The sequence below is a fragment of the Tachypleus tridentatus genome, chromosome 5, assembly GCF_004210375.1.
Source record: "Tachypleus tridentatus isolate NWPU-2018 chromosome 5, ASM421037v1, whole genome shotgun sequence".
Classification (NCBI taxonomy): Eukaryota; Metazoa; Arthropoda; class Merostomata; order Xiphosura; family Limulidae; genus Tachypleus; species Tachypleus tridentatus.
Genome location: NC_134829.1, coordinates 47,254,391 through 47,398,569, shown reverse-complemented (window position 1 = coordinate 47,398,569; position 144,179 = coordinate 47,254,391). Strand labels below are relative to the sequence as shown.

At 32.9% G+C, this 144,179-nt stretch overlaps 3 protein-coding genes across 4 annotated transcripts in view; all 3 read right to left on the bottom strand.

Moving 5' to 3' along the window:
• LOC143251089 (uncharacterized) overlaps positions 1 to 14,007 on the bottom strand; it is a 181,802-nt gene extending 167,795 nt beyond the window's left edge. The window contains exon 1 of one of the 2 annotated variants that reach the window (XM_076502452.1): positions 13,919 to 14,007. The gene's annotated coding sequence lies outside the window, so the exon portion shown is untranslated. Of the gene's footprint in view, positions 1 to 3,127; positions 3,301 to 13,918 lie in introns of those variants that run through there. The other variant, XM_076502451.1, reaches the window with a different exon arrangement.
• A 37,539-nt stretch (positions 14,008 to 51,546) lies between these two features.
• LOC143251088 (synaptophysin-like) lies at positions 51,547 to 107,053 on the bottom strand. The gene is made up of 6 exons (XM_076502450.1): positions 106,793 to 107,053; positions 80,597 to 80,741; positions 64,242 to 64,363; positions 62,478 to 62,679; positions 55,153 to 55,341; positions 51,547 to 54,705 (listed from the first exon to the last, which is right to left on the bottom strand). Exons 2-6 carry the CDS (start codon positions 80,654 to 80,656, stop codon positions 54,535 to 54,537), a joined length of 744 nt encoding a protein of 247 aa, XP_076358565.1. The 5' UTR covers positions 80,657 to 80,741; positions 106,793 to 107,053; the 3' UTR covers positions 51,547 to 54,534.
• Positions 107,054 to 124,487: 17,434 nt separating this feature from the next.
• LOC143250351 (uncharacterized) lies at positions 124,488 to 127,404 on the bottom strand. The gene has a single exon (XM_076500797.1). It carries the CDS (start codon positions 127,402 to 127,404, stop codon positions 126,082 to 126,084), a length of 1,323 nt encoding a protein of 440 aa, XP_076356912.1. The 3' UTR covers positions 124,488 to 126,081.
• Between the last annotated feature and the right edge of the window lie 16,775 nt (positions 127,405 to 144,179).

The window sequence follows — 144,179 nt, the reverse complement described above, 5'->3', positions numbered from 1 at the left end:
ATATATAGACGAATAATCATTTCTATACACGAATTTACGAGGTCGTAAAAAGAAATTTTCTAATAAATAACAAGAAGAAAGGTCCACTGAGACTGAAACGATATACATATTCGACCTTTCTTTCTCAAACTGTTACGAAATTCTATTAGAACACACTGTATTACACCCAAATGGGCGTAGCTACCCAACATGAATATGTGTCAAAGCATATTGTTTTCGAATATCAGTGTTAACTGCTGTGCCCGATTATATCTAGCTACCATGCTTAAGTAACTATTTGTGATCAAACGTGAAACGCAGGGCATGCATATAAACGATCTTTAAGCAGTCCATAAATCGTGAAACAGTTAGGTATACTTTCTCACTAGCCTACTTAAATATCTTCGCTCGTAAATTTAACCTAAACAAGAGGATGGAGGACCATTGACTAAACATTTCTCTTTTATGACTTTCACGTCTGTGTCTCTTACAAAAAAAAAGTTTGGAAAAAGACCACTTTGTTTAAGAGGCACTCTCAGTGGTACTGTAATCATGTGATTGTGTGGATATGAGTCACACGTAGAAAGATCGAATTGTAATCTGAACAATGCAAGCTCAGACTTGAACTGTAAAGAATTCCAGATGGCCCCTTGACGTCGTTAAATTTATCTTTTAAAAAAATGTATTTTTTGTGTTTAAGATAAAAATGTCGTATAACTATTTCGCGATCACGGTTGTCGCGGTAAAACGGCTCAAACTGAGGGGAGGAATTGTGGGGAAAAGAAAAGAAATTTCAGCGAATTATTTTGAACATTATTTACCTGGTAAGAATGTTCTGTTTCTCTTCTGGCAGGCCTTGGCATGGCCTAGCGCGTAAGGCGTGCGACTCGTAATCCGAGGATCGCGGGTTCGCGCCCGCGTCGCGCTAAACATGCTCGCCCTCCCAGCCGTGGGGGTGTATAATGTTACGGTCAATCCCACTATTCGTTGGTAAAAGAGTAGCCCAAGAGTTGGCGGTGGGTGGTGATGATTAGCTGCCTTCCTTCTAGTCTTACACTGCTAAATTAGGGACGGCTAGCACAGATAGCCCTCGAGTAGCTTTGTGCGAAATTCCAAAACAAAAATTCTCTTCTGGCTTCAGGCTGTGGTTGCCTGTGAGAAAAACATCTCCCTTCCCCTGGAGTGCTTCAGCCACCTACTTTCTTTATATAGCACTGTCTTAAAAATATATATCAATACAGTCAAAGGTAAAAAGACTCATTGTGTTAATCTAAGTGTGACTTTTTTTTCTCTCCCCATTATAAACATCCCGATCCTAGCGCTCTCTAGTAGCAACAATTTCCTAACGCAATAAGCTCTGGTGAATTTTTCTCAAAACAAAGTGATTTTTCTGCTCGTTACTTTTTAACAACTCGTTGACTGAGGAAAAAAATTTCGTATTTTATGTAATTTCCTCAACGTAGTTTTAAAATATTACAGAATTACACAAAAAGTTTCCATTTACACCATTACTGCAAATCTTTTATAGAGGTATTTGTTATTTTTCACTTACGGTAATTAATTAATTAATTACGATAATTTAATTCTTGATTACATCACAAATTATATCTTTTTTCTAAAGAGAGGGTGCGGTTAATTTTACATTTGAAATCAACTAATTAAGGTGTTATATACATTTCACAAGAATTTAACTCGTTAAAATCAATGTCTATCATACTTGAATTATTTATCAACGTTACTATACTTAAGTCTAAAATGTGTCACCAGAGGGCGAGTATACAAAGATACGCTGTGAATGTTATTATTGAAAAACGTTACGTGTTTTTTTTTTTTATGTACAAACTCAAACAAGGCTATATCAATACTTGCATATATCAAAGCTTAATGATCGTGGATATGTAATCACACTTAGGGCTATTTGTTTTACTTTTTTAAAATATAATAAAGTGCCTGGTCATTCGATAAAAATCAGAGTATAGAACAATTCATAAACATTTCTGTAGTGTATAAGGTCTGGCAAAGATGGAACCTTAGACTTAAAACGAACATACCTTATTCTTATACGACAACTTCAGTTATTTTTATGCTTAAAAAGCGTTTAGCATAACTAATTTGACGAAAACCTAACCTTATTTTTATTATCAATGAACTTTTTTTTTTAATGAAACAACTTGAGTTAAATTCATGATTACGTCTCTACTGTATGAGTTAGAAACATGTAATTTTGATGTTCACTCTGTTACGTTAAGGAGACACAGCTAATATTAATAAGGGTAAAAAGATAAGAGTACACACTCGGATCAGATCAGTTCGTTTGAAGAGATAGAAAGTTTTTATCAACTTTAGAGGCTTAGAGTATTGCTGAATATTCCACTGCAGGTAGTGGCACAGTGCGAAAACACTAGTGTCAAAGCAATTACGTATCCTGTGGGTGTGAAAATAACTTAACATTTATTTTGTGAAGCTTATAAATCGATAACGTAAATATGTTATTTAGAGACAAACACAAAATGTTATGGCTATCTCAGCAGCTAGCCCGATGTAGCTTTGCTATAAGAAAACACACATATTTATATCTAATCAACTGTAATAAATAGCTATGTAATGTGGTCAACATCTTTAAACAAATTATACAAAGTTTAAGAATAGTTTCTTCAACTCAACATTAACCTATATAAGATAGACATATTCGCCATCTGGTCTACCCACTTTATTTTTTCTCATCTAACTATCCTGTTTATCATTAAACCACTTAGTTTAGCTTGGAAACAAGTTGTTTGGGTGTCAAACCTGGAACTTCACTATTTCAGTTATTTCGTTTAATCTTTCGTTTAATTTAAAACATTCTTTTATCGTTTCAAGTTTGAGAGATTAGCGAAGATCTACAATAGAGATGTTTATTCTAATGCTGATGAAAACCAACTTTGGAACAAGTTGTTAAGCACGTCTCATACAATAACTTTTCTCAAACTTTTGATGACTGAGGAACCATATCTAAGAAAACGTTTAAAATGGTTGAAATATAAAAATCAACACGAGCTTGTTTATAGTAGCAAAAGAGGTTAAATAATGAATTATATACCTATCATAGGATAGTAATAAGCAAACGAGAAAGGGCGTGTTTCTCGACAGTCGGTTTGTAACTTACCGTAAAGGACACTTGGTTTACAACTCTTGCGTGGGGTAAGTATCAGTCATTACAACTCTACTCTTGTGGTCGGTGAGATTTCGAAAGAAGTATTTCTCGTGCCTTACACGCGTGCAACTTCAAGTTGTGGCAGGAGAGATCACGTGAGTTAGCGCACGCGATTTGACGCGTTAGTTCTACTGCACTACGTCTTGCTCAAGGTTGCTACTGGCGACGATTGTGAGACCAGAAGTTACACAAAGGGCGTTAACTCATCAAATGAAGAGAGGAACAGAATATGAAAAATGTAAGGGCTAACGAAGAAAAGGAAGAAGGAACAGATATTAAAAACAAGAAAGAATAGAACAAGTAATAAAACTACAGCCATTCAATGGTATCAGCTATAGAACCTTTTTTATTTTTCTCTCTCTAAGGAACAAAAAACGTTTTGTTACCCTAATGTTTCGGCTTGACACTTTCATCACGAGGATGCCTCAAGTTGGATGAACAGAATGAACGAGTCGGGAGGTCAGCTTTAGGTATGATCCAGAGAAGGATAGGTCATTAATCTGGAAGAAACGGTTGGAAAAAAAAAGGCAGAGAAGAGGACAACGTGTGAGGAACATTAAGAAGTTAGACAATATATCAAAGCTCAATTACTAAAGAAAAGACTGAGGAAGTATTGGAAACAAAAAATAAAATAACAACAAAAGGATTTGTTTTATTGTTTTGGAAGAAATATGTAAAGCTACTGCACTAAACTTGCAATACTGTGTACTTTCATGGTACAAAACTCCTGAAATACTGTACATTTTTACTGCACAACCTTCTAAGTACTGTGTATTTTTACCGCACAACCTTCTGAATAGTGTGTATTTTTACTGCACAAACCTCTGAATACTGTGTATTTTTTACTGCACAAAACCTCTGAATACTGTGTATTTTTACCGCACAACCTTCTGAATAGTGTGTATTTTTATCGCACAACCTTCTGAATAGTGTGCATTTTTACCGCACAACCTTCTGAATAGTGTGTACTTTTACCGCACAACCTTCTGAATACTGTGTACTTTTACTGCACAAACCTCTGAATACTGTGTATTTTTTACTGCACAAACCTCTGAATACTGTGTATTTTACTGCACAAACCTTTGAATGCTGTGTATTTTTAGTGCACAATCCTCGTAACACGGTGTATGTTTGCTATACAAACCTGAGAATTTGTTGTTGTTTTGAATTAAGTGCAATGTTACACAATGAGCTATCTGTGTTCTGCTCACCACGGGTATTGAAACACGGTTTTCAGCGTTGTAGGTCTGCAGACGTAACGCTGTGTTACTGGGGGGAACAGAGATATTTTTATTTCACAGTATGAAACCTCTGCATAATGTGTATTTTTGTTGCGTAAACCTCAAGGAAATGCGTATCTTTACTGTGTAAACTTTTACCTTTCATTAAGTAATATGTTTTATTATTAGTTTTTTTTTTTTTTTCCATTTCGTGATGTTGTTTGAAAACCGAATTGTGTGAACACGAAGTGGCACAGTTAAACTCACACATCCACTTTGTTATTATATAACCTGTTTACGAAGCCCGTGTTAGGTTAGGCTATCTTCCATTTTCAGGTCTCTTCTTGCATCATTTGAAATATCTGAAGAAGTCCCAGAGAAAGCGAACATCTCTGGTATGTTAACACGCTCTGAGCAACGTTATCCACCCAACCTACGACTGCCAAAACTGGGTAGCGAAATTCAAGGCCAATAACTCCCACAGGGCAAAAAAAAAGAAAAAAGAAGCTAGTTTGGTGGAATGCCACCTATCTAAAAAACATTCCCCATTTACTTACCTTGTCAAACATCTGCCCCTTCCTTATCCACTGACTTTGTCCTCGACATATTTAAATATTTACAGTAACAAACCCCCACCTTTAAAGTTTCGGTGTCTATTTTACGTCACCTTGCAAAATACCAAGATGTATAATTCATTGGAATCTATATTACCGTAACTTCAAAGTCCGTCAACAACGACGAGAAATATACAACGTGAGTAATATGGTCCACTTCCTAAAGCTTAGATTTCTTGCAAATTATAATGTTAAAGCAGTTATTAAAACACTGTATGGAATTAGCCTATTTTTACTGCCCGGAAAATAATCGTATAGCAACAACATTCTAAACGCCATACTTACGGATTTTAAAATCGCAGCCTGATAATTTACTTGTTATCACAAGAGAATCATTGAATTTTGAAAGAGTGCACTGATAAGATTGGAGAATTCCAACTTGATGATACGGCATTAAAATGTTTAAATCGTTAAACTTCCTGACTGGGCTCTGCATGGCCTGGTGGTCATGGCGCTTGACTTGTAATCTGAGGGTCGCGGGTTCGAATCCCCGTCGCACCAAACATGTTCGCCCTTTCAGCCGTGGAGGCGTTATAAATGTGACGGTCAATCCCACTATTCGTTGGTAAAAGAGTAGCCCAAGAGTTAGCAGCGAGTGGTAATGACTAGCTGCCTTTCCTCTAATCTTACACTGCTAAATTAGGGACGACTAGCGCAGATAGCCCTCGTGTAGCTTTGCGCAAAATTAAAAAACAAACAAACCTTTGCACGGGTTCAAATTTATGACGTATTTTTTTATGTTGCTTTGACAATTTTCATTTTCTTTGTAACGTTTCGACAATATAATTTCCATACATGCCGAAAACATTAAAACCAAATAATTAATTCATGGAACCTTTTCCGGCAGTAAAATGTCTCATCAGTCATGTATCTGGAGTAGATTCTAAACACAAATTATGTTTGTTAACTCTAGGTTCACTTTTATCCCCAAAAATCAATCCGACTTCGATTAAAGTCACCCATATTTATCATTCTACGTTTGAACTTTTCATCCGTCAAAAAACCTATCGAATTATCACATGATAAATTGATTAATAAAAAGGCCTAGAGAGAAACTGGCTCTAACTGTTAATATGGAACTCCCTCCTTTCTGCCGCACCTTTATCGTAAAGGACACAAATAATAAACTACTTTCGTTTAAATAAAATTAATTATTAAATACTCGGCTTGTTCATGACAGTATCTATAATTCAAAACGCAATAGTGAATAATAAAATAGAGATACATACAAAAATAAAAATAATAATTCCATTGTACTTTTTAATGTTCTTTCGTCAGATAGTAAGTAGTAATAACAATAATACATTCCAGTTGTTTCGGGTGCTTTTGTTTGCTTAATAAGTTCGTAACTATTACCCTCGCGTTTGGATATTTCAAAGGATTAGGCAAAGATATCATTTTAATTCGAAATAGTATAATTTTTCTCCGCGAAGTTTCATTTCCATTTATATATATATATATATCGACTTCAAAACTATAGATTTGTTTTCTAGTAGGTGCTTTTATTTGTAATTATTTGACCGTAGTTATACTCACAAAGCTTGGAAGGATAATTATATATATCAAAGATCCTTCCTGAGACACCCTCGCAGGCGCTTCGGCTGTTTTAACTCAACTTTTCTGTCAAACTCTGAAATGTATTTTAAAGCTTCCAATTACCCCGAAAGTGTGTTGTCTGTCAGTCAGGCAGTAGATAATAAAAAGACGTCACATAAGAGACGTTTAACTTTGCAGTTTGTACTCTCTCGACGTCAATGTGTGCATACCATGAATCACGAGAAGAATTATGCACTCTTTAGGCTACAACACAGCATGACATTTGAACATCAAAAGTAAGGAATGAAAATATTTGTTACCCTTAATTTCGGTTTTATTTACTCCTGAAACAGAACACTTTTGGTGACTCTACACAAGTACATCCGGTTTTAAAATACTTAAAAATTAAAAAGTCAGTGTTTTTTTTGTGTGTGTTTTTTCCTTTTAGCAAAGCCACAACGGGCTATCTGCTGAGCCCACCGAGGGTAATCGAACCCCTGATTTTAGCGTTGTAAATCCGTAGACTTACCGCTGTACTAGCGGGGGGTAGTGTTTCTTATCTAAATCTCCTACGATAAGGAATCAATGTATATTTACTAATCTCTTCTTATTAAGACCGGGTGTGGTGTAGCGATTAACATGTTGGTATAGTGTATAGACAAACACCACACCAACATTATTTATAAAATACAATGTGATAACTGCCACGACTTCTATATTGGAGAAACAAGTAGAAAAATGGAAACCAGATTCAAAGAACATAAAAAGTCACCTTCACACGTTTTCGAACACTGCAAGTCAAATAAACACAACATAACCATAGAAAACACTCAAATACTAAATAAAAAACAAACATAAACAAACGTAAAATTAAAGAAGCCTTACTTATACAACAACTTAAACCCAAAATAAACCAATATAAAGGAACGCCTTTATACCTATATTAATATAATAAATAAAATTATATATTCAAACATCTAATACCGCCCTCTACATTTCGACACACAGTTACACAACCCCTTTCAAACATGTGGTCAGCTTCCGTTCAGTTACCTCTTTCTTTGTGAACCTGACGATGACCGAAGAAGGTCGAAACGTTGTTCGCTCTTCTATGTAAAGTGTTTTCTCAGCCCAAACGAGCCGTTTTTTGCATATAGTGTATAGTAAGGTCCAAGGTTCGATATTCCACTGAATATACTATACATTTTCAGCTGTGGACGTGTTATGAGATGACAGTCAATAGATGACAGTCAACCTTATTGAGGACCTTCATGATTTTATTTAAACTTTTCTCGTTAAAAGTAATCATGTAGACGACAGGTGCTGAGAACTTTTTTTTTTTTCCCTCCTGTGTTTAGTAGTTTAAAATTAGGGATAATTATGCTCAATCCATGTCGGTCTGTGACCTACAAGCTTAACCCGTATGTCACATATGATGTTCATTTTGTAAATATTGAAAATATTTTTTTGCAAATATAATTTATTATCCTTAGATCGACAGTTCTCTATAGTGATTACGTTTGGGTAACTTCTATATATCCGTCTATCTAGTGGTTGTGTTTGGGTGAATTTTATATATACAGAGTAGAACAACAATCTCTATGTTATACCGATAAAAGGGATGGAACCTATAATTACCATATCCAATCTGTAAAACATTGAATTTATATCATATTTCTTTCTTTTGTTCCGCGGAGGAACAGCAGTAAATCAACAGAGCTACAACGCTAAGATATGAAGTTTGATTCTTCGCAGTAGAGACAATGGATAGTCCAATAAGGCTCGCCTTTCAGCCATGGGGGCGTTATAATGTAACGGTCAATCCCACTATTCGTTGATAAAAGAGTTGGCGGTGGGTGGTGATGACTAGCTGCCTTTCCTCTAGTCTTACACTGCTAAATTAGGGACGGCTAGCGCAGAACGCTCTCATGTAGCTTTGCACGAAATTAAAAAAAAACAAACAAACCAATAAGGCTTCACTGTAAAACAAAATATTTTTATTTTTGAATGATTATTGACATTTGATATAAATCGTTTCTCAGCCGTTTATACTAAAGAGTTACCAAATACGAAATTATTTAAGTAAAATTAAAATAATTAAACTCAGCGAAAGTTGAAGAACTTATATAAGATATAAGCCATCACTTCACATCATGCGGTCGAACATGAAATCTACATCAGAACGAATTAAGTTGTTTGAATCTAGTAACATTTTATTATCGATTTTCATTGAGAAAACATGTTTCCGAATCACCATTGACTGCGTTGCAAGCAAATGTCATTGTCCTATGACATAATTTTCTCAATAAATTAATCCATCACTGAACCCTGTCCATCTTTTGCCCCTCATCTCTCGGTTGTAAATAACAGTTTTCACTCATGCGCTGCCTACTAAACGCAAATTGCAAAAGGAGTTTATTTCACTAGTTTAAAATCTTTATTTTAAAAGATAATGAACATGACAACACAAACCCAACAACGTAGAACACATCCATCTTGGTTACATATCCATCTTGGTTACATATTTTCCAACAACGAAGAGAGCGTAATTTGACTTTGATACAAAAACCTGTATATAACATGTTAAATATATCACATAATTCTCACAGTTAATGGACAGTATCAGTCGACTCTCTCACATACAGCACTTCAGAAAGTTAGAAAAGAACGCATCTTATTACAAGCAAACCCATACCAAAGCATAAAAAATTGGGTAGTTGTGGAAAGCGGAAACTTTCGGTCAAAGCGAGGACGTATCTAGCCTAAGGAATCTTTGACGGATACATCTGTCCTTGTTGTCGGCAAGACTTATAATGTATGCCTTTATGAATAGTTTTTATATTCGTACTGCCAAAACAAGTAGCTTACATAGACTCAAATATTCTGACTTATAGCTTATAGTGAGTGAGCTTTATCTCTTTACTTTTCGTAGGGATATTTTAATGTAACTTTTTTTAACCATACATTTTTGCATATTCTTATAATTTTTTAAAGTATTATTCCAATCATTTCTGCATTTTATATAAATTCACTCTCTCTCTTTTAGGTTTTTTTTTCTGTTCTAAATAGAGACTCACACAAGTTACAGAATCTTATGATCACAAGGCGTCAAAACTTAGAAGAATATGCAGTCGTATGATCTGGGTTCGAACTAAAACTCAAGATAGAGAAATTAATCTATATCCCTGCATGGTCAGGTAGTTAAGGCGTCCGACACGTAATCTGATGGTAGTGGGTTCGAATCCCCGTCACACTAAACATGGTCGCCCTTTTAGCCGTGGAGGCGTTATAATGTTACGGTTAATCCCACTATTCGTTGGTAGAATAGTAGCCCACGAGTTGACGGTGGTTGGTGATGACTAGCTGCCTTCTCTATAGTCTTACACTGCTAAATTAGTAACAGCTAGCGCAGACAGCCCTCGTGTAGTTTTGCGCGAAATTCAAAACGGACCAAAATAAAACAACTTATTTAGCATAGTTTCATGCCACATTTTAAAAACCATACAAACTTCAACTCACAAGGGTCATTAGTTTTAAAAGTGTGTGTGTGTGTGGATGGAGGGTCCAGGGAAATGTTTAACACAAAAGTTTGTTTTTAATTTTATGAAATTCTACACGAGGATTATCTGCGCTAGCCGTTCCTAATTTAGCAGTGTAAGACTAGAGAGAAGACAGCTAGTCATCATCACCACTCGCTAACTCTTGGGCTACTCTTTTATTAATGAATAGTGGGATTGACCATCACTTTACAACTCCTCCACGGCTGAAAGGGCGATAATGTTTGGTGTGACGGAGATTAAAACCTGCGACTCTCAGATTAGGAGTCGAGTGCCCTAACCACCTCCAGTAGACCATGCCGGGCCGTGGCCAGAAAAGAATTTAAAAATAGCTATATTTTCCCGATTTTCCTTTATTATCCTTTTTACTGTATCTGGATTTACTTCATTAAACAAATTCAACTATATACAGTAACAATATGTTAGTCACATTACACATATGTATAAGTTTTTAACTTTCGGTAGGCTTCTATCAAATAATTCAGTATCTTTACTTTGAAATGTTTGATTTACATTTATGTTGTTGTTCATTTCATATAATCTACATATACATATGAAATACCTGTAATATTTATGGTTTATGTCTGTGTTGATGTTTTTCGAAGTAGTTGTATTTTAACATGCTATAGAACAGATAAGTTTCTGTATCACCCAATAGAGGGAGGTATGTCGCTGAGAATGTTTTGGAACATCTGTTCATAACATATTCGTTCTTCAACTTATGTCACTAAAACATATGAAAAGTAATCGTTTTTATTATATTTTCTCTCTCTCTCTCTCACACGTCTATACTCATTATGAAAAAAAGTAGCAATAAGAGTGAAAATTGGATAGCGCGCGCGCACACAGGTCAATGCTTGAAATAACCTGAAACTGGGTCAAGTTGATGTGGATGTCATTCGCTTAATATGGAGCTTGCTAGCTCTGCGTTCTTAGCTGATCACACGTTGAGTTTTTCATCGCTGAACTTATATAATGTCTTCGTAAAGTACTGAGCCCAGTATGGCCAAGTGTGTTAAGACGTTCGACTCGTAATCCGAGGGTCGTGGGTTTCGAATCCCGGTCGCACCAAACATGCTCGACCTTTCAGCCGTGGGGGCGTTATAATGTGACGATCAATCCCATTATTCGTTGATAAAAGAGTAGCCCAAGAGTTGGCGGTGGGTGCTGATGACTAGCTGCCTTCCCACTAGTCTTACACTGCTAAATTAGAAACGGCTAGCGCAGATAGCCCTCGAGTAGGTTTGCGCGAAATTCAAAACAGAAAAACAAACAAACAATCGTAAAATACTTGTGTCTAGTCTGACTTTGCAGAAGTTAAATGGTTTGTAACGTCCTAAATTTATAAACTTTTCTAATGAAATATTCAATGTTTCCGATTAACCAGCATTCATCACATTTATAGCTTCTGATATTTATAGCGCCCTAACTATAGCAAACCAATAAAATATACTGTCTTTTGTCACTTCACGTTGGTTATATTTATGGGCGTTAGGAGAGTTTCTAAAAAGTTTAGCCTGCACAACAATACAGACGATACACCAGTGTTTACATGCACACATATACATTCGAGAATATTCCACAAAATTTAGGCGGGAGTTTCACAATACACATCTAACAGCATAAGTTACGTGCCTTCGAAATGCAGCTACGGACACTGTACCAAAACAACAACATACAACCACAAACAATGCATGGAAACCAACCAAACAACTATTAACAATGATAAAACAACGAAGACAATTAAGAAGACTATTCATGGCAACAAGAGAACAAGAAATAAAAACACAAATTAACAATGTTAGAAATAAAATTAGAGCAGAAATTAAACAGCTAAAACAAGAGAAATGGGACAACTTGTGTTCCCAACTAAACGAACAAACCGACCCTAGTAAGTTCTGGCTACACTTGAAAAGATTCACAAATGAACTCACGACAAGAAACTTCCCAACATTGGAACATAACAACACCTTAGCCCAAACCAACAAAGAAAAAGCAGAAGACTTCAAACATCAGTTACAAAACACATTACAAAACACACAATGACTCGGACATGAACAACTATTACTACAATATAATAAACAGCCACGTAACAAATAACATAGAATTATATAAACCACACTTCCCAATCAACATTATAAACAGCAACACTAACAATACATATGACTACAATACCCAACTACTCACCAAAAAAATCAAACTAAATGAACTTGAACAAGCAATCAAAAATACAAAAAACAAAACACCGGGAAATGATGGAATACCAACAATTCTTCTCAGAAAAGGCACTCCAAAATTATTTGACCACCTATTAGCCATATTTAATTTATCTCTATACTCTAGATACATCTCAGTTTCTTGGAAACAAGCTAATATATTAATGTTCCACAAAGACGGAAAACCAGCCAATAAATCAAACAGTTATCAACTGATCAGCCTGACCAGCTGTGTTGGTAAAATTATTGAAAGAATAATAAGCAATAGACTCTCCACATTTTTGGAGATTAATTCAGAATTACCAGAGAAACAAAACGGATTTAGAAAATATAGACAAACAACAGATCATTTAATTAGGTTAACTGAAACAATAATAAACAGTTTTAATAAAAAAGAATGCACTGTCGCTTGTTTCTTTGGTATCGAGAAATCATTCGACACTATATGGCACAATCGTCTTTGGTTCCGTATGTATGAAATGGGACTACCGCGAGGAATTATTCACTGGTTATATAACTTTTTGGGAAATAGAAAATGTAGAATAAACGTAGAGGGAACTTTCTCGGAGTTCTTCACTCCAGAAGCTGGTGTTCCTCAAGGAGGGGTGGTTAGTCCTATTCTCTTCATCATGTATGTGAATAATATACCACTTGAAGATCTAAATCATGGATACACGTCACAGTTTGCTGATGATGTAGCAATTTGGAAAAGTGCCCCTACACAAGAAATAGCAGCCACTAACTTACAACCACAACTAAACAAATTAAGTGAATATTGTGAGAAATATAGAATTAAAATAAACACAGCGAAGACACAATTAGTGATATTTTTAAAATCAACGAAACATCAAAAAGTACAACCTCAGATCTACATGAACGGAGAGCTTCTCCAAACTGCTACATCTGCAAAATATTTAGGGTTAACATATGATTCTAAACTTACCTGGATAAAACATGTAAGTAACATAAAAACAAAAATTTGGCGAAGAATAAACTATGCTAGGAGTCTAACTGGTAAAAATTATGGAACAACACCTGAAAACATCATTAAAATATATAAGACATACATTAGACCAGTAATAGACTATGCAGTTCCTGCATGGATTAACGTAAGTGAAAAACAATTGCAAACCAAACTCCAAACATTACAGAATACATTAATTACAACAGCATATAGAGTACCTAAAACCACTTCTTCAAAGTTCATGCACAAATACTCAAATACACATACAATACCAGATGGACTTTTACATAATACAATAAAATATTTTGATAAAAATTGGCGAAAAAAATGAGTTGTTATGTGACCTAGACAGATATTGCATATATAATGAAGAGAGACCTAAACACCTCTCCCCGTTAAATTTGTACGTCAGATTTTTAAGATAAAATCAAGTTAAAAATAAAAATAATAAGTTTAAAAAATAAAAAAATAAATAAATAAATATATATATATATAATAATAATAAACTAGTGCTAAAATAAAGCAGGTCACCTTCTTTCCAGACTAAAAAAACAAACAAAAAACAATATACATGGACATTGCCCTGAAAGGGCCAGAGTGATAAGCATAACTCTAACTCTGGTCCTCTGTATTTACCTTAAATATATTGATAAGTCCACTCAAACACTGTAAAGGAAGGAGGAAGAGGTCTGGTTTACCTAACCCTCCTGGGTATACAAATTTATATACCCAAACACCTGGAGAGAGAGAGTTACGTACATTTCTAAATATAAATTTACCTTCAATAAACATCGATATTATATGTTTATTTTAGTTATTTCGCAGAAACTGCAAAACTGAAAATTTTTATATACCCTCACATGGACCTAATGAACCTCCAAAACAATTTTAGTAAAAATCCATCCACACCCTGCGAAAAGGTTACGTGGACATACAACAAACAGACACTACCATAATACAGGGTGTTCGGAAAGTCACTGAGCAGTTTTGTAATCATATTTTATTCAGTCTATTTCAAACCAGCAACTGATAGCGGTGTTTAGAAACAAAATAAAAAGGATCCAGGCCTGTATTAATGCCAACGGAGGTCACTTTCAACATTGTTTATAATTGTAATTCATATTTACCTCCTGTATTCTATATTGAAACATATCTGTTAATAAATATATGTGCACAGTGACTTTCCGAACACCTTGTATAATGAGTACAGAGGTTTAAATCAACTAATAGATAAATAGTACAAGGGATAAATATTAAAAGAGTTATTATAAAACATTAATATGAAGAAAAATTTAATTTAGATTGTGTTAAAATTATTATTTATATATACGTTTTGTGATAAATATAACATCGTCGTGTCATTTTCAAAAAATTTAAATCGTTCGAATACGTGCTGCCATCTATCAAATAAACTCTGTTAATCATTTTACTGAAAAGTGTTAGTTTTACGAATGAAAAATTGTACTCTTACATTTAAAACTCAGATGCTTATTTTAATTTCTGGAAAGTTTTCTAAATGATTATCTGATTATTCATGAATTAATTATCTTACTATATCATCCAAATACCATTTTATGCAGGTTTTAAAAGTGCAACCATCTACAAGAGATATCTTCCCCGTTACCGTGAGAAATTTGTTTTCGAAAGCTGCAAAAGAACAAGCTTTATATCATTAGATTATTATTACTATACATATGTCTATACTATGATCGAATATTAGGGTCAGGCGTAACTTCAACTAAATATTCTTTTGTAATAATAGGCACATCAAATGTGAGCATGAACAAGCAGTTCTACTTTAATTTCAAATTGTTTTGGCATTATTTCATATTTTGCCAACGTTAATGTAGACTACTTACTATATGCCAGCGTGACGGGGATTCGAATCCGCGATCCTCGAATACTATAACCACCCGACTATGCCGGGCTGCACCTGATGTAAATATAATTCTGAGACTTAAGTTTTTAAAACTTTGTGCATTTACAGTTTCAAAAAGCTTATGTCTGTTTAATTCATTTAAACTACAACAGAGATGAATCCAACCAAAATTTAAGTGATGACTGGCCATGAACAGCTTTAAAAGTATCTGTTTTATTAAGTCTGTGTCCAGGTGGGTTAAGGCGTTCGTCTTGTAATCTGAGGGTCGCAGGTGCGAATCTCCGTCACACCAAACATGCTCATCATTTCAGCCGTGTTTATAGTACAGTGTAATATCACAAATGTTTGCAGTGTAAAACTGTATTATATAATGAGGATAATAATCCCTCGCTCTTCTGCGGGTTCCATAGATAGCGAACTTTACTATTAGGAGGGACATATTGGGCCCGACAAATAAAGCGTTCGACTCGTAATCCGATCGGTCGCACTAAAAACAATTGTAGAGATGATAAAATAAGTAATTCATCCAGTGTAATATCACCAGTGAAATAAAAAAAAATTGTATGGCTTCCTTAGCCTACTTTTATATCTTAGTAAATACTATTTAAGGTGACACTCGATCAATAACGTGTGTTTCTTTTTAAGGCTAAATTAGTAAATGTAAGTTCAGAATATAAACATATATTTAGTAATTAGATTTTAATTCGTAAGACTGTGCCACAATGACAGTGTTCTAACAGCATTATTGTTTTGATAATGGTTATGACTTTAGGTGGAAGAACCAGCACTTAGGTAGAACGTGGACGATAACTTAACAAATATTGCATAATTGTAGACCCATTTTGTAACTGATGTAAGTGTAATACTAACAGTGCTAATGGTATTGAATCTAATATTCTCAAGTTTTGGAGCTAATTCTTACTCATTTTAAGTTTTGAACTTCAGATTTTTTTTTCCTTTGGTATTTTGTGATTTTCTAATTTGCATTTAGTACAGAAAAGTACTTAATGTTTCCTAAACATTTATATATAACGTCACAGTAGTACGTAATGGTATAACTGCAAGTCTTAAATTAATTATTGATAACTTAGTCACAGTTTTAACATAGATTTGGTCCATGGCCATGATATTACTATAAACAAATAAAGTACTAGGAACAAATTTTTGTTTTCTCCTAGATCAAACTTAGAAGGTCAAATTTAAAGACATGCAAGCCTCTTTCATTTTTTTTTGTAGGGCAGTAAACAGTGGACATATGCTTGAGGTTTGTAATGCTGCTAACATTACTCATAATTTTAAGGGGTATGACAAGAATTTCCCTGAAACTTTGAAATTATAAACCAGTTAAGACAATTGGTTTTAGTTAAAATTCTCAAGAAACTTAATCTTACAAAACCATTTAGTTAAATATGAAAACAGAACCAACATTAATTCGTTAAAGGAAAATAATGTGTTACTAATATTTTCTTTTTTTTTATGATGTCTTATGAGTGATTGAAAAAGTTGGGATCTTGGTTTACTTGTATTTTCAAAAAGCCACACAGAAGATTAGTTAAGAAATTCATATCAGTGGTAGTTAGGGAAAGACAAAGTTCACAAACTCTCTTTGTTAACCTGAGGTCAAAACATTGTTCTGTATTTTATTTTAATAAAAGTTTTACCACCTATGCCAGCCATCCTGAGATACATACAAACTCTTAGTTTAATAAAATGAATTTGACATGAAAATAACTTAATAACTGATAAGTTTGACAAATAGTTAACAAAGTAACTTAAATTGTAATAAGTGCACTATAATTCTTTTTTATTATCGTAATTGATATTAGACACTTAATGTAGATAGGAATCCATGCAGAACAGAATCAAATAAAATTATCTTAACATCAATGCATCATTTTGTTACTGATATTAATTAAAGGTAAAATAATTTTTAGAATCTGTTTTATAGACGTATTGATTACAAGTGGAAATGGTAAATACATTTTTTATACAATTCATTAGTTAGGCCTCACTTGAATTATTGTGAACAGTTTTGGTCTTCATATCTAAGAAAGAATATCCACCTAGTGAAAAGGGTTATAGGAGGGCCATCAGGAGAATTATCTAATTGAGTTAGATTGAAATCTTTTGATGTATTTTCTCTTGAATGACAAAAAAAAGAAATAAATGTTCTTCGAAAAAATAAAATATTTTCCCTATAATCTTAATTTTTCTAACATTCTGTCTGGTTTACAACAGCATCATAAAATAATCAACCAATCTATGGTTTATTTTATTGCTTTCATCTTTTTCTATCCCAATTTAAGCCTTTTTCACAATTCAGTGGCCTTCTGAAGTTTTCATAATTTCAGACTTGTACTGATACCTTTTGGACACTTGTTAAAAAAATATTTACCATTGCAAGAGAAGGGTAAGAGGTCAATTAACCAAAGTTTAAAAGCTTACACACGTGTGTGTGTTAAGAAGGGGAGTTTGATGAATGTACCCATGACTTATGGACAACCAGGGAGCTGTTGGTCGATCAAAGTCATTCTAACTACTAAACTCTAAAGTAAAACATTAAAAGCCAGCCATTATCATTCATATATTTATCAACTTTACCATTAAATTCCCTTAAGTTAACTCTATTTGAAGGCAATCCATTTCAAAGCTATCCATTCATCTTATTTGAGAAGTAAGCTGTCTTAGTTGAAGGTAACTATTACCTTGCTAAAGTTTATGTTTTTGTCCCCCTAGTGTTATCATTTTGAAAACAGGATGATGTATAGATGCTATCAAGTTCCCATACAATCTTAAACCCATCATTCAGTTTCCCTCTAACTCTTCTTGTTTTTCAAGAGGAAACAATCACACAGCCAATGTATTATCATTATTGATTTCCTCTACACATTCTAACAAGTTAATATATTTTTCTAAGCCAAGGAACCTAAGACTGAACACAATGTTTCAAATGTGGCATGAGAAATGACCAATACAATGACATTTTAACCTCTTTAGACTTGTATTCAGTATTTCTTTAGATACAACCCAGAATCTTATTTGCCCTACTATTAGCAACAGCACACTACCTGCATGGCTGAAGGGTCTGATAAATAAGAACTCCAAAATCCTTTTTATCCATAATTACCATTATATTTATAATTCAAGTTGTAATATCCCACATTTATCGTTTTCCATTTATTATAATTAAAAGCCATCTGACACTTGCTCAAATCACCAGAATGTTTCATAAAGCTGCAGCATTCTCCTCACAGTCAGCAACACCCATAATATTATAATATAATCAGCAAATTTGAATAATTTATTGACCATTTTTTCATTATTGGAATGTAAATAAAAATGAAAAGATACCAGCTAATACTGTGCCCTTAGGTTGTCTACTGTTTTAATCTATCTTGATAGAAGTATGTTTATAACAACCCTGTACTTTCTACCATCTAGCTGCTGCTTCATTTAAAAAGGCATCCTATTCCTTTCGTCTATAGAGATAACTTTATGACCAACCGTTTTATGTGGCATCTTATCAAATGATTCCTAAAAATCAAGATACATCAAAGAATCAATCCCATACATAAGCAGTAACCTCTTCAAAGAATGTCAAAAGGTTATTAAGGGATGATTTTTCCCCTAGTTTAACCAGACTGTCCAACAGTATTTTAAAATTTGTTGATGACTTTGTAAAGCATTTTTTAACAGCCTTTCAAAAAATTTTTTCAAGCACTAATGTGAAACTAACAGATCTATAATTATTAGGACAATTTTTATCATCACCTCAGAAAATTGTAGTAACACGAGCTAATTTCCAATTCTCTGGCACTTTCTCACTAATCTAGGACTTAGAAAAACCAACAGCAATTGGCTCACATAACCAATCCATAATCTTCTTCAGAACCTTTGGTTAAATATTATTTGGCCCAGGAATTTCATCATTCTTTAAACTTTGCAACCTTTTCTAAACAAGTTCAGAATTAATGAGAAAATCTTGTTCTATTTTGTTTCCATTTAATAGTTGCTCAGCATGAGGAATATTGCTTAAGTTTTCGTTATTAAAAATGTGAAGGAAAATGTAAAATTTAATAACCCAGGCATTCCATCAAATATTAGCCTTCATGTATCATCCTTTAAAAGCCCTACCCTCATCCTACCATATTGCTTATTCTTAATACATTTAAGAAAGTCCTTACTATTAATTTTTACATTTTTAGGCAATTTTTTCTCATATAGTTTTTGTATTTCCTAATTTCCCATTTGACCAATCCTTTTGATCCTATCCTCCAAGTCTATCATTACGATTAGTTTAAATTTCTTGTATTTGTAATGCCTTTCATATTTTTATCATTTATACCCTTTGCAAGCAAATGTGCTTTATGTTACTTGCAGCCATCATTTCTTCATGTAAGAAACATGTATATCTTGAGTGTTTAAGGATTTATTTTAGAAATTTTACCATACTTGATCAGTATCTTAATTTAGCTGTCCAATGCTCAGCAGGTAATTCTTGTCTGATACCTTCAAAATTGTTTTCTTTGAAATTTGAAACCAAACTCTCATTTCTTCTTTATTTTCTTATGCAGCAAAACATCAAATCTAATTGAGTAATTATATTAGTAATTATCACTTCCATCCAGATGTTTCCGAATCTTCCCCTTGTCATCCATTCCTGTATTAGAAGTTAACATATGTCTTAAAATAGCATTGTTTGTAATTGATGAAAACCATTGTGAACAGTTTCTAAAACCTGTTTCCTTCATGGGTTTTTTTCTTAATATTCTCCAGTCAAAATCCCTGAAATTAAAACCTCCCATAATTATAACCTTACTAACAGCTCAATTCTTCATCTCATTCTATAGTTTTTCATTCATTTCACAAACTTAATCTGGTGATTTATGAGAAATTCTGTCTAAAAGCCTTTTTCCCATATATCCACTAACAGAAACACAAACACATTTAACACTCCTACGAAAAGACGTTTCTAGTCCTGATTTCTCCAAGCCCGTTCCTCTGGCTGTGGTTTCGCTAGATAGTAGATAGGGACAGTGGGAATCTTGTTAATCCATTCATTAATGGATTTAAATGGCAATTTCATTTAAATACAAAATTATTAGCCTAATATTAATAACCTTTCAAGTTGCTCTGGGGCCTATTAGGCCCTACTTTCGTAGGAGTGTTAACTTCAGTGCTGTTGTCTTTTTCTTTAACTTGAACAGTGTGTAATTCACATTTAACACATGAAGTGTCTCTCTGATCCTTCTCTTTAGTGTTCTGTTGCTTATCAAATAACCTGTAACTTTGTATTTCCAAGAAGTTCCTATCATGAAAATTGTCTACATTGAATTGGTTTCAGTTATTTCCATTATGTAAAAACTGTCTGCAACCACTATTATAAGGTAATTTGTTTTATTTCTTATAGTTCTAGTATTACAATAGCAACAGTTTTTTCTACTGGGAAACCAAATTTGTATGAGTTGTGGAAAATTTTGGAAAGTCTTAGAATGTTGCTGATGAAATTTTTTGGACTTGAAAAGTTATGAAAAATTTGGATTTTATCAAATAGTTTTGGAGAATTATTTCAAATTCTACTATAATGAGATATAAGCATGTTATTATCATGTTTAATTTGGTGCTTGGAACCATTATTTCTGTGGCTCCCTTTCAGACTTTTAAAGAAACAAACAGTGGTGTGTGGGCACATATACAAGTGTTGACCACAAAACCAGGCCATTGTGAACAGAAAAGGAAGGTTTGAAGGTGAGAATTATGCCAGACAAGTGCTAGGTCAATGAATTCTAGCTTTAGAAGGTGGAGTACTTTGGCTGGCTCTCAAAGAATCTTCAGAATGATTGGTGCAGAACCCACTGTATTGTGTATTCTAAAACATTTGCCATTGAGAATCTGTATGAGGCAGCCATACTATGTGAGCTGCATGGCAGAAAACACACTCTATTAGTGTTGAGGAAGTCATTGAAAACATCAACTGACTTTGGTTTGTTGACTACTAATATGTTTGTCTGTTACTATTTGCATACAATTGCAATTTCTTCCTCTTTGGGCTATCATTTTCTTCCACTTGTGGCCATTCTTCAGACTTCAGTAAAACTTTGATGGGGTTAATTATCTTTTATTTATTTTCAGGGGCCTTATTTCTCTTATTATTATTACTCATTATTTGGATTCCACTCCATGAAGAGTGATGCTTGACCAGGTATTCTTTAACTTTTCAGATCTACATTCTCAAGCTATCTTAATTTGCATAGTATAATTCTATGGCCACTCAACACACCCTGCTGAGAGGAGATGTTTCACAAGATTACCTATATGTTTGTCCTTGCAATAGAATTGTTTCCTAAATTTTCCTGTTCAGAACCATTACTACCTATGGACTACATGGGTAAAGCAGTAGAAGACAGTTGCCATCCCTTGTATTGAATAAACTGATATGTGTTCATTTAAAAAATAGGGATTTACGGTCATTCATTGCACTGTCTCGGGTGTTGTTGTTCCTCCCTACTTTCCGTTGTGTTCTGCCCACCTCTTTTATTTTAGTGGAGTTTGAGAGTCTTTACCACTTTCTAATTCCAAGCCATTGGGGTGGAGTCACCCTTCTGAATTGGTTAATGAAATACAAACAAAAGGGGTGGTGGACTGTGGAGTCACCCTCCTGAAGTGGTTAATGAAATACAAGTAAATATATATTAATAATTGTAAAACCATTCAGTTGAGAGTAGGATGGTGATGTTCAACTGATGTAGATGTTGTGATATCTTCCAATATAAAAAATACAAACAAATGGGAGTAAGATGTGTACATTGTAGTTCACCCCTTTGCAATGAATATCATAAGAAGTAAAAAATAACAATTCTTTCATTATTCATTCACTATATTTTTATAAATATTTTATTGACTTCACAATTCAACAATGTGATGACTAGCTGCTTCCTTCTAGTCTTACACTGTTATATTAAGGATGGCTATCAGAGATAGCCCTCGTGTAGCTTTGCGTGAAATTAGAAAACAAACAAACAATGTGATTGATAAACAAATTTCCATAATTCATAAATTCTTCACAATAAATTTGTGAGCTGATGTTCCAAACATGTCTTTATGTTTTTGAAGTTTATAGTATTATGGTTGATGACCATGTCTTTTGATAGTTGCTGTGATAAGTTCCTAACACACCAGTTTTTGGTGTTGTATCTGGTAAGGAAACAAGTAATGAGGCAACACTAATACTTGCATCATTGAAATTGCTCTATTCTGTTCATTATATTCAAGTCTATTAATGCTATGATAATTTTGTAGGCTGTGTTTTACTAAGCTCCTTCAGTTGCCATAAAACCTAACTTTGATCTTGTTTTATACCAAAAAATACCAATTCAAAACATTTTCAGGTTCTCTATAAATCCTGAAAATGTATTTAATTGGTATTTTCAATGTTTGAAAAACCTCAGATATGTCACAAGTCCATCACAAACCCAAAGTAGAATGCTCACATTGTCAGTAGACATGCTTGTTGAACAGTAACAGAATGTATGATTTTAGTAGATGAGAAACATGGCTTTGTTGGACACAGTAGTATCCATTTTAAATGCATTAAAAGTTGAATAAACAGCTTGTGAAGGATATCTGATTAATTTGTCATCATTAGTTTTTTTTGTTATTATTTTATCACTTTGCTTTAAAAATAGGCCTAACTTCTACAAGGATTGGTCTTAAAAAGTCGAAATTTTGGTCACTTGATAGCTGCATGAACAACATTGTTTGTCTGTAGACTCATACCTGTAGGCAGAAAAGTATTTTTGGTGATGTAATATATATATATAGTTAATAGACTGTTTTTACATTGATGTTTATGTGTTATTCTATTTTTCAGGGCCTTTTACTAGGATTTAAATTCTATTTTTAATCACCCAACAGTGGTAACTTAAAATATTTTATTAATTTCTCTTTAGGAGTGTTATTTTTCTTAACATAATCATATGTAGAGTTAATTTCTTTTGTATGCAGTATTTGTGATTTATTTCATGTTAAGGTCATATTACTACACAGTTATGATTAGGTAATCCTCTGTTACCCAGTGGGATGGTGGTACGTATATACAGACTTGTAGCTCTAAAACATGGGGTTTGATTCTCTACTGGGGGCACAACAGATAGCCCATTGTGGTTTTGCTTTAAAGTAAACAAATGTATTACCTATGGGATTTTGAGTCTGTTTTACTTCACCATGTGGTAACATATCGTAAGGTGTTTGAATAACGTTATGATATTTTATTGAATTCATTTTACAGGACCAACTTTAACTAACACATACAAACAAATGTATTGCTCATATGATTCAAATTCTCATTTGTTGCTGTCCTGCAAGTGTTGAAGACTATAAAAGATTATCTTGATTGTTTATAAATGTGTATCTGAAAAGACAAGGGGCAGGAAGAATGAAACAGGATACCAGTAGTGGTATGGGAAGAGCTGAATGAAACAGGATACCAGTAGTGGTATGGGAAGAGCTGAATGAAACAGTATACCAGTAGTGGTATGGGAAGAGCTGAATGAAACAGTATACCAGTAGTGGTATGGGAAGAGCTGAATGAAACAGTATACCAGTAGTGGTATGGGAAGAGCTGAATGAAACAGGATACCAGTAGTGGCATGGGAAGAGCTGAATGAAACAGGATACCAGTAGTGGCATGGGAAGAGCAGAATGAAACAGTATACCAGTAGTGGTATGGGAAGAGCTGAATGAAACAGTATATCAGTAGTGGTATGGGAAGAGCTGAACGAAACAGCATATACCAGTAGTGATATGGGGAAGAGCTGAATGAAACAGCATACCAGTAGTGGTATGGGAAGAGCTGAATGAAACAGTATACCAGTAAGTGGTATGGGAAGAGCTGAACGAAACAGTATACCAGTAATGGTATGGGAAGAGCTGAACGAAACAGTATACCAGTAATGGTATGGGAAGAGCTGAATGAAACAGCATACCAGTAGTGATATGGGAAGAGCTGAATGAAACAGCATACCAGTAAGTGGTATGGGAAGAGCTGAATGAAACAGTATACCAGTAATGGTATGGGAAGAGCTGAATGAAACAGCATACCAGTAATGGTATGGGAAGAGCTGAACGAAACAGTATACCAGTAATGGTATGGGAAGAGCTGAATGAAACAGGATACCAGTAGTGGTATGGGAAGAGCTGAATGAAACAGCATACCAGTAGTGGTATGGGAAGAGCTGAACGAAACAGCATACCAGTAGTGGTATGGGAAGAGCTGAACGAAACAGCATACCAGTAGTGGTATGGGAAGAGCTGAACGAAACAGTATATCAGTTGTGGTATGGGAAGAGCTGAACGAAACAGTATACCAGTAGTGATATGGGAAGAGCTGAACGAAACAGCATACCAGTAATGGTATGGGAAGAGCTGAAATGAAACAGCATACCAGTAGTGATATGGGAAGAGCTGAACGAAACAGCATACCAGTAGTGGTATGGGAAGAGCTGAACGAAACAGTATACCAGCAATGGTATGGGAAGAGCTGAATGAAACAGTATACCAGTAATGGTATGGGAAGAGCTGAACGAAACAGCATATACCAGTAATGGTATGGGAAGAGCTGAACGAAACAGCATACCAGTAATGGTATGGGAAGACTCGAACGAAACAGTATACCAGTAAGTGGTATGGGAAGAGCTGAACGAAACAGTATACCAGCAGTGGTATGGGAAGAGCTGAATGAAACAGTATATCAGTAGTGGTATGGGAAGAGCTGAATGAAACAGTATACCAGTAGTGGTATGGGAAGAGCTGAATGAAACAGTATATCAGTAGTGGTATGGGAAGAGCTGAATGAAACAGTATACCAGTAGTGGTATGGGAAGAGCTGAATGAAACAGTATACCAGTTGTGGTATGGGAAGAGCTGAATGAAACAGTATACCAGTAATGGTATGGGAAGAGCTGAATGAAACAGTATACCAGTAATGGTATGGGAAGAGCTGAATGAAACAGTATACCAGTAATGGTATGGGAAGAGCTGAATGAAACAGTATACCAGTAGTGGTATGGGAAGAGCTGAATGAAACAGTATACCAGTAGTGATATGGGAAGAGCTGAATGAAACAGTATACCAGTAATGGTATGGGAAGAGCTGAATGAAACAGTATACCAGTAATGGTATGGGAAGAGCTGAATGAAACAGTATACCAGTAATGGTATGGGAAGAGCTGAATGAAACAGGATACCAGTAGTGGTATGGGAAGAGCTGAATGAAACAGTATACCAGTAGTGGTATAGGAAGAGTTTAATCTCCATTATAATCCTAAGTTTCAGTTTTTGTAATTCTATCAATTCAAACATAACACTTATGAGAATCAAAATTACTTCTTGCATATCACAATCCTTTGCATTCAGACAGAAAGATTTACCTTCCAAGAAATGTTTTTTTTTTTTTTTTTGTTTAGATCTGTGGATGTAGTTAACAAATGTCCAATACTACTGAATGATTTTAATCAATTTGTTTTTGCAACCTTGTCGTTATATATTCGAAGAAAGATGTTCACACACAATATTAAACTGTCTCACCAAAGACAACACTGTTTATGGTGTCACCTGCTGGTAACAATTTGGAACTTTTGTTTCACTGTTTTTCAGTATATGACATACATGGTTTTGCGTGGCCACATGTGTCATATTTTCTTGGAGATGCTTTGAAGTCATAACTGAAATGTTATATATAAAACTCACTAGGTGGCAGCATGAGCTATACATATACAGAAACACTCCACTCTTCACTGGTGATCTAAGGCACGTCCATTTTTCTAACAAAGTTAAGAACTGAGTTTGTCTTCTTTCAACATTTAAACTTCGTAAACCAGTTTTGGTATGAGAAATACTTTTGTAACACCACATAGTTACAGAAACATTTAAATGGGAATGTTTAACTATTTACAGATTTAATAATTTTGGAACTGTACATGGGTGATAATGAATCAGTTACACTCTGTGATTTAGTTAGTCAGCAAAAATCCCATAATATAACAAAATAAGAATATATTGATTGTTTTCCTTCATGAAGTCTAGTGTCAAGTAGACCATTCTTATACTGACATAATGTGATAATTATTTGAGATTTTCCACTTTCAGGAGTACATGTACTTACCATACATATTGGTTTTATTTTGCACATCTGTCCAGTTCAGTATTTTGAGTAGCTGTTGATTACTAGAATGGAATTCTTTCATGGATTTCAAGTCAAGTTTTAGATTTTTTATTACATTCAAGCTTTAAGAAATAAACTACCAAATGGATTGTGGGTATAGGTTGAACTAATATTTTGTCATATTAAGTTTCTTTTGTCCCATCAGATAGTTTTATTTTGCAAGACTAAGTTTAAATGCAACTAATAATAACAGACTAAAGTATGACTTTTATATTGTAATACCTGGCTTTCATTTAACTGACATGTAGCTTCAAGACTTTTTATATTTTAATGCAGGTATTTAAGTTGACTGACAAAATGCCTCAGATATAGCCATTATGATACTTGCCTTCCAGTTGTTACTTTTATTAGTTGTTTCTATAACATTTATAGATCCATGTATTAATTAACTAATAGTTACGTATGAGATAAAGACGTCACATGAACAGTCAGTTTGGATTGAGAAAGCAGGCACAAAGTTATTATCTTAGCTACAAAATAGCACAATTTATCAGTGATTAAAGCAATTTAAGAGTACATGGACATCTCATGAACAACTAGTGTGGTTTAGTTTCTCCCATATGGCTGAACATTTGTTCATATTTATTTCTAACTTGTTGTATGTCTAGAAATTCTTTTTAACATAAATCATTTTACTAGGGGACACAAATAAATTTTGGTAGAAGCCATCTTCAGCTGAGACAGTTTTATTTTCCTAGCACAGTTCATGATTTCACTTTGGAACAGGTTTCCTGTGAATGTTGTAGAGGAAGTAAATTTAAATTATATCAGTATTTCAGTAAAGCTTTATGTCCCTTATGTTATTTTCTATAATAGAACACTTGTTTATCCTATTTTTCAATAATTATAAGTTTAATTTGCTGCAGACTTACTTCACAGAGTTCATTATCATCTGTACAGTGTAGGCTCGAACACAATAAAGCAAAAAACATTGGTAGTTTTTCATGAAATGTAACATCTTTAGACACAAGTTACAATTTGTCAACATGGCTAATGTTGAAATCTCAATAAAGGTTTTGTAAGTCTGTTCCAGTTTTTTGTAAAACAGTAATAAACAAAAGAAAACTTCAATGGCAAGCCAATTGCTGAAAGCTAAACAGGTTTTTAAACACTGAACCATTTAGAAACTAATGGTAACGATGACTATAAAGGTCGTACGTCCAATTCATCTGACCGAAATACTGAGGAAAATATCCTGCACGATAAAAATGTTGACAAAGATGTAAAAGGTCGTGTTGAATTTCCAATTCTTGTTAATGGCCTTTCAGAAAGGGAACATGAAAGTGACAAGTTTAGAAGAGATTCATGTCCCACAAGAAATATTTTTTTATTTGATGAGTGGCTCCCCGCTAGTACAGCAGTATGTCTCCCGATTTACAATGCTAAACTCAGGGGTTTGATTCCTCTCGGTGGGCTCAGCAGATAGCCCGATGTGTCTTTGCTATGAGAAAACACGTACTTTGATGAGTGGTAAGGTCTAGATGGTAAGCGGCCCGGCATGGCCAAGCGTGTTAAGGCGTGAGACTCGTAATCTGAGGGTCGCGGGTTCGCATCCCGGTCGCGCCAAACATGCTCGCCCTTTCAGCCGTGGGGGCGTTATAATGTGACGGTCAATCCCACTATTCGTTAGTAAAAGAGTAGCCCAAGAGTTGGCATTGGGTGGTGGTGACCAGCTGCCTTCCCTCTAGTCTTACACTGCTAAATTAGGGACAGCTAGCGCAGATAGCCCTCGTGTAGGTTTGCGCGAAATTCAAAACAAATAGATGGTAAGAGTAATGAGACTAACACAGAAGATTTAGATGTGGAAAAAAGAAAGCAATGTTTATCATCATTTAGCAGATTGGACTCTTCCATATAATATTACATATTCTCTCCTGATAATTTTGTTCTTGTAAACGCAAAAATGGATCTTTAGAATCAAGCAGATCACATATACATAGATGTTCTGCGAAATAAACTTTTACATAACTCTAACCATTCATCCATTCAATGCTTCCATGTTCTTCTGAAACTGTGTTTTTTATGCAAACTTTTACAGTTAATCTACCAGTATTTCATTCCAACACAATGTACTATTATGGATAAAATAAAACATGTTTACTTAGTGATGTGTATGTTTTTATTGAAAAAATAGAAAGGAACTAACAGTATCTTTTAAAATTAAAACAAGTTTCAATTAAAACCTGAAAAGATTAATACGTGATATCACAATGAGTTGGGACGAAAGATTAATACGTGATATCACAATGAGTTGTGACGAAAGATTAATACGTGACATCACAATGAGTTGTGACGAAAGATTAATACGTGACATCACAATGAGTTGTGACGAAACATTAATACGTGACATCACAATGAGTTATTTAGATAAAAGTGCCAACTTGTGTGATTATTTAGAGCATTTTGCATTATTCTAGAAGTAGATTTGATGTTTAGCCTCATGGATTCAGTTATTTCACCAATTAGTTTTGTAAAATTGTTAATATCCATATCAGCTGTCTTGAGATACAAAGTTATTGATTGTTTTACAGACCTATATGCACATGTAAGACTGAATAATAATAAACACGTTACACATAAAGTTAGATTCTTTGTGACTTTGCTGTGTATAGTTTCTGATATATGAGCACTTCTGCTTGTGCTTGTTTCGCACTAATGAACATAAACAGTTGTGATGAAGATCTGTCAGAATCATTTATTAGAATTTAATTGGTATTAGATCCAGTTAGAATTCTTGAAATCTACAAAATCTGATATATCTTCAGGTATTGATAAACATGATGTTTTAGTTTGTTATCAAGTTGTGAATATTTATTGAATCGTTATTTAGCAGATAAATCATTATAAAAAAAATTATAAGCTTTGGATGTTGTTTTTCAGCTTGTAGATTCACAACATTTTTAAATTTCTGAAAAAGTAACTGAAATTCAAACAAATTTCCACTGAAACAAAACACCCGGTTCATGAATCACTTATCGCAAGTTGTTATCCGGTTCATGAATCACTTATCGCAAGTTGTTACCCGGTTCATGAATCACTTATCGCAAGTTGTTACCTGGTTCATGAATCACTTATTGCAAGTTGCTACCCGGTTCATGAATTACTTATCGCAAGTTGTTACCCGGTTCATGAATCACTTATCGCAACTTGTTACCTGGTTCATGAATCATTTATTACAAGTTGCTACCCGGTTCATGAATTACTTATCGCAAGTTGTTACCCGGTTCATGAGTCACTTATCGCAAGTTGCTATCAGTTTTTATCACACCAGGTGATTGCTGATACATAAATGACACACAAGATTATGAGGGTTGCAGGTTCAAATCTCCATCACACCAAACATGCTTAACCTTTCAGCTGTGGTGGTGTTATAATGTGATGGTCAATCCCACTATTCGTTGGTAAAAGAGTAGCCCATGAGTTGGCGATGGGTGGTGATGACTGGCTGCCTTCCTTCTAGTCTTACACTGCTAAATTAGGACAGCTAGTGCAGATAGCTTTCGTGCAGCTTTGCACAAAAATTCAAAACAAACAAACACATAAGATTATTTAATCAAGTGTATGCAAGCACAGTCCAATGGATTGATTTTGTGTTGGAGAAGGAATCTGTACTGTTAATTCTGAATTTACTATGCGTATTGACATGAAATGTGGCAAGCTCTGAGTAATATTTACAAGTCTATTGTACACAAAAAAATCAGATGTGTTACAAGAGTATTTAAACTCGAGATATGTGCATGCATTGACAACTTTAGTGTGATCCAGCCTTTGACATGTTGGAGTGCAAGGTGGTGTTCATGTGTAAGCTGACACATACTGTTCTTTATTGTACAGTTTGCATATTGCATTTGCTAAACCTTTAGAGTATTTGCGATGTATATCTACAGTGTTTAAAGTAGCTTTGTACATTTTTATCTTATATTTACTCTCCTATGCCATGAACTGTTGCTAAATCAGCAGTGTAGGATAAAATGAATAGCTGATAACTCTAACATTATGTACATAATACCATGTTGAATGGTTCTCTGTATAAGGTCATAGCATGCATACTTTGAATTCGACTCATATGTATAGGGTTAATAAACATTCTTATTTACATATTAGCCTGTCGCACTTAAATGGATTTTCAAAATGGCAAATTAATTAATACCAAAATGAATATGTAACAATTCAAGATAAGTTCAAGCTTATTTTTTTATGTGACCTGAAATAATCTGGTCATTGAGGCATTTGATTTGTGGGTTTGAATCCATTGACAAACATGTATGCCCTTTTATCTGTGGAGTGTTATAATGTTACGATTAATTACGTTATTTATTGGTAACGAGCTGCCTAAGAGCTGATAGTGGGTTGGTTTTGATTAACTGCCTTCCCTCTAGTCTGTCAGTTCTAAATTAGAGATGGCTGCCATAGACAGCCCTAGAATTGTTTGAAATTCAACAAACAATTATACATTTTGTGATACCAGTCAACATCGACAGATCTGTGTATATAACCCCCAGAAGAGTATATACTTCATTAACTTTGTTTATTATTAAGTACATTTATTAAAGTTATTTGTTGACAATTTTATTATTGCATACCCTTGATTTCAAGGTTGCAAATCCGAAACCTTGCCGTTGTCCCAGCCGGAGACGAAACATACGTTTGTTTGTTTTGAATTTCGCACAAAGCTATTCGAGGGCTATTTGTGCTAGCCGTCCCTAATTTAGCAGTGTAAGACTAGAAGGAAGGCAGCTAGTCATCACCACCCACCGCCAACTCTTGGGCTACTCTTTTATCAACGAATAGTGGGATTGACCGTCACATTATAACGCCCCACGGCTGAAAGGGCGAGCATGTTTGGCGCGATGGGGATGCGAACCCGCGACCCTCAGATTACGAATCGCACGCCTTAACACGCTTGACCATGCTGGGCCAGAAACATCGTATTGAGAAATTTTGAATGTTTTAGAAAATCAAATTATTGAAAAAGTTCTGAAGTCTAATTTTTTATGTTAGGAGTCATTTCTGTGCGCTTGATTAATTGGGTGTCACTTCTTTTTCACTGTGTAGATTACGATAAATCACGGTTAGCCAAAGTTGAAAAACAAACAAACATATACTATTTGGGAGGGGTAGCTTGTTACATAACGAAGGAACTTTTTTTTTTTTTCCCATGGGATAACGTCGTGTCTTTCAACAGTGTGTCAGTCAGTTATAGTTTAGGGATAGCCTCCACTCCTTTTCTTGGCTCAGTATGGCCAGGTGGTTGGAGCACTTGACTTATAATCCGAAGATCGCTGGTTGGAATCCCCATCACACCAAACATGCTTGCCCTTTAAGCTATATGGGCGTTATCACGTGACGATCAATCCCGCTATTCGTTGGTAAAAGAGGAGCCCAAGAGTTGGCGGTGGGTGGTGATGACTTGTTGCCTTCCCTCTAGTCATACACTGCTAAATTAGGGATGGCTAACGCAGACAACCCTCGTGTAGCTTTGCGCGAAATTCAAAACAAACCACATCCACTTTTTGGTAGCATACTCACTCATAAGTTATGTAAAACTTTTTGTATGCTCGTTACAAATTTTTTTAAGGCAACAACGTTCATGTTATGCTTTTTTAGCTAAAGTGGAAGTAGGGTGTAAGTTGTTTTTCTGTGTTTTGTAATGTGTTTTTAAATGTACCCCACAGATGGCGATGAATACATCTAAAAGATTAAGGTGTCGCAAGGAGCGAACAAAACCATTTATTTCATAACATGAAGCAATTTTATTTGTAACTATTACGACCACAATTGAATAATGTCTGACCGTTGCATGTCTAACACCTGACGTTATCAGTATGATTGATAAATCGCTTTTATGTTGGAAGGGAAACTACAAATGAAAGAGTTGAGCAGACTGTTTGTGATGTATTTTTTTCCGAATTGGATGTATGAACTTGTACAATCGTTAACTTTAGCATTTTATTTCGTATCTTATTGCTAAAATTCTGCCTATTATTTTAATCTCCAAACTTTCGGCTATTTACGGGATGAAAACCCGGCGTCGAACATGTTTGCCTTTTCAGCTACAAGGCCGTTGATAAGTGACCGTTAATTCCATTAATTATTGGTAAAGAATAATCAAGAGATGGCAGTGGTGTTGCCATTTGGTTTCCTTTCTTGTGGTTGGCAGTTGAAATTTAGGGACGGCGCCAGATAGCCGTAGTTTTACGATAGCCAAACAAAGAACAATGGGCCTCAGAATATATTCTCCTGGTAGTCTTTATTTGAATTTTAAAGAATAAAACAGTTTGAATGATTATTTTATATAATGAATGCCTAAAATTACAAGCGCATTGTGCAACAATTGTACATTAATGTTTCAAGTTCATTTACAACTCAAACATTTATCTTTTCCAAAGAAAAGAAAGTTATCACGTCTTATCAGAATGAATATGTTATAACGTTTTTTGTTTTTGTGGGTTATGAAATGAACGTTATCATTACGTAGGCTACCATTATAGAATATAAAAATGGACTGTACACGTTTGATTTTTAATCTGTCTTTACCAAGTGTACACTCACAGCATGTAAACCAAATAAAACATGGCGAACTTAATTTGTCCTGTTTTTCTTAGATACAAACGGGGTGTGTGTGAAAATAAGTCTTAAATAAAAAATGATATACATTAAAACATGCTTTTTACAGTGTGAATAATATTATTTCTGTCATTTCTTATTGAAATAAGAAGAAACCGTAGAAAATACTTTTGTTTGTTTTTTCTACTTTATCAGTATGCTACACAAGCCAAAGAATAGTTTTTGTTTCACTCAGTGCAAAAGTAGGGCTAAGGAACGAACAATAGAGAACTATTGTGGGGTATAATACCTATTTTTGAAAGTCGGGGTCTCTAACAAATCATCTCAAGATAAATAATGTTTTGTTACTGTTGTTCAACTGGCTTAAAATCATGTGTTACGGTAATTATAATACAAAATAAAAGCAGTAGTAATTGTATAAACTGATTTGACATTCTGTTTTATTTTGTGATAAATGCATTCGATTTCATTGCAAGTTTGCAAAGACAAAATTTGTAAGTAAAGAACCAAGCACGTTTCAATTCAAACATATATGATGTACCTTAAGTGATTTAAAAATGCAAAACCTTTTGGACGCCAAAACACTATACTGAAGCAGTAACACAACCTGAATGCATGAATATTCTCGATGCAGTCAATTCTGCAAGTATGGATAAATATTAATTGATACATTTTCAAATACGAGACGAGGTGGACATTAGATAAAACAGTGATGTATTTTTCTCTCTTAACATTGTGTTTTAATATGTAGGTAATTTTGTGATTGCATTTGATTTCACAGCAATTAAAAGTAAAACAAAGATATTCACATACAGTTATTATAAAAATGGCGGTTTTTAAATAGTTAAAATTGGAAACAAAACAAGTTTGCTTTTAAAGAAATATTTTGGTCACACACACACACACACGTATATATATTACATTTTGTGTTATTTTGGTCACACACACACACGTATATATATTACATTTTGTGTTATTTTGATCACACACACACACGTATATATATTACATTTTGTGTTATTTTGGTCACACACACGTATACATATTACATTTTGTGTTATTTTGGTCACACACACACATATATATATATTACATTTTGTGTTATTTTGATCAGACACACACATGTATATATATTACATTTTGTGTTATTTTGGTCACACACACACATGTATATATATTACATTTTGTGTTATTTTGATCACACACACACGTATATATATTACATTTTGTGTTATTTTGGTCACACACACACACGTATATATATTACATTTTGTGTTATTTTGGTCACACACACACACGTATATATATTACATTTTGTGTTATTTTGGTCACACACACACACGTATATATATTACATTTTGTGTTATTTTGATCACACACACACACGTATATATATTACATTTTGTGTTATTTTGGTCACACACACACGTATACATATTACATTTTGTGTTATTTTGGTCACACACACACATATATATATATATTACATTTTGTGTTATTTTGATCACACACACACACATGTATATATATTACATTTTGTGTTATTTTGGTCACACACACACATGTATATATATTACATTTTGTGTTATTTTGATCACACACACAAACACACGTATATATATTACATTTTGTGTTATTTTGGTCACACACACACACGTATATATATTACATTTTGTGTTATTTTGATCACACACATAACACGTATATATATTACATTTTGTGTTATTTTTGGTCACACACACACGTATATATATTACATTTTGTGTTATTTTGGTCACACACACACATATATATATATATTACATTTTGTGTTATTTGGATCACACACACACATGTATATATATTACATTTTGTGTTATTTTGGTCACACACACACGTATATATATTACATTTTGTGTTATTTTGGTCACACACACACATATATATATATTACATTTTGTGTTATTTTGATCACACACACACACATGTATATATATTACATTTTGTGTTATTTTGATCAGACACACACACATGTATATATATTACATTTTGTGTTATTTTGGTCACACACACACATGTATATATATTACATTTTGTGTTATTTTGGTCATACACACACACATGTATATATATTACATTTTGTGTTATTTTGGTCACACACACACGTATATATATTACATTTTGTGTTATTTTGATCACACACACGTATATATATTACATTTTGTGTTATTTTGATCACACACACGTATATATATTACATTTTGTGTTATTTTGGTCACACACACACATGTATATATATTACATTTTGTGTTAATTTGATCACACACACACACGTATATATATTACATTTTGTGTTATTTTGGTCACACATACACGCGTATATATATTACATTTTGTGTTATTTTGATCACACACACACACACATGTATATATATTACATTTTGTGTTATTTTGATCACACACACACACGTATATATATTACATTTTGTGTTATTTTGATCACACACACACACGTATATATATTACATTTTGTGTTATTTTGATCACACACACGCGTATATATATTACATTTTGTGTTATTTTGGTCACACACACACGTATATATATATTACATTTTGTGTTATTTTGATCACACACACACACGTATATATATTACATTTTGTGTTATTTTGGTCACACACACACACGTATATATATTACATTTTGTGTTATTTTGATCGCACACACACACATGTATATATATTACATTTTGTGTTATTTTAATCGCACACACACACATGTATATATATTACATTTTGTGTTATTTTGATCAGACACACACACATGTATATATATTACATTTTGTGTTATTTTGGTCACACACACACATGTATATATATTACATTTTGTGTTATTTTGGTCACACACACATGTATATATATTACATTTTGTGGTATTTTGATCACACACACACACATGTATATATATTACATTTTGTGTTATTTTGATCACACACACACACATGTATATATATTACATTTTGTGTTATTTTGATCACACACACACACGTATATATATTACATTTTGTGTTATTTTGGTCACACACACACATATATATATATATTACATTTTGTGTTATTTTGATCACACACACACACATGTATATATATTACATTTTGTGTTATTTTGGTCACACACACACGTATATATATTACATTTTGTGTTATTTTGATCAGACACACACACATGTATATATATTACATTTTGTGTTATTTTGTCACACACACACACGTATATATATTACATTTTGTGTTATTTTGATCGCACACACACATACGTATATATATTACATTTTGTGTTATTTTAATCGCATCACACACATATATATATATTACATTTTGTGTTATTTTGATCAGACACACACATACGTATATATATTACATTTTGTGTTATTTTGGTCACACACACATGTATATATATTACATTTTGTGTTATTTTGGTCACACACATGTATATATATTACATTTTGTGGTATTTTGATCACACACACACACACACGTATATATATTACATTTTGTGTTATTTTGATCACACAATAATAATATGTATATATATTACATTTTGTGTTATTTTGATCACACACACACACGTATATATATTACATTTTGTGTTATTTTGGTCACACACACACATATATATATATATTACATTTTGTGTTATTTTGATCACACACACACACATGTATATATATTACATTTTGTGTTATTTTGGTCACACACACACGTATATATATTACATTTTGTGTTATTTTGATCAGACACACACACATGTATATATATTACATTTTGTGTTATTTTGATCACACACACACACATGTATATATATTACATTTTGTGTTATTTTGGTCATACACACACATGTATATATATTACATTTTGTGTTATTTTGGTCACACACACACATGTATATATATTACATTTTGTGTTATTTTGATCCACATAATGTATATATATTACATTTTGTGTTATTTTGATCACACACTAATGTGTATATATATTACATTTTGTGTTATTTTGGTCACACACACACATGTATATATATATTACATTTTGTGTTAATTTGATCACACACACACACGTATATATATTACATTTTGTGTTATTTTGGTCACACATACACGCGTATATATATTACATTTTGTGTTATTTTGATCACACACACACACACATGTATATATATTACATTTTGTGTTATTTTGATCACACACACACACGTATATATATTACATTTTGTGTTATTTTGATCACACACACACACGTATATATATTACATTTTGTGTTATTTTGATCAACACACACACATGTATATATATTACATTTTGTGTTATTTTGATCAGACACACACACATGTATATATATTACATTTTGTGTTATTTTGGTCACACACACACACACGTATATATATATTACATTTTGTGTTATTTTGATCACACACACACGTATATATATTACATTTTGTGTTATTTTGGTCACACACACACGTATATATATTACATTTTGTGTTATTTTGATCGCATACATACATACATGTATATATATTACATTTTGTGTTATTTTGATCAGACACAACACACATGTATATATATTACATTTTGTGTTATTTTGGTCACACACACACATATGTATATATATTACATTTTGTGTTATTTTGGTCACACCACAATAATACGTATATATATTACATTTTGTGTTATTTTGGTCACACACACACATGTATATATATTACATTTTGTGTTATTTTTGGTCACAATAATAATAATACGTATATATATTACATTTTGTGTTATTTTGGTCACACATACACGCGTATATATATTACATTTTGTGTTATTTTGATCAATAATACATACGTGTATATATATTACATTTTGTGTTATTTTGATCACACACACACATATATATATGTTACATTTTGTGTTATTTTGATCACACACACACACGTATATATATTACATTTTGTGTTATTTTGGTCACACACACGTATATATATTACATTTTGTGTTATTTTGATCGCACACACACACATGTATATATATTACATTTTGTGTTATTTTGATCAGACACACACATGTATATATATTACATTTTGTGTTATTTTGGTCACACACACACATGTATATATATTACATTTTGTGTTATTTTGGTCACACACACACACATGTATATATATTACATTTTGTGTTATTTTGGTCACACACACACGTATATATATTACATTTTGTGTTATTTTGATCACACACACACACATGTATATATATTACATTTTGTGTTATTTTGGTCACACATACACGCGTATATATATTACATTTTGTGTTATTTTGATCACACACACACATGTATATATATTACATTTTGTGTTATTTTGGTCACACACACACGTATATATATTACATTTTGTGTTATTTTGGTCACACACACACACATGTATATATATTACTTTTTTTTCATTTTTTGTTAAGCACAAAGCTACAAAGTGCTCTATTTGCTTTCACGCTAAAAAACTAGGTTTCTATACCCATGGTAGGCGCAGCACAGCACAGATAGTCCTTTGTGCTGTTTTGCGCTTAACAACAAACAAACACAAAACTCCACTACATGTATCAAAATCTGACTTTAGCTTTATAAGCTCTTAGAAGGATTTCCGAACTGCCAGAGGGGGCTATTATATATTAAACTATGGGAACAAAACAAGTTAAAACAACATTACGAGTGGAATTCTCAGTTGAGATTAAATAGAATTTGAGAGGTAGCATACAAATGTTGGTGAGGTTTGACATTTGAATGTGAAAAAGTAATATATTAATTATGTCCTGAAGTGGAATGAAATTTCTGGTTTACATTAGAAAAAAATTGTAAAGGACCTTAAATTTGTTTTAATATATGTGTTTGAAGACATTGTGATGAACTGGTGCAATTGTTTAGTAGGCCTAAAACTAGGTCTTTTGAAATAAATTTCAAAATTTCTAAATTTGAAAATTAAGAATTACACGAAACTGTTTATGTTCTTTGGTTTGTCCGAGGCCACCGATGAAGGTCGCAATTTTCAGAAACAGGTCTAACTCAGAGATGTGATTCAGATCCATAAACAAACTCACAGTTACAATGTTGATTTATTAAAAAAACACTGACATGAAATACAAACAAAACAAAAATCAGTCCCGTAAGCTTAGTAAATTAGATTGAGAAAAAACGACAACAACAATAAACAAAAACACGTCCTAGTAACGTATGCTTCAGCAAAGATGATAATAATTCCGAAATATACAAATATTTATTTGCGTCATAGGGCAAAGATGGTGTATTACTGTGCTTGGGCTTTGGAACGTATTAAAGACATTTTTCAGAGGCATAAGTGTAATAAGACCGAAAGTTCCGTGCGCATTTATATTTTATTCTATTTTATTAGTGTTAGATCTTTAAGTTTGTTTCATATTTTGGTTGGCGTTAGGCATTTCTCGTGTAAAACCATAACAAATCTTTCGTTGAAATATACATTTTATTTGTAACTCAGATATTTATCAAATTGTCTGTTTGTTTGTTTTCAATTTTCGCACAAAGCTACTCGAGGGCTATCTGTGCTAGCCGTCCCTAATTTTGCAGTGTAAGACTAGAAGGAAGGCAGCTAGTCATCACCACCCACCGCCAACTCTTGGGCTAATCTTTTACCAACGAAAAGTGGGATTGACCGTCACATAATAACGCCCCCACGGCTGGGAGGGCGAGCATGTTTAGCGCGACTCGGATGTGAACCCGCGACCCTCAGATTACGAGCGCATGCCTTAACGCGCTCGGCCATGCCAGGCCGTCAAATTGTCAACAATTCCAAAGATCTAAGTTCAACATTTGGTATTCGGCAAGTGCTCAAGAACAGCGATGTTAGATAGGGCGTGGGATGGAAAAAGAATCTATTATATGTAGTCGAATATTGTGTGTAGTAACTACTTCTAATTTTTAATTTTTCTAAATCGTTTTCCTACGAATCTCAAGAACCATTTTACTTGAGGCAGAGGGTGTAGCTACCCAACCCCTTAGGGTTACGCTAATAAACTTTGGATAATTAATTTTGAGAGAATGTTTCTGTATAGGCCTACATAAGACGTAAATGTTATTATGACGTAATATAGCCATGGTAGGCTTAACATGTGTATTCGGAATTTAATCATTGTAGTTTGTAAGCGTATTTTGTTTTCATTTGGCACATATTTTTTTATTTCTGTGTGTATATGGGTAAAGTAAACAATTTTTTATTTAGTTTTTGTTTAACTGTGTTTCCAAAGCTATACTTAAAAAAACTTAAAATGTAGACACAAAATATACTATTCTATAAATTAGTCCGATAATGATCATAAGGAAAATAGCAGTAAGTAAAATATAATAGACTAGACCTTATAAAAATTACCACCAAATTACTTTCTTGAAAACAACAAGTTTGTTCTCTGCGATAGATGGGAACTTCTTTAACGGCAGAATGTTGAACAACATTTCTGATTAACTCTACAAACCATTCCTAACTGTGATTTGTTGACTGTCAGACTCATGTCTGTAGAACAGATATTCCTGTCACGAAAGCACTATAATAGAATAAGGAAGATTTATGGATTACTTTTTATCATCTAAGATGTTAAATCCAATGTCGACTGCGCATTTCTTTATGTAACTATATTATTAAAATCACTTTATGTGTGGAAACAAAAGCGTATACCAATAAACACAAACTTCATAACGCGTGGATCTTAACGCGTTTTTTTTTGTTAGAGTGATGAACGGGATTCAGTTGTTTGGCATTTAATGGCGCAAAACAGCGGGGCTACTTGCGTCGCACAGAATTAATTCATTTACAAAATAGACTGGTAGACCGATAATATTCAAGGTTTTCTTTACCGACCTAACATTTTAAAACTTTTTTTTACAAATCTTTGTTACTTGCTCAACTAGGTTCTCTCATTAATTATATTTAGGAGTACGTTATTATTCACCTTAGAATAAAAGTTTTTTTTTTAATGGATTGATATAAGGATATGTTTCATTATAAGTTTACTTACTGATTATGTATAATTTATTACAAAGTATAGCTTTTACAGTAAGACTTCTTTCTGGAAGAGGTACATTCACAACTACACCAAGTATTTGGTTTTGATCGTGCAACTGATCAGAATGTCGTGCTTGTTCTAAAGCCAAATATTAATGACTGTAAAACTGTAACTTCTAATAAAATAAATTAGATTTAAAAATCGAAACTGCCTTATAAGAAGTGTAACTCATGATTTTCGCAGTAATTAAAAGTTATATATATGATTATTAATATTAAAATAACGTTTTAGTAGAATTGTTAATCTGCATAAGCTTTTCGTAAAAGTTGGGAAAGTTAAAAATGTTTTACTTTTGTAATTCCAATTGCAAACACAAACTTTAGCAATGAATATTTTAATATGTTTCAGTAAATATATCGGTATTTTTCTCTGTAAAGGGTTTTGTCATGCTACATGGTTATTGCTACAATCTGCTTTACTTCAAATACCTTCTTTTTCCCTATTTTATCCAACGGAATAATCTTCGTTAGTGGTTTCTCTTGACAGCGTAAACATTCTTCTTGTTTTGCTCCAAGAGATATTTTATGGGGCTCAAACAGTATGGGGTGTAACTCCAGCTCTCGTTATCTTCGGAAAGAAAGCCAGACAAAGGAAAGAATGGTAAAGTGTAGGAAGCCTCTTAAGAATGTTGTATCGGGTTGAAATGTAATAAAAATTCCCTCTGCTGTGTCATGAATATAGAATCAGAAATGTTGTCGAAGGAACCGCGTTTGCTAGTTCAAACTAACACATTTTTTTTTTTTTTTTGAAAATCCAGAACAACAACTAAGAAATAATTATTTGTAAAAGTACTGACATTTATATGCTGTATGCTGTATGGCTTCTCGTGTCTGGTAAGTTATTAAAGGTCGTTGTGAGGTACCACAGGTTGAACAATTTTCGAACTGATCCACTGATATGATATTCATACAAGAACATACAAAATAAATATAATATTTTTTTGTCACGTGTATTATCGGCACCTTTGTTAGATCTTAAACAGAGAAAAACATATCTATTTGTATAAGCGTTTTCGGAGAACGTGTAAGGATCCATAGCGAATGTTTGTTGAAAATCTATAGGCATCGATCGGACTGGTTATACGTCTAACCAATGAACCACGAACGTGGTTTAGCAAGAGGATAAAATGGCTCATTGCATTCTCCACTGTGTATAAAGGTTGTGGTTTTAAGCAGATAACCCTGGCAGAAAATATCCAGGAAAATAGTGTTTTGTTTTGAAGTAGATGGAACAAGGGTTCACGTATTTTGGATGAGCCAACGTATCTTTTTATTTATAATGTTTGTCAGCTTAAGGTTAAAAAAAAACTAGTGTATATGTTTGTGTGTTTTCTTATAACAAAGCCACATCGGGCTATCTGCTGAGTACACCGAGAGGAATCGAAATTCCTGATGAAAACAAACAAACAAACAACAAAATATATCTGACAATGGAACAGATCAATTATACCAATTATTTGTACCAGAGAAACGGAAACAAATTTAGTTGAGTCCCAATTGTTTTTGTTCGATTGAAGTTAAGCACAAAGCAACACAATGCTCTGCCCATCACGGGTATCGAAATTAAGTTACTTACGTTGTAAGTCCGAAGATGTACCGCTGTGCTACTGGGGGAAAGAGGTGTTTTTAGGCCCTAAAATATTAATTAAATATATTAGAGATTCTTGTCTAAAAATTATATATTTTATCTTCTTGGATTTTTCTCTCTCTCTTTGATTTAAGAAACTATTACTTAACATTCCCCCCCTGGCACAGCGGGAAGTCTACAGATTTACAACGCTAAAATCAGGGGTTCGATTTTCCTCGGTGGACTCAGCATATGGCCCGATGCGGCTTTTCTATAAGAAAACACAGACACACATACACTTTCACTTAACAACAACAAATTTAAATCACCATGCGTGATAAAATAATATAATTAAAGACCACGAAGAGTGGATATAAATTATTTTCTAAGAGCTTAAAAAATTCTCCACTAGGTGATTTTTATTTTATTTTTATTTCCTGTTTAACAAAAATTAATTTTCGCAGTTTGATGTTTCATATAAAAAAAACGTAAATGTTTAATCGTCTTTGTTGGTGAAATTGATTTCTAAGATGTTTCAGCACCTGAATGGTTTGATTATTGTACAAACAATAAATCTCTATGCATACCTATACATACATTCAAACAATCATACTCACATACATTTAAAAGATAGGACGAATAAAATTCCGCTGCTGCAGTATGGAATGGAAGTTTACGTTAGTTAAGAAATTACTACAAAAATTGATTTCATATAGTGTTAAAGATACGCCGTCTGTCGCATGTAACATGTACTCGCAGCTCTCACATATACAGAATTTTAAAAAAATGAAATAAGCAGGTTTAGACGCCTATATTCACTATGTTCCAAAACTGCTGCGTAAATTTTACACATATATTTCAATGATTGTGTGGGCCAGATGGTTAAGGCGCTCAAGTCGTAATCTGATGGTCGCGGGTTGGAATCCCCGTTACACCACACATGTTTGCCCTTTCAGCCGTGAGGGCGTTATAATGTTACGGTCAATCCCACTATTCATTGGTAAAAGAGTAGCCCAATAGTTGGTGGTGGATGGTGATGACTAGTCTTACACTGTTAAAGTAGGGACGGGCCAAAAACAAACAATGATTGTGATTAGATTTACTTTTTTCATTAATATTCTTTCGTTATTTTTACTGTAACGGTTCTATTATGGGCTGTTTAAGTCTATAATGAATGTACATTAGTGGGGTTAATTCTTTTGTTGCTTCAGTTATAGATAAATCTTCAAGTGCTTGATTTATTTTCATACAACAAAACAAAAAGAAACATACGTTTTAATATTTTATGAATTATTTGAAACTTGAAACTGACGAGCTTTAGAAATTTTGATGGGATTTTAGCTTTATTCATAGGTCCTTCAGCAAGACAGCGGTAGTTTAAGGAATTTCAAAGTCAAACTAAGGGGCTCTGTTTCCTGCGATGAACGAAGCATAAGACCTCCTTGGTTTTACAAATGTCCAAACTCATATGACAGAAGAAAAGAGTAGAGAGAGAGGGCAGTGAAAAGGTTAATGGTTTTTGTCTTGTGTAAACTATATTTGTAGTTTAGCCATTTGGTTTTGATGTCTGAAAGGTTGTTTATTCATACATATTTGTGTGTGTATATATATATTATCTGACGAGCAGTCACCTTCCCATAACTGTCTACAAGCAGTGAAGGGTGATACAGATGTGGGATGTTATGCACTTCAGCACCCATATCTCGCTCTCCTAATTTCTATTCCTTTACTTCCTTTTGTTTATGTGAGACTAGCGAACGGAGGTTAAAACTCATAGACGGTGTATCCCCACTGCAATGTGGGTCCTACTTGCACAGTCACCTATAAAACCTAAGGTACATTTTATATTCCACATTACAGCCTGTACCATAGGAATCCTTTCAGTTGGTGCAGCGTGTTTTTGTTTATAATAAACTAACATTAGCTGGAGGTTTGGATTTACTGTTTTTAACGCAGTTCTTTCTTTTGATTTTGCTTTATTTCACTTAGCTCTTCGGAATTAACATTCTCTATACATATATATCTGATTAGTAGATTCTGATTCTTTATATACAAACCTTTGGTAAACATCGATTGAAAATTATTGATCTAATACTTTCTTGTCTTCGCCTGAACAATGTAAATGTGTCAATGCACTGTTCCCTCTGTTTGAACGCATATGTGTGTGTTTGGAGCGCACAGTGTTGGCTCAAGTTACAAAGCCATTTTTCAAGGATTTCTTTTTACCCTTTCTTAGTGCGCAAAAATTAAAGCCCAACATTGATACTACGTGTGTTTTTCTTGGAAGAACTGAGACGTTAAGAGTATTAAATTATCGTCACTATCTGTAATTCTCAAAGTTAGGGAAATCCCAGTATATCTATATATAAAATCATAACTACTAAACAATGCAAAGAAACGCGAAGCGTGATAATTTGATTTAATATTCATTTTTTATTAACGGTAAAAACTAACTCTGTAATCCTCGAATGCGGTTTTAATTGGTTGTTGTTAAGTTACAAGTCTCCCCAATGGTATCTGCACTCCGCCCGCCACGTGTATCAAACCCGAGTTTTTGAGTCTTAAGCCAATAGGCTTGTTGCTGATCCGCTGGGGACAAATACAACAGTTTATGTATTGTCTAGTTTAATTCTGTCACAATACTCTTCCACCGCAATTTGATTCGTGATTGTTAAAGATGTTACAACCAATAGAATGAACAGAAAGGAGGTAAGAACAATACATAATTTGATGATGACTTGAAGGAAAGAAATTCATGAACATTCCAAACAGAACTATGTGTACGTTTCACAGATAGCAGATTAAGGTAGTTAGAACTGTTTTTCGACTATACATGGACGAAATGGTCAGATCAGAGGCACTAAGATTTTAACACAGCTATACCTAAGTTTTGAAATGTTGACCAAAGAAGTTGGTCATCCAACAATACCCGCCGTCCAGATGGCTACTAATTACATAATACTTCGATTGATTGCCGCTTTTATAACGCGCCCATAACTTTGTCGTACTCAGTGGTTTATTGTGCGCTCGAATCTTGGACGTTTCTATACGTAGTCCGTAACACTAACCGCTATAACGTGTCCGCATTGTCTTCTAATACCTTTTAACCTGAAGAAACCGATATACAACAGTAAGCTATGAAAACAAGCTATTGTAGATTTTACAAAAGTAACGTGTTAAAAAGTTGGGGTTTCACAAAGTTTCAAACTAAGCCTGAAGTTTTCTGGTACTTTTTAAACAATAATCATGGAATGTAGAACCTATAGAATAAGTCCAATGGTTGTGGTATGCAGTACTGTGGGTAATGGTTGTAAATCAAAAGCTTTTCTTATTGTTAACTTTTAAGCCTTTCGTGGGTGGGTGATGAGAAACCTTTCACTCACCCGAAGGAACTCTCATTACACTACGTAACAAAATTTTTACTTTTTCTTGTTCCTAGACAGAAAGTGTTATTTCCCAATTGCTTATGCCTAAAGTAAATGGAAAAGACCTGTTTTTCTCTTCAAACTTTGCTTTTGTGACCTGGGAGCGAATAACGAAAACATGATGGGAGACTGTACTTGGAGGCTGATACGTGAAAGTGGTTTACATTAGAGCCTCAAATCTCGAAAAACTACTCACTTCTAAATATTTTTGTTCGTTTTTGTATAACTTTAGTATAAATACACGTAAATCTTGATTCATATGTTGTTTTATTCAGACTTTATGTAAATGAAAATGTGCAAATTTGCCCGTTTTTACATAGAAGATAGGTTACAGGGAATAATGGCCATTTTCTATACTTTTACAACATAAGCAATTAAGAAATAACACATACTATCCAGGAACAAAATTTGTGTTACATAGAAGAAATAACACACACTATTCAGGAACAAAATTTATGTTACATAGAAGAAATAACACATACTATCCAAGAACAAAATTTGTGTTACATAGAAGAAATAACATATACCATCCAGGAACAAAATTTGTGTTACATGGAAGAAATAACACATACTATCCAAGAACAAAATTCGTGTTACATGGAAGAAATAACACATACTATCCAAGAACAAAATTTGTGTTATATAGAAGAAATAACATATACCATTCAGGAACAAAATTCCTGTTACGTGGAAGAAATAACACATACTATCCAGGAACAAAATTTGTGTTACATAGTGTTATAAATGATCAATGAAGGTCGACTAAAGAGAAGAGTAGAACACATAAATAAGTTGATTGGTTATCAGTTTTCTTCATGTTGATGGAAAAATGAGCAAAAATTACTTTTTGTTTATATTTAAATCATGAGCCAGTGTTTCCTGGGTTTAGTGAAAACCCGTGACATAAACGAATTCCTTGATGTAACCGTCTTCAAAATACTCGCAAAATTCTGTCTGAAACTGTAACAGTAAGTAAAATCTAATAGTTCTTAGCTGTTTCAGTATCTGAATGTTCTAGAATCTCTGGGAAAAGAAAGTAATTTTGAGAAAGCAGCACTCAACTGGTATTTTAGTTTTCACTTTTCAGAAGAGAAGACAGAGGCTTAAACAGCATTATCTGAACTGTTGAAAGTGAACTAATCAATAACTTACGTGATTTCTCCTGTTATAGAAGTTCTCTGTTTTGAGATGGATCAGTTTTAGCCGGCTCAGGAAATCTGTAGTTTTCTCAAAATCCCCAGATCGCTTTCGAGTATTATGATTTAGAGTAGCTGTTATATACCATCTATATTATACAGATTAATGATTTTAGATAACTACAGAGCCTCTATCTAGGGTTATGTGTATTGGAAAAGGGATTTTATGTTTCTCGTAGCTAAAACCGTTTAATATAATTAAATATGGGTGTGTTAATAACAACACCCATAAAATATTCAATTGAAGCAGACGTTTCTTACCAGGTAATACATTTTCCGAAGTTTAATTCTTATATAGAACAGTTAGACACGTGTGTATATAAAAAATACAGACTTTTCATGGCCTCGTAATACAAAACTCTGTGTGTCTCTTTAGAGAACGAAAACCTTATAGCAATACATACGATACGCAAGTCTAAAAATATTACAATTAGCACAATACAATTTGTTACTCATTAGCACTTCCCAAGGAAAACTAAAAATTAATTTGATTAGTCACGTAAACAAACGTTGGTATCTGACAAGAGCGCCCTCTCCTAAAAGAAAATGTCATTAAACCACACAAACTCAAAATGGGATGAAAGTTAAACTAACTAATGTGTACCTGACAGCATTTGTCAGTGGTGTATGTAGAAATGTTCTACAACCATGGTGTGAAATGGTATAAAAGTTGAAATAACTAACTGTGTTATAAATAACTAACTGTGTGAAGTTTTAGCTATTTCTGCTGTCTTTTTTTTTTTCAGCTGATTTTGTATAATATGTGAATTTTCAAACAATTATAATATTCAAAGTGATTTGTTTTAAAACAGAATCAGTTCGTTTGGAAATGAAAAATTTGTTATTTTAAATTCAAGTTCGTATTTTGTTCCGTATTTCAACTACTAATGTTATAATATTGATTTATTCTTTGAAGTTTTGCGATAAAATGAAACGTCACGTAATATAAGGTTTCCATCTATACAACCATGGTTTGTATGCAACAAACGTATCTATAAATATTTTTTATTGAAGTGAATATACTCGTTTTATTGAATCTTCGACAATCAGGCATTTGTTGAATATTGGGTGAGTGCCTGTAAATTAGTTTACTTTCAAATGGTTCACGTATACAGAGAAGGTGCAGGGAGTGTTTACTTTCAAATGGTTCACGTATACAGAGTAGGTGCAGAGAGTGTTTACTTTCAAATGGTTCACGTATACAGAGTAGGTGCAGAGAGTGTTTACTTTCCAATGGTTCACGTATACAGAGTAGGTGCAGAGAGTGTTTACTTTCAAATGGTTCACGTATACAGAGTAGGTGCAGAGAGTGTTTACTTTCAAATGGTTCACGTATACAGAGTAGGTGCAGAGAGTTTCTTGTAACGTGTAGTTATTTCATTTCCAACTAAAGCCATTATTGATTGCCAGTTGCCAGTATATGTACTCGAAACTCACTCGCCCGAGGAAGGCCCTGACTAGTGATCGACGCCCGGAACTTTATTTCAGTACCCGAACTATTAATTTATATGCTACAGGCAAGTATATAGTTTATCTAAACTGGAAGGAAAGGTATTTGAAAATCATACAAATGTGGTCTAAATCGAAATATTGGAATGTCCGCAGTCATGACGTCAGCGTGAGAAAAAAAAAAGAAAAACAACACATAAGTCATAGCTGATCGAAAGCGTTTAGAACAATAATATTTTCGATTCCGTAAAAAAATAATATAACGAAAGTTAAATTTAATTGTATTTTCTCTTTGCTGGTTAATCAAATTGTTTTGAATTTCGCACAAAACTACTCAGGGCTATCTGTGCTAGCCGCCCCTAATTTAGCAGTGTAAGACTAGAGTGAAAGCTAGTCATCACCACCCACCGCCAGCTCTTGGGCTACTCTTTTACCAACGAATAGGGGATTGACCGTCATATTATAACGCCCCTAAAAGGGCGAGCATGTTTGGTTGCGCGGGATGCGAACCCGCGACCCTCCGATTATGAATCGAGCGCCTTAACCACCTCGCTATGCTGGACTTTATAAAGATGTCGCTTAAGTTTTATTCCAAATTTGAAGAGTTTTTTTTTTTTTAGTATACCCGTTCCATGTAATCGCACAGAGATTACTATGACAATAAACATGGAGAAATATTATGTTTATATTATATCTTTTGCAGATATAATACAGAATAAACTAAGCTCATAGGAGACAAGTTGCTTCGTTGGATTGCAACGACAACCTTTCACTTCAACCGTAAGATACTCATAAGATATGAGTTTCACTGTTTAAATTTCATACATATAGTTTCTCAGTATGGTTTCGACAACTTTCACAGACCTAAATCGTGCAAAGGCAACTTGATTTTTTAAAGCCTCCTTTTGTAGTTTGTGTACTTGAAGATTTTTGCGCAAATGTTTTATAGGTGGCGTTGTAATTCCATTTAAGTTATGCTACTTTGTATAGGTTTCGTTTTCACACCTGCTATTGAATTTTTATTATTTTTTTCCATGTTTCATCTGTATTTGAATTATTAGTATTATAATCTAGTGCGTATATATGGGTATTGGCAATAATTTTTGACTTTTGGATAATCAAAGATTTGGTGTATTTGACTATACTGTTGCAATATCAAGATATGTAATTTAAAGGTAACAAAAGCTTAGATGTACAAATAAGCTGGTACGTAACACAGAAAATTTAATATTCTACATTAAAACAAGTTTGTATTTGTAAGTCAGCACGTCACGTGATTAATACAGCCGATATAAAGTTGCGGTGGAACGGGACGTATCAGAACTACATTTTGATATTGCTTGGTGTTACGTAGGTAGTGTGATGCCACCAAAAATGGCTCTCCTTTTGGTATGGTATAAGAGAGCCCTATCCAATGTAAAATATTCGTACACATCTTTATAAAGATGTATTCGGATGGAGGGTGTACTATTTCGAAGAAAAATATCTCTTGTATATAATAATATTGGAAAACTGAAGAATTTGGATCAGCTTGGGGCACCAGAACCGCTAAGAACAAGATACCTCAAACAAAACAAATCGTATTAGAGCTGTGGTAAGTAAAGTGCGGCGTCTTGAAACAGGCGAGAATTTGTAAATGCAAAGGTCAGTGGCAAAAGTTGCCCTCGTGTCTCAGAGAAAAGAACGCGACAAAATCATGAATCATCTAATACTGCAAAAGTGACGCGAAACATGTGTACACAAGTTACTCCCACTACATTTCCGTTCAAGCATCGCATACCTAGAGGAGCTGGGGCTGAAGTGGGTATTAGTATTAGTATATATTAATAACGTATACGAACGCAGCACTTATAAATGCATGTTGAGACGAACAGTGGAAAACATTGTGCTCGTACACCAGATGGATTATGAAAAGTAACAAGGAGTAGTGGTGTACTTTTGACATGATATCCTCACGATGTAGTCTTTGGAATGAAACGTTTTCTGCAGGGATGTTGTTAAGATGCTTTTTTGTGTTTTTTGTACAAACCTACACAATGGACAGTCTGCATTCTGATCATCGCGGGGAATCGAACTCCAGATTTTAGCGTTGTAGGTTTGTAAACTTATCACTAATTCACCTGCTGACTGTCACCATGCATGGCAAACAGAGAGAGAGCCTAACCAGATGTGTTGACATAGACTGTAAAGACGTGGTGAAGCTCAAAATCGTTTAGACATAACGTATTCAACCTCTGTTAAATAATAATCTAAACAAACATTTTCTCATGTCACATAATTTGCATTGTACAATTTATTGTTGTAAATTATTACAATATTAAACTCTGTGACTACGAAAATTTATTTTCCAAATTTAGTTTATAGGGATGGACATGTAGTTTCAAAGCATTTATGTGACACTGTGTTGTTGATCAACTGTCTATACTTCGTACGAAACAAATATTCTAAGATATTTAAGCTTAAAGTAAATATATTATAAGATGTTTAGGTAAATTGAATTGGAAGAGAAGCATAGAACTTTGAGTGCTTATGTGTGTGAGGATATCGTAATTGTTAAATGAAAGAATAAATCAGTGTTGGAACATTACAGAAGTTGGAGTTTTATCTAAAATGTGACGTTTCTTGGCGTGTAACGCTAGGATAAACATGCCTCAAATACCTACAACAACTACAGATTTAACAAATACATGCAAGTGTTGAAAGCAAAAAAAGTATGTTTAAACTTACTAAAGTAATTTTAACAGAGCTCATGTTATATGTTCATTAGTTTATAATTTCTTAATTTCTAGAACACAAAATGTGGTAATTCAATGGTTAGTTTGTTTCAGGTTCACAAAATACACCATTAAATAATCTTTGCTATAAAATACGTTTATTCAGTATTTGTTCCTACTTCCATCAAAGCTGAATGTATTAATTGAGTAAACAAAATAACGTCTATAAACAGTATATGAACATATTTTCCCAAAACAAAACTTTGGCTTTGAACACAATTTATATCTTTTCCATATGCAAATGCTAAACTCAAATTAACCAAATAATTTAATGCTCTTTACATTTCAAAAATGTATATTCTTGTTCGTTAGTTAGACCTAACTTCCTAATAACACATTATACTGCAATTGCGTGTGTAAAGTAGGCCTAACGTGACTTAAGCCTATTTTTTCAGTTGATGGTAAAAATTTACATGCATAAATTTCATTTTTTGAAATGTCTTACAATAATAACATATTACTTTAGAATATCAGACACAGATTCTGAATGATCTTTGTATTAAGTTGCTTTAAAAAATAAAATTAATTACTGAACATTTTAGGTGTTATTTTTACATTTCTTTTTCTTAGAGGATATTTTGACTAGTATGAACAATGTTTACTACGTGCACACATATCTAACTATATTGCTTACTAGTTCTGAAACATGTTTCTACTACATTACATAGCACGTAGCTATCGAGAAGTCCTACACTAATAATAACTTCGTTAAAGCTATCCAAACTTTTACAAAGCACTATAGAATTAATATAATTAGACACTGAAAGTGTGGTGTTAGTAGTTTAAGCCCTTATTTCAGTTATGACATATCAATACACGAATATCTGCATATATATTCTTCAGAGAGAGAGAGAGAGAACAGTTTTTGCACATGTATACCTCGATATAAAATACCGTGTTTCTCCGAAATTAGGCAGGGCTTATATTAATTTTCACTCCAAAATATGACACTAGGGCTTATTTTTGGGGGATGTCTTATTTTGATATATTAAAAAAATGAAGTTACAAAGTAAAACTATTAAACTAACCATTTAAAATAAACTATTATTAAACTATTAAACTAACTGATTAATACTTAAACAAACTAATTAACTAACTATGAAACTAATTAATAAATTAATTTTTTTTATTTCTTTCCTCTTCCTGCCACTCTTAACTAGGGCTTATTTTAAGGGTAGGGCTTATATTAAAACTATCCCCAAAAATCACACTAGGTCTTATTTTATGGGTAGGTCTTATTATCGGAGAAACACGGTAGGTATACACGCTCTGAGATAACAAGACTAATCGATAGGTGTCGCTTGGCCGAAACTCTGACCTAGTTGAATAAAATGACGTAATCGAGAAAGTTATTATCTCATAGCCTGCTATTAACAGAAACAAATGATAGAAAGATGAATGAAATGGTTCACAGCGATGTCAGTACAGTAGTTTGTCTTGGATTCAAAGTTAATACTGTTTCTCAAGTCTAAACAAAACACAGTTAAGGAAGAAAAGGTTACCCCTCACCCTCCAAAAGAAACCAAACAAAACAAAGTTCGTAAATATCGACAAGAGTTGGGTTTGTTTCTTCTTAGCGAAAAGCGATACAATGAACTATCTGCGCTTTGTCTACTGTGGGAAATCGTATCCCAGGTTGTAGCGTGTAAGTCCCTACGTTTAGCAACAGATAGAGGGTGGATTGATAGGATAGTACAAACTTGTTAGTATTTCTGAAAGTTAAAACCTTGTGGTGAACTAATTAAATACATAAACTCTTAAGTGTTTCCGCGAGATAAAATATTACAGTCAGATAAATAATTACGTTTTTCTTTAGGCTATTATCTCATCCTACAAACTAGCAGGAATCTTTCTGTGTTATAATACACTAATTATTTGCGCCTGTAAAGGAGTTCCATTTGTGTTGACGCTTCTGGGTGTTAGTAAATAATTTAATTCGAAATAACATGCTCCCGGTTTTTTAACACGTGCACAGATTGTATGTTTTGAAGTTAATTCCAGTGGTCTGATCGTGAATGCCTTCATGATACTTTTCACTTATTTATTTTTTTCTGTCTGGTGCAATGGATATGGTCTGATTTTTAGTTTTTGCCCTGAGCCCCAACCTGCTACAGACTAATGTAGAATAAAATGAAGTTAGAAAAAATAGTTTGTAAACTTTGAAAAAAATTAAACCAAAAAAAAGTGGGAGGTGTGTGTGTGTGTGTGTACTTTTTCTTACAGCAAAGCCACATCAGGCTTTCTGCTGAACTCACTGAGGAGAATCGAACCCCTGATTTTAGCGTTGTAAATCCGAAGACTTACTGCTGTACTAGCGAGGGGCAAGGGGGAGGGTGGTTACCCAGCTAAAATCAAAATAAATGAATAAGAAACCTTTAAAATCAACAAGGCAGTTCCGTAAAGTTAGCGCATAATTTTACTTCTTGCTAGCTACGTAGCTTTTTTATTTTGTACAAGCTGTCTTCGCCTGTATAGGTGAGACTAACGATCGAATGTAGTTTCTGTGTAGCTCACATTTGTATCTCAATGAGAGAGGAAAAAAAAAAATCGATAGAAGTACAGCTGGGAAACGACATTTACAGGGGTGGACGTTGTGATTTAAAGCGTTAGAATATCCGCATAAGTGTTCTTCGTACTTGGATTTTTTGTTACAAATAGTTATAAATAATTCATTAAACACTCACTGGAGAAAAAAAATGTTGTTCTTACTGTGTCGCATTTTCAATCACAAGAAAGGGAAGAAGTTTCTAAATTATTATTTTACTTTAAAAAAAAATAGGGTCCATTGTCATCAGTCGTAAAAAGTTTAATAACTGTCTGTGTTCTGTAAAGAATGTATGCACATATTAAGCCTATTTATTTATAAACAATGGATAGCACTATTGCATTACTTTTACAAGCTAAGTTCCAGTTTCTTGCAAGCTTAATGGACAAAGGGAGGGATAAGGATTTGCCGTTATAGTTTGGCCAAATGGGTGGGGTAAACGGCCCATCTTTTTGCATTACTGTGCTAAGGAAAAAAAATTTAAGTATAGCAGCAAGTACTCATGGTTCACTCGGATCTCGTCTTTAATACTGGAACTGCGAGTCCATGGCTGGAGACTGAGCTTCAGGATAACTTTGGGGATACTGAGGGGGCATCTGCTTTAAGTGTTCCTGACGCTGGTAGTGAAAAATTGTCTCCTTGTAGACGAACCACAAACTAGAGGCCCACAGCAGGCAGTTTGCAAAGCCAGAAATCTGAAAGAAACACACAAAACAAATGAGGAAGTTATTTAGGTTGAATGAGTATTTTTTACACAAAATATTAAAATTATAAGATTTTGTTAGAAAGAAACAATAAGGAGTTGTATGGTTTGGCTTCGCAAGCAGTTTTATGTAACAACGACAACAAACTAACTAAATATCATGGAAAATAAATATTGCAGCATATATGATTTAGTTGTAAAACTTTTAGGAAAAGTACATGGGATGAATAGGAGTTTCAGTGTTAATCACAAACTTATGAATCGAACCAAAGATAAGAGGCTGTCGACAAGTGTTTTCAGTGAAAATAAAATATATTTTGACAAATAGAGTTTTGAGAGTCATAGAAACCTCGAGGTTCTGAAGTACCTGTGGCGTATATTATTTGTATTTGTTGAAGTGTTTTTAATTGCTAAAGTATATTAGTAAGAGAAGAATTACCAATGACACGTTTAAGGTTGCAAATTTTCCATATGAAGTAGCTTCACATATCGCCAATGTGTTACAAACTTCAAAGTTTTGGATCAAGTTGTTAGGATCTGTATAATATTTCATGTCGCTAACTCCTTGGGCATAGGCACTTGAGCCCGCTAGCCAGAAGATAGTTAGAACACCGCTAATTCCAAGATCCTGAAATAGACAAAACATAGATTACTGATCATTTATCTTTGATCTACAAGAACATATTGTATTCTAGTGTTTAATTGAAAGAAAACAAACTTGGTGGACTTTTTCTTTTTTAGCTTACTGTCTGCTTATTGAATTTCGCTCAAAGCTACTATAGGGGTACTAGTAGCGCTTAGATTTGAAGTTATAGGTTAAAGGGAATGCGGACATTCAACACCATCCACTGCCAACTCTGGTGTTACTCTTTTATTAACGAGTCATGAGATTAACCGTCACATTCCTGCACGGCTGAAATGACAAACATGTTCGGCGACGGGATTCGAACACGCACATTGATATCTGTAGCATGCAGTATATGGATAGGATAATTAATAGAAATCTTTAAGATGAATCTAGAAAATTGAAGTGGCCAGATGGTTAGAGCACTCGACTCGTAATCCGAGGGTCGCGGGTTCGAAACCCCGTCACACCAAACATGCTTGCCCTTTCAGCCATGGGGGTGTTATAATGTGACAGTCAATTCCATTATTCGTTGGTAAAAGAGTAGCCCAAGAGTTGGTGGTAGGCGGTGATGACTAGCTGTTTTCCCTATAGTCTTACACTGCTAAATTAGGGATGGCTAGCACAAATAGCCCTCGTGTAGCTATGCGTGAAATTCAAAAACAAACAACGAAATATGTTAGTTTATAGCTTCTAAAAGGCAATGTCTCGTATACACCAATTACTAAAACAACAAAAAATATTTTAAAGAAATTTTAACAGGGTTAACAATGATATAAGTATCCTGATAACGTACATATAAATATACATTAGTCAGTATGGACAAACGTTATACCGTATTGATTAAAGTCAGTTCCTCATGTGCATCAAGTTAGTTTTAACACACAGTTGTTAAACTTCATAAGATTAACTTAAAAAAACATATTTATTCAGTGACAACTCCGCACCATAAAAGCAGAAGAAATAAATGTCATGGTATTATATTATGTCACTGTTTATCAAACATAGACATATATGTGAACAAACTAAATGAATGTCATTTTGTAATATTTTTCAAACTTTTTAAGGAAAGACTGTAACGCAAATGTGGACCACAAAAGGTAATACCATATTTATGAAGGCAAAGTAGGCTTAGCTCTTTCAAGTTATGCCTACTTTGCAGTTATTAATACAGATCGTGTTCTTGAGTGTTTTTTTGTTTTTTTTTTATAGATGTCGTTGTTGTTAAGCACAAAACTACACAATGGATTATATGTGGTTTTCCCGCCAGTAAAGTGGCAGGCTTCCTGCTAAGCCTTTTTATAAAGGAAATTCTTTTAGGGGGTTTCCAGTAAGATAGGAAACAAGTAAAGTTATAAACGAGGTATATGACTAACTAGAAAACTACCACAACAAGTTGTGTTTGGAAAGAAGAAAAACTATTAGTTGGTTAATAAATAATAATAACTTAATTTTCTAATTAAGAACTTATTGGAGTATCTGTAGAAGTTACAAGAGATCATGACGAAATCACTTTCTTCTATTTCGGCTTTTACGTTACTATAATGGGTCTGCATCTAAGTTAAGCCTAAAAAATGATAAAAGATATAACAATTGTAAATGTGTACAGGAGGATATCCAATTCAAAGTAAGTTATTACAATTAGTTTTATAGAAAAAAATTGTTTATTTTTAACTTGAACACATAGTTACACAATGAGATAACTGTGCTGTATCCGTGTAGATCGAAATTCGAATTTTAGACTTACAAACTCTGTAACATCGAGGACGTAGATAAGAGAGGATATTACATTATGTGCTCAATCATGGGTGTATTTAAATCACAGCAATTCTTAAAATGTGATATTTTGCTACCATCTTTAAAGGTGTTAAACATGGGATAGTATTTCAAAATATTAGTTTTATTTGGCAATCATTGAATTTAACGATACAAATTGTAGAAAACGTTTTAGCACACCTCAGTGGTAATTTATTATATATACTGTGATTTAAAATATTTTTATTGAAGAAATTGAACATTATTTATCTTTGAGAAAAGGAAATACTTATCACAAATATATACAATTTGTTGGTTCAGTCAAATAGGAATATAAAAAATCAAATGACACATCCTTTAAAATATATCTTTTTAAGTAGCATTTCATCTGATCAATCAAAAACTACCTTTACATATAAGTGTTTTTTTGACCAATTAAACTCTACGTTTAAGTGGTTTTCTATTTATCAGTTACTAAGGTTCAGTACTAGTAATAAAATACGTTCGGATAACAAATAACAGCTACCACCAATCAGACAGAGGCTTTATTCAGGTGCTAACACGTTATTAAAAAAAAAGAAAGGATTGCTTCCCTGTATATCAGAAATTCGATTGATATAATTTCTAATAAGGTTTCATTATAACCCGAAAGTTTTTCATTTCACAAACAACTGTAGATTGTTTAAATATAATTATAATTATGTTTAGAAAATACAAAAACGTTTTATATAAATATACCTATTTACTGGTATTCCAAGTACAGAAAAATAAGTACAAGAATTCCGTATTATTAATTACACAAACTTAATGATAAAGTCGAACTTATTAAACTGTTATTACAATGATGATTTAAATTAAGTAGTGACTGTAGGATTTCTTCTAAGTACCAATTATAGCTAGAATGTCATCGCTAATTTTATTTTAAATGAAACGTGTTGTTGTTGTTCGTTTCAAGGAACAAAAGGAAGAAATTAAACATGTATAGTACATCTTGTTTTATAGATAAACTGTGTCTACCGCATTCTTAGTTCGATTTAAAGTTTTCTAAGAGAGTTCATTAAGCTAAACCATTAGCTTAAACAAAGAATTATTTGAAATGTTAGTATATATATATGTAAGGAATGTAATTGTTTAGGAATAAATTCTTTTCAACAATGGGGAAGTAGTTCCTAATGTAGCATAGGAACTAACGTTGTCGTTAAAGTCTGAGAAAAGCTCCCCAAGAGCTATCTACACAGCCTCTTAACAATATTTGACGCGATACGTTAGAAATAAAGCAGTTAGTTTATACCATTTATCACCAACTCTTGTGCAATCCTCTTATCAACAAAACGTGGGATTGACTATCACATTATAGCATATGCAAGGCTGAAAGAGCGAGCATGTTCGATAATGGGTTTCAATCCCACAACCCAAAGTTTGCGCTGGATTTGCACATGAAGCGCTATAATCATCAAGTGTCAGACCAGCATGACGTCTGAAGGTTAGCATTGGTTTATTTAGATAGTCATTTCTGAAATAAACTCTATATTACAAAAACTTAGCTGGTGGTAATCTTTTATTATTTTGCCTGGATGGTTATGGCGCTCGACTCGTAATCTTAGGTTCGCGGGTTTGAAACATGCTTTCTCTTTAAGTCAATCTTACTATTCGTTAGCAAAAGAGTAGTCCAAGAGTTGGTAGTGCATGGTTATCACTAGGTGCCTTCCCTCTGGTCTTAAACTGCTAAATAAGGGACATCTTGTGCAGATAGCCCTTGTGTACCTTTGCGCGAAATTAGAAACAAACATACAAGCAAATCGTTGTAATTTTACAAACAAAGTTTTCATTTAAAGCTAAGAAAACCATATGTTGCTTATGGTAGTAAAGTTAGCCCAATGGTTCTGTTATAATGGAAAACAAACGAGCATTGCATTCAAAATTCAGATCGCCAAATTTGCAAAGATTTTAAACGTAAAATGAGTGAGACTTTGCTATTTCCAGGTTTTGTCACCGGATTTTAATGTAATCTCATGGGAGCAGAACTGAAGTAATTATGAAACACAGTTAATGAAATACACGCCGATAATACAAACACATCGTATGGGAATGAAAAACTATTTGATTCAAAGCATAAAGAAATGTAAATGGAAAACGTTCGTTTGAGTCGAGAAGTTAATATAAACCAAAAACATTGAAACTGGTAAAAGCCATATTTTTAGCCACCATGTTTAAACGCTTAGTTTTAAAAAATACTTTATCTCTTTACAGTTATATAGTAAGAACACCTAGATCTAGGAAAACAATGGCAATACTTCTATCAAAATATTTTGTCACAACAAGTTCATAGTTAATGGAATTTGTTAATAGATATAACAATGTAGAGTAGAGTAGGACGTATCACTCTATGTGTGTGTTTTTTTAGCAAAGCCACATTGAGCTATCTGCTGAGCACACCGAGGGGAGTCGAACTCCTGATTTTAGCGTCGTAAATCCGTAGACTTACCGCTGTACTAGCAGGGGGCGTCACATTCTATATGCTGTACTTTCTGTTATAATATGTCAGCGTAACTTCTTTTACCATTTTCAGTGTTGTTATAGCCATGCACTATTTATTAAGACCTAGCGAGTTCTTATCTTAGAGAAACATGCCACATTGGGCTATCTGCTAGTCACGCTGCGGGAAATCGAACCCCAAATTTTGGAGTTTTAATTTCTTAAACCTACCACTGTCCCACAGGAGGACAACAGAGAAAGACTAATATTAAAAGAAACAATAATATTGTAATATTTTTTAAACTGATTTCTTAGTTTTTTTTCCCCTTACCAAAGGAAAATTGAAAATAAAATTTGTGACGTGGAGGTCTAAAATGTATTTGACTGGCGTCTTCTCCGCTGTGGACTGTAGATTCGACTATTTATAGCTCATAAGCACAGCTTGAGCAAGCAAACCAAAGAAATACAGTTAGGCCTCTTGTAATTGTGACGTGTACATAACTTTTGTAAGGGTTTTTAGTCTTATGCAATCACCAATGAAGAAATTTAAAATAAGTTAGTTGCATGAATAATTCTACGACTTGCTTTTAACTTATTTATATCGTGTCACATATCAGAACAACTATTTAATGACTGTATATTTACATATATATGTCACAGTCTATGGAGACAAAATACTTGCGACAAAGTCTTATTCCAGGGGGCTATTCTCAATATTACAGGGGTCAGATAGATCACGTGTCTCTGACGAAAGGACGTGGTGGATTGTAAAGGTTTAAAGGTAATAATCAGTGTATCAATGAGAAAAGTTGTTTTACAATTAAAAATATGATACTTCTTATGACGCATGCGCCTTGTTTAGTATTCTTAATACAAAATCAATGAAACTTAATAATTTCTCAACGTTTTTTCCAGTAAGACACATACATTGGTGTTAATCGGATTTCAAGTGTAATTTAATATAGTTTGTTCAGAAGCCAAACGCAGATTTTTAGCCTTATAAGGCACCAAGCACAACCCACTGAGGGGGCTGGTTATTATTAATTTTGTTTGTGGAGAAGAATGAACTTCATTTACGATTTTACAGTTTGTTTGTTGTTATTGTTTGTGAATTTCGCAAAAAGCTACTCGAGGGATATCTGCACTAGCCGTCCCTAATTTAGCAGCGTAAGACTAGAGGAAAGGCAGCTAGCTAATCATCACCACCTACTACCAACTCTGGGGCTACTCTTTTACCAACGAATAGTGGTATTGACCGTCATATTTTAACACCCCCACGACTGAAATGGCGAACATGTTTGGTGTGGCAGAGATTCGAACCAGCGACCCTCAGATTACAAGTGAAGCGCCTTAACCACCTGGCATTGGTTTTTCAGAAAGAATGATTAGGAAAAAAAGAAAACCGTAAAGCTTTGTATCCTAGTGGTGAACCCATATAATGACTAAAATCGACCAGACCTTAATCTCTTCACCAAGAGCATACTAACATGGTTATAATTTATTTTTTTTTCTTAATGGTACGGCAGCTTACGATTTAACATTTTTTAAAAAGTTTATTTCCTTCAGATTTCAATCTGTTTGTTTGTTTTTATCTAATGGTTAGTAACTTATGGTTTTAACTTTTTCATGGTTTACATCGAGTTCCCTGTAATTTATCGTCCAGGGATGGTTGACAGTTCCAATACAGCATGATGTATGGGTTGGAAACTTGTAACATGAGAACTGCGATTACTTTGGTGTAACCTATAATAAATACACATTTTCAGACCTCGTAATTCAGGCAAGAAGGGCCTCGCCCATAGCATTGGGATAAACGTTGGTAGCACCCGCATCATATAGAATTCTCGTGTTTGTATGTCCGTGTGTATGTCTGTTTGAATAAATTATTATAAATCACTCTGGCATTAGTTCTGAACATCTTCTACATGAATTGTGCAAGGAATAAATCTTTACATTTTACTGAAGAAAGATTACTCGAATTATTTGATGGAAAGCGAAACCTAATAATGAATAGTAGAGCCATGGCAACAGCTGCAAACATCGTAAATGAACGTTTCGAAATTACACATATTACATCTTCAACACATTTATACAACTATCTTTAGTATAATTACTAATATAAAGATACACTGAATCGTGTTACCATGTTAGAAAACATACATTATAAATTCGTTACTTGCATAGATTTACCAAAGGTGAAGTATTTGTAATTCTAAAACGTTCATAAGGGTGATTACAGTTCCGCTGTTCACTCTCAGAAAGATTAGTAAATCTGCTCTTTTTACTAGAGAGAGATCGGTGAACATATTTATAAGCTTCAGAAAGCAAGGTTGCTGAATGTATCCATAGTTTTTACTGAAGAAAGGATGGTGGACGAAACTATACGTTTTATTGACGAAAGATTTGGTATATATACCGGAATCAACATCATGGTGTGAAATGTAAACGGTCCAGTAATCATCAGGCGACGACATAGGATAATTTGGCATTTCTAACAAGCTACAGTAAACATAACTGGCTACTTGGACTTAACTCCAAGTGATAGGCCCACCTAGTTACCTGGACTTACCTTCAAGTGACAGCTTAACTTACATCAACGTGGCAAACCCACCTAGTTACCTGGATTTACATCAAATTGGCAGATCCACCTAGTTACCTGGATTTACATCAAACTGACAGACCCAGGTGGACTTACCTGCAAGTGGCAGATCTAGCTAGCTACCTGGACTTACCTGCAAGTGCCAGATCTAGCTAGCTACCTGGACTTACACGAAGGTTTCTGTTTACCAGAAAACGTTCTAGTCACATAGAATATGACATGTTATATCGATACTATTAAAAGTTTTGATTAAAACCGCTTAAAGCTGGAACTTTTAAAGTTTATCAAATGAGAAAATAAGTAAACTCACAGTAATTGGCACCGCTTGATCATTTATGTATTTTTCGTGACAAATAATGTAGAAGAGAATGACCCCTGTGGAATATAAGAAGGCCAGAATACCAGTAGCAACAAAGAATTCCGCACTACTTGAAAAGTCGTAGGGAATCTTTTCCGTGGTGGTGTTATAAGTCCCGTCGCATTTTGGTACAACAAAGCTGGTATAACGCAGCCTATAAAAACAACAACAAATATAGCACCAAGCGATTTTCAATATTTATTAAATTACATTTTACTTTAAATTCAAAGTTTATTTCAACTATAAACATTCGCAACTCTTATTCACTGAATACACACACACATATATTTGCTATTCTACAGTTTAGTGTTCGGAACAAGATGGTTCACAAAGCGTCTGATCTGAGCCTGTGCACCACTATGATGAATAACATGTACAACCCTTTAAACGATTCGCCAAGAGTATAGCTGCTTTTGATTTTATCTTTTGCTTAGTCGTATGGTAACTTCTGGTTCGAAACTTGAATACGAACATGGTCAATCCTACATCTCAATCTTCGACTAGAGTGGTCTCAGATTTGTCAGTCGGTGGTGTTGACTAGGTACCTTCCTTCTAAACTTATTATTTCAAATCTAAGAACGACAGCACATGTAGCTCCAAACTCAGAGCTTTGTGGGAAATTTTAAAACCACATTTTTAACAGCGCTGTGTGAATGTGCAGTGGAGGTGTTTTACTGTATATGAAATTGGAGGTGAAAATAATATTTAATTAAATGTTATAGATACACATATATAAACGTGTGTGTTCAAAAATGCCTTTTTATCATTGTTTTGTACAAGTAGATCTACTTTTTAATAGCAAAGTGACATGCATACTAATTTAAAGAGTCGTCTTCAAATGTTTTCTCATGAATTATTTACAACGTAAAAGAATAACATCACAGTGCCCTAGATGGTGCACGTTAAAATCGAGCTTCTCCACGAGCTCTGACGTCATTTGAAATTGATCCATGGAAGTAAGTGTTTACAGTGGTCGTGTCCTTAACCATGTCGTTGTGCTTCATCCCCCTGGCGGTACGAAGACTCACCATCGGAGAGAGCTGTATCTTAAATCACGAGTTAACTGAAAAATCACAAGATTACTCAAACAGTTAATTACAATCGTCTATCGCAAATCACAGTAAAAAAAAAAAAAAGGTGCCTTTGCACTCTTATGTATCAAGCAAGATAAAATATATTACTTGGAAGGGATAATAAAATTCGCAAAATAATTCAGATCTAACTAAGCCCACACCATAATTATCCTTAATTTAGAAATATTGACCTGACAAAGAGCAACCAGCTATCAGCACCTGGAGTTTTTGTGGCTATTTTTCAACCGAAAAGTAGAGTTAGGAGTCACTCTTATAACGCCCTTATAGGTGAAAGTGTGGACTCTATTCACGAGAATATTACGGCTCGAACCTTCGACCTTCCTATACTCATTTTCACAGCTAACTATCAGTAGTGACAAGTGCAACAAATCAGGTATTGTTTATTATGAACAGGGTTTACTGATCTTAGTAGAAATATGATTTTTGTCGATAATTTGGACATTACGTTTGGGGGGGACATACATAACCTTGTAAGTTTTGGGGGACATACATAACCTTGTAAGTGAAACTTTGCCATTCCCTGTTTACATATCATCATCATTACAGTCACAGGTAAAACATATTATTCTACGCAAACAACAGATTTTATTTAATACAAAATCTTTGTTACTTTCTGTCTTACCTGAATGGATAGCCAAACTCATAATCGATACTGCTTTCTCTTTCGGTTGTCATGCACTGCACTCGTAATGAAGACTTGGAACTGAATCCAGCTGTTGAAGCAAAGGCAAGAATCGCCATCACCTTAAAGAAACACGATGAATCATCAGTGGAAGACGTAATTAAAAGTAGAATGCAGCTAACAACATATCTACGTAATGTGGAACAGTCTTGGAAGAAGTGGGAATACGTTATCTGGTCTGGCAACTTTAAATTGATTATTGATTTCGTTATTAAGTATCGTTCGCCCTCGACGTTTGATTTTGGACGTTGTAAAACACAAGAAATAACAAAATCTGAACTTCATTCCCTCTCGTTGGTTTTTGGAATCCCAAAATTGCGCTTAAAGCCATTTAAATGTTAATGACTTGCATATATTAATTATGCAACACATAGCTGCGTTACTGCAAATTAAAATTAACTACCAGAATTTATAAAGCCTCTCAAATAATTCTCGCGTGATATTTTGTGTGTGTAGTTTATTTTAAAGCGTAATACGTGAAAAATGTACATAGCAAACCGTGAGTAAAATTAGCTAGGATAATTAAGGAACAATACGTATTTTTCATAAAATATATTTTATTCAAAAGAGTTTAAATCAAAAGGTGTAATGACAAAAAAAATTAGTACCTAACTAAGTCGTTACAAAAATGTGGTTTGTGTTACAGCAAGGTCACATTGGGCTGTCTGCTATGTCCACAGAATGACATTAAACCCCTGATTTCAGTGTTCTGACCCCCTAGATTTACCTCTGTTCTACCTTGGAACGAAATAGAGTTGCAATATTTTCACTTGTAGAATTTCACTTGTAGAATATCTATTTCACTGATGACAAAGGCTGTTTCTGCTTTAGTTCTGTTGTGCTTCTCGTACGTATTAATTTTCTAGTATCTTTCCTTTATCAGGTGCTTTATTATCCACGTTTTCGCAATTCATGTCCCACGTGACATTTTCATGTAAAATAATGCATTCTTGGTTATTCGAGCCATGTATTCAAAAACAACGACGGGCTGAGCTTCAGGTAACAGTTCTAAATGTTGCTCCAAAAGGCACTGGTGTTTCACGTTGAAACTATCTTACAGGGGTTGGAAGGTCGTTTATTTGCGGATGAAATAGAGTTGAATGAAGACCTAAAGACGAAAGGCGGAAGATTTTCGAAACATCGTCTTCTACACTCGTGTTTCTACAGTAGACAGTTACTGTCCATTCAACCAAATTTCTTCGTGAATACTTTACCTATCAAAGACGTTCCAATATTGGTGTTACCAGTATTGTTATGGTTGGAGAATGTCCTATTGATCTCCCAGTTTCTGCGTTTCCTAGTTTCACCACACAGCACTTTTTATGCCAACAGTCGCATTTCCTCCAAATATCGATGAAGGTCTGTGGTTACCATTTCCAACTTTCTAGTGCAAAGGTGGTCGATATCCTGACAGCAGAGTTTGATATAGAGGCTTCTCCTGCAGGCTTGTCAGCTTCCTCGCTTTGTTTAGCTCTGTACGACCTGGAACATACGTTGCTGTTTTATAGTTACTTTGCTATTTCTCATCCACTTGTCAACCAGTTCATGGAGTTTTATGTCGTAATGAGCACGAATCAGCAGCATATATAACACTAATAATATGACACTGATGTTTTGAATTTTATTGTTTGAAGAAAGTTTGAATGCTCCATCAACCTCCTGCAGAATGTTGTACCTTCATGATACGATCAAATCCAAATTCACTACCTGAGGTGCCGGAACATTCTGAAGCTAAGATTACAGGTTAATGTCCAGTATGACTTTTCAATGTGTACTGGCAACTCTTCCGCTGCTCTCTTGTGGCTCAGCGGTGTGTCTGCGGACGTACAACGCTAAAAACCGAGTTTCGATATCCGTGGTGGGCACAGCACAGATAGCCCATTGTGTAGCTTTGTGTTTAATTCAAAACAACAACAACTCTCCGCTTTCGCTTAGTCTCTGTGTTTGTGTCTTATTTCATTTTCACAGGTGCTAATGGCACCATATTTTATTCCCACATGGAAAATTCGAAATTATGGTGGCTTTATGGTTACTTTCCAACCATTATTATCTCCGGAGACACCTTTTAGACAATCTCCTGTTTATTTGAAGTTTGCGAGGTTATTGTGATTTTGTTATTGTTACTACTGAAAAGGGCAGTAGCTCAGTATGGAAAACACAGCCTTTACATTTCAAGGTCCTAGGGAAGAGTGCTTGTAAGCACTGTTGATTCCCATGATGGACATTAATTCACGAAGTACGTTCAATGACGATTCTTGAATGGGTGTTTTGTATCTTTCCTATTGCATAGCTCTTGTACCAATCATTGGTAGCGCCCTAATGATAGTAAACTGTACAGTTATAGAAACGTTGGTACACATACGAAAACGTTTATCACAGCCCGAAATAAGCAAGAAGTATTTAAAATACTGAATAAGTCATTTGTTTAGTGTCATAAATTTAGGCCCAGTTTGTGTCCGAATGATTATTATTTTATTAAGCATAATGGAAGTTTGCGAGAGCTACGACGAGTGTCATGACGTAGGCTACAGTAACAAAAGTTTTAAAATACTAGATAATTTATTCTATTAAAACCACTTTGTTTGCGTTGTAAACATTCAAGGATTGTATATTTCTTTAGAGAAAGCTATACAATTTCCACAATGAATATATTCATACACCACTTGAAAATACACTTCATATGCTTCTGTTGTCTATTGCAATGTTTTAAATATAAAATAACTGATGTATTTGCTGTATTGCTGGATATATCTAAATGCCTTATGTGTTTCTGCAGTAAACAAATATTTAAAATTACGTCAAACGTGCGATTATTTGGCCAATTAAGTAAAACTTAATTAAATTAAGTGAAAAGTACGATATATTATATTCAGCAGAATGATTTGAGATATCAAGAAAAACAAAGATTATTAATTTAAACAAACACATTCATATGTGAGTGGAAAAGATTATTTTAAAACGTGGTAATTAATATATTATATCAATATAATGATATTGAACAATATTGTAGTTTAAATATAGTAAAGGATATTTTAATACCAAATGACTCCTCAGTTTTGGCATAGAGATGACCAACAATTCCAGTGGAAAGTAGAACTAGAGAGCCATCAATTTTCCAACAATATTAAAGAACACTTTAATAATAGAACTACATATCTATATTTTCCAATAATATTTATCAAACACTTCAATATTAGAACTAGATAACTATCAATTTTCCAACGATATGAAAGAACACTTCAAGAGTAGAACTACATATCTATATATTTTCAAACAATATGTGTAAAACACACTAGTAGGACTAGATAACTATTAATCTTTCCACAATATGAATAGAATATTTCAATAATATAACACTTCAATAGTATAACTAGATAACTATTAATTTTCTAACATTATTGAAATAATAATAGAACTAGATAACTCAATTTTCCATCAATGAGAAAAGAACACTTCAACAGAATAATTTGATAACTATCAATTTTCTAACAACATGAATAAAATCATTCAATAGCAATAGTGCTTTTGCTGTTTGAAAAGCATTTTGGCTCCATTTCTTTGAATTAGCCAAGATTAGAACAAGATAATAATACAACCAACCACCCAAACCAACCACTCCTTAGGATCTTCTGATTTAGAAAACAAACAAATTGTTTTTGATACACAATTTTTATTTATCTATTCTTCACACCACTTGTATAATTTCCTAGAAGTATCAAAACTGAAGACTCTCTTTCTTACTTTAGGTTTAAGAGTTTCCTGGTTGAAGTTAACACTTTGTTTATTTTATAAGGTTACTACCGTCCACTCTCAACCATCACAATAGCATAGCGGCATGCCTTCAGATTTACACAGTACAGTTCGAGTTTCGATCCCCGTGGGAAGTAGAGTTTAGAGAGCCCATTATGTACTTTGTGCTTAACTTTAAAGAAATAAACAAGTAACGGTCATCAGTGTTTATTGGGCCTCTTCTGTTACATGAACTAATGTTACTTTAGAAAGAGTATTTACATAATTCTTACACTAATAATACTAAAATATTTTTTTTTAATTACACTCGTCAAAAGCCTAAATTATCCAAACATTGAATAAGCAAACTTGTTTATATAAGAAGCAGAGTCAGTCATAACGAAAAGAATTTGAATTTAGATTGTTGGTAATAAAAGCTTATCTCCATTATAACGATAAGAATTAAAGTTGTACTATTGGTAACAAAAGGTTATCTCAGTTATAACAATGATAATTAAGGATACACTGTTGGTAACAAAAGGTTATCTCAGTTATAACGATGATAATTAAGGATACACTGTTGGTAACAAAAGGTTATCTCAGTTATAACAAGAAGTATTAAGGACACTCTGTTGGTAACAAAAGCTTATCTCAGTTATAACGATGATAATTAAGGACACACTGTTGGTAACTAAAGCTTATCTCAGTTATAACGATGATAATTAAGGACACACTGTTGGTAACTAAAGCTTATCTCAGTTATAACAATGAGTATTAAGGATACACTGTTGGTAACTAAAGCTTATCTCAGTTATAACGATGATATTAAGGATACACTGTTGGTAACTAAAGCTTATCTCAGTTATAACAATGAGTATTAAGGATACACTGTTGGTAACTAAAGCTTATCTCAGTTATAACGATGAGTATTAAGGATACACTGTTGGTAACTAAAGCTTATCTCAGTTATAACGACGAGTATTAAGGACACTCTGTTGGTAACAAAAGCTTATCTCAGTTATAACGGTGAGTATTAAGGATACACTGTTGGTAACAAAAGCTTATCTCAGTTATAACGACGAGTATTAAGGATACACTGTTGGTAACTAAAGCTTATCTCAGTTATAAAAATGAGTATTAAGGATACACTGTTGGTAACTAAAGCTTATCTCAGTTATAACGGTGAGTATTAAGGATACACTGTTGGTAACTAAAGCTTATCTCAGTTATAACAATGAGTATTAAGGATACACTGTTGGTAACATAAGCTTATCTCAGTTATAACAATGAGTATTAAGGATACACTGTTGGTAACTAAAGCTTATCTCAGTTATAACGGTGAGTATTAAGGATATACTGTTGGTAACTAAAGCTTATCTCAGTTATAACGACGAGTATTAAGGATACACTGTTGGTAACAAAAGCTTATCTCAGTTATAACGGTGAGTATTAAGGATATACTGTTGGTAACTGAAGCTTATCTCAGTTATAACGACGAGTATTAAAGATACACTGTTGGTAACAAAAGCTTATCTCAGTTATAACGGTGAGAATTAAGGATATACTGTTGGTAACTGAAGCTTATCTCAGTTATAACGACGAGTATTAAGGATACACTGTTGGTAACAAAAGCTTATCTCAGTTATAACGGTGAGTATTAAGGATACACTGTTGGTAACAAAAGCTTATCTCAGTTATAACGGTGAGAATTAAGGATATACTGTTGGTAACTAAAGCATATCTCAGTTATAACAATGAGTATTAAGGATACACTGTTGGTAACTAAAGCTTATCTCAGTTATAACGGTGAGTATTAAGGATACACTGTTGGTAACTAAAGCTTATCTCAGTTATAACGGTGAGTATTAAGGATACACTGTTGGTAACTAAAGCTTATCTCAGTTATAACAATGAATATTAAGGATACACTGTTGGTAACTGAAGCTTATCTCAGTTATAACAATGAATATTAAGAATACACTGTTGGTAACAAAAGCTTATCTCAGTTATAACGGTGAGTATTAAGGATATACTGTTGGTAACTAAAGCTTATCTCAGTTATAACGACGAGTATTAAGGATACACTGTTGGTAACTGAAGCTTATCTCAGTTATAACAATGAGTATTAAGGATACACTGTTGGTAACTAAAGCTTATCTCAGTTATAACGGTGAGTATTAAGGATACACTGTTGGTAACTAAAGCTTATCTCAGTTATAACGGTGAGTATTAAGGATACACTGTTGGTAACTAAAGCTTATCTCAGTTATAACAATGAATATTAAGAATACACTGTTGGTAACAAAAGTTTATCTCAGTTATAACGGTGTGTATTAAGAATACACTGTTGGTAACTAAAGCTTATCTCAGTTATAACGGTGAGTATTAAGGATACACTGTTGGTAACAAAAGTTTATCTCAGTTATAACGGTGTGTATTAAGAATACACTGTTGGTAACTAAAGCTTATCTCAGTTATAACGGTGAGTATTAAGGATACACTGTTGGTAACAAAAGTTTATCTCAGTTATAACGGTGTGTATTAAGAATACACTGTTGGTAACTAAAGCTTATCTCAGTTATAACGGTGAGTATTAAGGATATACTGTTGGTAACTAAAGCTTATCTCAGTTATAACGGTGAGTATTAAGGATACACTGTTGGTAATTAAAGCTTTTCTCAGTTATAACGACGAGTACTAAGGATACACTGTTGGTAACAAAAGCTTATCTCAGTTATAACGACGAGTATTAAGGATACATTGTTGGTAACAAAAGTTCATCTCAGTTATAACGGTGAGTATTAAGGATACATTGTTGGTAACAAAAGCTTATCTCAGTTATAACAATGAGTATTAAGGATACACTGTTGGTAACATAAGCTTATCTCAGTTATAACAATGAGTATTAAGGATACACTGTTGGTAACTAAAGCTTATCTCAGTTATAACAATGAGTATTAAGAATACACTGTTGGTAACAAAAGCTTATCTCAGTTATAACGGTGAGTATTAAGGATATACTGTTGGTAACTAAAGCTTATCTCAGTTGTAACGGTGAGTATTAAGGATACACTGTTGGTAATAAAAGCTTATCTCAGTTATAACAATGAGTATTAAGGATACACTGTTGGTAACTAAAGCTTATCTCAGTTATAACAGTGAGTATTAAGGATATACTGTTGGTAACTAAAGCTTATCTCAGTTATAACGGTGAGTATTAAAAATACACTGTTGGTAACAAAAGCTTATCTCAGTTATAACAATGAGTATTAAGGATACTCTGTTGGTAACAAAAGCTTATCTCAGTTATAACGACGAGTATTAAGGATACACTGTTGGTAACAAAAGCTTATCTCAGTTATAACAATGAGTATTAAGGATACACTGTTGGTAACAAAAGCTTATCTCAGTTATAACAATGAGTATTAAGAATACACTGTTGGTAACATAAGCTTATCTCAGTTATAACAATGAGTATTAAGGATACACTGTTGGTAACATAAGCTTATCTCAGTTATAACAATGAGTATTAAGGATACACTGTTGGTAACTAAAGCTTATCTCAGTTATAACAATGAGTATTAAGGATACACTGTTGGTAACATAAGCTTATCTCAGTTATAACAATGAGTATTAAGGATACACTGTTGGTAACATAAGCTTATCTCAGTTATAACAATGAGTATTAAGGATACACTGTTGGTAACTAAAGCTTATCTCAGTTATAACAATGAGTATTAAGGATACACTGTTGGTAACATAAGCTTATCTCAGTTATAACAATGAGTATTAAGGATACACTGTTGGTAACATAAAGCTTATCTCAGTTATAACAATGAGTATTAAGGATACACTGTTGGTAACATAAAGCTTATCTCAGTTATAACAATGAGTATTAAGGATACACTGTTGGTAACTAAAGCTTATCTCAGTTATAACAATGAGTATTAAGGATACACTGTTGGTAACAAAAGCTTATCTCAGTTATAACAATGAGTATTAAGAATACACTGTTGGTAACATAAGCTTATCTCAGTTATAACAATGAGTATTAAGGATACACTGTTGGTAACTAAAGCTTATCTCAGTTATAACAATGAGTATTAAGGATACTCTGTTGGTAACAAAAGCTTATCTCAGTTATAACAATGAGTATTAAGGATACACTGTTGGTAACATAAGCTTATCTCAGTTATAACAATGAGTATTAAGGATACACTGTTGGTAACTAAAGCTTATCTCAGTTATAACAATGAGTATTAAGGATACACTGTTGGTAACAAAAGCTTATCTCAGTTATAACAATGAGTATTAAGAATACACTGTTGGTAACATAAAGCTTATCTCAGTTATAACAATGAGTATTAAGGATACACTGTTGGTAACATAAGCTTATCTCAGTTATAACAATGAGTATTAAGGATACACTGTTGGTAACATAAGCTTATCTCAGTTATAACAATGAGTATTAAGGATACACTGTTGGTAACTAAAGCTTATCTCAGTTATAACGATGAGTATTAAGGATACACTGTTGGTAACAAAAGCTTATCTCAGTTATAACAATGAGTATTAAGAATACACTGTTGGTAACATAAGCTTATCTCAGTTATAACAATGAGTATTAAGGATACACTGTTGGTAACTAAAGCTTATCTCAGTTATAACGGTGAGTATTAAGGATACACTGTTGGTAACTAAAGCTTATCTCAGTTATAACAATGAGTATTAAGGATACACTGTTGGTAACATAAGCTTATCTCAGTTATAACAATGAGTATTAAGGATACACTGTTGGTAACTAAAGCTTATCTCAGTTATAACGGTTAGTATTAAGGATACACTGTTGGTAACTAAAGCTTATCTCAGTTATAACGGTGAGTATTAAGGATACACTGTTGGTAACAAAAGCTTATCTCAGTTATAACAATGAGTATTAAGGATACACTGTTGGTAACATAAGCTTATCTCAGTTATAACAATGAGTATTAAGGATACACTGTTGGTAACAAAAGCTTATCTCAGTTATAACGGTTAGTATTAAGGATACACTGTTGGTAACTAAAGCTTATCTCAGTTATAACGGTTAGTATTAAGGATACACTGTTGGTAACTAAAGCTTATCTCAGTTATAACGGTGAGTATTAAGGATACACTGTTGGTAACTAAAGCTTATCTCAGTTATAACAATGAGTATTAAGGATACACTGTTGGTAACATAAGCTTATCTCAGTTATAACAATGAGTATTAAGGATACTCTGTTTGTAACTAAAGCTTATCTCAGTTATAACGGTGAGTATAAAGGATATACTGTTGGTAACTAAAGCTTATCTCAGTTATAACGACGAGTATTAAGGATACACTGTTGGTAACAAAAGCTTATCTCAGTTATAACGGTGAGAATTAAGGATATACTGTTGGTAACTAAAGCTTATCTCAGTTATAACGACGAGTATTAAGGATACACTGTTGGTAACTGAAGCTTATCTCAGTTATAACAATGAATATTAAGAATACACTGTTGGTAACAAAAGCTTATCTCAGTTATAACGGTGAGTATTAAGGATATACTGTTGGTAACTAAAGCTTATCTCAGTTATAACGACGAGTATTAAGGATACACTGTTGGTAACTGAAGCTTATCTCAGTTATAACAATGAGTATTAAGGATACACTGTTGGTAACTAAAGCTTATCTCAGTTATAACGGTGAGTATTAAGGATACACTGTTGGTAACTAAAGCTTATCTCAGTTATAACGGTGAGTATTAAGGATACACTGTTGGTAACTAAAGCTTATCTCAGTTATAACAATGAATATTAAGAATACACTGTTGGTAACAAAAGCTTATCTCAGTTATAACGGTGAGTATTAAGGATACACTGTTGGTAACTAAAGCTTATCTCAGTTATAACGGTGAGTATTAAGGATACACTGTTGGTAACATAAGTTTATCTCAGTTATAACAATGAGTATTAAGGATACACTGTTGGTAACTAAAGCTTATCTCAGTTATAACGGTGAGTATTAAGGATATACTGTTGGTAACTAAAGCTTATCTCAGTTATAACGACGAGTATTAAGGATACACTGTTGGTAACAAAAGCTTATCTCAGTTATAACGGTGAGAATTAAGGATATACTGTTGGTAACTGAAGCTAATCTCAGTTTTAACGACGAGTATTAAGGATACACTGTTGGTAACAAAAGCTTATCTCAGTTATAACGGTGAGAATTAAGGATATACTGTTGGTAACTAAAGCATATCTCAGTTATAACAGTGAGTATTAAGGATACACTGTTGGTAACTGAAGCTTATCTCAGTTATAACAATGAGTATTAAGGATACACTGTTGGTAACTAAAGCTTATCTCAGTTATAACGGTGAGTATTAAGGATACACTGTTGGTAACTAAAGCTTATCTCAGTTATAACGGTGAGTATTAAGGATACACTGTTGGTAACTAAAGCTTATCTCAGTTATAACGGTGAGTATTAAGGATACACTGTTGGTAACTAAAGCTTATCTCAGTTATAACGGTGAGTATTAAGGATACACTGTTGGTAACAAAAGCTTATCTCAGTTATAACGGTGAGTATTAAGGATACACTGTTGGTAACAAAAGCTTATCTCAGTTATAAAATGAGTATTAAGGATACACTGTTGGTAACAAAGCTTATCTCAGTTATAACGGTGAGTATTAAGGATACACTGTTGGTAACAAAAGCTTATCTCAGTTATAACGGTGAGTATTAAGGATACACTGTTGGTAACTAAAGCTTATCTCAGTTATAACGGTGAGTATTAAGGACACTCTGTTGGTAAATAAAGCTTATCTCAGTTATAACGGTGAGTATTAAGGATACACTGTTGGTAACTAAAGCTTATCTCAGTTATAACGGTGAGTATTAAGGATACACTGTTGGTAACAAAAGCTTATCTCAGTTATAACAATGAGTATTAAGGATACACTGTTGGTAACATAAGCTTATCTCAGTTATAACAATGAGTATTAAGGATACACTGTTGGTAACTAAAGCTTATCTCAGTTATAACAATGAGTATTAAGGATACACTGTTGGTAACATAAGCTTATCTCAGTTATAACGGTGAGTATTAAGGATATACTGTTGGTAACTAAAGCTTATCTCAGTTGTAACGGTGAGTATTAAGGATACACTGTTGGTAATAAAAGCTTATCTCAGTTATAACAATGAGTATTAAGGATATACTGTTGGTAACTAAAGCTTATCTCAGTTATAACGGTGAGTATTAAGGATACACTGTTGGTAACAAAAGCTTATCTCAGTTATAATAATGAGTATTAAGAATACACTGTTGGTAACTAAAGCTTATCTCAGTTATAACAATGAGTATTAAGAATACACTGTTGGTAATAAAAGCTTATCTCAGTTATAACGGTGAGTATTAAGGATATACTGTTGGTAACTAAAGCTTATCTCAGTTGTAACGGTGAGTATTAAGGATACACTGTTGGTAATAAAAGCTTATCTCAGTTATAACAATGAGTATTAAGGATACACTGTTGGTAACTAAAGCTTATCTCAGTTATAACGGTGAGTATTAAGGATACACTGTTGGTAACAAAAGCTTATCTCAGTTATAAAAATGAGTATTAAGGATACACTGTTGGTAACTAAAGCTTATCTCAGTTATAACGGTGAGTATTAAGGATACACTGTTGGAAACTAAAGCTTATCTCAGTTATAACAATGAGTATTAAGGATACACTGTTGGTAACATAAGCTTATCTCAGTTATAACAATGAGTATTAAGGATACACTGTTGGTAACAAAAGCTTATCTCAGTTAAAACGGTGAGTATTAAGGATACTCTGTTTGTAACTAAAGCTTATCTCAGTTATAACGGTGAGTATAAAGGATATACTGTTGGTAACTAAAGCTTATCTCAGTTATAACGACGAGTATTAAGGATACACTGTTGGTAACAAAAGCTTATCTCAGTTATAACGGTGAGTATTAAGGATACACTGTTGGTAACTAAAGCTTATCTCAGTTATAACGACGAGTATTAAGGATACACTGTTGGTAACTAAAGCTTATCTCAGTTATAACAATGAATATTAAGAATACACTGTTGGTAACAAAAGCTTATCTCAGTTATAACGGTGAGTATTAAGGATATACTGTTGGTAACTAAAGCTTATCTCAGTTATAACGACGAGTATTAAGGATACACTGTTGGTAACTGAAGCTTATCTCAGTTATAACAATGAGTATTAAGGATACACTGTTGGTAACTAAAGCTTATCTCAGTTATAACGGTGGGTATTAAGGATACACTGTTGGTAACTAAAGCTTATCTCAGTTATAACGGTGAGTATTAAGGATACACTGTTGGTAACTAAAGCTTATCTCAGTTATAACAATGAATATTAAGAATACACTGTTGGTAACAAAAGCTTATCTCAGTTATAACGGTGAGTATTAAGGATATACTGTTGGTAACTAAAGCTTATCTCAGTTGTAACGGTGAGTATTAAGGATACACTGTTGGTAACATAAGTTTATCTCAGTTATAACAATGAGTATTAAGGATACACTGTTGGTAACTAAAGCTTATCTCAGTTATAACGGTGAGTATTAAGGATATACTGTTGGTAACTAAAGCTTATCTCAGTTATAACGACGAGTATTAAGGATACACTGTTGGTAACAAAAGCTTATCTCAGTTATAACGGTGAGAATTAAGGATATACTGTTGGTAACTGAAGCTTATCTCAGTTATAACGACGAGTATTAAGGATACACTGTTGGTAACAAAAGCTTATCTCAGTTATAACGGTGAGAATTAAGGATATACTGTTGGTAACTAAAGCATATCTCAGTTATAACAGTGAGTATTAAGGATACACTGTTGGTAACTGAAGCTTATCTCAGTTATAACAATGAGTATTAAGGATACACTGTTGGTAACCAAAGCTTATCTCAGTTATAACGGTGAGTATTAAGGATACACTGTTGGTAACTAAAGCTTATCTCAGTTATAACGGTGAGTATTAAGGATACACTGTTGGTAACTAAAGCTTATCTCAGTTATAACAATGAATATTAAGGATACACTGTTGGTAACTGAAGCTTATCTCAGTTATAACAATGAATATTAAGAATACACTGTTGGTAACAAAAGCTTATCTCAGTTATAACGGTGAGTATTAAGGATATACTGTTGGTAACTAAAGCTTATCTCAGTTATAACGACGAGTATTAAGGATACACTGTTGGTAACTGAAGCTTATCTCAGTTATAACAATGAGTATTAAGGATACACTGTTGGTAACTAAAGCTTATCTCAGTTATAACGGTGAGTATTAAGGATACACTGTTGGTAACTAAAGCTTATCTCAGTTATAACGGTGAGTATTAAGGATACACTGTTGGTAACTAAAGCTTATCTCAGTTATAACGGTGAGTATTAAGGATACACTGTTGGTAACTAAAGCTTATCTCAGTTATAACGGTGAGTATTAAGGATACACTGTTGGTAACTAAAGCTTATCTCAGTTATAACGGTGAGTATTAAGGATACACTGTTGGTAACAAAAGCTTATCTCAGTTATAACGGTGAGTATTAAGGATACACTGTTGGTAACAAAAGCTTATCTCAGTTATAAAAATGAGTATTAAGGATACACTGTTGGTAACAAAAGCTTATCTCAGTTATAACGGTGAGTATTAAGGATACACTGTTGGTAACAAAAGCTTATCTCAGTTATAACGGTGAGTATTAAGGATATACTGTTGGTAACTAAAGCTTATCTCAGTTGTAACGGTGAGTATTAAGGACACTCTGTTGGTAAATAAAGCTTATCTCAGTTATAACGGTGAGTATTAAGGATACACTGTTGGTAACTAAAGCTTATCTCAGTTATAACGGTGAGTATTAAGGATACACTGTTGGTAACAAAAGCTTATCTCAGTTATAACAATGAGTATTAAGGATACACTGTTGGTAACATAAGCTTATCTCAGTTATAACAATGAGTATTAAGGATACACTGTTGGTAACATAAGCTTATCTCAGTTATAACGGTGAGTATTAAGGATATACTGTTGGTAACTAAAGCTTATCTCAGTTGTAACGGTGAGTATTAAGGATACACTGTTGGTAATAAAAGCTTATCTCAGTTATAACAATGAGTATTAAGGATACACTGTTGGTAACTAAAGCTTATCTCAGTTATAACGGTGAGTATTAAGGATACACTGTTGGTAACAAAAGCTTATCTCAGTTATAATAATGAGTATTAAGAATACACTGTTGGTAACAAAAGCTTATCTCAGTTATAACAATGAGTATTAAGAATACACTGTTGGTAACTAAAAGCTTATCTCAGTTATAACGGTGAGTATTAAGGATACACTGTTGGTAATAAAAGCTTATCTCAGTTGTAACGGTGAGTATTAAGGATACACTGTTGGTAATAAAAGCTTATCTCAGTTATAACAATGAGTATTAAGGATACACTGTTGGTAACTAAAGCTTATCTCAGTTATAACGGTGAGTATTAAGGATACACTGTTGGTAACTAAAGCTTATCTCAGTTATAACAATGAGTATTAAGGATACACTGTTGGTAACAAAAGCTTATCTCAGTAAGGATACACTGTTGGTAACTAAAGCTTATCTCAGTTATAACGGTGAGTATTAAGGATACACTGTTGGAAACTAAAGCTTATCTCAGTTATAACAATGAGTATTAAGGATACACTGTTGGTAACATAAGCTTATCTCAGTTATAACAATGAGTATTAAGGATACACTGTTGGTAACAAAAGCTTATCTCAGTTAAAACGGTGAGTATTAAGGATACACTGTTGGTAACTAAAGCTTATCTCAGTTATAACGACGAGTATTAAGGATACACTGTTGGTAACAAAAGCTTATCTCAGTTATAACGACGAGTATTAAGGACACACTGTTGGTAACTAAAGATTATCTCAGTTATAACAATGAGTATTGAGGATACACTGTTGGTAACAAAAGCTTATCACAGTTATAACGCTGAGTATTAAGGGTATACTGTTGGTAACTGAAGCTTATCTCAGTTATAACGACGAGTATTAAAGATACACTGTTGGTAACTAAAGCTTATCTCAGTTATAACGACGAGTATTAAGGATACACTGTTGGTAACAAAAGCTTATCTCAGTTATAACGGTGAGTATTAAGGATATACTGTTGGTAACTGAAGCTTATCTCAGTTATAACGACGAGTATTAAAGATACACTGTTGGTAACTAAAGCTTATCTCAGTTATAACGACGAGTATTAAGGATACACTGTTGGTAACAAAAGCTTATCTCAGTTATAACGGTGAGTATTAAGGATACACTGTTGGTAACTAAAGCTTATCTCAGTTATAACGGTGAGTATTAAGGATACACTGTTGGTAACTAAAGCTTATCTCAGTTATAACGGTGAGTATTAAGGATACACTGTTGGTAACAAAAGCTTATCTCAGTTATAACGGTGAGTATTAAGGATACACTGTTGGTAACTAAAGCTTATCTCAGTTATAACGGTGAGTATTAAGGATACACTGTTGGTAACTAAAGCTTATCTCAGTTATAACGGTGAGTATTAAGGATACACTGTTGGTAACAAAAGCTTATCTCAGTTATAACAATGAGTATTAAGGATATACTGTTGGTAACTAAAGCTTATCTCAGTTATAACAATGAGTATTAAGAATACACTGTTGGTAACAAAAGCTTATCTCAGTTATAACAATGAGTATTAAGGATACACTGTTGGTAACTAAAGGTTATCTCAGTTATAACAATGAGTATTAAGAATACACTGTTGGTAACTAAAGGTTATCTCAGTTATAACAATGAGTATTAAGAATACACTGTTGGTAACTAAAGGTTATCTCAGTTATAACAATGAGTATTAAGAATACACTGTTGGTAACTAAAGGTTATCTCAGTTATAACAATGAGTATTAAGGATACACTGTTGGTAACTAAAGGTTATCTCAGTTATAACAATGAGTATTAAGAATACACTGTTGGTAACAAAAGCTTATCTCAGTTATAACAATGAGTATTAAGGATACACTGTTGGTAACTAAAGGTTATCTCAGTTATAACAATGAGTATTAAGAATACACTGTTGGTAACTAAAGGTTATCTCAGTTATAACAATGAGTATTAAGAATACACTGTTGGTAACTAAAGGTTATCTCAGTTATAACAATGAGTATTAAGGATACACTGTTGGTAACTAAAGGTTATCTCAGTTATAACAATGAGTATTAAGAATACACTGTTGGTAACAAAAGCTTATCTCAGTTATAACAATGAGTATTAAGGATACACTGTTGGTAACTAAAGGTTATCTCAGTTATAACAATGAGTATTAAGAATACACTGTTGGTAACTAAAGGTTATCTCAGTTATAACAATGAGTATTAAGGATACACTGTTGGTAAGAAAAGCATATCTCAGTGATGATGTTAACTATTGCCGTTTTTATTACATTACATAAAGACATAACAATACAAATGACAGCACTTACCAGTTGGACGATTCGAATAAACCCCAGGGGTTCTTTCAAAACACGAAAATGGAGTTCCATATGTGAGACTTAGCCGAGCAGCAGTCCAGAAACTACTGGGTTCTGAGGTAGAAATATCTGTTGAAACCGTTCACGGAGAGAAATGCTTTGAATACCAAAATAGAAAGGAAAACATATTAGGAGTCAACCAAATAAAATAAAGAGTTCGGACCTACCTACACACATATAAATTGATGAACAGCCTTAAATCCGTGAGCTTTTAAAGATCCAGCCTTCGGAAGCACTCGAATTACAGAGTTTTTATTATTTTATGTTAAAAACTTCTTGAGCCAATGTCCTTTTGTGATATCATGTACCTAACACACATAATTATTTTACCTGATTTTATGAATTTTGAAATAAATCTTCATCTGCTTTTGGCTTTGACCCGAGCTTGAGGACTTATTAAATTTTGATTCGATCTCTACTTAGCAAAGCACTCATAGTCCATTGTGCAGCTTTGTGTCTAAGATAAATAAATAAACAAATTATATAACTTGAACGTTTTCTTAGATTATTCATATATTATTACTTCAGCACTTCATCCTCAGGTCATATACACTTTGTTTGATTACACAGATTTTTGTAGAGATATTTTATATTTTTCTATTTTCTACATCTACGTAACAGTTGTGACCCACGGATAAAAGCGCGGATGTTATATAGATGTATAATTTAGTATATTTTAGGAAAACGAAGACAAATGGGACATATATACTAGTTAATATGAACATATATAGTTTACAGAACGTTGAAACTAGAGACAAAAACAGACCTCGTGAAAACTCTCTTGAAAATCATACCAAATATTAAACTAACTGTATGTATCATCTGAGAAAATTCTTCTGTAAAGAGAAGAGCAAACAACAATAAATTCATGTGAGAAACTTTAGACATGTTCCTATAGAATTTAGTTAATACAAAATATCTATATTAAATACACTTGTTCCTGTAGAATTTAGTTAATATAAAATATCTATATTAAATACACTTGTTCCTATAGAATTTAGTGAATGAAAAATACCTGTATTAAATACACTTGTTCCTATAGAATTTAGTGAATGAAAAATACCTGTATTAAATACACTTGTTCCTATAGATTTTAGTGAATGAAAAATACCTGTATTTTATACACTTGTTCCTATAGAATTTAGTGAATGAAAAATACCTATATTAAATACACTTGTTTCTGTAGAATTAAGTGAATGAAAAATACATGTATAAAATACACTTGTTTCTATAGAATTAAGTGAATGAAAAATGCATGTATAAAATACACTTGTTTCTATAGAATTTAGTAAAAGAAAAATACTTATATTGAATACACTTTTTCTATAGAATTTAGTGAATAAAAATACTATATTAAATACAGTTATTCCTATAGAATTTAGTGAATAAAAATACTATATTAAATACAGTTATTCCTATAGAATTTAGTGAATGAGTAGATGACAAATATCTGTATTAAATACACTTGTTCCTATAGAATTTAGTGAATGAAAAATATCTATATTAAATACACCTGTTCCTATAGATTTTAGTGAATGAAAAATAGTTGTATTAAATACACCTGTTCCTACAGAATTTAATGAATGAAAAATACCTATATTAATTACACTTGTTCCTATAGAATTTAGTGAATGAAAAATACCTGTATAAAATACACTTGTTCCAAAAGAATTTAGTGAATGAAAAATACCTATATTAAATACACTTGTTCCAAAAGAATTTAGTGAATGAAAAATACCTATATTAAATACACTTATTCCTTTATAATTAAGGAAGTGAGTTAATACAAAATACCTATATTAAATACACTTGTTCTTTTATAACTTAGGGAGTGAGTACATGAAAAATATCTATATAAAATACATTTGTTCTTTAATAACTTAGGAAGTGAGTTAAATGAAAAATACCTATATTAAATACAATTGTTCTTTTAGAACTTACAGAATGAGTTGATGAAAAATACTTATATTAAATCCAATTCTTCTTTTAGAACTTACAGAATGAGTTGATGAAAATACCTATATTAAATACACCTGTTTCTATAGAACGTAAGGTGTTAAAAGATAGAAAATACTTATCTCAAACACGTGTGTTTTTAGAGAATGTAGAGAGCGAGTAGATATTAAATACATTTGTTTCTATTGAATTTAGGAAGTGAGTACTTGGAAAATAACTATGTTAAATACACTTGTTCCTGTATAATTTAGGAAGCAAATGGAAAATACCTATGTTAAATACATCTTATTCATACAATATTGTTTGATCTGTTTTAGGGTAAAGCGACGTTGGGCTATGTGCTGTGTACACCTCGGAAAATCTAGCTCCGGATTTTAGTATTGTAATTCCGTAAATTTTTTCACACAGTCACATCTGATATTGATTGAAATATTTCTGTTGTTATGCGTCGAATCTTCTCAGGCTGGTTTCTTTCGAAACACATCCAAGGTATGGTGTCCATTAGGTGACTCTTTGTTCCACTTAACTTATTTGCTCTTATATTTTTTTCGTCCGCTATAGTATTTTGTTCGGGCCTGAGGTTCTTATGGTCTAACACTAAGCTATCATTACATTTCTAATTGTGATTGTTGTTGTTTTCATGGGATGGACATGTGTTTAGGTTCCAAAGTCTCTTCCACATTTAGGTTGTGACTACCACTTCAGTATGAGATAACCTGTCCTTTAATCGATTTTTGTTTTTTACTCTGTTGGATGTCTAGACAATTTGGTCGATTATCCGACCTTTTGAAAGAGATAGTACCGCGTTATAAGCCGTTAGTAATAGGCTTAACAACCTAATAACAAACGCCACGAAAAAGTAAAAATCACATTCAACATCAAGGTGTTTCGTTGAAACGAAACAGTAAGTTTGTAATTTCTATTGGATTTCTAATTGCTTGAGCCTTGTGGTGTTTTATGATTTTCATTTGTTTTTCTTTGTATAAATATTAAAACTGAGATTCGATATCTGTAATCGGCACAAGGGATATATAGCCAATCACGTAGGTTTGCTTTTAACAGAAACACAAACAAAACTAACATGTTCACAAAAAATATGGTTAATAATGCTGAATTTAATAACTGGTCTTATAAGTCAGTGTTCTTTTATGGGCGTGTCTCAGAAGCAGACAAGGCTTCAAGTGTAAGCGGACTGACACATTAAACACAGTTGTGTTAATTCATCACTTGTGATGATTTTAGTGCTGGCATGAAGTAATTTGTATAATATAATTAGTCATAATATAAAAAGGATATCTTTATTTAAAAATCTGCAATCTAGTTTTAAAAAACAACAACAGATAATTCTTCTCGAATCTGTTTATTAATTGTATAAAAATATGTTTTCTTGGTTGTGAATTTCATTTCTGAGAGAAGAACTGACTGAAATCAAAGTAATCTCCTTTCCAGAGATGCCTAACATGTCAGTTGATGCACTGTTAACATATTGTGTTATTTTATACTATTCAAAAGGGTTTTAGAAAATTAAATGATTGGAAATACGTTGAATACACATTGGAAAACCCCACCAATAAAGGTAAGGTGAAGATGGTTGCTAACAAAACATTAACACTCCTACGAAAAGACGTTTCTAGTCCTGATTTCTCCAAGCCCGTTCCCCTGGCTGCGGTTTCGCTAGATAGTAGATAGGGACAGTGGGAATCTCGTTAATCCATTCATTAATGGATTTAAATGGCAATTTCATTTAAATACAAAATTATTAGCCTAATATTAATAACCTTTCAAGTTGCTCTGGGGCCTATTAGGCCCCACTTTTCGTAGGAGTGTTAATAACATTTGGTAGCTTCAATTAGACCGGCACCTCGTGCGTAACGTGAGATAAACGGTCCAATCAGCCATCCTTGATTTACTATTCCGAACAGTAACAGTACTACACTGTTAGCACCATCTGTCGCTTGCACGACTACTCGAAATCGAATTGCTGGATTGACTTTCATATAACACAGTTAAACCTGAAAGCATGAAGCGTGATTCTCGGGATGTTGTGGTTTCGAACCTTGGACATTCCGATTCATAGTGAATGAACTAACTCGAAACACAGAGATCGAAAAGAGAGATAAAAGACTTATATTAAAATTCTTAAATGATACAAAACGAGATATATTTAAGTAAGAGATGAAACAACAGAAACCACAAAATAAATAATAATCGCCGGTTTATGAGTTGTCAATATACTATAAAATCACAAATGTGTTTTTGTGAAATAAACACGTGGAAAAAGAATCAAATAAAAGATATTACTGGTTTTGTTTGATTTCTACGATAAAATAAAATAGGAGTGTGTGTTTTTCGTATAGCAAAGCCACAAAGGGCTATCTGCTCAGCCCACCGAGGGGAATCGAACGCCTGATTTTAGCGTTGTAAATCCGGAGACATACCGCTGTACTAGCGGGGGGCCAGATAAAATAGGAAGAAACTGTACCATTTTTGCGTTTCATACGTTTAATTTTTTTGTTACCTCCGCGTTTTAAAACTATTCTGTCTTCTCTCTGATGTATATAATCTTTTCTAACTCAGAAGTTGATTTACCTTTATATGGATTTTTATTATAATATGTGTACATGAATTTTAGTAGCTGTGTGTCACGCTTAATCAAATGGGCGTTTGTAACTATGTTTTTGTTAATATAGTAGTTATACATGACACTATCTGTATTATATTTGCTCACGTCGAAGGTTATGTATGTAAGAGTGCGTGTGCCCTGGTATTTTCGTTCTGGTCTTAATGCGTGTATATATTTTTCTAATTTCGTTGATTTAGTATAAACGAATGTTGTTCTTTCTGTGATTGTTTCGTTTTAATTAAGATTCTGTTTGTTGTAAGCCTTAAATACGCGGTTTCTCTGGGTAACTTTGAAATGTCCGTTTCACATTTCTTCAGGTTCGAAACAATACGTAGTGTTGCTTGACTAACAGTTAATATACTAAATGGAAAAAGAAATATATTTAAAAAGCCTAAAACATGATACATGTATATATCTATTTATGTATATGTTATTAACATTATATTAACTTTTAGACAACAATATTGTAATATGCAATTGATTTAGTGTTACTATCAATAATAAATATATATAAATCATGAAACGTTAACTCAACGATTTTGAAAAGAAATGTAAATATTGTCAGTGCAAACATAACACGTTTAAAAGGTGGTCAAGCTATAACACAAGCAGGTATTTTGTTATCTGAAATGTGAGTATAAACGTTCTACAGAGAACACGTGGTTGAGACACAAAAATTCAAAACCTAACTTGACCTTTCAATGACATATCAAAACTCTGATGTATTATTGTTGCTTTTGTTACTTGGACTTCTTCCTTTCTTACATATATTTTTATTCTGATATCACACGTGTTTACTTCTTACTTGAGTTTACATTTCATCAGAAATTGACATTTGCGCGTCTTTCTTCACGAGCGATCACGCACGTGCTTTAGGTAAGTGTATGGAACGTGAAGTGCGGGTTTTAAGGTTGAAAGCGCTTATTTAATTAAATTTAATAAACCTAACGACCTTGACCCTTACAATAACAAAACTTAAATGAGTTCTCTACTTCCAACCATTAAGTCCACTAAGTATCTGATGCGAACAGGAATTTGAGTTTAACATATCTGCTCAGTTATAAAACAGTAAGAAATGTGCCATATTTTAAAATAGCTTTAACATATTTGACTACATGAGTATGAAACTTGCAGGATGTCTTCTTCATGCAGTTTGTTTTGAATTCCGCGCAAAGATACACGAGGGTTATCTGTGCCGGCCATCACTAATTTAACAGTGATTGCAATAGATGGATGTTAGCTAGTCAACATCCTCCAGCGTCAAGTCCACTAATAGAGGAATTGACCGTCACATTATTGCATCCTCACACCACAAATGATAAGGTTCGGTAACAAGAACTGGAACTAGCGACCCGCAGATTGCGAGTCGAGACCGTTGTTGATGTAATTAATCACATTTGTCACTAGATGTCAGTTAGATCTATTACATTTTTTAACACTACGTTTATAAACTCATTCTTTATGGATTTTCAAAAATTGGAACAATATACAGTAACAGTATAGTAGGCCTAACATAATGTTTTACGACAAGCATAATTAGTTATATTATGCACACAGTTTATGTGTGATCTTGATGATGAAACAATTGTGATTAACAAAATGAAGTATTCATAAATTATTTTATAATTAGACGTCAGTAAAACAATTTCAATCAACTAACATTTGTCTGTGTACAGAAAAATTTGTTTGTTTCGAATATCACGACATGCTACACGAGGGTTATCTGTTTTAGTTCTTCCTAATTTAATCGAATAATAGGAATAATAACCGTTACTTTATAACGGGTGAAAGTAAAAGCATAATTGGTGTGACGCTGATTCGAACAGGTCACACGCAGCTGAGCCATCGAGCGTGCTAACCACCAGGCCATGCCATGTTCTCCAAGCAAAAAACCATCACTGTAATAATTTTAAGCTTTTGTTGCTTTTATTGTCTTATTTTCATGAATACTATACTTATAATGTACTTAATTTCATATTATACTTATACATATACTTATTTTCTTGTTATACTTATGATATACTTATTTTAATACTATACTTATACTTATTTTCACGTTATACTTATGATATACTTACTTTCATGTTATACTTATACTTATTTTCCTATTGTACTTATGACACACTTAATTTCATATTATACTTATACATATACTTATTTTCTTGTTATACTTATGATATACTTATTTTAATACTTTATACTTATACCTATTTTAATATCATACTTATAATATACTTATTTTCATACTATACTTATACTTATTTTCCCATTGTACTTATATGACACACTTAATTTCATATTATAATTTATACATATACTTATTTTCTTTCTTGTTATACTTATGATATACTTATTTTCATACTTATACTTATACCTATTTTAATATCATAATTTATAATATAATTTATTTTCATATTATACTTATATTTATACTTGTTTTCATGTTGCACTTATGATATACTTATACATAAACTTATTTTCTTGTTATACTTATGATATACTTATTTTTACACTATACTTATCATATACTTGTTATAATACTGTACTTATGATACACTTATTTTCATATTATACTTTAATATACATATTTTAGTACTATACTTATACGTATTTTCATGTTATATTTATGATATACATATTTTCATATTATACTTATGATATACTTATTTTCATGTTATACTTATATTTATTTTCATATTATGCTTATGAAACACTTATTTTCATTCTATACTTATACATATACTTATTTTCATGTGATACTTTTGACATACTTATTTTTATGTCATACTTATGATATATTTATTTTCATGATATACTTATGATACACTTATTCTCACATTATACTTATGACATACTTATTTTCATACTATACTTATACCTATTTTCATACTATACTTATACCTATTTTCATACTATACTTATACTTATTTCCACACTATACTTGCATTTAATTTCATATTTTACATATGATATACTTATTTTCATACCATACTTATATTTATTTTTATATTATACTTATAAAATACTTATTTTCATTCTATACTTATACATATACTTATTTTCATATCATACTATCGATATACTTATTTTCATGTTATACATATGATATACTTATTTTCATATTATATGCTTATAGTTATTTTAATATTATACTTATGAAACAGTTGTTTTAATACTACACTTATGATATATGTATTTTCATATTACACTTATGATATACTTATTTTCACATTATACTTATGATATACTTATTTTCATATTATACTTTTGATACACTTATTTTAGTACTATACTTATACTTATTTTCATGTTATATTTATGATATGCTTATTTTCATGTTATACTTATGATATCCTTATTTTCATATTACTCTTATGATATACTTATTTTTATATTATACTTATGATATAATTATTTTCATATTATACTTATGATAAACTTATTTTCATTGTATACATATACTTATTTTCATATAATACTTATATTTATACTTATTTTCATGTTATACTTATGATATCCTTATTTTCATATTACTCTTATGATATACTTATTTTTATATTATACTTATGATATAATTATTTTCATATTATACTTATGATAAACTTATTTTCACATTATACTAATGATATACTGATTTATATACTATACTTATACCTATTTTCAAATTATACTTATATTATATTTATTTTCACACTATACTTACACTTAATTTTATACTATGCTTATACTTATTTTTATATGTTACTTATGATATATTTAATTTCACATTATACTTATATATATTTTTATATTATACTTATGATAAACTTATTTTCATTGTATACATATACTTATTTTCATAGTATACAAATACTTATATTTATGTTGTACTTATGATATACTTATTTTCAAATTATAATTACTACATAGTATTTTAATACTATACTTATGATATACTTATTTCCATACTATACTTATGATACTCTTATTTCAATACTATACTTATCATATACTTATTTTAATACTGTACTTATGATACACTTATTTTCATATTATACTTTTGGTACACTTATTTTATTGCTATACTTATGCGTTTTTTATATTATACTTATATATATTTTCATACTATACTTATGATACACTTATTTTCATATTATACTTTTGATATATTATTTTCATACTATACTTATCATATACTTATTTTCATGTTATACTTCTGGTATATTTATTTTCATAATATACTTATAGTTATTTTCATATTATACTTATGATACACTTGTTTTATTAATACACTTATGATATATTTATTTTCATATTAATCTTATGATATACTTATTTTCACATTATTTTATGATTCACTTAATTTCATATAATACTTTTGGTATACTAATTTTAGGTATTATACTTATACTTATTTTCATGTTATATTTGTGATATGCTTATTTTCATGTTATACTTATGATATACATATTTTCATACTATACTTATACATATACTTATTTTCATGTCAGACTTATGATATACTTATTTTCATGTTATACTTATATATATTTTCATACTAGACTTATGTTACACTTGTTTTCATATTATACTGATGCGTGTTTTCATATTATACTAATGATAAACTTATTTTCACATTATACTTATGATGTACTTATTTTCATTCTATACTTATCCTTATTTTCATATCATACTCATGATATACTTATTTTCACACTATGCTCACACATATTTTCACACTATGTTTATATATATTTTCATACTATACTTATACTTATTTTCATATTATACTTTTGATATATTATTTTCATATTATACTTATGATATAATTATTTTCATATTATACTTATGATATAATTAGTTTCATACTATACTTATGATACACTTATTTTCTTATTATACTTTTGATATATTATTTTCATATTATACTTATGATATACTTATTTTTATATTATACTTATGATATAATTATTTTCATATTATACTTATGATATATTAGTTTCATATTATACTTATTATATACGTATTTTCATACTACACATATTTATTTTCATACTATACCTATATTTAAAATTATTTTTATACTATACTTATACTTATTTTCATATTATGCTTATGACATACTTATTTTCATACTGTACTTATACCTATGTTCATACTATACTTATACCTATTTTCATACTATACTTATATTTATACTTATTTTCATGTTATACTCATGATATACTTATTTGCACATTAAACTTATGATATACTTATTTTCACACTATATTTATACTTATTTTCGTACTATACTTATACTTTTTCATACTATACTAACACTTATTTTCATTCCATACTTAGACGTATTTTCATATTATACTTATGATATACTTATTTTCATATAATACTTATGATATACCTTTTTTCATACTACACATATTTATTTTCATACTATACTTATATTTATACTTATTTTCATGTTATATTTATGATATACTTAATTTCATGTTATAATTACCATATACTTATTTTAATATTATATTTATGATACACTTATTCTCACATTATACTTATGGTATACGTATTTTCATACTATACTTATAGTTATAATTATTTTCATGTTATACGTATGATATACTTATTTACATGTTATACATATGATATTCTTATTTTCATATTATACTTATGATATACTTTTTTCACATCATACTTATGATATTCTGATTTTCATATTATACTTATGATATTCGTATTTTGATACTTCACTTATACTTATTTTTACATTATACTAATGATATACTGATTTTCACACTACACTTACACTTATTTTCATACTATACTTATACATATTTTTATATTATACTTATGATAAACTTATTTTCATACTATACTTGTACTTATTTTGATATTATACTTATGATATAATTTAATTTCGTGTTATATTTGTGATATTTATTTTTTATGTAATACTTATGATATACTTATTTTCATACTATACTTATCATATACTTATATTAATACTGTTCTTATGATACACGAATTTTCATAATATACTTGTGATATACTTATTTTCATACTACACTTATACTTATTTTCATATTATACTTATGACACACTTAATTTCATATTATACTTATACATATACTTATTTTCTTGTTATACTTATGATATACTTATTTTAATACTATACTTATACCTATTTTAATATCATACTTATAATATACTTATTTTCATACTATACTTATACTTATTTTCCTATTGTACTTATGACACACTTAATTTCATATTATACTTATACATATACTTATTTTCTTGTTATACTTATGATATACTTATTTTCATACTATACTTATACCTATTTTAATATCATACTTATAATATACTTATTTTCATACTATACTTATATTTATACTTATTTTCATGTTGCACTTATGATATACTTATACATAAACTTATTTTCTTGTTATACTTATGATATACTTATTTTTACACTATACTTATCATATACTTGTTATAATACTGTACTTATGATACACTTATTTTCATATTATACTTTAATATACATATTTTAGTACTATACTTATACGTATTTTCATGTTATATTTATGATATACATATTTTCATATTATACTTATGATATACTTATTTTCATGTTATACTTATATTTATTTTCATATTATGCTTATGAAACACTTATTTTCATTCTATACTTATACATATACTTATTTTCATGTGATACTTTTGACATACTTATTTTTATGTCATACTTATGATATATTTATTTTCATGATATACTTATGATACACTTATTCTCACATTATACTTATGACATACTTATTTTCATACTATACTTATACCTATTTTCATACTATACTTATACCTATTTTCATACTATACTTATACTTATTTCCACACTATACTTGCATTTAATTTCATATTTTACATATGATATACTTATTTTCATACCATACTTATATTTATTTTTATATTATACTTATAAAATACTTATTTTCATTCTATACTTATACATATACTTATTTTCATATCATACTATCGATATACTTATTTTCATGTTATACATATGATATACTTATTTTCATATTATACTTATAGTTATTTTAATATTATACTTATGAAACAGTTGTTTTAATACTACACTTATGATATATGTATTTTCATATTACACTTATGATATACTTATTTTCACATTATACTTATGATATACTTATTTTCATATTATACTTTTGATACACTTATTTTAGTACTATACTTATACTTATTTTCATGTTATATTTATGATATGCTTATTTTCATGTTATACTTATGATATCCTTATTTTCATATTACTCTTATGATATACTTATTTTTATATTATACTTATGATATAATTATTTTCATATTATACTTATGATAAACTTATTTTCATTGTATACATATACTTATTTTCATATAATACTTATATTTATACTTATTTTCATGTTATACTTATGATATCCTTATTTTCATATTACTCTTATGATATACTTATTTTTATATTATACTTATGATATAATTATTTTCATATTATACTTATGATAAACTTATTTTCACATTATACTAATGATATACTGATTTATATACTATACTTATACCTATTTTCAAATTATACTTATATTATATTTATTTTCACACTATACTTACACTTAATTTTATACTATGCTTATACTTATTTTTATATGTTACTTATGATATATTTAATTTCACATTATACTTATATATATTTTTATATTATACTTATGATAAACTTATTTTCATTGTATACATATACTTATTTTCATAGTATACAAATACTTATATTTATGTTGTACTTATGATATACTTATTTTCAAATTATAATTACTACATAGTGTTTTTAATACTATACTTATGATATATACTTATTTCCATACTATACTTATGATACTCTTTATTTCAATACTATACTTATCATATACTTATTTTAATACTGAATTTAACTTATGATACACTTATTTTCATATTATACTTTTGGTACACTTATTTTATTGCTATACTTATTTTCATATTATACTTATATATATTTTCATACTATACTTATGATACACTTATTTTCATATTATACTTTTGATATATTATTTTCATACTATACTTATCATATACTTATTTTCATGTTATACTTCTGGTATATTTATTTTCATAATATACTTATAGTTATTTTCATATTATACTTATGATACACTTGTTTTATTAATACACTTATGATATATTTATTTTCATATTAATCTTATGATATACTTATTTTCACATTATTTTATGATTCACTTAATTTCATATAATACTTTTGGTATACTAATTTTAGTACTATACTTATACTTATTTTCATGTTATATTTGTGATATGCTTATTTTCATGTTATACTTATGATATACATATTTTCATACTATACTTATACATATACTTATTTTCATGTCAGACTTATGATATACTTATTTTCATGTTATACTTATATATATTTTCATACTAGACTTATGTTACACTTGTTTTCATATTATACTGATGCGTGTTTTCATATTATACTAATGATAAACTTATTTTCACATTATACTTATGATGTACTTATTTTCATTCTATACTTATCCTTATTTTCATATCATACTCATGATATACTTATTTTCACACTATGCTCACACATATTTTCACACTATGTTTATATATATTTTCATACTATACTTATACTTATTTTCATATTATACTTTTGATATATTATTTTCATATTATACTTATGATATACTTATTTTTATATTATACTTATGATATAATTATTTTCATATTATACTTATGATATAATTAGTTTCATACTATACTTATGATACACTTATTTTCTTATTATACTTTTGATATATTATTTTCATATTATACTTATGATATACTTATTTTTATATTATACTTATGATATAATTATTTTCATATTATACTTATGATATATTAGTTTCATATTATACTTATTATATACGTATTTTCATACTACACATATTTATTTTCATACTATACCTATATTTAAAATTATTTTTATACTATACTTATACTTTATTTTCATATTATGCTTATGACATACTTATTTTCATACTGTACTTATACCTATGTTCATACTATACTTATACCTATTTTCATACTATACTTATATTTATACTTATTTTCATGTTATACTCATGATATACTTATTTGCACATTAAACTTATGATATACTTATTTTCACACTATATTTATACTTATTTTCGTACTATACTTATACTTTTTCATACTATACTAACACTTATTTTCATTCCATACTTAGACGTATTTTCATATTATACTTATGATATACTTGTTTTTCATATAATACTCTTATGATATACCTTTTTCATACTACACATATTTATTTTCATACTATACTTATATTTATACTTATTTTCATGTTATATTTATGATATACTTAATTTCATGTTATAATTACCATATACTTATTTTAATATTATATTTATGATACACTTATTCTCACATTATACTTATGGTATACGTATTTTCATACTATACTTATAGTTATAATTATTTTCATGTTATACGTATGATATACTTATTTACATGTTATACATATGATATTCTTATTTTCATATTATACTTATGATATACTTTTTTCACATCATACTTATGATATTCTGATTTTCATATTATACTTATGATATTCGTATTTTGATACTTCACTTATACTTATTTTTACATTATACTAATGATATACTGATTTTCACACTACACTTACACTTATTTTCATACTATACTTATACATATTTTATATTATACTTATGATAAACTTATTTTCATACTATACTTGTACTTATTTTGATATTATACTTATGATATACTTAATTTCGTGTTATATTTGTGATACTTATTTTTATGTAATACTTATGATATACTTATTTTCATACTATACTTATCATATACTTATATTAATACTGTTCTTATGATACACGAATTTTCATAATATACTTGTGATATACTTATTTTCATACTACACTTATACTTATTTTCATATTATACTTATGATAAACTTATTTTGATACTATACTTGTACTTATTTTTATATTATACTTATGATATACATATTTTAATACCGTACTTATGATGTACTTTTCGAATATTTTAAAATTACATTTGAAAGTTGGTTATATTTAATTTTAATTGAACGTTCTGTACTTTTTTAATTGAACGTTCTGTACTTTGCACATTTGTTTGTTTGAAATTAAGCGCTAAGTTACACAACGGGCTATCTGTGCTATATCTATCACGGGTATCGAAACCAGATTTCCTGCTGCTTGAGTCCGCAGCCAATATTTCTGTGCTACTTGGGTAATATATTGTACCCAAACCGCTTACTCTCCCAAAATTTGACCCTCTTCGGGTTCTTTAACCTGACCTTCACGCCCTCTAGAGTTACAATTCTCAAAATACCCTCGTTTACAGCATTAACTGTCAGTAATTCCTTCTTGAGTCTGAAAGATATTTTTATTATTTCCGTTTCGAAATACGCTTCGTTGACAATTATCTTCACAATCACGTAAATGATAATCAAACATAGCAAACAGTTTTGAAAGATTTCAGCTTTTTCCTTAGGATAATCTAATCTGTACACAGAAAAAAAACCCAAAACGTTTCTATATAATATGTGCTACATACAAACCCGATAGGATTTTGGTGTATAATATTTTATAAGCTTTGATATTTCGCCTTTTTATTTGAACAAAACCAAACCTTATTTTCGAAAACCCCTATTAGATCTTTATCGATCGATTTAGTGAAAATTAAACTATACTTTCATTTGTGAAACGGATAAAAAAATTACAAAAATAACAGGTTTCGTTCGAGAATGGACAGCGGTAAATCCGAGATTCGATTTGTCTCGCTGGCTTTGTTGTAAGTGAAACACACAATCTTAAAACTGTGTGTAACAGTGTAGTGTATTTTTTTAACTCTTCAAACAAAGAATATGTAATTAAGAAAATAATTCATCAGAATCTAAAAAAGAATCTAAAGTGTAAGATAAGAAATAATTACAAAGAATGTTTTTTTTTCACCTGATTTAACAGTTTACAGCTATGATAGAATGTGTACCGGTCAGTCATTAGGTGACCGGAGATGTAAATTGGAAGACATGAACATTTTATAGCGTCTAACCAGTCGAATGTCTCGTCGCCTATTAAGATGATATTGTAGTTTACTCGAGTTTATTCAAGAACTTAGATAAAGCTTATGATAAAAGCAGCTTTCAGAAAAAGCTGCGTCAGTAAAAATAATTTTTTGTTGATAGGGGGCTCTGGACATTGTCATGCGTTAACCACAGGAACGAAAGCACTGAGGGGGAAGAAAAATAACACATATATAACACATAGAATTAGAGAGAGACTTCGTAGCGTTTCGTGATATATCGTGTTCAGGTGTCTTTTCATTGTATTTTTATAGATGTGAATTAGCACGCTTTGGGTTAAAGAGAATTCGACATTTTAATTAGTCAGTTGTGCGCCGGTAATTGAATTTTCCATTGATCCTTCTGTCGTAACCGGAGCCCGGCATGGCTATGCGGTTAAGGCATTCGACTCGTAATCTGAGAGTCGAGGGTTCGAATCCCTGTCCCACCAAACATTCTCGCCATTTCAACTGTTGGGGCGTTATAATGTGACGGTCAATCCCACTATTCGAAGATAAAAGAGTAGTCCAAGAGTTGGCGGTGGGTGATGATGACTAGCTGCCTTCCCTCTAGTCTTACATTACTAAATTAGGGACGGGTATCGCAGATAGTCCTCGTGTAGCGTTGCGTGAAATTCAAGAAACAAACAAACAAACTTTCGTAATCTCTGATTATCTTTACCTTTCCGTGTAGCCCCCTAGCGGCTCAGCGTTAAATCATTCGAGGCTTATGATGCTAAAATTCGGGCTACAATACCCCTGGTAAGCATAGCACATAGGATAGATTGGTGCTTAACTACAAATAAACATGAGCTTAAAGAACAGCACCATGTAGCCTCCCGGTAGCTAAGCGATAAGTCTGTCGATGTACAACGTTAAGAACTTGATTTCGATACCCATGGTAGGCATAGCACAAATGGCCCACTGTGTGTAGCTTTGTACCGAAGTACAAGTAATAGATTGGGTCAGCCCTTCCATATACGTTAAAAAAAAAACTACTCTTTTTTTTTTCCCCTTTTTGTTTTACGGCGCGTGAATTTTGATGTTAAGTTTGCGTGCGTGGTTTCTAACTTTTTTCAATAACCACTCGTTTGCTGTTGCTGTTTGTGTTTAACTGAAGATCTGACACGTTAGGTTTCGTACTCACTGAGTTCTTGAGAAATAGTTATTTAATTTCGAACTAATTGTTTCTTTCAAGAATTACTAACGACAAACATATACTGATTTATTATTTCCACCATATGACAGATTAATTACATAATCTTCTGAGGTCATACACTTATTTAATCATTACACAGTTGTTGTTGTTTAATATTTTATATATTTCGTGGATGAACACAAACTCAGAGTTTTTAAAAAGCGAAGTACTGACTTCGCTACCAGTTTTAGTGTTTTTACTCTTATAGCCCCACAGATGTCCAGCGATATGTCCGCAGACTTATAACGTTAGAAACAGGTTTCGCTACCCGTGGTGAACAGAAGACAGATAGCTCCTTTGTGTGGCTTAGTGGTTAACTTAAAACAAGACCACAGTATCATGTTCATCCAGTGTAGCATGTAATGATCACAGTATCATGTACATCCAGTGTAACATGTAATGACCACAGTATCATGTTCATCCAGTGTAGCATGTAATGACCACAGTATCATGTACATCCAGTGTAACATGTAATGACCACAGTATCATGTTCATCCAGTGTATCATGTAAAGACCACAGTATCATGTACATCCAGTGTAGCATGTAAAGACCACAGTATCATGTTCATCCAATGTAACATGTAAAGACCACAGTATCATGTACATCCAGTGTATCATGTAATGACCAAAGTATCATGTACATCCAGTGTAACTTGTAAAGACCACAATACCATGTACATCCAGTGTAACATGTAAAGACCACAGTATCATGTACATCCAGTGTAACATGTAAAGACCACAGTATCATGTACATCCAGTGTAACATGTAAAGACCACAGTATCATGTACATCCAGTGTAACATGTAAAGACCACAGCATCATGTACATCCAGTGTAACATGTAATGACCACAGTATCATGTACATCCAGTGTAACATGTAAAGACCACAGTATCATGTACATCCAGTGTAACATGTAAAGACCACAGTATCATGTACATCCAGTGTAACATGTAAAGACCACAGCATCATGTACATCCAGTGTAACATGTAATGACCACAGTATCATGTTCATCCAGTGTATCATGTAAAGACCACAGCATCATGTACATCCAGTGTATCATGTAAAGACCATAGTACCATGTACATCCAGTGTAACATGTAAAGACCACAGTATCATGTACATCCAGTGTAACATGTAAAGACCACAGTATCATGTACATCCAGTGTAACATGTAAAGACCACAGTATCATGTACATCCAGTGTAACATGTAAAGACCACAGCATCATGTACATCCAGTGTAACGTGTAATGACCACAGTATCATGTTCATCCAGTGTATCATGTAAAGACCACAGCATCATGTACATCCAGTGTATCATGTAAAGACCATAGTACCATGTACATCCAGTGTAACATGTAAAGACCACAGTATCATGTACATCCAGTGTAACATGTAAAGACCACAGTATCATGTACATCCAGTGTAACATGTAAAGACCACAGTATCATGTACATCCAGTGTAACATGTAAAGAGCATAGTACCATGTACATCCAGTGTATCATGTAAAGACCACAGTATCATGTACATCCAGTGTAACATGTAAAGACCACAGTATCATGTACATCCAGTGTAACATGTAATGACCACAGTATCATGTTCATCCAGTGTATCATGTAAAGACCACAGCATCATGTACATCCAGTGTATCATGTAAAGACCATAGTACCATGTACATCCAGTGTAACATGTAAAGACCACAGTATCATGTACATCCAGTGTAACATGTAAAGACCACAGTATCATGTACATCCAGTGTAACATGTAAAGACCATAGTACCATGTAATCCAGTGTAACATGTAAAGACCACAGTATCATGTACATCCAGTGTAACATGTAAAGACCACAGTATCATGTACATCCAGTGTAACATGTAAAGACCACAGTATCATGTACATCCAGTGTAACATGTAAAGACCACAGCATCATGTACATCCAGTGTAACATGTAATGACCACAGTATCATGTACATCCAGTGTAACATGTAAAGACCATAGTATCATGTTCATCCAGTGTAACATGTAAAGACCACAGTATCATGTTCATCCAATGTAACATGTAAAGACCACAGTATCATGTACATCCAGTGTATCATGTAATGACCAAAGTATCATGTACATCCAGTGTAACTTGTAAAGACCACAATACCATGTAATCCAGTGTAACATGTAATGACCACAGTATCATGTACATCCAGTGTAACATGTAAAGACCACAGCATCATGTACATCCAGTGTAACATGTAATGACCACAGTATCATGTACATCCAGTGTAATATGTAATGACCACAGTATCATGTGCATCCAGTGTAGCATGTAATGACCACAGTATCATGTACATCCAGTGTAACATGTAAAGACCATAGTATCATGTTCATCCAGTGTAACATGTAAAGACCACAGTATCATGTTCATCCAATGTAACATGTAAAGACCACAGTATCATGTACATCCAGTGTATCATGTAATGACCAAAGTATCATGTACATCCAGTGTAACATGTAAAGACCACAATACCATGTAATCCAGTGTAACATGTAATGACCACAGTATCATGTACATCCAGTGTAACATGTAAAGACCACAGCATCATGTACATCCAGTGTAACATGTAATGACCACAGTATCATGTACATCCAGTGTAACATGTAAAGACCACAGTATCATGTACATCCAGTGTAACATGTAAAGACCACAGTATCATGTACATCCAGTGTAACATGTAAAGACCACAGTATCATGTACATCCAGTGTAACATGTAAAGACCACAGCATCATGTACATCCAGTGTAACATGTAATGACCACAGTATCATGTACATCCAGTGTAACATGTAAAGACCACAGTATCATGTACATCCAGTGTAACATGTAAAGACCACAGTATCATGTACATCCAGTGTAACATGTAAAGACCACAGCATCATGTACATCCAGTGTAACATGTAATGACCACAGTATCATGTTCATCCAGTGTATCATGTAAAGACCACAGCATCATGTACATCCAGTGTATCATGTAAAGACCATAGTACCATGTACATCCAGTGTAACATGTAAAGACCACAGTATCATGTACATCCAGTGTAACATGTAAAGACCACAGTATCATGTACATCCAGTGTAACATGTAAAGACCACAGTATCATGTACATCCAGTGTAACATGTAAAGACCACAGCATCATGTACATCCAGTGTAACATGTAATGACCACAGTATCATGTTCATCCAGTGTATCATGTAAAGACCACAGCATCATGTACATCCAGTGTATCATGTAAAGACCATAGTACCATGTACATCCAGTGTAACATGTAAAGACCACAGTATCATGTACATCCAGTGTAACATGTAAAGACCACAGTATCATGTACATCCAGTGTAACATGTAAAGACCACAGTATCATGTACATCCAGTGTAACATGTAAAGACCACAGCATCATGTACATCCAGTGTATCATGTAAAGACCACAGCATCATGTACATCCAGTGTATCATGTAAAGAGCATAGTACCATGTACATCCAGTGTATCATGTAAAGACCACAGTATCATGTACATCCAGTGTAACATGTAAAGACCACAGTATCATGTACATCCAGTGTAACATGTAAAGACCACAGCATCATGTACATCCAGTGTAACATGTAATGACCACAGTATCATGTTCATCCAGTGTATCATGTAAAGACCACAGCATCATGTACATCCAGTGTATCATGTAAAGAGCATAGTACCATGTACATCCAGTGTATCATGTAAAGACCACAGTATCATGTACATCCAGTGTAACATGTAAAGACCACAGTATCATGTACATCCAGTGTAACATGTAATGACCACAGTATCATGTTCATCCAGTGTATCATGTAAAGACCACAGCATCATGTACATCCAGTGTATCATGTAAAGACCATAGTACCATGTACATCCAGTGTAACATGTAAAGACCACAGTATCATGTACATCCAGTGTAACATGTAAAGACCACAGTATCATGTACATCCAGTGTAACATGTAAAGACCACAGTATCATGTACATCCAGTGTAACATGTAAAGACCACAGTATCATGTACATCCAGTGTAACATGTAAAGACCACAGCATCATGTACATCCAGTGTAACATGTAATGACCACAGTATCATGTACATCCAGTGTAACATGTAAAGACCATAGTATCATGTTCATCCAGTGTAACATGTAAAGACCACAGTATCATGTTCATCCAATGTAACATGTAAAGACCACAGTATCATGTACATCCAGTGTATCATGTAATGACCAAAGTATCATGTACATCCAGTGTAACTTGTAAAGACCACAATACCATGTAATCCAGTGTAACATGTAATGACCACAGTATCATGTACATCCAGTGTAACATGTAAAGACCACAGCATCATGTACATCCAGTGTAACATGTAATGACCACAGTATCATGTACATCCAGTGTAATATGTAATGACCACAGTATCATGTGCATCCAGTGTAGCATGTAATGACCACAGTATCATGTACATCCAGTGTAACATGTAAAGACCATAGTATCATGTTCATCCAGTGTAACATGTAAAGACCACAGTATCATGTTCATCCAATGTAACATGTAAAGACCACAGTATCATGTACATCCAGTGTATCATGTAATGACCAAAGTATCATGTACATCCAGTGTAACATGTAAAGACCACAATACCGTGTAATCCAGTGTAACATGTAATGACCACAGTATCATGTACATCCAGTGTAACATGTAAAGACCACAGCATCATGTACATCCAGTGTAACATGTAATGACCACAGTATCATGTACATCCAGTGTAACATGTAAAGACCACAGTATCATGTACATCCAGTGTAACATGTAAAGACCACAGTATCATGTACATCCAGTGTAACATGTAAAGACCACAGTATCATGTACATCCAGTGTAACATGTAAAGACCACAGCATCATGTACATCCAGTGTAACATGTAATGACCACAGTATCATGTACATCCAGTGTAACATGTAAAGACCACAGTATCATGTACATCCAGTGTAACATGTAAAGACCACAGTATCATGTACATCCAGTGTAACATGTAAAGACCACAGCATCATGTACATCCAGTGTAACATGTAATGACCACAGTATCATGTTCATCCAGTGTATCATGTAAAGACCACAGCATCATGTACATCCAGTGTATCATGTAAAGACCATAGTACCATGTACATCCAGTGTAACATGTAAAGACCACAGTATCATGTACATCCAGTGTAACATGTAAAGACTACAGTATCATGTACATCCAGTGTAACATGTAAAGACCACAGTATCATGTACATCCAGTGTAACATGTAAAGACCACAGCATCATGTACATCCAGTGTAACATGTAATGACCACAGTATCATGTTCATCCAGTGTATCATGTAAAGACCACAGCATCATGTACATCCAGTGTATCATGTAAAGACCATAGTACCATGTACATCCAGTGTAACATGTAAAGACCACAGTATCATGTACATCCAGTGTAACATGTAAAGACCACAGTATCATGTACATCCAGTGTAACATGTAAAGACCACAGTATCATGTACATCCAGTGTAACATGTAAAGACCACAGCATCATGTACATCCAGTGTAACATGTAATGACCACAGTATCATGTTCATCCAGTGTATCATGTAAAGACCACAGCATCATGTACATCCAGTGTATCATGTAAAGAGCATAGTACCATGTACATCCAGTGTATCATGTAAAGACCACAGTATCATGTACATCCAGTGTAACATGTAAAGACCACAGTATCATGTACATCCAGTGTAACATGTAAAGACCACAGTATCATGTACATCCAGTGTAACATGTAAAGACCATAGTACCATGTAATCCAGTGTAACATGTAAAGACCACAGTCTCATGTACATCGAGTGTAACATGTAATGACCACAGTATCATGTACATCCAGTGTAACATGTAAAGACCACAGTATCATGTACATCCAGTGTAACATGTAAAGACCACAGTATCATGTACATCCAGTGTAACATGTAAAGACCACAGCATCATGTACATCCAGTGTAACATGTAATGACCACAGTATCATGTACATCCAGTGTAACATGTAAAGACCACAGTATCATGTACATCCAGTGTAACATGTAAAGACCACAGTATCATGTACATCCAGTGTAACATGTAAAGACCACAGTATCATGTACATCCAGTGTAACATGTAAAGACCACAGCATCATGTACATCCAGTGTAACATGTAATGACCACAGTATCATGTACATCCAGTGTAACATGTAAAGACCACAGTATCATGTTCATCCAGTGTATCATGTAAAGACCACAGCATCATGTACATCCAGTGTATCATGTAAAGACCATAGTACCATGTACATCCAGTGTAACATGTAAAGACCACAGTATCATGTACATCCAGTGTAACATGTAAAGACCACAGTATCATGTACATCCAGTGTAACATGTAAAGACCATAGTACCATGTAATCCAGTGTAACATGTAAAGAACACAGCATCATGTACATCCAGTGCAACATGTAATGACCACAGTATCATGTACATCCAGTGTATCATGTAATGACCAAAGTATCATGTACATCCAGTGTAACATGTAAAGACCACAATACCATGTAATCCAGTGTAACATGTAATGACCACAGTATCATGTACATCCAGTGTAACATGTAAAGACCACAGCATCATGTACATCCAGTGTAACATGTAATGACCACAGTATCATGTACATCCAGTGTAATATGTAATGACCACAGTATCATGTGCATCCAGTGTAGCATGTAATGACCACAGTATCATGTACATCCAGTGTAACATGTAAAGACCATAGTATCATGTTCATCCAATGTAACATGTAAAGACCACAGTATCATGTACATCCAGTGTATCATGTAATGACCAAAGTATCATGTACATCCAGTGTAACATGTAAAGACCACAATACCATGTAATCCAGTGTAACATGTAATGACCACAGTATCATGTACATCCAGTGTAACATGTAAAGACCACAGCATCATGTACATCCAGTGTAACATGTAATGACCACAGTATCATGTACATCCAGTGTAACATGTAAAGACCACAGTATCATGTACATCCAGTGTAACATGTAAAGACCACAGTATCATGTACATCCAGTGTAACATGTAAAGACCACAGTATCATGTACATCCAGTGTAACATGTAAAGACCACAGCATCATGTACATCCAGTGTAACATGTAATGCCCACAGTATCATGTACATCCAGTGTAACATGTAAAGACCACAGTATCATGTACATCCAGTGTAACATGTAAAGACCACAGTATCATGTACATCCAGTGTAACATGTAAAGACCACAGCATCATGTACATCCAGTGTAACATGTAATGACCACAGTATCATGTTCATCCAGTGTATCATGTAAAGACCACAGCATCATGTACATCCAGTGTATCATGTAAAGACCATAGTACCATGTACATCCAGTGTAACATGTAAAGACCACAGTATCATGTACATCCAGTGTAACATGTAAAGACCACAGTATCATGTACATCCAGTGTAACATGTAAAGACCATAGTACCATGTAATCCAGTGTAACATGTAAAGACCACAGTATCATGTACATCCAGTGTAACATGTAAAGACCACAGTATCATGTACATCCAGTGTAACATGTAAAGACCACAGTATCATGTACATCCAGTGTAACATGTAAAGACCACAGCATCATGTACATCCAGTGTAACATGTAATGACCACAGTATCATGTTCATCCAGTGTATCATGTAAAGACCACAGCATCATGTACATCCAGTGTATCATGTAAAGAGCATAGTACCATGTACATCCAGTGTATCATGTAAAGACCACAGTATCATGTACATCCAGTGTAAAATGTAAAGACCACAGTATCATGTACATCCAGTGTAACATGTAAAGACCACAGTATCATGTACATCCAGTGTAACATGTAAAGACCATAGTACCATGTAATCCAGTGTAACATGTAAAGACCACAGTATCATGTACATCCAGTGTAACATGTAATGACCACAGTATCATGTACATCCAGTGTAACATGTAAAGACCACAGTATCATGTACATCCAGTGTAACATGTAAAGACCACAGTATCATGTACATCCAGTGTAACTTGTAAAGACCACAGCATCATATACATCCAGTGTAACATGTAATGACCACAGTATCATGTTCATCCAGTGTATCATGTAAAGACCACAGCATCATGTACATCCAGTGTATCATGTAAAGACCATAGTACTATGTACATCCAGTGTATCATGTAAAGACCACAGTATCATGTACATCCAGTGTAACATGTAAAGACCACAGCATCATGTACATCCAGTGTAACATGTAATGACCACAGTATCATGTACATCCAGTGTAACATGTAAAGACCACAGTACCATGTACATCCAGTGTAACATGTAAAGACCATAGTACCATGTACATCCAGTGTAACATGTAAAGACCATAGTACCATGTAATCCAGTGTAATATTAACTAACTAAATTATCTACAGCAATAATTTACCTTTCTCTTTAGAAATTTCCCACCAGAATTTTCAAAATAAACTAAATATATAAAATAAACTTAAAGAAGACAGAACCAAAATTAAAGCATAAAGTGAAATGTGAGATAAAATTATAAATAGATATTTCACACGTGTATGAGTTTAAGAAACATTTGCTGGAAAGTAGGATTATTGTAAAATGTAAGGATAAATACAGAGAGAGAGCAAAAAGCTACGCAATGAGTTATATGTACTGGGACCACCACGAGAATCGAGACTCGGTTGTTGTTTTAGTATTGTAAACTTTCATACTTACCACGGTAACCTCTGATGGAGATACAGAGTGTTAGTAAAGAGCACGACAGAGAAATGTGAGAAAAAAAAAATCATACGTGTGTCGATAAGAAACACAGAAACATAAATTTATCAGAGAATAAGAGACAGAATGTATGTATATATATATATAGGGAGAGAGATAAGAAATGGTGTTCCAATCTTGTACACATGTTACTAAAATTAACAGAAACATGCAACAATGAGGGTGGAACCAACCTAATATTTTTTTACGACTTAACTGCTTCACAATACTGCATTGCACCTAATAATATGGTAAACTCACCTTTCTGTGCGTCTTTCCTTGTTCATAAATTCCCGCACTCTGGAAAGACCAGCAAACCCGCTAAGAGCTCAGACAATGTATACGTAAGCTTTATGGCAATGTTTACGTTGAGGCAACCAAGGAGGTTATTAGCGACACCTCAAGAACAGACTTTCTTTGTTTTCCGGACATGCAGTTCTTTCCGAACCTCCCGACATCTCACCTTACCATTCTTCAATCGATCTGCTGCTGCTACCTTTTCAGAGAAATCCAATGAAAAACAAGCAACCAATAGTAACCCTCTTAATAACAATTTATTTCATCATTCGCTGGAAGAAGAGGGCGCTACAGGACATGTTCGAAATAAATTTATTATAAAATATTTTTTTTATATTGGATTCTAATAACGCAAGAGTAAGATGTGTTATTAAGCTAGGGAATTTCTGCTAAACAGTAGTCTGTTTTTACGATATTAACAAATCAAAAATACTGATGTTGGTGAATAAACTATTCGTGATAAAATTTCTCTTGTTCGTTAAAATTTTAATCGCATTTTTGAAGTAAGTTGTGTATTAATAATAATATTAAATACGAATAATGAAAACATGTTTTTTCGTTATTTTTCGGAAAGAAAACGACAGTAATCAAATACGTTTTTTATGATTTTAGAACCTGAAACTGATTTTGTAGTACACATTTTACTTACTAGGTGGCGACACCCAGTAGGCAGAAAATCAAAATTTACGCATTCATTGTTAAACGTGAAAGAATAAAACTTACATTTATGATTTAAAAAAAAAATAATGGTACCTAAATAAAGATGGCGACGAAGTCTGCATTCTGAGGTAACCCTGAAGCTCACAGGTCAAAAGGTCATTTTTATGGTACTTAAAAAACGTAAGATTTTATATTCATTGTAGTTAGAACAAAACAAAAATAATTATATGAGAAAACCTTAATGACTCTAAATCACCTAATCAGTTTCCCATTTATGTATTCACATGAACAAATGATAGGTCACCCAGACTAAAAATACTAAAAAGACGAATGGTTGGATACCTATCTGACGGCTGGTCCCTTTTCCAGTTAATATTCTATTTACTGTTAAGACTTTTAACCTTCTTAATATTGACCGCTAAACTCAGGCTACGTAGCAGTTTTCAACATTTTGTTTTACATAAATTTACACTTGAAAAACGAATAATAAAAAGAGACAGAGTTTGGAATAAATCTGTAAACGGAACTTTATATTGTCATCTATAGTAGTGGTTATGTTTCACTCAAGCATTTCTGAAGATATCGTGACGCAATTATAGTATACTTCATTATTCCAAATCGTATGTTCCAGCATTTAAAAAACAAAAACAACCAAGTAAATTGATATAACACATAAGGATTAAAAACAAACACATAGAAAAAAAACGGGTGATAAATAAATGGTATTTTGAAAAGTAGAGCAGTAACCAAGTAAGATCAGTGTTGAAGTGGTAGTGTATAATAATGGGACGAGTTTAGGACTGAGAGATATTTAACTGGTTGTTATTAGTAGAAATGAACGAGGAGATCTGAAGATATATTAAAAAAAACAAGCTCTAATAAACTTAATATGAATTTACAACGGAGGGATGTAAAGAGATGAATACAATAAGGTACGACGATAGTGTGAGACAAAGAGAAACAATGGGAGATTTATTAAAAGAGTGAAACAAAGGATTCTGGTATAGAAGAGAGAAATACAGATGAGAAAGAAGTTGACAAAGTGTAATAACGAGAATTGTACAGAAGGTTGAAGTAAATGGACATATACGTAGAAGCGAGAAACATTAGAGATGGTATGCCTGTGGCTCGCACGCCACCTGCCCACTTCACTCAGTGAAGTGTTTGTTATTGATCCACAGAGGGCGTGAGGGATTCACGTAACACTGATTTCTCTCGGGATAATCTCTAAAATCCCTTTTGTAGTAACTGTATGGATAAGACATCACAAGGTCTACAAATTGATATAATGATGTTTGTTCAACACGTGCCGAATTGTTTGGACTGATTTAATCTAGTGTGTCCTAGATGGTAACGGATGTACCTGATATTCAAAACTTTAAAACATGGCGTTCTCAGTGTTAATGTGGTTTTAATTGTTTGTAGTATTTTGAGAGTTTAATTTCTATATTTTAGTTTTTGTTTATTTTAAAATATGGTTTAGCAATTGTACGTTTCTATTCGACACGTTTAGTACTCGCGTAATAAAGAAATATCTTCGACTCAGCCGATCACATCACCGTTTCATTTCACATGATCTGTGTGAAATTTATATCACTCTTGTGTGGAATTTAAATCACAGAACCTGTGTTTATTCGAGAAGTTGTTTCGTCATGAATCCAATAAATAAGTTGAAAAAGAGGATCAATGTGTCTTCTTTTAGTTTCTCTAGGTTATTTCTCACAGTGTTTGTGGCTTTGAAATTATGTCCGACTCTTACGAGTTTGAGTCAATTTGTTTTTCGTTTTCGCAAAGATCGGTAGAGGTCACTAGGTGCTTATAAATCGGTTTGCTAAATATAAATTACAATGTATCGATATTTCAATGCGTCATTTATCATAATAAATTTTTCCATAGAATATTTTCTAAACCAGTACCAACTTTTTTTTTTCCTTGTTGGTTTCACTATAGACCTTCAAAGATACCGCTGAGCCACTGGGGTGGGGGGAGTTATTATGAAGAAATTACTATTTTTTATATATCTAAAAGCAACGAAAACAGTCGACACCGTGACAGTTCACTGGTTATGGCATCAATCCTACTGATATTTTTGGACAAAAAAAAAACGTTGCTTAGCTGAATATTCTGCGTTTTATTAGAGACTCAGCTATTCAGTTTTTCATTACAACGCGAATAGTTTCAATGTTTACTCACAAGCGGACACCATGTTTTAAAAAAGACCAACAAAAAGTCCTCACATGAATATAACATTGTTATACAGTTAGCGTTGGTTAAGTAAAGTGCTAAGTCTCACAGTCTTTAACTGATCAAGCTATGTCTCACATACTTGGTCAATTAACATCAGCGAAACTTGTCATTCTTCAGAAACGTTTTGAATAACATTAGAGAATAATTTCTGTATGATTCCACACGTTTCTATAAAAGGCAAGCTGTAGAAAGAATATAATATTTGTCTGTTCAGCGAAAACGTGGTTTGATTCCCGCTTATAGCCTATTACTTCACAAAGCTGATCATGGCTGAGAAATCACGTGATTCCATTGAATTTCAAACTGTTCAACTTTGTTTGCCCAACTCGAGCAAATGAAACCAGTTTGTGAGCTTCTACCCATAGGAAACACCTTTCAGCTTGATCCACTTGTCACGCTTATTTGATAGTGTCAGCTTTTGACTCAGAGATGATTAAACACGTGGCGTCCCGTGGGGCTAAAGCATGGCAAGTTAGCCCGCCACTTCACTCACGAGGCCTTTCAGAACAATTCGCAAATCGGAACCAATAAAAGTTAGCGTTACTTCTTAGTCAATCACTGTCTTCATTCACCAGCTAGCGACTTTAGTTAAAGAATTTTTTTTATGATTAACAGAATTAGGAAAATCAATTCTCGTACAGTAAACGTTCACTTCGCTTTCACTTCCAATTTGTTCACGGAAACATATTGTGTAAAAACTTTGTTTTTAATTTTTAAACACAGCGTTTTAGGATATATCTTTGTTATTGTGAAACGAAGAAATCACGTTTGAGATTTTCCCTCCTATATTTTGTGTGAAAAAAAGTGAATACCTTGTTTGTTTGTTCTCTTCTTTCTTTTTTTCTTTCGCAAAGATACACAATGGGTTATCTTCGATGTGATCACCTCGGGAAATTGAGCCCCGTATTTGGCGTCGTGTGTCCGTAACTCCCAGTTGACTCACCGAAGAACAAGTAAATAGTAATTATTGTACAGAAACATTTGTTTCAAAGATTAAAAGTTACTCTTGTTATGAAAGACGTATTTTACTTTTACAAGTTCTTGTTTCATATAAAGATCTCGGATAACGAGTCAGCTTCTGGCTCCCGGTTTGTTTTTCTAATCGATAAACATTCGAATAATCTACTGCTTATTTATTTCAAGTTCTATTTATTATTATTATTTATTATTAAGATTTTAAATTAGGGATTTTCACATTACCTTATTATTATAAATGAAAGAACGCTTTAAATGACGTTAATATCTTTAGGAATGACTGTTTGTAACAGAAATCTTCGTTCATTTTTGTATAGCTCCTTGCTAGTACAGCGGTATGTTTCCAGATTTACAACGCTAAAATTAGGGGTTCGATTCCCCTCGGTAGGCTGAGCAGATAGCCCGCTGTGGCTTTGCTATAACAAAAAAACACACACATTTTGTATGGACAAGCAAAATAAAAAAAACGCCATATTTATTCAAAGGTTAACACGCAATTTAGAATATTTTAATTTTGTTTTATTAGTATAATAACTGGACATGAACATGTAAACTATGAGTAAAACTGTAAACTTTCCACAGTAGTAAGAAAAGAGGCGCCAATTGGATGCACACGTATCTTTTATACCTTATAAATAGGACAACAAAGATGACCATGGGCTCGGCATCACCAGGTGGTTAAGGCACCCGACTCGTAATCTTAGAGCCGCGGGTTCGAATCCCTCTCGCACCAAACATGCTCACATTTTCAGCCGTGGAGGCGTTATAATGTTACAGTCAACCCCACTATTCGTTGGTAAAAGAGTAACCCAGGAGTTGGCGGTAGATAGTTCTGTTCTTAATTACAAACAAACATAACGGGTTTTAACCACTGTATTATTTTGTTTAGTTGATGGGTTCTATGCAATACTTTATTAGATAGCTTGAACAAATAACGTTTTCTTTGCGAACTTTGTAAAGATAAAAAGTGCTTAAATAAATCCTTAGGATGGCTACCTTAAATCAAGGAATAAATGAAAGCTTATTTAAGTAGTTTCTATTTGTTACTGTAGGGTGTTCTTGTCACAAAAAAGAAACAGTTCAACGACTTGCTTCGTTGGGCTCTCACACGGATATTCACAGACATTAAAGATTTTACAGAATCACTTATACTAACAATAGACAATTTTTTTATAATTACAATAAATTTCAGTCTTCTAAACTTACAAACTTCGTCACCCCCCCAAAAAAAAAGACATTTCGTAAAACATTTAAAGTTATTTTTATATGAGTTCCTACAGATATACATGTATATTTCATTTACTGGGAATTTTTGTTATTAGGCTTACAACTTACCCTGTTAAAACTGGTCCGGCCAGACAGGTGGTTAAGGTAATCTGAGGGTCGCAAGTTCGAATTCCCGTCGCATCAAACATGCTCGCCCTTTCAGCCGTGGGAGCGATATAATATGACGGTCAATCCCACTATTCGTTGGTAAAAAAGTCGCCCAAGAGTTGGCGGTGGGTGGTGATCACTAGCTGCCTTCCCTCTAGTCTTACACTGCTAAATTAGGGAAGGCTAACGCAGATAGCCCTCGTGTAGCTTTGCGCGAAATTCAAAAGACAAACAAACCTGTTTAAACCTTAGGATAAATCAGGAGGTAATTTATAAGTGGTGTTTAATGATGTCAATAAAAATAATGTTTGTATATTTTGATTATCGCCAAACTCATCCGAGAGAACCTTATTGAATATGTATAATTCAACAAACCTTCTAAAGACCCTTGCAACGTCACATTATATATATACGTAATCAAACATTACGACACAACATTGTGCTAAACCTAACGAAGCGTCCTCACTAACATTATATACCGCTCACACTATTTATACGATACGCAAGTCGTTTCAACTGGTCGTTAATCAGCTAAATTGTAAACGCATGTGATACATAACGTATAAAGTTAACCCTTTTTGTGGAAGTTATTAAAAGTTAAATACAAGTTCGTATATCTTCTCGACAGGTCTTCATTAGTATCTTAACTTTGTCACTTTAGTTCTATTTTTATTTTCTATGTGCTTTAATAAATTTTATATTTTACTTCACAAGTCAAATATCAGTATACACTAGAGAATCTTATTCAGTTTATTACCACTGGGTAGGAGTTTTGTGTGGAAGTACAGTATTATTAAATTACGCATGTCTACTTTAACAAGCACGAATCACGAAGCAAAGTTTTATTTGGAAAGACAACGTTGTCTGGTACAGTAATGGCATCTTTATATGGAAAAACTAGTTTAACTAAGCGTGTTTCCTTCAGCAGACTAAACTTTATATGGAAAAACTAGTTTGACTAAGCGTGTTTCCTTTAGCAGGCTAAACTTTATATGAAAAAACTAGTTTAACTAAGCGTGTTTCCTTCAGCAGACTAAACTTTATATGGAAAACTAGTTTGACTGAGCGTGTTTCCTTCAGCAGGCTAAACTTCATATGGAAAAACTAGCTTGACTAAGCGTGTTTCCTTCAGCAGGCTAAACTTTATATGGAAAAACTAGTTTAACTAAGCGTGTTTCCTTCAGCAGGCTAAACTTTATTTGGAAAAACTAGTTTAACTAAACGTGTTTCCTTCAGCAGGCTAAACTTTATATGGAAAAACTAGTTTAACTAAGCGTGTTTCCTTCAGCAGGCTAAACTTTATATGAAAAAACTAGTTTAACTAAGCGTGTTTCCTTCAGCAGGCTAAACTTTATATGGAGAAACTAGTTTGACTAAGCGTGTTTCCTTCAGCAGGCTAAACTTTATATGGAAAAACTAGTTTAACTAAGCGTGTTTCCTTCAGCAGGCTAAACTTTATATGGAAAAACTAGCTTGACTAAGCGTGTTTCCTTCAGCAGGCTAAACTTTATATGAAAAACTAGCTTGACTAAGCGTGTTTCCTTCAGCAGGCTAAACTTTATTTGGAAAAACTAGTTTGACTGAACGTGTTTCCTTCAGCAGGCTAAACTTTATATGGAAAAACTAGTTTAACTAAGCGTGTTTCCTTCAGCAGGCTAAACTTTATATGGAGAAACTAGTTTGACTAAGCGTGTTTCCTTCAGCAGGCTAAACTTTATATGGAAAAACTAGTTTGACTGAGCGTGTTTCCTTCAGCAGGCTAAACTTTATATGGAAAACTAGCTTGACTAAGCGTGTTTCCTTCAGCAGGCTAAACTTTATATGAAAAACTAGCTTGACTAAGCGTGTTTCCTTCAGCAGGCTAAACTTTATATGAAAAACTAGCTTGACTAAGCGTGTTTCCTTCAGCAGGCTAAACTTTATTTGGAAAAACTAGTTTAACTAAACGTGTTTCCTTCAGCAGGCTAAACTTTATATGGAAAAACTAGTTTAACTAAGCGTGTTTCCTTCAGCAGGCTAAACTTTATATGGAAAAACTAGCTTGACTTAGCGTGTTTCCTTCAGCAGGCTAAACTTTATATGGAAAAACTAGCTTGACTAAGCGTGTTTCCTTCATCAGTTCAAACTTTATATGGAAATCTAGTGTTATTAGACTGTGATAATTTTCCATTTCAAATAATTAAGACGACAATTTGTTCGAAAATACTTTAGTGTTTGTGAATGATGCAATTTGTTTGTTGGTTAAAGGTAGAGGCTACAACAGTTTGAAAAACAACTTATATACAAACATTATTAAAATAATAACAGTTGTGCCACAACTGTTTCTTACCAGTTCTATAGCTCACCCTCATTGGCTCAGCAGCAAGTCTAAAGGATTATAACGCTAAAAATCAAGTTTCGATACCTTGGGTAGGCACAGTATAAACAGCCTTTGTATATCTTAACAAACAAACCGGTCACTTATATATAGTCATCAAAAGGTAATCGTTAGCCATTTTAGTCAGATTTCTTTGTTCATAAATTTTGTTTACCGAAGAAGACAACATTTATTATCTGTAATGATATTGAAATATCATAATTAAACTTGCGTAGGACCTAAGATGTAATTAATGGAAACTGTTTTCACACATTACGTTCCTGAATAAGAAATTCACGTGGATGAAATCTTGGAACAAAAACAGATAGAAAATTAAGTTTATGTTTTTATTTCCTGGAACACACTTCACGCACCATTGAAACAAATTAAAAGGTAAAACTTTCCTTTTTAAAAACACGAAAGCGCACATTAATTTATTAAATGTGATTCAGTAAACACTAGGTTTAAGATTTGATAAGTGATCATTGTGAAGCAGAAATAGGATGAATGTATGATGTTATTTAGTAAAATGAATGACTATTGAACTTTATAAGATAGCTTCTGTATATATATAATTTAATATTAAAAAGCGCTAAGACAGTTAAGTAGTCATGTCAGATAGAGGATGTTAGATACTTGTTCCACTAGGGCCTTGTATTTTTAAAATAAAATAACTATAAACACCACGTTACACGTAAGAAACAAAAGTACATCATTTATATATAGAAACAGTACTGACAGAAACAACAGTCGCAAGCGACACACATTCTTACATTAGTCAACTAAATATATTAATTACTAGCGTCTCATTCAGAAACAATACGGCTAAAAGTATGGTAACAAGCTACACACAACATTCTTACAGCAGTCAACTAAATATATTAATTACTAGCGTCTCATTCAGAAACAATACGGCTAAAAGTAAGGTAGCAAGCTACACACAACATTCTTACATTACTCAACTAAATATATTAATTACTAGCGTCTCATTCAGAAACAATAAGCTAAAAGTATGGTAACAAGCTACACACAACATTCTTACAGTAGTAAACTAAACATATTAATTACTAGTGTCTCATTGAGAAACAATAGGCTAAAAAGTAAGGTAACAAGCTACACACAACATTCTTATAGTAGTCAACTAAATATATTAATTACTAGCGTCTCATTCAGAAACAATAGGCTAAAAGTAAGGTAACAAGCTATACACAACATTCTTACAGTAGTAAACTAAACATATTAATTACTAGTGTCTTATTTAGAAACAATACGGCTAAAAGTATGGTAACAAGCTACACACAACATTCTTACATTAGTCAACTAAATATATTAATTACTAGTGTCTTATTTAAAAACAATAAGCTAAAAGTATGGTAACAAGCTACACACAACATTCTTACAGTAGTCAACTAAATATATTAATTACTAGTGTCTTATTTAGAAACAATAAGCTAAAAGTATGGTAACAAGCTACACACAACATTCTTACAGTAGTCAACTAAACATATTAATTACTCTCATTTAGAAACAATAAGCTAAAAGTAAGGTAACAAGCTACACACAACATTCTCACAGTAGTCAACTAAATATATTAATTACTAGTGTCTTATTTAGAAACAATAAGCTAAAAGTATGGTAACAAGCTACACACAACATTCTTACAGTAGTCAACTAAACATATTAATTACTAGTGTCTCATTTAGAAACAATAAGCTAAAAGTATGGTAACAAGCTACACACAACATTCTTACAGTAGTCAACCAAATAGATTAATTACTAGTGTCTTATTTAGAAACAATAAGCTAAAAGTATGGTAACAAGCTACACACAACATTCTTACATTAGTCAACCAAATAGATTAATTACTAGTGTCTTATTTAGAAACAATAAGCTAAAAGTATGGTAACAAGCTATACACAACATTCTCACAGTAGTCAACCAAATAGATTAATTACTAGTGTCTTATTTAGAAACAATAGGCTAAAAGTAAGGTAACAAGCTATACACAACATTCTTACAGTAGTAAACTAAATATATTAATTACTAGTGTCTCATTTAGAAACAATAAGCTAAAAGTAAGGTAACAAGCTACACACAACATTCTCACAGTAGTCAACCAAATAGATTAATTACTAGTGTCTTATTTAGAAACAATAGGCTAAAAGTAAGGTAACAAGCTATACACAACATTCTTACAGTAGTAAACTAAACATATTAATTACTAGTGTCTTATTTAGAAACAATACGGCTAAAAAAGTATGGTAACAAGCTACACACAACATTCTCACAGTAGTCAACCAAATAGATTAATTACTAGTGTCTTATTTAGAAACAATAGGCTAAAAGTAAGGTAACAAGCTATACACAACATTCTTACAGTAGTCAACCAAATAGATTAATTACTAGTGTCTTATTTAGAAACAATAGGCTAAAAGTAAGGTAACAAGCTATACACAACATTCTTACAGTAGTAAACTAAACATATTAATTACTAGTGTCTTATTTAGAAACAATACGGCTAAAAGTATGGTAACAAGCTACACACAACATTCTCACAGTAGTCAACCAAATAGATTAATTACTAGTGTCTTATTTAGAAACAATAGGCTAAAAGTAAGGTAACAAGCTATACACAACATTCTTACAGTATTAAACTAAACATATTAATTACTAGTGTCATATTTAGAAACAATAGGCTAAAAGTAAGGTAACAAGCTATACACAACATTCTTACAGTAGTCAACCAAATAGATTAATTACTAGTGTCTTATTTAGAAACAATAAGCTAAAAGTAAGGTAACAAGCTATACACAACATTCTTACAGTAGTAAACTAAATATATTAATTACTAGTGTCTTATTTAGAAACAATACGGCTAAAAGTATGGTAACAAGCTATACACAACATTCTTACAGTAGTAAACTAAACATATTAATTACTAGTGTCTTATTTAGAAACAATACGGCTAAAAGTATGGTAACAAGCTACACACAACATTCTCACAGTAGTCAACCAAATAGATTAATTACTAGTGTCTTATTTAGAAACAATAGGCTAAAAGTAAGGTAACAAGCTATACACAACATTCTTACAGTAGTCAACCAAATAGATTAATTACTAGTGTCTTATTTAGAAACAATAGGCTAAAAGTAAGGTAACAAGCTATACACAACATTCTTACAGTAGTAAACTAAACATATTAATTACTAGTGTCTTATTTAGAAACAATACGGCTAAAAGTATGGTAACAAGCTACACACAACATTCTCACAGTAGTCAACCAAATAGATTAATTACTAGTGTCTTATTTAGAAACAATAGGCTAAAAGTAAGGTAACAAGCTATACACAACATTCTTACAGTATTAAACTAAACATATTAATTACTAGTGTCATATTTAGAAACAATAGGCTAAAAGTAAGGTAACAAGCTATACACAACATTCTTACAGTAGTCAACCAAATAGATTAATTACTAGTGTCTTATTTAGAAACAATAAGCTAAAAGTAAGGTAACAAGCTATACACAACATTCTTACAGTAGTAAACTAAATATATTAATTACTAGTGTCTTATTTAGAAACAATACGGCTAAAAGTATGGTAACAAGCTATACACAACATTCTTACAGTAGTAAACTAAACATATTAATTACTAGTGTCTTATTTAGAAACAATACGGCTAAAAGTATGGTAACAAGCTACACACAACATTCTCACAGTAGTCAACCAAATAGATTAATTACTAGTGTCTTATTTAGAAACAATAGGCTAAAAGTAAGGTAACAAGCTATACACAACATTCTTACAGTAGTAAACTAAACATATTAATTACTAGTGTCTTATTTAGAAACAATAGGCTAAAAGTAAGGTAACAAGCTATACACAACATTCTTACAGTAGTAAACTAAACATATTAATTACTAGTGTCTTATTTAGAAACAATAGGCTAAAAGTAAGGTAACAAGCTATACACAACATTCTTACAGTAGTAAACTAAACATATTAATTACTAGTGTCTTATTTAGAAACAATACGGCTAAAAGTATGGTAACAAGCTACACACAACATTCTCACAGTAGTCAACCAAATAGATTAATTACTAGTGTCTTATTTAGAAACCATAGGCTAAAAGTAAGGTAACAAGCTATACACAACATTCTTACAGTAGTAAACTAAACATATTAATTACTAGTGTCTTATTTAGAAACAATAGGCTAAAAGTAAGGTAACAAGCTATACACAACATTCTTACAGTAGTCAACCAAATAGATTAATTACTAGTGTCTTATTTAGAAACAATAGGCTAAAAGTAAGGTAACAAGCTATACACAACATTCTTACAGTAGTCAACCAAATAGATTAATTACTAGTGTCTTATTTAGAAACAATAGGCTGAAAGTAAGGTAACAAGCTATACACAACATTCTTACATTAGTAAACTAAATATATTAATTACTAGCGTCTCATTCAGAAACAATAGGCTGAAAGTAAGGTAACAAGCTATACACAACATTCTTACAGTAGTAAACTAAATATATTAATTACTAGTGTCTTACTTAGAAACAATAAGCTAAAAGTATGGTAACAAGCTACACACAACATTCTTACATTAGTCAACTAAATATATTAATTACTAGCGTCTCATTCAGAAACAATAGGCTGAAAGTAAGGTAACAAGCTATACACAACATTTTTACAGTAGTAAACTAAATATATTAATTACTAGTGTCTCATTTAGAAACAATAGGCTGAAAGTAAGGTAACAAGCTATACACAACATTCTTACAGTAGTAAACTAAATATATTAATTACTAGTGTCTTATTTAGAAACAATAAGCTAAAAGTATGGTAACAAGCTACACACAACATTCTTACAGTAGTCAACTAAATATATTAATTACTAGCGTCTCATTCAGAAACAATAGGCTGAAAGTAAGGTAACAAGCTATACACAACATTCTTACAGTAGTAAACTAAACATATTAATTACTAGTGTCTCATTTAGAAACAATACGGCTAAAAGTAAGGTAACAAGCTATACACAACATTCTCACAGTAGTCAACCAAATAGATTAATTACTAGTGTCTTATTTAGAAACAATACGGCTAAAAGTAAGGTAACAAGCTACACACAACATTCTTACAGTAGTAAACTAAACATATTAATTACTAGTGTCTCATTTAGAAACAATACGGCTAAAAGTAAGGTAGCAAGCTACACACAACATTCTTACAGTAGTCCACTAAATATATTAATTACTAGCGTCTCATTCAGAAACAATAGGCTAAAAAGTAAGGTACGAAGCTATGCACAATATTCTCACACTAGTCAGACTAAATAAGCTGTTATTAGTTAATGTAGGAAGTTACACACAGATTCTGACCACAGTCAGACTAAATAAGCTGGTTATTAGTTAAGGGAGGAAGCTACACACAGATTCTGACAACAGTCAGACTAAATACGCTAGTTATTAGTTAATGTAGGAAGCTACACACAGATTCTGACAACAGTCAGACTAAATACGCTAGTTATTAGTTAATGTAGGAAGCTACACACAGATTCTGACAACAGTCAGACGAAATAAGCTGGTTATTAGTTAAGGTAGGAAGCTATGCACAATATTCTCACACTAGTCAGACGAAATAAGCTGGTTATTAGTTACGGTAGGAAGCTATGCACAATATTCTCACACTAGTCAGACGAAATAAGATGGTTATTAGTTACGGTAGGAAGCTACACACAGATTCTGACAACAGTCAGACTAAACCAAGTCTGGCACTTTTCTGTACGAAACCAACCCGTAAATGTTTATGTTCTATTTATTAATAAGCAAATTATTAAAACTTATTATTGTTATTAATATGTAAGTTTGAGACAGTAATCTAGTTTCTTCTGCACACGGAGTTTTCTTTTTTGTTATTTACGTGGCGCTGTTTCATCAAACAGCTGCTGAAACTTACCAACCCTGTAAGCCACAAGCTTAACCTTATTTATCGGTTACATTTCTTTTGTTAAGTTTAAAGCCACCCTGCTTATCAGTAATAGTTATTTTATTGGGTTTAAAGACGTAAGTGGTGATCACAGATGACCACAAAGTAAAGAACGTATCATCAGTAAGTGACTCTGTTTTAATGCTAGTGTCGGTTCGGATATTAATTTGAAATATCTAATTTCTGAACATCAACTTAATTCATATCGTTCACAACAGCGGAGTTCATTATGTTGTGAAATTTCAGGTTTCCACCTGTAGCAAACAGAATCAACCAAACAAATCGGGCGAAATTCGTCATTTTCTACGTGAGATACACAGGGAACCTCGGATGTAGTTTATGGTAATTTTATTTAATTTTTTTAGTTCACTTACAGGTTGTTTGGTGACTTCTGGACAACAAAATTACGAACCCGAATACAACTTAGGCCTACATGGTTTAAAAAATGCGAGGGCGCCACCGTTATATATCTTTTTTCAGTTTATTTTCAAGAACTTTGTGAAATATATTGATAAAACTCTGAAATTTTCGCCATATCATGCATGAAAATGTTTGAATAGCGCGTTAATAGAGTTTAAGGTCTTAACTTTTGAGAATCTCCTAAACATTAATTGAAATAAATCTGTGGTAAAGGTAATTTCAAGTGACGAGTACCATTTAACAATTTTAGGACTGTTACCTTATTTTATTGTTAAAATCTTCTTACATATCGTTTATCAAAAAACAGTATCCTGGCAATCAGCTCAGACTGGCAGATAAAATTCGAAGCGTTACTGTTTTACTGAATAAACGATGTATCTAAATTTCTTTCACGCGAAGTATGTAAAAGTGTATTTTTCTGACCTTAGAATTTATTTGTTTTAGAATTTTGCTCAAAGCTACAATAGAGCTATCTGCGCTAGCCGTCTCTAATTTAGCAATGCAAGGCTAGAGGGAAGGCAGCTATTCATCACCCATCGCCAATTCTCGGGCTACTCTTTTACCAACGAATAGTGGGATTGAGCGTCACATTATAACGACCCCACGGCTGAAAGTGCGAGTGTGTTAGGTGCGACGGGGATTCGAACCTTCAACCCTCAGATTACGAGTCGAACGCCTTAACTCACCTAGCCATGACTGGCCTACGTTAGAGTTACATTTGCAAAAGTGAAAAATAACAAGAACTCTACTCTGTAGACGCTTCTGAACAGAACTGTATGGTAAATATAATCGTTGTTTTATCATTTGATTTCAAGTTTCGTAAAATTTTCGTAAGCGTGTGTAATAATGATAGTTTTTCATAATAGCCGTCACGGATGATCTTGTTGTTGTTGTTGTTAGAAAATACAGAAACTGTTGTATTAATTGTCTAATATGTGATTTGGATATTCTTTTATTGTTGTTGTTAAGCGTGGTACTGCACGTTGGGTTACCATCACAATGCCAACAATATACATATATATAGAACCACAAACCTTAGTGTTATAAGACCTCATCAAACTTACCGCTGAACTATTGGAAGGCAAACGTTTGCTGTGTTTTGTTACTTTCATTGTGGCTGATACTCGGGCCCGGCATGGCCAAGAGTGTTAAAGCGTGCGACTCGTTATCTGAGGGTCGCGGGTTCGCATCCCGGTCGCGCCTAACATGCTCGCCCTTTCAGCCGTGGAGGCGTTATAAATGTGACGGTCAATCCCACTATTCGTTGGTAAAAGAGTATCTCAAGAGTTGGCGGTAGGTGGTGATGACTAGCTGCCTTCCCTCTTGTCTTACACTGCTAAATTAGGGACGGCTAGCACAGATAGCCCTCGAGTAGCTTTGTGCGAAATTCAAAAAAACAAACAAACAAACTTGACTGATGCTCACTACATGCTATATCGCGTTAGTTTATGACGGCGGTTTAAACAGGAAATTTATTGTTTATTTGAAAAACAAACAAACAAAATTAAACAGTACAACTGCTAAAAAGTTACGAATACAGGTACGCAGGACACTTTTATTAAGATGGTGGCGCTACTTCATACATCGACTCTTCGAACATTTTCAGAGGTTTATAATATTCCCAATCTCAACTGAGTTTTCACTACAGTATAATGTTTCACTATTTACCGATAAAGATTCCAATGTGTATTTGAATATAAAATAAAGAGGTTAAAACAGTAAAGGAAGGCAGCAACTTGGTCAATAAACTTATTTTCACATTAGTTTTACTTTTGTTTTCCTCTGATTTTAATTATATCTAGACTCTTACTCAAATAAATAGTTTCAAATATCAGTTGTGAAATACATAGGAGGAACAGACCCCCTTAGTTATCTTCTGTTTTCCGCAGGATCGTCCGTGGCAAGTTTCATTAACTTCCATCTTTGTCTCTCACAACACTCACATTTTGTTTTATACGCATGTGAGACCAATTTAAATACTTGCTGTTGTGTAAACACACATGTTGTGTGATTATAGTATTGAATGTGTAACAATCTGCTTACTGATCACAATCTTCAATATAATATTGAATGTGTAAAAATCTGCTTACTGATCACAACCTTCAATATAATATTGAATGTAAAAATCTGCTTACTGATCACAATCTTCAATATAATATTGAATGTGTAAAATCTGCTTACTGATCACAACCTTCAATATAATATTGAATGTGTAAAATCTGCTTACTGATCACAATCTTCAATATAATATTGAATGTGTAAAAATCTGCTTACTGATCACAACCTTCAATATAATATTGAATGTGTAAAAATCTGCTTACTGATCACAATCTTCAATATAATATTGAATGTGTAAAAATCTGCTTACTGATCACAATCTTCAATATAATATTGAATGTGTAAAAATCTGCTTACTGATCACAATTTTCAATATAATATTAAATGTGTAACAATCTGCTTACTGATCACAACCTTCAATATAATATTGAATGTGTAAAAATCTGCTTACTGATCACAATCTTCAATATAATATTGAATGTGTAAAAATCTGCTTACTGATCACAATTTTCAATATAATATTGAATGTGTAAAAATCTGCTTACTGATCACAATCTTCAGGCAAAACGTAACTAGTAAACGTGTCAAAGAAGATGGCGCCAACTATACGTTATGGCATTCAATATGCTTCTTGATGCATTTTATAGTGAATATTTAACAAATTGACATGAATTCGAAACGGTAAGCACTTTATCGTTGAGATGGAAGAATCTTCATCCTTTTTTGTCGCCACCTCCTAATCAAAACTGGCAACACCCTATCGTTTCTTTAAATGAAGCCCTGCATGGCCAGGTGGTTAGGGCACTCGACTCATAATTCAAGGGTTAAGGTTTCGAATTCCGGTCACACCAAACATGCTCGCCCTTTCAGCCGTGGGGGCGTTATAATGTGACGGTCAATCTCATTGTTCGTTGGTAAAAGAGTAGCCCAAGAGTTGGCGGTAGGTAATGATGGCTAGCTGCCTTCCCTCTAGTCTTACACTGCTAAATTAGGGACGGCTAGCGTAGATAGCCTTCGTGTAGCTTTACGCGAAATTCAAAACAAACAAATAATTCTATAAATGAACCACAACAACGTGTCGTTTCAGATTGAGAGGTTAGCGAAACGAAAATAAAACGTTTTGTACGAACTGTTCCAAACAGATAATCACTTACAAAAGTGTAGGAGACAAGTTCAAAGTGTGGGTTTATCTAACAGAACGAAACAAGAGAATGAAGACCAAAGGCACGTTCATTATAGCCTTGGGTTCAGGGTTCGCATTAGGCCCCTAGTAGCTCTCGGGTTCTGAATTAAAATTTAATTATCCTACTCTACCCGAGAGTAACTTTCATAATTTTGATATATTTTTATTGAGAAAGATAAAAATTGTGGGGACCGCTCCCCACCCCATTCTCCGCTATACTCTACTTATTTGGCGTAAAATTAACATTATTGGATTCAAACATTTATGAAATATAATAGTTCTATTGACATTACTGTTTATGCTACGCATATATTTCATTGAGAACAAAGTAAGAGAAACGACAACCTTATACAATTTATTACTATAAATGTATAGGAATATGGAGTACAAGACATTCACCTACGTTCGCCATTATTAGGTTGACACGGTCACAATGAGAAGGTCAAAGTCTAATATCAAATACAACAACAAGAAAAACACGAACTTTGTGGATTAGGGGGGGAAAAGTGCTTACAAATATCAAAGAAAACAATAATTAAAACACATGAAATTTATGTTTAACCAACAAATAATTGACAAAGATTATCACATTTTATCAAGTATTTCTTGAGATTGAAATAATTGTAGTTTCGAAAATTATTACGTATTTAAATCCATTGCGACAGAGTTTCTACCAAAGTCAGCTGACGCAGGACTTGCTCTTATCTTCGTGCAAAGTGTAAGAAAATCACTCAAACATACGAAGAAAATAATGTAATAATATTATTTAAAAAAACAAACTAGTAAACACTTACAGGAAGTGCTTTTGAAGGTAATAATTAAGCTTTGCAGGAGCTAAAGACCTTCCTATGTTAGGGTTCTGTTTCTTGGTTTATAATTCTACTTTTATGTTTCTTTTTTAATCGGTATGGTTATTAATGCCCGTAAACTACAATGGGAGAATTTTATTACGTAGAACTCAGTTACAGTATATTAATATGTTTATTAATGCCCGTAAACTACAATGGGAGAATTTTATTACGTAGAACTCAGTTACAGTATATTAATATGTTTATTAATGCCCGTAAACTACAATGGGAGAATTTTATTACGTAGAACTCAGTTACAGTATATTAATATGTTTATTAATGCCCGTAAACTACAATGGGAGAATTTTATTACGTAGAACTCAGTTACAGTATATTAATATGTTTATTAATGCCCGTAAACTACAATGGGAGAATTTTATTACGTAGAACTCAGTTACAGTATATTAATATGTTTATTAATGCCCGTAAACTACAATGGGAGAATTTTATTACGTAGAACTCAGTTACAGTATATTAATATGTTTATTAATGCCCGTAAACTACAATGGGAGAATTTTATTACGTAGAACTCAGTTACAGTATATTAATATGTTTATTAATGCCCGTAAACTACAATGGGAGAATTTTATTACGTAGAACTCAGTTACAGTATATTAATATGTTTATTAATGCCCGTAAACTACAATGGGAGAATTTTATTACGTAGAACTCAGTTACAGTATATTAATATGTTTATTAATGCCCGTAAACTACAATGGGAGAATTTTATTACGTAGAACTCAGTTACAGTATATTAATATGTTTATTAATGCCCGTAAACTACAATGGGAGAATTTTATTACGTAGAACTCAGTTACAGTATATTAATATGTTTATTAATGCCCGTAAACTACAATGGGAGAATTTTATTACGTAGAACTCAGTTACAGTAACAAGAAATATTAATAGTTGAACATTGAACAAAGAGCACGCCAACTCTTGATCTTTGCCAATTGGATAAAGAACTGTTGTTTTTTCTATGGTGCGTGTGTGTTTTTTGAAGATTCACACTTCAATTACGTCTGAGAAATCTTGACGTTTGTTCAGTTTGCTGTTGTTACAGTTTTCACACTTCTCGTGTAGTTTCTTTTACGATTTCATTTTCGTATAAAAAGATATACACTTCGAACGTAAAGTCGTCTAGTTGAAGGAGTTGCCAATACTTGGCACAACGTCTTTATTCAGGCTAGAATCGGGTACGACGCTCACCGTGGTTTCGTGCAGTTTTCGTAGGTGCTTCTTTAGGTCGAAGTTCCGACAGAAACCTTTGCCACACACTTTGCAGGTGTACGGTTTCCTGTCCTTATGAGTGTGCATGTGAAAGGTAAGATTATAGACCTGGTGGAATGCCTTATTACACACCGAACATTTGTAAGCCTTTTCGCCACTGTGTGTCAGCTTGTGGTTCTTATAATTGCCCTTTTGATGGAAACCTTTCCCGCAGTACTCGCAAACCCAGGGTTTGTAGCCAGCGTGAATTCGGATGTGGGTGTTGAGGGTGGAACTCCTATTAAACGCCTTACCACAGGTGAGACATTTGTGTGGCTTTTCTTGAGTGTGGATGATTTTGTGACGACAGAGAGTGCTAGCTTGACGAAAACCCTTGCCACAGACCTTACATACGAACGGTCTGGCACCAGTGTGTACGGGCATGTGACGGGTGAGGTTATAGTGTGCATTAAACACTTTTCCACACTCAGCACACACAAAATTCCTCGGCTTCTTACTGGATCCCCTTTTCGTCGTCACACCAAACTTATTTTCAAGACCACCACCAGGAGACGCTGCTGCATTGTCATCCATTGGATCATACCGGGAACATAAAGTGGAGAAAATTGGGTCAGAAGAAAGTGGAATAAAGTCCGCATTCCCCACGTGGTTTGGACATTTCTTCTTGCCCTCCTGAAGATGAGAGAACATCAAATTCTTTCCTATTTGCGGAAAGAGTGGTTCTGGCCGAACAATGGTGGTTTGGCCTTCTCTTGAATCTCTGGAAGGATTACAATTTCGCAACGTAGCAAATGACTTGTCTTTGACTGCTCTAGTTGGCTGAATGCGGAGGAAGGAGTGGTCATGTTCATGATATATTGAGTAAAGAATGTTGTAATCGTTAAATAAGCTGGGTACACAGTGTGAATTTAACCAGCAATTAGCCGCCATATTGTGATTGTTCATGCACAGTTTGGCCACTTCTTGAGAATCAGTTGAGGACAATAACCTTGTCCAGTTGCCCTCGTAAGCATGGTCATGATGAACGTGATCTGGCTTTAAAATGTTTTTACGTCCAGTTGGATAACTTGGCACGAAGAACAACGAATGATTCATTGTCCAGCAACAAAAGGGTAAAGAGCAGTTATGTTGATGATACACCGAGTCTGATGCTTCACCACTGGATTCTGTTTGATGTACGTCCAATTGTTCCTTTCGTTGTGCTAGGATTTTTTCACCAGTTTTATTACTCATTATCTAGCTATAGAAAAACTCAAGTTTTTCTTTTCTGATTTTGTTGGATTTGAATCTACGAAGCTCTGCATCTTCTCGCCGTCTTCTTCACTCATTTTCAGGACTTGCTGCCCTCTAGTGTTAAAAGAAACAGGACATGAACTTATTATTGCGAAGAAACAGATTTAGCTTTCATATAAATCACATAACACAATATGTTTTATCCAAACTGGATCGCCTGATAAATTATTAACAGCATTACTTCATTGTGTTTAATGGTACTTAAAGGGTAGTTATTGATATACAAAACTCAAATAATGACATTTTTTTTATACTACTATATACTACTACTATTTACTACCAGGTATTTGATAATCCAGATTGTTCATTTCGATTCTTGTCAGCTTAATTTACTCTTTACATCCAATCATTGGTTGCTTATCCATGCATAGAAAAGTATCTTTAGTCTGAGCATTCATAAAATGTTCCTTTATACAAGGTGACAAATATAACGCTCTAAGATTTATTTAGTGCTGAACTTTATGACGCTTAGTAGGTTGATATTTATTGCTTTTCAGAGTAAGGAAGTTGTGCTTATTTTAATATTTAAAGAAACTGTCAGTCAGCTGTGACCTATTTTCCAATATGGTTGAAAGCTCACGTAGGCCTACATTTGATACATAACGTCTCCTTTTGAAGACAAAACAGGAACTGAAAGACAAGTAGACAAGCTTGTTTATTTCCTATAAAGCACAGAGTTACATAGTGGGCTATCTACGTTGTTCCACAGCGAGAATCTATCCTCGAATTTTAGCGTTATAAGCTTTTGAATTTACAGCTGAGCCACTTGGTTGAAGACCTTTCTATTACGATGATATTCCCTAGTAACTCAACAGTAAGTTAACTGCCTACAATGCTAAATTTCGATGTAGGATCCCCTAGACAAACAGAGTGCTTATCAGATAATAATCAACTGTTAAGTTTTGAGTTAAAACAACCAGCAACAGTAATACACCAATGAAATTTCAAAATAATGAAGGGTTTTCGAACAATCAGTTTTCCAAGAATCAGAATACTCTCTAACAGTTGTTTCTGTTATCCCAGAACGGCTGGTTTGGGTACCATCACTTTTACTAATAAAACAGAGAACAATGTTTGACCTTCCTAGGTCATCTTCAGTTTTTTTTTGTTTTTTTTTTGTTAACCTGAAGATGACCTAGGAAAGTCGAAAGGTTGTTCTCTGCTTTATTAATAAAAGCGTTAATACCCATACCAGCCGTTCTGAGATAGATTTTTACTTCAAGTGGGTTTCTTGTTATCAAGAAGTCGTTTCTGTTATCTTAGTAAAGTTACAGAGGGATTACATTTTTGCATTAAATCTTGACAATCTTTCTCAGGCAAAACGTACCGTTCAATAGTCACAATTTTAAGTAGGATAGATACACCAATTAAAAATCTAATCACTGAAAACACAAGCTACTGGTCATTATTGCAGATAAAACGAAAAGGAAAACAAACGTGGTCTAATTCAATTAAAAGTCTAAATAAATAGAAATATCTGATACTGTTAGCTTTAAATATAGACACTTTGCTTATTTTATTAACTTCTGAACCAAATACAAGTTGTTATAACAGAATAATTATTGAAGTCTTATGTTAGATATGTGAAGGGATTAATATCAGATATTTAAGTCACTTTCTTAGAATCAAACTTTATAAGCCTAACTTACATTCTGATACAACATTTTAGAATGATAGCGAATTTCCAGGGAGACAAATATTATTATTAATTTTTTTCCATCTTCAATATATAACGCAAAATACGTGAATAAAACAAGTAATATGCGAAGACAAAAAGACATAATCTTATACACTTACTTAATCTTACACACTTACATAATCTTATACACTCACAGTTCGATGTTTTCGTACTTGCTGGATCTTTTAACTAGCCCTCGTATCGTGAAATTGTTGATGAGCTTATGTTGAACCCAGATAGTTTTTACATTACCAATTAACTGTCAACAGGACAGCGTATTTTAAAAGCTGTATTAGTGTACGAAATAGGTTATCACGCTTCACTTGTCTCCACCCATCCTAACCGTATTGACCAATAAGCTCTGTTCCCTGTTGTTATTGGCTGAGACGATGTAGAAGGCGAGGATTGAGTGAGTGTTATCTCGAGTGTTTGAGGGAAAAAAGAACAATGTTGTTTGATACCACTTTCACTTATTACACGCGAAGCATGCGCAGTATAAATTCTCGAGCTTAATTTACATGTTAGATTAAAGGTTGTTTCTTGGAAAACATATTACCATCACCTGTATTTAGCGTTCCAAGAATTATTGACAGAACGGGATATCGTGTCTCTTCTGCAGACAACAATAATAAACAAATATGTATTAACTAATGTTTGTAACTACAAACCTTCCCCTATACCCATCCCCCAGAGGCTCGGCTGCAAGTCCCCTGACTTATGACGCTGAAAATCTCGGTTAGATACTCGTGGTAAGAACAGCAAAAATTAGTAATTACCAACCAATGTAACTACAAACTGTTCTGATATTATAATTTAACTTTTAGCTTTATTATAAGTTAATGGTTAAATAGGTGGATATATAAATATTTTATTTCTGTCTTATTTCAAAATGAGATGTGTCACCGGCTATAAAAGGTATTCTACAACTATTAAAAAGCTCTAATGGATGCCTGCAATGTTATACATAGCAGTCAAAAGACTGACATTACATGAGACGGACAGACAAATCTATAATACATGACTTTTACAGGAAAAAAGTTATAGACGCTGGACAACAGACTGTCAAAGATGTAACATATATCTGACAGAGAGAAGATCAAATACGCCGATAACAGACAGCAAAATCTGTAATATATATAAGTTACTAAGAAAATATCAAACATTTGATATGGAAAAAGACTTCGCGTAAGCGACTGTAAATACGATAGTATATATATATATTTAAAATAATAGTCAGATATAGAATATATACATTACTATCAAAATTTCAAAGTCGAATACATAATATGTATATGACAGAGAAAATATGAAACATGTCAGATGACATAAAGTCAAATATACAATCTGTATAATCATACGAGGAAAAGCCAAATACATTAGACAACAAGTGGTCGACTGTATAAATGACAGTATCAAATACATTGGATAAAAAGCGGTCGACCGCATAAATGACAATAAAAGGACACTAGACAGTCAGACACTGACATGGAAGGGTGTACTTTAAGTTTATTTTTCTAAATGTCTATTTGTTTGTTTTGGAATTTCGTACAAAGCTACACGAGGGCTATCTGCACTAGCCGAGCCTAATTTAGCAGTGTAAGACTAGAGGGAAGGCAGCTAGTCATCACCACCCACCGCCAGTTCTTGGGCCACTCTTTTACCAACCAATAGTGGGATTGAGCGTACCATTATAACGCCCTCACGGTTAAGAGGGCGAGCATGTTTGATGAGACTGGGGATTCAAACCCATTTCTGTATGTCATATGGAGTTGTAGGAGACATGGGAGACAACTTGTACTTCCGCCCCCCATGAATAATCAAGGATATCGTCATTTTGTTTCTTATTAATTTCACTAGAGTTTTAGAGAATGCAGGTTGTGTGTAGTAATATATATAATTCACTAGATACTACACATCTATGATAAGGGATTGACTGACACTCTTATAACGCAACTACAGCCTAAAGTGTGTGGAACATTTTGTCGTACCGCACAGATTCGAACTTGTCTCATCATCTCTACCAAAAGGCCAACACGGGTTATGTTTGTTTGTTTTGAATTTCGTGCAAAGGTACTTGAGGGCTATTTGCGCTAAAATACACATCCACGTGCTATGACATGTAAGATAAAACAAGTAGCAACCAGAGACACGGTGGGGGGGATTATTTTCGGTCAACTACACGTGACAGAAAATTTGATTTAGATCTTGAAACTAATAATAATTTAATATAATACCAATGAGTTTCACATAAACCTGCTATTCAACTGCACAAATGGTTTAATTAACTACATATTTAGTATTTAACTGTTTTATAATAGACTTTACGACATTGAGAACATCAAATACGAATGAAAAGTCAAATGTATATATATATATATATATATATGTAACAGGAGGAAATTTATCTACACAGGAACGTTATCTTTTCGAACATTGTAAATTTTGCATAATTTGTAACGAATAAGGTCATTATTATTATGCAGATGTAACAGAAGTACACTTAATTACTGAGGACAAAAAACCCACCTGAAATAAAGATATATCTCAGAACGGCTGGTATGGGTATCTTGGTTAACCTGAAGATGATCAAGGAAGGTCGAAACGTTGTTCTCTGCTGTATTATTAAAGCCGTTCTCAGATACATAGAGATACACTTAGTGCTGTCAAACTGAGAAATATACGTTATATTAAACATCTACACATGTAATTTGTATAATGTGACATGTTCCATGGACATCATGAGCCATTTGTTAAAACAAAAGACAATTTTATCAAACACCTGTTGAAAGATGTGTAATTCAGTATTTCACTTAACACGACAAAACTTTACAAAACACATATAATGACAAAATATAATATGAAATTATTATAAATAGCATCTGTAACCTTATATCAGTTCATATTAAATATTAAATACTTGGTAGGTCCTTCTCGTACTCTAATAACCTCCGCAAGGTGACGTGGCATGCTGTCAATGAGGTTATTGATGTAATTAATTCTGATTTCTTCTGAACTTATCAATATAAGGTGCCACAACTGAACTATAGTAGCCAGTATAGGGCCAGCAATTTTCAGGCTCAGTTCTGAATGGGATTACAATAGTGAGATGTTGTTGGCCGTGGAAATCTTGTAAAGTCCTCCGAGTCGAGATAATCCTGTGGGTAATGGCATTGCCATCTTGGAATACAAAGCTATTTATAAACTTCGCCCTAGCATATGGCAGAAATATTCTTTCCGTTTGAAGCTTGTAGAAGGCGCCAACAACGTTATCCAGGACAATATGAAAAGTGGTTTTTCCACTATATATATGTAAAAACGGCTGGTACAGGTAGAGAAAGCTGTATGTAGATGAATAGCTTCTCAAACAAGTACTTCACCACCTCTTGCGGTGAATTCTGGTTAATATCGGTTTGCAGATAGCCCTTCTTGCAAAATAACCTTATTTGGTCATTCCATCCTCCACTGCTATTCTGGATACCCTGTATTCATACTATTCCTGTCGTAAGGTGTTGTAAGATCTTATACGACCTTGACCTATTAACCTGATCAAAACACAGTCATCTCTGACAGTAGTCTTTCGGCGTCTACCAGTAGACTTTTCTGGAATTTGGTGATGTTTCAGAATCTTGGGTAAAGTATACTAGAGGTACCCTATTGTTTGTTCTGGCAATGCCCGTTTGCTTTGTACCATTTCTTGACAGTCGAACAAATTGACGCCCTTGATGGAGAGAAAGCCACTTGAAATAAAAACGTATCTCAGAACAGCTGGTATGGGTATTAACACTTTTATTGATAAGAAAAGAACAACATTTCGACCTTCCTAGGTCATCTTAACCTGAAGAGATGCGCATGTGTGTCTTGACGGAAGAATGCTGAAAACAACCAATAGAGACCAGAATAACAACTCGTGCATGTTTGTCCCATCATATTCTATCTTGTACTCTAGCATTAATTTAACAACTACTCCACGTGTGTAGACAATAACACAACACAAAACAATAAGTGAACATTAGGGTGAAGATAGTTATTCAAACCAACACCAGGTTCGAAATATTATTTATAATTCTTATTTCGGTTTTGACCTTTCTCTTCAGTCAACGACTCTTCTTAGAGATAGGAGCTTTAAACCATAGAGTATGCATTACAATATACATATATCTTAAAGCTATTGCTAGTATATCACAGGGAGCAAAATAACATTCATTATAAGAAAGTATTTGTGGTCATAGTTATTTTATGATAGTCAAAATACTGTAAAGAAAAAAGACGGATAGAAAATGCTTAATTGAATTTGCTGTGATTTATAAACTTATTTATATAGATTTCTATAAGTTAACTTCATTCGTGCCATTGTGTACACGGTTGTTAGAGAAGGACAAATATGTTCGAATCTAGTTTTAAAAACGTGTCTTACGTAGTTCTTTGTTTGATTAATACAAAAAAACAAATAACACACAAACACAAAGAGACGCTTCTGGAAAGGAATGACTGACATTCGTTTTTTAACAACTCAAGCGAGCTGCGACTTTGCGAAGTGAGACCAGTACGTGCGATTTAGTGTTTAGATAATTAACTTCAAATAAAATCTTGAAAGTACCGCAGAATGAACTTTTCTCAACCATCACATTTGTTCAACCTGTTTACAGAGAGCGTTGAATATTTATACATTTTACTTCGCAAAGAGATAAATTAATATACTGGATACCTTCTTTCACGGTGGCTCTACATTACCAGGTGGGTTAAGGCATTCGACTCGTAATCTGAGGGTCGTGGGTTCGAGTCCCCGCATACTCGCCCTTTAGACGTGAGGGCATATAATGTGATGGTCAAACCCAATATACGTTGGTAAGAGAGTAGCCCAAGAGTTAGCGATGGGTGGTGATAACTAGCTGCCTTCCCTCGAGTCTTACACTGCTAAATTAGAGACGGTTAGCGCAAATAGCCCTCGCGTAGCTTTGCGCGAAATTCCAAAACAAACAAACAATTCTTGCACAGGAGCTGCAAACTGAAACTATATAACAAGTGTTTTATCCAAATGTGTTTACCGCAGCTTTATCACAAGTGAACAGTTTGATAAACAAGCGAAAGTAACGTAAATTAGGATCACATATATAAGTTATAATACAATCCACACCATAGGCTCATGGGTAATTCAAAACGTGTAATATAACATTCTAGATTAAGGCGCCACTATCACTTGACGAAAATGAAATTATATGTTTTTGATATCTAGAGGGAAAAAACAAATATTTAAAATAAATATGTCATATCGTAGTTTGACATTTTATTACAGAAGTGAATGTACATATTTACACAGGCAAACAAGCAATATTATAGAGTTAGGCAAACATGGTATTCACACAAGTGAACCAACAATATTTCATACATGGATAAACGTGATTTTTACACAACTAAACCAACAACAATACAGATGTGAACAAACATTCACACAACTAAACCAACAATATTTCATACATGGATAAATATGATATTCACACAACTAAACCAGCAATATTTCATACATGGATAAATGTGATATTCACACAACTGAACTAACAGTGATATAGCTGTGAATAAATATGATATTCACACAACTGAACCAACAACATTTCATACACGGATAAACATGATATTCACACAGCTAAACCAACAATATTTCATACATGGATAGACGTGATATTCACATGATTGAACAACAATAATATAACTGTGAATAAACACGATATTTACACACCTGAACCAATAATATTTCATCCATGGATAGATATGATATTCACACATTTGAACCCAAAATATTTCACACACGAATAAACATGATATTCATACAACTAAACCAAAATATTTCATACACGGATTAACAGGATATTCACACAACTAAACCAAAATATTTCATACATTGATAAATATGATATTTACACAACTAAATCCATAATATTTCGTACACGGATAAACATGATATTCATACAACTAAACCAAAATATTTCATACACGGATTAACATGATATTCACGCAACTAAACCAACAATATTTCATACATTGATAGACGTGATATTCACATGATTGAACAACAATAATATAACTGTGAATAAACACGATATTCACACACCTGAACCAACAATATTTCATCCATGGATTGATGTATATTCACACCATTGAACCAAAAATATTTCACACACGAATAAACATGATATTCACACAACTAAACCAACAGTATTTAATATACGGATAAACATGACATTCACACAACTAAACCAAATATATTTCATACATGGATAAATATGATATTCACACAACTGAACCAACAACAATATAGATGTGAACAAACATGATATTCACACAAATAAACTAACAATATTTCATTCATAGGTAAACACGATATTGACACAATTGAACCAAATATACAATGTAGATAACCAAGTTATACGGATACTAGAGATCGGATAATGAGAAGATAACATGCAATATAGAAGATATTTATATAGTTTAGAGTAGGGTTTCAGAGAAATGACTTTTATACACGTGATTTTGTGGCACATGGAAATCTAATCCATGAGGAAGATTTTATTTACATAATTGAGAGTAGTGTTTCTTAAACATCACTTTTTTTGTAGTAACTTACGAGCTACCTTCAAAGAACAATGGAGGGTAAATCACGGGTGAGACATAAACATTGTATTAGTCTTCATGTTGAGTACAACAGAAACTCAGTGGAAGTGCTTGAGTTCAACAAACAGTTAATAGTTTGTGTGCCCCACTTTTGCTTTAATAACTACAAACAGTCTTTCGGGCATTGTTGCAACATATTTAATCTACGTGTCATTTCGGATTTTACTCCAGGTGTCTCTAATACACTCCCATAAAGTTTCTTTGGAAGTTACTTTTAATTTGTCAGTTTTTGATCCATCAAATCCATATCTATTCAACTGGAATGAGTTCGAGGCTCTGTGGGGGTCATTGCGTCATTTGTATGAGTCCAGCAGCTTCATTTTCAGGTAAGCGATTTCAACACAGGTTGGATAGGTGTTTGGGGTCATTATCTACTTGATATTATAATTATTTACTAATAAAACAGAAACTACTGGGTATACCCTGACACATCAATATCTTATGGTACTTGTACTGGTCAGTTATTACATCTCTCATACAAATACCTCCTGTTGCCTCAAAAGAAAAACCTTCACATTACCTCTTCCATGGTTCTTATTTGGTACTATTAAGGTAAATATCCTATACCTTTGTCCTTCCGCTGAACGTACAATATATGATTTGAAACAGATATTTCAAACTTAGACTCGTCGGTCCATAACACTTTTTTCCAATAATCAGTATTCCAGTTTTGTACTATTTAACAAATTCCAGTCTGTTGACAATATTTAGAGATCAAAGTAAAGGTTTTCTGACTGCTACTTGACCAGATATTCCATTCTCGTTGACCCTTCTTAATACTGTAGTTTGGACACTTTTTTGTCAATAGGCGTATGGTCGTTAATCTCATGCTTGGGATCAGTGTCAGTCTTCCTTCTGTCCCAAAGGCTGAATAAACAAAGATACTTAACATCAGTATCACTGAGTTTAGGTGTTCTGTCTCTTACTTTCCTATTTTCAAATTTACCTATCTCAGCCACAGAAATTTGTTGGAGAGTCCAACCAGCATCACGTAAACTTTTATGTGAACTCTCTGCTCTACTGACAATTGTCTTTAACTCCTGGGCCTTGGCATGACAACAAAACTTAATGTATATAGTGGTAAACACTGTTTTTATCTAGGTTTGTCCGTGGAGTGGTATCAAACTGGTTTCTTCTACCATGTAAATGATACCATATACTAGCTTCTTTCTATATAGTTAATACATTACATGGAGCACCATGACAGTTATTTCAGATCCTGAATTTGATCAGTATGTTCATTCAAACAGAACCCTTACGACATGCTCTTGGTACAAGTATACGAGAATAACAAATATTCTCGCCCTGACTCACTCGCATGAACAGGAGTCAGTGAAGTATTACCATAGTGCGAGTATTACCATTCTGTCATGGAAACATTAACCACATGTAACTGAAAAGAATGATGACGCCCTGACTCACTCGCATGAACAGGAGTCAGTGAAGTATTACCATAGTGCGAGTATTACCATTCTGTCATGGAAACATTAACCACATGTAACTGAAAAGAATGATGAATATTCTCTTGTTATAACGGCAATATTTCCTTGACATAATACGTTAACACTGTGCGTGTGATCTTAACATACATGAAAATACAAGATTTTATTAACACTGTTGTGCAGACTGAAAAATTATTTTGTACATGTCACTATGTTATTATGATACTATGACACAATGTTATTGTGTTACTATGATACTATGTTACAATGTTATTATGTTACTATGTTACCATATTACTATGATACTATGTTACAATGTTATTATGTTACTATGTTATCATATTACTATGATACTATGTTATTATGTTACTATGATACTATATTACTGCGATACTATGTTACTATGATACTAAGTTACTATGTTACTAGGATATTATGTTACTATGTCACTGTATTACTGTGAGACTATGTTACTATATTACTATGATATGATATTACAATGTTACTATGTCACTATGTTTCTATGAGACTATGTTACTATGTCACTATGTTTTTATGAGACTATGTTACTATGTGACTATGTTTCTATGAGACTGTGTTACTATGTCACTATGTTTCTATGTGACTGTGTTACTATGTCACTATGTTTCTATGAGACTGTGTTACTATCTCACTATGTTTCTATGAGACTGTGTTACTATGTCACTATGTTTCTATGAGACTGTGTTACTATGTCACTATGTTTCTATGAGACTATGTTACTATGTCACTATGTTTCTATGAGACTGTGTTACTATGTCACTATGTTTCTATGAGACTGTGTTACTATGTCACTATGTTTCTATGAGACTGTGTTACTATGTCACTATGTTTCTATGAGACTGTGTTACTATGTCACTATGTTTCTATGAGACTGTGTTACTATGTCACTATGTTTCTATGAGACTGTGTTACTATGTCACTATGTTTCTATGAGACTGTGTTACTATGTCACTATGTTTCTATGTGACTGTGTTACTATGTCACTATGTTTCTATGAGACTGTGTTACTATGTCACTATGTTTCTATGAGACTATGTTTCTATGAGACTGTGTTACTATGTCACTATGTTTCTATGAGACTGTGTTACTATGTCACTATGTTTCTATGAGACTGTGTTACTATGTCACTATGTTTCTATGAGACTGTGTTACTATGTCACTATGTTTCTATAAGACTGTGTTACTATGTCACTATGTTTCTATAAGACTGTGTTACTATGTCACTATGTTTCTATGAGACTGTGTTACTATGTTACTATGTTTCTATGAGACTATGTTACTATGTCAATATGTTTCTATGAGACTGTGTTACTATGTCACTATGTTTCTATGAGACTATGTTACTATGTCACTATGTTTCTATGAGACTGTGTTACTATGTCACTATGTTTCTATGAGACTATGTTACTATGTCACTATGTTTCTATGAGACTATGTTACTATGTCACTATGTTTCTATGAGACTGTGTTACTATGTCACTATGTTTCTATGAGACTGTGTTACTATGTCACTATGTTTCTATGAGACTGTGTTACTATGTCACTATGTTTCTATGAGACTGTGTTACTCGATAATTTGTTGTTATTCATACCTCGCCAACATAGTGATGATAGGAACTAAAACATGTCATTCAACTGTCATGGCAGAGACTGAAACATATCAATCACCAGCCATGGTTAGAACTGAAACATATCAATCAAAGCCATGGTTAAAACTGAAACATATCAATCAAAGCCATGGTTAGAATTGCAACATATCAATCACTAGCCATGGTTAGAATTGAAACATATCAATCAATAGCCATGGTTAGAATTGAAACATATCAATCAAAGCCATGGTTAGAATTGAAACATATCTGTTAATAGTCATGGCAGGAACTGAAACATATCAATCATTAGCCATGGTTAGAATTGCAACATATCTATTAATAGTCATGGTAGGAACTGAAACATATCAATCAAAGCCATGGTTAGAATTGCAACATATCTATTAATAGTCATGGCAGGAACTGAAACATATCAATCAATAGCCATGGTTAGTATTGAAACATATCTATCAATTGTCATGGCAGGAACTGAAACATATCAATCAATAGCCATGGCAGGAACTGAAACATATCAATCAATAGCCATGGTTAGTATTGAAACATATCTATCAATTGTCATGGCAGGAACTGAAACTTATCAATAAATAGTCTTGGCAGGAACTGAAACTTATCAATCATTAGCCATGGTTAGAATTGCAACATATCTATTAATAGTCATGGCAGGAACTGAAACATATCAATCAATAGCCATGGCAGGAACTGAAACATATCAATCAAAATCTATGGTTAGTATTGAAACATATCTATCAATTGTCATGGCAGGAACTGAAACTTATCAATAAATAGTTTTGGCAGGAACTGAAACTTATCAATCATTAGCCATGGTTAGAATTGCAACATATCTATTAATAGTCATGGCAGGAACTGAAACATATCAATCAATAGCCATGGTTAGTATTGAAACATATCTATCAATTGTCATGGCAGGAACTGAAACTTATCAATAAATAGTCTTGGCAGGAACTGAAACTTATCAATCATTAGCCATGGTTAGTATTGAAACATATCTATTAATAGTCATGGCAGGAACTGAAACATATCAATCAATAGCCATGGCAGGAACTGAAACATATCAATCAAAAGCCATGGTTAGTATTGAAACATATCTATCAATTATCATGGCAGGAACTGAAACTTATCAATGAATAGTTTTGGCAGGAACTGAAACTTATCAATCATTAGCCATGGTTAGAATTGCAACATATCTATTAATAGTCATGGCAGGAACTGAAACATATCAATCAATAGCCATGGTTAGTATTGAAACATATCTATCAATAGTCATGGCAGGAACTGAAACATATCAATCAATGGCCATGGTTAGTATTGAAACATATCTATCAATAGTCATGGCAGGAACTGAAACATATCAATCAAAAGCCATGGTTAGTATTGAAACATATCTATCAATAGTCATGGCAGGAACTGAAACTTCTCAATAAATAGTCTTGGCAGGAACTGAAACTTATCAATCATTAGCCATGGTTGAATTGCAACATATCTATTAATAGTCATGGCAGGAACTGAAACATATCAATCAATAGCCATGGCAGGAACTGAAACATATCAATCAAAAGCCATGGTTAGTATTGAAACATATCTATCAATTGTCATGGCAGGAACTGAAACATATCAATCAATGGCCATGGTTAGAATTGCAACATATTTATTAATAGCCATGGCAGGAACTGAAACATATCAATCAAAAGCCATGGTTAGTATTGAAACATATCTATCAATTGTCATGGCAGGAACTGAAACTTATCAATAAATAGTCTTGGCAGGAACTTAAACATATCAACCAGTAGTCGTGGCAGAGACTGAAATATATCATTCAAGAGTCATGGCAGGAACTGAAACTTATCAATAAATAGTCTTGGCGGGAACTGAAACTTATCAATCATTAGCCATGGTTGAATTGCAACATATCTATTAATAGTCATGGCAGGAACTGAAACATATCAATCAATAGCCATGGCAGGAACTGAAACATATCAGTCAAAAGCCATGGTTAGTATTGAAACATATCTATCAATTGCCATGGCAGGAACTGAAACATATCAATCAATGGCCATGGTTAGAATTGCAACATATTTATTAATAGTCATGGCAGGAACTGAAACATATCAATCATTAGCCATGGTTAGAATTGCAACATATCTATCAATAGCCATGGCAGGAATTGAAACATATCAATCAAAAGCCATGGTTAGTATTGAAACATATCTATCAATTGTCATGGCAGGAACTGAAACATATCAATCAATGGCCATGGTTAGTATTGAAACATATCTATCAATTGTCATGGCAGGAACTGAAACATATCAATCATTAGCCATGGTTAGAATTGCAACATATCTATTAATAGTCATGGCAGGAACTGAAACATATCAATCAATAGCCATGGCAGGAACTGAAACATATCAATCAAAATCCATGGTTAGTATTGAAACATATCTATCAATTGTCATGGCAGGAACTGAAACTTATCAATAAATAGTTTTGGCAGGAACTGAAACTTATCAATCATTAGCCATGGTTAGAATTGCAACATATCTATTAATAGTCATGGCAGGAACTGAAACATATCAATCAATAGCCATGGTTAGTACTGAAACTTATCAATAAATAGTCTTGGCAGGAACTGAAACTTATCAATCATTAGCCATGGTTAGTATTGAAACATATCTATTAATAGTCATGGCAGGAACTGAAACATATCAATCAATAGCCATGGCAGGAACTGAAACATATCAATCAAAAGCCATGGTTAGTATTGAAACATATCTATCAATTGTCATGGCAGGAACTGAAACTTATCAATAAATAGTTTTGGCAGGAACTGAAACTTATCAATCATTAGCCATGGTTAGAATTGCAACATATCTATTAATAGTCATGGCAGGAACTGAAACATATCAATCAATAGCCATGGTTAGTATTGAAACATATCTATCAGTAGTCATGGCAGGAACTGAAACATAACAATCAATAGCCATGGTTAGTATTGAAACATATCTATCAATTGTCATGGCAGGAACTGAAACATATCAATCAATGGCCATGGTTAGTATTGAAACATATCTATCAATAGTCATGGCAGGAACTGAAACATATCAATCAAAAGCCATGGTTAGTATTGAAACATATCTATCAATAGTCATGGCAGGAACTGAAACTTATCAATAAATAGTCTTGGCAGGAACTGAAACTTATCAATCATTAGCCATGGTTGAATTGCAACATATCTATTAATAGTCATGGCAGGAACTGAAACATATCAATCAATAGCCATGGCAGGAACTGAAGCATATCAATCAAAAGCCATGGTTAGTATTGAAACATATCTATCAATTGTCATGGCAGGAACTGAAACATATCAATCAATGGCCATGGTTAGAATTGCAACATATTTATTAATAGTCATGGCAGGAACTGAAACATATCAATCATTAGCCATGGTTAGAATTGCAACATATCTATCAATAGCTATGGCAGGAACTGAAACATATCAATCAAAAGCCATGGTTAGTATTGAAACATATCTACCAATTGTCATGGCAGGAACTGAAACATATCAATCAATGGCCATGGTTAGTATTGAAACATATCTATCAATTGTCATGGCAGGAACTGAAACTTATCAATAAATAGTCTTGGCAGGAACTTAAACATATCAACCAGTAGTCGTGGCAGAGACTGAAATATATCATTCAAGAGTCATGGCAGGAATTGAAACATATCAATCACTAGTTGTAGCTGAAATTGAAACATATCAATTTATAGTCATGACAGAACCTGAAACATATCAGTCACAAATTATCAGTAGAGATAATGTCTTATGACACGGTTATTATGATCACTAATTACCACCTGAGATTATACCTTATGTTTACAGGTTTACAACCATTAACTGCAACCATAGATAATATGTTACAGGTATACAACCACTAATTACCACCTGAGATAATATCTTATGTTACAGATTTACAACAATTAACTACAACCAGAGATAGTATCTTATGTTACAGGTTTACATAAAATAATATCTTATGTTACAGGTTTAAACCCACTAATTACCACCTGAGATAATATCTTATGTTACAGGTTTACAACCATTAACTACAACCAGAGATAATATCTTATGTTACAGATTTACAACCAGTAATTACCACCTGAGTTAATATCTCATGTTACAAGTTTACAACCACTTATCTTTCTTTATAATATCTTATGATACGGTTATTATGATCACTAATTACCACATTAGATAATATTTTATAACATAGGTGTTTCGTACATGAAACAAGACCAGTGAGCATATCTTTATAATCACAGGTTAAAATTACCAGTTTGTTATTAAATAAAGGCATTCTGCATCATAAACGGATCAGAATTGGCCTAGTGGTTAGCGTTTCTAGTTGTGAATCCGAAGGTTTCCAGTTCGCGTCTCTTTGTCGTAAAGACAGCTATATTCCACTGTTTGGTCAGATAAGAATAACTCAGAAACTTTTATTTGTTGTTATCTACCTGTTTTATTAGAAAACTATCAACCTCTGGTAGTAATAGGGCATGGTAGGCCTTCTAAAACTATCAACCTCTGCTAGTAATAAGCAACTGTAGGCCTTGTAAAACTCTCACCCTTTGCTAGTAATAGGGTACGGTAGAGTCTTGTAAAACTCCTGGCTTCTGCTAGTAATAGGGCACGGTAGGTCTTGTGAAACTCCCAGCTTTTGCTAGTAATAGGGCACGGTAGGTCTTGTAAAACTCCCAACCTCTGCTAGTAATAGGGCATGGTAGGCCTTGTTTTGTAGCTATAGTTTTCGGAGTTGATGAACCATATTTAAATTCTTGCGATACCACAAAACGCTTCCTACAGTTAAAGCTTTAGTTGCTTTATAAGGGTAACAGTCAATCACATGGTTTGAGTGATGAGTGGTAGGATATTGCTGACTGACTAGTCCACCTCTATTTCAAACTTATGGCAAATCTACTGAGGGTATCTACCATTATCCTTAGTAGATTTACCATAAGTAAAAAAAAAATAGTATCTGTAACTCAGTGATCAGTGATGACGAGAAAACCCACTTGTAGAGAAAAATATATATGTAATAACATCTGGTTCGGGTTAACAAAGCGAAAAATAGCTTTTGTAAAATATTTTAAGTGTTTTTTTTTAAGATATAATATTTCTATTTATTTAAAACATATTTTTAAAAGGTATGTCCTACAGTGGCGTGCACTTTCCATGCTACAAAATTAAAATGTACAGAAACGTGC

Bases quoted from the DNA above. Each gene is read 5' to 3' on its own strand.
- LOC143250351 (XM_076500797.1), bottom strand. From the start codon at position 127,404: ATGAGTAATAAAACTGGTGAAAAAATCCTAGCACAACGAAAGGAACAA.
- LOC143251088 (XM_076502450.1), bottom strand. From the start codon at position 80,656: ATGGAACTCCATTTTCGTGTTTTGAAAGAACCCCTGGGGTTTATTCGA. The intron at 55,342-62,477 runs GTGAGTTTACTT...TGTCTATTTCAG, and splicing joins ATCAAGCGGTGCCAATTACT to GATCTTGGAATTAGCGGTGT. The intron at 54,706-55,152 runs GTAATTCTTCTC...TGTTTCTTTCAG, and splicing joins CAACCTTAAACGTGTCATTG to ATTTCTGGCTTTGCAAACTG.